Raw genomic sequence first — 144179 nt, 5'->3', positions numbered from 1 at the left:
ATGTCGTCTGGCGACGCCCAGGGGAAGGGCCTTCTCTGTGGGGGCTCCCACCCTCTGGAACGAACTACCCCCAGGACTCCGTCAACTTCCAGACCTTCGGACCTTCCGCCGCGAGCTTAAAACATACTTATTTAATTGCGCAGGACTGAGCTAGATTTTAATTTACGGTTTTTAAATTGGGTTTTATTTTCATATTTTTAATTTAGGCTTTTAGAATAAGTTTTTTAACTGTTTTTAGATTGTATTTACCTGTTTTTTAAATGTCTGTAAACCGCTCTGAGTCCTTTGGGAGATAGGGCGGTATATAAATTTAAACAATAAAATAAATAAATAAATAAATAATATATAAGCATAAGCATGAAATAACTATACGATTTATAAGCATATATATATAACCATAAGTATGTATTAACTATATGAAATTTATACAATCAAAGGGTCTCAAAGAAATCTCAAAGTGTCTCTTAAATCACCATCACCTTCTTCGCAAAAGCCTCAAATCCTCCCTCCCCCACCACACACACCAAAGTCTGGGATTCACAGAGGCGCGCAGATCCCCAGCGCGCCTGGTGGGCACCGTGCCACGCTTAGAGCGTTGATTGGCTTCGGATCGGTTCGTTAGGATTGGATGCGGCGCAGCGCCAGACTCTTCTCCGTCATCCGCGTTCCCTCGGACTGCTGGGCGTGGGCACGGGGGACGCATGCGCCGTGAGAGGTTTTCGGTGCAGGGAGCAAAAAGGGCGCTTCTGGACCGGTGGGGTTGGATCGGCGGAGCTTTCTTTGCGGCCGTGGCTCAGTTCCCCGCTCCCCAGTCATCGCCACGATGCCTTTACAGTTTGAGCTGTGCCCGGGCCGGTTTGTCGGCGGAGATCATCCGTGCTTTATTATCGCCGAGATTGGCCAAAATCACCAGGGGGATCTCGAGATTGCCAAGCAGATGATCCGGGTGGCCAAGGTGGGGCGCGAGCGCGGCTTTTAGGGAGGATGGGTGGGGGTGGGGGTGGGGGCTTAGCCTGAAGGCGAAGGAGGAGGATGGTAAGTTTCTAGGGAAAAGCGGGAGACTGTGAATGGCTAGGCTTAGTTGGAGGCAAAAGGAAGAGGTGCGAACCTTCGTTTGATTCCTGGAGATGCAGCGATTCATGCCTTCGCTGGCTTACTTGTAGCTGAGTTGAACTGATTTGATTTGGAGGATTGGAGTTGGGTAGAATGGTTTATTAGAATTCTATCCCGTCTTTCCTTTATGAAGCTGTGCATTTTAATCGCCCCCTCAAAAAGGATGTAAGTAAGAGGGAAGGGAAGGAAGGAAGGAAGGAAGGAAGGAAAGACAAAAAGAAGGAAAGCAAAAGGAAGGAAGGAAGGAAGGCTCAGTAGGAGAGCTAAAGTCTCCCGATCAGCTTCCCTGGCTAAGGGTGGACTAGGAGCTGGAATTCCCAAATGTTCTCCCAATTCCTTCAACCACCGCTTTGTGAATGCTAAAAAGTATAACCACAACTAAATGTGCCTGTTTGCATTCACTGATATGTGGTCTTGGTTCGGCACCTTTGAACAAAGCTCAATATAAAGCATAGAACAAAAATGAATCAAGAGGTGAACATCTCCATCTCTGGAACCTAGATGTGCGGCTGTTGCGCTGCTGTTCCACTTTTCCCACCAGAACAGAAAAGTTTGGAAAAGATGGGAGACTTACAAATAGGAGGCAATTGTGTGGATTCCCATTAAACATATGTAAACAAGGCAGGGTGCAGCACACCTGTTGCCTACTGTATGTTGACCCTTGGGGTGTATTTAGAAATAGGTATTAATCTTTTCATCGATTTTAAGGGATTTATCAGTTGGGTTGCTGATTTGCAAGATGCCTAAACAATATGAAAAAAACCAGAGCCCTACTTGCTTTATTCCTGTGACTGCGAGATTTATCAGAATGATTAGATGCACATCATTTTTCATTAAGCTTCTCAGGACAGAGAGAAATGGATGTCATTTTGTGTCATGTCTCTATAAGGTTTTATGACTTCTGCTGCCACCTGCCTGGGAGCGAGGAAATAAACTCTCTCTTTTTACATTGTATATAATATCTTGTGTGGTGCTTTTAAAGAACAGGGCGTCCTCGACCTACGATCATAATGGAATCTGCCCATTATGGTTGCAGGTGGTGGTGGCTGATAAGCAAGATGGTTTTGCTTAAATCACCATCACCTTCTTCGCAAAAGCCTCAAATCCTCCCTCCCCCACCACACACACCAAAGTCTGGGATTCACAGAGGCGCGCAGATCCCCAGCGCGCCTGGTGGGCACCGTGCCACGCTTAGAGCGTTGATTGGCTTCGGATCGGTTCGTTAGGATTGGATGCGGCGCAGCGCCAGACTCTTCTCCGTCATCCGCGTTCCCTCGGACTGCTGGGCGTGGGCACGGGGGACGCATGCGCCGTGAGAGGTTTTCGGTGCAGGGAGCAAAAAGGGCGCTTCTGGACCGGTGGGGTTGGATCGGCGGAGCTTTCTTTGCGGCCGTGGCTCAGTTCCCCGCTCCCCAGTCATCGCCACGATGCCTTTACAGTTTGAGCTGTGCCCGGGCCGGTTTGTCGGCGGAGATCATCCGTGCTTTATTATCGCCGAGATTGGCCAAAATCACCAGGGGGATCTCGAGATTGCCAAGCAGATGATCCGGGTGGCCAAGGTGGGGCGCGAGCGCGGCTTTTAGGGAGGATGGGTGGGGGTGGGGGTGGGGGCTTAGCCTGAAGGCGAAGGAGGAGGATGGTAAGTTTCTAGGAAAAGGGAGACTGTGAATGGCTAGGCTTAGTTGGAGGCAAAAGGAAGAGGTGCGAACCTTCGTTTGATTCTTGGAGATGCAGCGATTCATGCCTTCGCTGGCTTACTTGTAGCTGAGTTGAACTGATTTGATTTGGAGGATTGGAGTTGGGTAGAATGGTTTATTAGAATTCTATCCCGTCTTTCCTTTATGAAGCTGTGCATTTTAATCGCCCCCTCAAAAAGGATGTAAGTAAGAGGGAAGGGAAGGAAGGAAGGAAGGAAAGACAAAAAGAAGGAAAGCAAAAGGAAGGAAGGAAGGAAGGCTCAGTAGGAGAGCTAAAGTCTCCCGATCAGCTTCCCTGGCTAAGGGTGGACTAGGAGCTGGAATTCCCAAATGTTCTCCCAATTCCTTCAACCACCGTTTTGTGAATGCTAAAAAGTATAACCACAACTAAATGTGCCTGTTTGCATTCACTGATATGTGGTCTTGGTTCGGCACCTTTGAACAAAGCTCAATATAAAGCATAGAACAAAAATGAATCAAGAGGTGAACATCTCCATCTCTGGAACCTAGATGTGCGGCTGTTGCGCTGCTGTTCCACTTTTCCCACCAGAACAGAAAAGTTTGGAAAAGATGGGAGACTTACAAATAGGAGGCAATTGTGTGGATTCCCATTAAACATATGTAAACAAGGCAGGGTGCAGCACACCTGTTGCCTACTGTATGTTGACCCTTGGGGTGTATTTAGAAATAGGTATTAATCTTTTCATCGATTTTAAGGGATTTATCAGTTGGGTTGCTGATTTGCAAGATGCCTAAACAATATGAAAAAAACCAGAGCCCTACTTGCTTTATTCCTGTGACTGCGAGATTTATCAGAATGATTAGATGCACATCATTTTTCATTAAGCTTCTCAGGACAGAGAGAAATGGATGTCATTTTGTGTCATGTCTCTATAAGGTTTTATGACTTCTGCTGCCACCTGCCTGGGAGCGAGGAAATAATCTCTCTCTTTTTACATTGTATATAATATCTTGTGTGGTGCTTTTAAAGAACAGGGCGTCCTTGACCTACGATCATAATGGAATCTGCCCATTATGGTTGCAGGTGGTGGTGGCTGATAAGCAAGATGGTTTTGCTTAACGACCTCCCACCCTATGCTCTCCTTGATGTGACCCTGAAACAAACGTGCAGGTTATTAAGCAGAGTGCTGGGTCCTTCATGAGGATGCCGGAGGCCTAGTGCAGGTCAGAACACAGCATTGTGCACAGCGATGGATGCCCCTTATTTATTTGTTCGCTTGTCATGTGTACATAGTGTATATTGGAGGAGTTGACCCTTTGAGAGCTGTATGCAACAACATGCCATTTTAATGTATGCCAATTAGTGTACATTTAGAGTGACAATAAAGTTATTCTAAGTCTTAAGTATGCCCATCAGTGGTGGGTTTCAAAATTATTTACTACCGATTCTGTGGGTGTGGCATGGCTTGGTGGGCGTGGCAGGGGAAGGATCCTTTAAGGTTTTGGTTACTACCTTTAAAGCGCTCCATGGCTTAGGGCCTGGGTACTTACGGGACCGCCTGCTGTTACCTCATGCCTCTCACCGACCCGTGCGCTCTCACAGAGAGGGACTTCTCAGGGTGCCGTCCGCCAAGCAATGTCGGCTGGCGGCCCCCAGGGGAAGATCTTTCTCTGTGGGGACTCCCACCCTCTGGAACGAACTTCCCCCGGGTTTACGCCAAATACCTGACCTTCGGACCTTCCGCCGCGAATTGAAAACACATCTATTTATTCGCGCGGGGCTGGCCTAAATTTTATTGGTTTTAAATTTACTACTAATTTTAATGGGGTTTTTAGTTTTATATATTTTTAAAGTTTTTAGGCCAACTATAGAATAAGTTTTTTAATTTGTATTTTAAATTGTATATTTTTGTATCGTTTTGTTTTATCTTGGCTGTACACCGCCCTGAGTCCTTCGGGAGAAGGGCGGTATAAAAATTGAATAAATAATAATAATAATAATCCTGTAAAATCTCCATTCCCTCCCCAATCTGGGGGAAGGTTACTGCAAAATCCCCATTTCCTCCCTACTCCAGGTGAAAGTTACTGCAAAATCCCCATTTCCTCCCGATTAGCTGGGACTCGGGAGGCAGAGAATAGATGGAGGCGGGGCCAGTCAGAATTTTTAATACCAGGTCTCTGAACTACTCAAAATTTCTGCTACCAGTTCTCCAGAACTGGTCAGAACCTGCTGAAACCCAGCTCTGATGCCCATCTAATACCACCATTGGGAAAGCGTCAGTGGCTTTCCAGGTGCAATCCAAGGTGCTGGTCATCACCTTTAATGAACTATATAGCACAGGATCAAGCTACCTGGGAGGCCATATTTCCCTAAGGACATCAACCCATCCCATCTGACAGGTCAGATAATGTGGGCATGCTCCTAGCCCACTGATGGCTAACCTTTTTGCCATTGTGTGCCAGGAGGGGGGGGGGCAGGGGAGGTCAAGCGTGAGTGTGCTCACACCCATAATTCTTTTTTTTATCCAAAAAGTTTTTATTGGTCAAAAAAGGTTTATACAAATACATATCAGGTATGGTAAATTTTCATTTTTCTTATACAAGATAAGAATTTTACTCAAAATTTTAAACACATACAACAGCCATATGGCAAGCAGGTGATACGAAGTAGCTAAGTTTATCAATCTTTACATACGCAATAAAGAAGGGTCAAGAATAATCAGAATATCATACAAAGGAGAATAAGGAAAACCAACACAATACCAAATATCATTGTCACTTCCTAGTTTTGGATCTCAGAACTCTGGGTTCAGCCTGACCCAACTCCAGGGCGCAACAGCGGCAGCCGCCTCCCCATGGTCTATAACCTCCTTCTTCAACTCCTGGGTCATCTAATTCCAGGAGGGCTTTGTGTTCCTCCACGAGGCCGCAGCCTCCGCAATTGTACTAATTTTTTCGTAATGCCCTCCCGGAAAATCATCAATCCTCTGGCATCAGCCATCTGAAGCCTACTCCTTCTGGTACAATTTGCTTGACAAAAGTAATATTTCTTTCTCATTTCACGACCTGTCTGGGAATCTGCCTCAGAATGGCTATCTCCTGCCCCTATAAGTCAGTGCCCCACTCCTATGTTTTCTAAGAATTTCATCTCGCCTCTTCTCACAAATTTGACATGAATCTCTCTAGGAACTGCATGCGTGCGTGCATATTTTGAATTAACTCTATAAGCTCGATCCACATCCCAATTCATAAAGTCAACACCTCTCCCAAGAAATTCTCCCAACAGTTTAGTCACAACATCTCTCAAGTCTTCTTGGTCCACTTCTTCCAGATTTTGGAACCTAAGGAAATAAGACATTTTATCCATCTGTAGTCCAAGCACAGCATTGCCTGTCGCCTCCTCTCTTTTCTGCACTGCCCGCATCTCTCCCTCCAGACCTTCCACTTTCTGCTTGTTTTCTGCTGAGACTTGTTGAGTGTCCTTTAAAATCCTTTTGGATAGTCACAATTTCTGCTCTTATTTCATCCAGTTTCTTGTCCATATTAGATAACTTTTCCAAAATTCTCCATTTCTCCAGCAGTTGGTCTCTGACCTTTTGCCATTTAAAAATTTTAAAATCCTCAGGCAAGCACAGTATCCTTGTAATTTCCTCCGGATCCACCAGGGGCACTCACAGGAGCAACGAGTCCAGAGTACAGTTAGTCAACCAGGAAGTCAAGGGAAGTGATGTCATCAAGATTCTCCCTCCCCACCACACACCAAAGTCTGGGATTCACAGAGGAGCGCAGATCCCCAGCGCGCCTGGTGGGAACCGTGCCACGCTTAGAGCTTTGATTGGCTTCGGATCGGTTCGTTAGGATTGGATGCGGCGCAGCGCCAGACTCTTTTCCGTCATCCGCATTCCCTCGGACTGCTGGGCGTGGGCACGGGGGACGCATGCGCCGTGAGAAGTTTTCGGTGCAGGGAGCAAAAAGGGCGCTTCTGGACCGGTGGGGTTGGATCGGCGGAGCTTTCTTTGCGGCCGTGGCTCAGTTCCCCGCTCCCCAGTCATCGCCACGATGCCTTTACAGTTTGAGCTGTGCCCGGGCCGGTTTGTCGGCGGAGATCATCCGTGCTTTATTATCGCCGAGATTGGCCAAAATCACCAGGGGGATCTCGAGATTGCCAAGCAGATGATCCGGGTGGCCAAGGTGGGGCGCGAGCGCGGCTTTTAGGGAGGATGGGTGGGGGTGGGGGTGGGGGCTTAGCCTGAAGGCGAAGGAGGAGGATGGTAAGCTTCTAGGGAAAAGCGGGAGACGGTGAATGGCTAGGCTTAGTTGGAGGCAAAAGGAAGAGGTGCGAACCTTCGTTTGATTCTTGGAGATGCAGCGATTCATGCCTTCGCTGGCTTACTTGTAGCTGAGTTGAACTGATTTGATTTGGAGGATTGGAGTTGGGTAGAATGGTTTATTAGAATTCTATCCCGTCTTTCCTTTATGAAGCTGTGCATTTTAATCGCCCCCTCAAAAAGGATGTAAGTAAGAGGAAGGAAGGAAGGAAGGAAGGAAGGAAGGAAGGAAGGAAGGAAGGAAGGAAGGAAGGAAGGAAGGCTCAGTAGGAGAGCTAAAGTCTCCCGATCAGCTTCCCTGGCTAAGGGTGGACTAGGAGCTGGAATTCCCAAATGTTCTCCCAATTCCTTCAACCACCGTTTTGTGAATGCTAAAAAGTATAACCACAACTAAATGTGCCTGTTTGCATTCACTGATATGTGGTCTTGGTTCGTCACCTTTGAACAAAGCTCAATATAAAGCATAGAACAAAAATGAATCAAGAGGTGAACATCTCCATCTCTGGAACCTGTTGCGCTGCTGTTCCACTTTTCCCACCAGAACAGAAAAGTTTGGAAAAGATGGGAGACTTACAAATAGGAGGCAATTGTGTGGATTCCCATTAAACATATGTGAACAAGGCAGGGTGCAGCACACGTGTTGCCTACTGTATGTTGAACCTTGGGGTGTATTTAGAAATAGGTATTAATCCTTTCATCGATTTTAAGGGATTTATCAGTTGGATTGCTGATTTGCAAGATGCCTAAACAATATGAAAAAAACCAGAGCCCTACTTGCTTTATTCCTGTGACTGCGAGATTTATCAGAATGATTAGATGCACATCATTTTTCATTAAGCTTCTCAGAACAGAGAAATGGATGTCATTTTGTGTCATGTCTCTATAAGGTTTTATGACTTCTGCTGCCACCTGCCTGGGTTCAGCCTGACCCAACTCCAGGGTCGCAACAGCGGCAGCCGCCTCCCCATGGTCTATAACCTCCCTTCTTCAACTCCTGGGTCATCTAATTCCAGGAGGGCTTTGTGTTCCTCCACGAGGCCGCAGCCTCCGCAATTGTACTAATTTTTTCGTAATGCCCTCCCGGAAAATCATCAATCCTCTGGCATCAGCCATCTGAAGCCTACTCCTTCTGGTACAATTTGCTTGACAAAAGTAATATTTCTTTCTCATTTCACGACCTGTCTGGGAATCTGCCTCAGAATGGCTATCTCCTGCCCCTATAAGTCAGTGCCCCACTCCTATGTTTTCTAAGAATTTCATCTCGCCTCTTCTCACAAATTTGACATGAACCTCTCTAGGAACTGCATGCGTGCATATTTTGAATTAACTCTATAAGCTCGATCCACATCCCAATTCATAAAGTCAACACCTCTCCCAAGAAATTCTCCCAACAGTTTAGTCACAACATCTCTCAAGTCTTCTTGGTCCACTTCTTCCAGATTTTGAAACCTAAGGAAATAAGACATTTTATCCATCTGTAGTCCAAGCACAGCATTGCCTGTCGCCTCCTCTCTTTTCTGCACTGCCCGCATCTCTCCCTCCAGACCTTCCACTTTCTGCTTGTTTTCTGCTGAGACTTGTTGAGTGTCCTTTAAAATCCTTTTGGATAGTCACAATTTCTGCTCTTATTTCATCCAGTTTCTTGTCCATATTAGATAACTTTTCCAAAATTCTCCATTTCTCCAGCAGTTGGTCTCTGACCTTTGCCATTTAAAAATTTTAAAATCCTCAGGCAAGCACAGTATCCTTGTAATTTCCTCCGGATCCACCAGGGGCACTCACAGGAGCAACGAGTCCAGAGTACAGTTAGTCAACCAGGAAGTCAAGGGAAGTGATGTCATCAAGATTCTCATAGTGAAGGCGGAAGCTGGACGCCACCATTGTTCCTCAGAGGAGGGGGGCAGGGGAGGTCAAGCGTGAGTGTGCTCACACCCATAATTCTTTTTTTTATCCAAAAAGTTTTTATTGGTCAAAAAAGGTTTATACAAATACATATCAGGTATGGTAAATTTTCATTTTTCTTATACAAGATAAGAATTTTACTCAAAATTTTAAACACATACAACAGCCATATGGCAAGCAGGTGATACGAAGTAGCTAAGTTTATCAATCTTTACATACGCAATAAAGAAGGGTCAAGAATAATCAGAATATCATACAAAGGAGAATAAGGAAAACCAACACAATACCAAATATCATTGTCACTTCCTAGTTTTGGATCTCAGAACTCTGGGTTCAGCCTGACCCAACTCCAGGGCCGCAACAGCGGCAGCCGCCTCCTCCCCATGGTCTATAACCTCCCCTTCTTCAACTCCTGGGTCATCTAATTCCAGGAGGGCTTTGTGTTCCTCCACGTAGGCCGCAGCCTCCGCAATTGTACTAATTTTTTTCGTAATGCCCTCCCGGAAAATCATCAATCCCTCTGGCATCAGCCATCTGAAGCCTACTCCTTCTGGTACAATTTGCTTGACAAAAGTAATATTTCTTTCTCATTTCACGACCTGTCTGGGAATCTGCCTCAGAATGGCTATCTCCTGCCCCTATAAGTCAGTGCCCCACTCCTATGTTTTCTAAGAATTTCATCTCGCCTCTTCTCACAAATTTGACATGACCCTCTCTAGGAACTGCATGCGTGCGTGCATATTTTGAATTAACTCTATAAGCTCGATCCACATCCCAATTCATAAAGTCAACACCTCTCCCAAGAAATTCTCCCAACAGTTTAGTCACAACATCTCTCAAGTCTTCTTGGTCCACTTCTTCCAGATTTTGAAACCTAAGGAAATAAGACATTTTATCCATCTGTAGTCCAAGCACAGCATTGTGCTGTGATGGATGCCCTTATTTATTTGTTCGCTTGTCATGTGTACATAGTGTATATTGGAGGTTGACCCTTTGAGAGCTGTATGCAACAACATGCCATTTTAATGTATGCCAATTAGTGTACATTTAGAGTGACAATAAAGTTATTCTAAGTCTTAAGTATGCCCATCAGTGGTGGGTTTCAAAATTATTTACTACCGATTCTGTGGGTGTGGCATGGCTTGGTGGGCGTGGCAGGGGAAGGATCCTTTAAGGTTTTGGTTACTACCTTTAAAGCGCTCCATGGCTTAGGGCCTGGGTACTTACGGGACCGCCTGCTGTTACCTCATGCCTCCCACCGACCCGTGCGCTCTCACAGAGAGGGACTTCTCAGGGTGCCGTCCGCCAAGCAATGTCGGCTGGGAGACCCCTGGCGAGCCGTCCGTGCGGCAGGTGTCCTTTTCGGAACACCTGGCCCCTAAGGGCCTCGGAGGCGGCCGGATTCGGACACTGGAGGCAGGAGAGGCACCTCCAGATGTCCGTTGCCGCCGGATACCGGAAGTCGTCTTCCTCACACCCATAATTCTATGCGCACGTGACACACACACACCCCGCTCCTGGCATGCCATGGCCAGAAACGATCCGTTTACCAACTTCTCTGGAGGTTGAGGACAGCAAAAAACATCCACTTTCTGTCCAATTGGAAGTTAGTAAATGGGCCATTTCTGGCCTCCGGAAAGGCAGTTTTCGCCCTCCCCAGACTCATAGAGAAGCTCTGGAGCCAGGTGTGAGAGAGAAAAATGGGCCTTCCCTACCACCATCCAGGCCCTCCAGAGGCAGGAAACAGCCTGTTTCCCAACTTCTGGTGGGCCCAGAAGGCCGAAAATCAGCTGGCTGCTGCGCGCATGCCCGCTGGAGCTGAGCTCGTGTGCCCACTGATATGGCTACGCGTGCCACCTGTGGCACGCGTGCCATAGGTTCGCCATCTCAGTCTTAGCCCCTTCCTCTAAATATTGTCATCTGATGGGAGCTAGGAAGAATGCCTTTTCTGTAACAGCCTCTGCTCTATGGGATGCTCTGCCCCCTGAAGTTTGGCAGGCCTCTACCTGCCTAGCTTTTTGTAAAGCTTACTTTACTTTTCCCCCTAAGTTCTGAGATAAGATGAGGTAACTGCACATTGGAATCGTGCAGTTTGACTTGGCACCAGGTGTTTGCTTTTAATGTGCTTGGTTTAGTATGGGTTTTATGTTGTTTTACTTATTGATTGGGAGCTGCCCGAAGTTTGTTATAAAATGGGCGGCTATATAAATGTTTTAATAAAATAAACATACAGCTTACTGCATATCCCACAGAGCGGGACCTGTCGCAGTCTTTGTTGTTAGGTGGGCGGGTTAAAGCGGCCTTATGAAAGTCTTGCTGGGCTTGTCTCTTTGCAGGAATGCGGAGCAGACTGTGCCAAGTTCCAGAAAAGTGAATTGGAGCACAAATTCAACCGGAGAGCTTTGGAGAGGCCATACACCTCCAAACACTCTTGGGGGAGAACCTACGGGGAACACAAGCGCCACCTGGAGTTCAGTCACGATCAGTACCGAGAGCTGCAACGCTACGCCAAGGAGATTGGCATTTTCTTCACGGCATCCGGCATGGATGAGGTAAGAAAGTTGTGAGTTTGGAATTTGAGGTTTAAAAGGAGCTTCAGCTTCTGAGCTTGCCCACACAAAGGGGGCCAGAGACTCTTCCTATAACAGCAATCCCAGAATTTATTGACATTACTTAAGACTCAATTTCTTGCCTCTTCCTTGTTTTGGTTAGGGTTAGGGTTAGGGTTCATCTGCTTGTCCCCAGCACCTTTAGTCTTTCTTCCCACAGGGGAGAGAATAGCAGAATATATTACAGGGGGATTTTAACAAGTGGAGTTAGAGTTTCAGAGCCTCTTGTGTTTTGACTTCAGAAAATACTGATAAAAACTGATAAATGTTTAACACTGAATAACATCAAGAGCTGTACTGTGGATCAAAGAAACCAACTCTTTCTAGGGATTGCTGTGTTGAAGAAACTGATAACGTATTTAGCAAATTTTCTTTCATGATTTTGGTATGGCTATAATTGCCTTTTAATCCTTCTCTTAATTTTTTAGTGGGCCCATTCATCCAGTTGGAGATTTGGTTTTGATTTTGCTTTTTTGTGTGTCTTTCTCAATAGATGGCTGTAGAATTTCTACACGAACTGGATGTTCCATTTTTTAAAGTCGGGTCCGGGGATACAAATAATTTCCCATACCTGGAGAAGACAGCCCGAAAAGGTAATTTAGTAGAGCAGAGAAAATAATGGATGTGCAACCGCCTGTTTTTATTTGTATATATAAATGTGGATTCACATGCTCTTGTGTCCAAAGAACCCATAAAATACGCAGCCACCTCTGCCTGCCTGCCTGCCTGTCTCTGTCTGACTGACACACACACACACACACACACACACACACACACACACACACACACAGACAGACAGAGAGAGAGACTGAGATAGAAAGAGAAATAATTATAGCAATAGCACTTAGGTTTATATACCACTTCATAGTTCTTTACAGCCCGCTCTAAGCAGTTTACAGAGTCCGCATATTGCCCCCAACAATCTGGGTCCTCATTTTACCCACCTCGGAAGGATGGAAGGCTGAGTCAACCTTGAGCCTGGTAAAATTAAGGAGAGAGAGGAGAATTAAGGCCAAATCATCTTTGGCACCAAGTAGGAGACTTGTTTTTGGACCCCAAATATTTTTAGATGTTGACTTATCTATCGCATCTAAAGGATAATATTAATTTACTTAAAAGATTAAAATAATATTTTATTATTTCCTCCTTTCTTTCTTTTGGATGTGATGGGTATGTGAGAGCATTTTATTTTCCATGTTTTGGACTCCCCAGAGAACAGCTTAGAATAGAACAGTTAGAATAAATCTGGTCCTTCGATTGATCAGACAAGGGACTGCAGCTGACAAAGGCTACTCCTGCCAGAACTGCAGGAAATAAATGTCAAAAGGGGAGGATATGTCTGGTATCTGCAACTGCCTTGGTTTTAATCATTGGAAGATACTGGTGTGTGCTTTTTCCCCAGAATCTAATACCATGTTTTCCCGAAAATAAGCCCTCCCCAAAATATTTAATCACATGCGCAGTTGGTCCCCACCGTTTCCTGTAGTTAGGGTTAGGGAAACAGCTGGAAATCAGGTAAGACGGCAAAAGGAGCCCCGTCTTGCTCCACGCGTCCCAAAATAATAAGACCTTCCTGAAAATAAGGCCAAGCACTTATTTTAGGGTGCAAAAAAATATAAGAGAAGGTCTTATTTTGGGGAAAACACAGTAGATATACCATAGCAAGGAACTTGACAGAGAAGATGCAATTCTCCAAGCCATCTTTTTGATTCTCAGCAGACCGCTCAGTAACTGGGCCCACCATGACAAAATTCACCCAAAAGAATAATATAATTTGCTTTTATTATTATGTTTGAATGTTGGTGGTTTTGCCTCGCTTCTCCCTGTAGAGCACGAGTGTTTACCTACTTCACTGATTTGGATTCTGCTACTGAATGGTCATTTTACACTCAAAAAAGGAGCAGATGCATAGGAAATAGTAACTTTAACAGTAATTCATTAGTTTGGTGAATTTAAATGAAGCATATCTTTTTCCTAGCCCCATCCATTTTTAGGTCGTAGTTAACTGTGTGGCTGGGCTTGGTCCTTGGCCTGTCACTGAGGTGTTTGAGGTAAGCCTTGACTCAAGAAAAGATGGCTATTACACTGTCAGGAAGATCTAAAACTAGCTTTCCATACTGTCTCATGTTGTGAAACATCCCTCCCCTTTTTCTGAATGCCCACAATGTAGTACATCATTTTTTATGGGTGGTTTTTGTTCTGTTTTTGTTTTGTTTTGTTTACAGTAAAGATTGATGGTTATAATACAAATAATATTCTTCAAAGAAAGGTTTCTCTCCATGGACTCCCTCAAACATGTCTATCCTGTCTTCTTGGACACAAAATTAGGAGACAAACATTTAGGAATGTTTTGAATATAATTAAAATTTCGTTGACAAATTTCATTCTCCTTTCTTGCTTGCAGAATAGGAAAGTTTATTCAAGTGTGCCAATTTGGAGTGTAAAATAATGGGGAGAATTCAAACCCGCATTGTGGAGTAGACAAAATGGAGCCACATTACTTCTGGGAAAAGAAATGATGTGGTAAACAAGTTGAGACTCAGATCTATCCATACGGAAAGGAGGATGTATTTAATAATAAGATTATTAATTGATAGTGTATCAGTTCATATAACTTGCCTGTAGAAGTCAGTCTTTTGTAAAATTAAAAATGCTGCCCTGGCTTTTCATTCCAGGTCGCCCAATGGTGATCTCCAGTGGGATGCAGTCGATGAGCACAATGCAGCAGGTTTACAAGCTGGTGAAACCCATCAATCCAAATTTCTGTTTTCTTCAGTGCACCAGTGCCTACCCGCTTCATCCTGAAGATGTAAATCTTCGTGTCATAACGGTCAGTGAGGAATAATGCCTGGAGTGTTGTAGGAGAATATAGCTGTGATAATTCCTACAAGACAATTTTGATTGCCAGCTGAGGGCTAGGTATGCTTTGAATGGGAGAACTTTCTATGTAGTGTAAGCCTGCAAAGCAGGGGTGAAATCCAGCAGGTTCTGAAGAATCGTTAGTGGAAATTTTGAGTAGTTCAAAAAACCGGCAAATACCACCCCTGGCTAGTCCCAGAGTGGGGTGGGAATGGGGATTTTGCAGTATCCTTCCCCTGCCACACTCACCAAGCCACACCATGCCCACCATGCCACAGCTACAGAACTGGCAGTAAAAAAAATTGGATTTCACCACTGCTGCAAAGGTACTTCTACTTTTTCTGATGAGAATGCTTGTGTTGGACTGTGACACAAAAACTTTCATATTAAACACGAGTGAGCCAAACCGCTTTGCATTGGTAATTTCTGGTCAATTTTATCGTCATTGTAGGAATACCGTTCAGCCTTCCCAGATATCCCTATTGGTTATTCAGGTCATGAGACTGGGATAGCCATTTCTATTGCTGCAGTAGCGATGGGGGCCAAAATATTGGAGCGCCACATCACTTTAGACAAGACCTGGAAAGGCAGCGACCATCAAGCATCTCTGGAGCCCGAAGAGTTAGCAGAATTGGTGAGAAGCATCCGGATGGTAGAGAAAGCCATGGGATCACCGATCAAGCAGCTCTTGACTTGTGAAGAAGCTTGCAATGAAAAGGTAATTCCTTGAAGGCAGAAAGACCTTCTTCCCAGGAATTGTATTCTTTGTTTTTTGGATGATTGAGGGTAAGCCGTTGACTTACCCCTCTTACAAGTAGACCTGCCTGATTTGGTCAGGTACCAAGGAGGTGGATACGGAACTTTCCAATTATTGCTAAATGAAAGCTCAGAGCAGAGGTATCTATAGGGGTGAACAATTGAGCATCCCATGATGGAAGCAGCAAATGCAACCTATCCCCTAGTCATACCTGTCTCCTGCCATCACATGCAGATTCAAGGGCAGGGGTGTCCAAACTTGGCAACTTTAAGACTTGTGGACTTCAACTCCCAGAATTCCTCAGCCAGCAAAGCACAGGTCCACAAGTCTTAAAGTTGCCAAGTTTGGACACCCCCGTTCAAGGGAGTTTGGAACTTGCAGTGTGATGTTGCTTTCATTCTGGAGAAAGTCTGATTCCCACAGGTATTTCTGCCTACCATTATTCCTTATTATAAACCTTAGGCTTTAGGTCAAGTAGGAGCTGTTAACTGAACAACATCTGCAAATTTCAGAGCCAAAATCCTTAATATTAATCATCTAAAACTACACATACATTCATGGGCATTAGGCATTGCCTTGTGACCGCAATCACTATTCTCTTGCTGAAGCTAAACCAAGGTGGATCTGATTTGTGCCTGGGTAAGAAGTGGTCAGGGAACTCTGTATTGTATGTCACTTTAAGTTTATTGGAAGAAAGGTGGAATAGTACACATTTGGCTGTACAATTTCAAAACCAAGACTTTTTCCTGATCAGCCAATTCCAAAGTGTTTGCTGTTCCATTGTATTGGCCACAGATTCATTATATAGTGTTCAAACTACTTCTATGGGCAAAGCATTGTTTGCGATTTGAACTGCAGGGCTGGGTTTTTTTTTTATACATATATATTCATTACTGCAGTTTTACTGTCATGGAATCCCAACTTGTCATAAATGTTAATTTGGAACCTTGAAAACTACTAGATGTGATCATTTTGGACAACGAACAACAAACACCAGAATTAGTAAATGCTGATCTGGGAACAAGTCATAAAAGTTCTCCATAATTGGTTGCTGGGCAACAGATTGCACAATTGGAATGTAGGAACCTTGCAGCAATTATTCTGCAGTAACAGCTTGGCAGGGAGGGCTCCCTAACTTTATCTCCCTCGTTTAGGGCTGTATAGCTTTGTTGGATCAATCCTTGGCTTTCGATTTGTCAAGGCTCCATCACCAAAAGCAGGCAAAGCCAAAACAAATGTAAAACTGAAAATAGGAAAAACGCTAAATTTGTTCAGTGTAAAGTTAAAATTAACTACAGTTCATGCAGTTCATCCCAGTACATTTATTTTCCCTTTCTATCATATTAAAAAAATATATAGGTACTTGGCCACCAGTATGGAGCCCTGCAGGCTTAGGGAGAGAGATGCTCATGGGATTGACTCCTTTGCCAAAATGATAAAAAGAGGCATCCTACTATTGTGATGCAAGGCTTACTCCTTCTGTATCAGCATGTGATGTCACAGTGCACATACAAAGGGGCAAAACTTATGTCGCAGCACCACTTTTGTTATTTACATTATCCACCCAACTCTTTTAGCTTCAGGTTGGAAAGTTCTGTCTTCGTCCGGTAAATCCTGAAAATGCTTTAACTATTTCACAATTACCACTGTGCTGGGTAATCATAAGGGTTAAGGTAAAAGGTGAAGTACCTGCTCAATTGATTTGGGTTCCTGATGTTTGCATTGAGGCATCTCTGCAGATTCCTTGGTGGTGAAAAATGATTGTCCTTACCTTCTTCAGGAATGTTCCTCTGCTTTTTCTCTTTCGGCCCTAGCTCTTGAATTCTCTAATACAGGCAGTCCTTGACTTATTACAGTTCATTTGGTGATGGTTCAAAGCACGGAGAAAAGTGAATTATGACCGTTTTTCACACTTAGCGAGCGTTGCAGCATCCCAGTGATCAAAATTTGGATGCTTGGCGACTGACTCGTATTTATGATAGTTGCTGTGTCCCAGGATCATCTGATCACTTTTTGTAATCTTCAGACAAGCGGCATCAATGGGAAAGCCATATTCACCGAACAACCGTATTACCAACTTAACAACTGCCGTGATTCACTTAACAACTGGCAAGAAAGGTCGTAAAATGGAGCAAAACACACTTAACAAATGTCTCACTTAGCAATGGAAATTTGGGGCTCATTTGAGTCATAAGTCGAGGACTACCTATAGCCTCCTTTCAAAGTTCTACCTTGATACGTCAAGATCAGTCGGTGTGGAGTAGGTGCTATACAAGAGAGCAGTGGCCAGAATTATCCTTGCTATTTGGAGATCATAACTCCATTGGCTACTTTTATTTTTTAATATTTATTATTATGAAAACTGTCATGCTGCAGAATTAATTACAGAGTCATGTACAAGGGATAGTGTTTAATTAAATATATCCACTTCCTGAATTGTTATAACTTCCAAGAATGGTTCAGCTTTCACACTGCGAGTATCGTAGCCAGAGTGATAGTCTTATCAGTCGATTTTCTGATCTGTTTGCTATATGACTATCTATACCACTATGGCAACCATTCTATAAGTGAGAAGGATCCTGTTACCATGGCCACAATTTTCTTTAAGCATCAGCTGTACGTGAAAAGCATGCAAAAGGTTGGGTCTCCACCTCTGTCCCACTTGAAAGTCAGTATTCTTGCTGCTCAGGTGCTATATTAAGTCCAGAGCTGAATACCACTTGTGGGGAGACAACATCATGGTTTTAAAGAAGTTGTGTAACAACAATTGCAAATGAGCTTCTAGACAGAAATGGATAGAATCAGATCCTTGACTATGCAACAGATTTCTTAATTTTGTTATAGCTTTTTCATTCTGATCTAACTTAGCAAACATTCCATGAATGAACTCGTACAGTGTGTGGCAATATTGCTGTGTATGTTACCGCACACAAGTCATTTCCTCTACCTCCTGCTTCAGGTCAGATTTCTCTGAAATCTATGTTGCTTGAATGGCTTAAGGAACTTCAGTCTTAAAGTTCTCTGTATAATAACTTGGCTGACTTAAATTTCACTTTTTTGCAGTTGGGAAAATCCGTAATTGCCAAAGTCAGGATCCCAGAAGGCACCGTGCTCACGTTGGACATGCTCACAATAAAGGTGGGGGAACCCAAAGGATATCCGCCAGAAGATATTTTTGAGTTGGTTGGCAAGAAGGTCAAGGTCAATATTGACGAAGATGAGACCATTGTTGAAGATGCAATTGAAAATCATGTGAAAAAAATGAAATGCTGAGTGGTATTATATATTCATCAAGGATTGTCTTGGGATATGTGATTGGCCAAAACATTAAAGTCCTAATACTTAAAATTACATTGAACATGTGTGGGAAAGTGAACCTTGGTGGGATTTTTCTTTCAGATAGAATTTCATTTCTCTACCATTCTGAAGAACAGAAATGGGGCAATATACGTATTTCTTCAGAATGTGTAGCTAGGAATCTTACGCACAGGAATGACATAATGTCCTTCCAGTTGAGATATTACCTAAAAAGTACTGCACAGCTATGGAAGTGATACTTTCATAGCATTAAACAATTCTAGTTCTCATGTTAAGATTAGACTCATCTAGCATGGAGAATTTAGGACAAGAACTGCAGTGCTAGTTGGGACTACCACAGAGAATATGCTTTTGAGTAAATTCTCTGCTCTTGCAATTTGATTTATCAGTCTTCCTTTCCTGTCTTTATCATTAAGGTTTGGCTATAAAATATAAAATGTATGCAAGCTCTACTTTTTAGATTTTTAAACCTCCCTTACATACTTCTAGGCTACCAAGTACCAGTATCTAATCAGCTTGTACAGACAAACCTGATTATTCAACATTTAAGGAAAACTCTTGTCTTAAAACTGAGTTTTTGATCAATTATTTGCTTCTTTGAAAGAAAAAAACAAGTTATCTATCAAAAGCAATTCCTATTGGGAAGCAATAGAGTCAACATGTTTAACATGACCCTGCTGTAATGGTGTTTATGATGCTATTTTTTTTGGTTGTATCATGTGCCTTGTAATGAATCAGAATCACTCAAGATGTTTTTTAATGAATTTAGCATTGCTATTATGGTATACTGCTAATTCACTTTTCAATCTTGAAAACTTTGAATGAAGAATGTGCTGGCTTATACTTGAAAAGTGTCCACCAGATTTCATTCTTGTGAGATTGGTTTACTTAAAAGCTCAAGCGGAAATTTCAGGCTTGTGTTACTCCGCCTACCCTATTTCTGGGCCATTCTGGTACACGTTAATGAACGTTACATTTATATAAAGTTCACTTAGTCTAATATAGGCTGCAGCTTGTGAAAGTGGAGATGCAGTCTATGTGCTATGGAGTCTACAAAGGTGCATGCCTCTCCTAAAAATTATTCCACTATGCAGATACCACGGAAGTCCAGAAACAAGGAGAGGAAGTGGGTGCAGGCTTGATTGCTCAACCAATTGATGCAATATCGGCATAGTTTTTTTTGTGATTCATGATGGTGTCATTCTATTAATTTTGCGCTAAGGAAATGATCAAACAATAATGGAAAAATTCTTTTAAAATTTGAAAAAGAGTTAATAAAATTTGTTGAATAAACTTTTTTTCCTACCCTGTTAGTTTTCATGGGGACAACTCGATTGCATCTCCTGTGGGATCTTCTATCATTGAGGGAGGAAAGAGACCCTCTTTAGAGACCTTTTGATTTGATGAAAGGATGAGTGCTGCTAGAAATGCACCCATGCTGCCCAGAACTATGTTTGAAACAACTAAGACTTTTTAGGTCATAGCAACGGCCAATTTACTAAACGGGGTTTGTGAAGGATGGTGGATCTTCTGCATATGTAGACCGAATCTGTCTCAGTCTTAACAAAACACAAACCAAAAAAATGGGGACAAAGTTATGGGGAAATCAGAAAAGCTTTATTTAGGAACAAGTGCTCAGTCCTTCCTTGGGAATTCCATCCTCAAATTACCTATTGTCCACTAAACAGTTCTTAAAACTAACCTATAGTTCTACCCTTTGCCAGTAACAACCATCCAGGTATATTAACCTTGTCATTACTGGGTCTGCTTGGAAAGAGGGAAGTATGGTCCACCTAAGGCAGGGGTGTCAAACTTGCATCATCACGTGACGTATCCAACCACTGGCTGAGGGTTTGACACCCCTGACCTAAGAAAACATGATTCACAGCCCCAGACCAAGCTGCAGGATTAATGGGAAGCAAAATGGGAATCGATCCAACACATATCTGGAGGATTCTGGTTGCCTGAGGTTGTCGTAGCTGGGATTTTTTTAGATATACAGATTACAAATATGTCCTTCCCCATGTTGCTTGAAATGCTATAAGGATTGAAGTTACCTCGTGGTGGAGTTATAAAAAAGTCATGCAATTAAATTAAGTGAAAGTCAAACATCCTTAACATTTTCCATTATTTATCATCTGTTAACTATCAGCATTCTTAACTCTTGTGATTTTTTTTTAAGGAAAATTATCGCTGTACTCTATTTTTCTCAAGACATTGCTCACCCGAGGCATTAATACAATGCTTTAGTGGTAATTGCATCTCCCTTTAGTATATATCAAAGTATTAAACTACTCTTAAGTTTTACTAGGGCCGTTCAGGAATTTGGTTTCACTCAAAAAGAGGCTTCAGAGTTGTAGGACCACAAATGCAGAACTTGTTTACAGCCCTTTAAAACAACTGTATCTTTTCATAGAATTGCAAGTTCCTCATGATCCTGGGAAAAGTTTCAGCTGCTTTGAAGAGTTGCCATTTTTGTGCCCTTGTGGATGCCTAAATATTGGCAAAAATCAAGCACCAAAATGGTAGTCATACTGGAAGTGTTCAGGGGTTCTACGCCATTCCAGAAATGGGCCAAGTTTAAATGGTGCTATTTGTGCTCACAATATTTATGGAATTATTGAGTGAGTTCAATTTCATAATTCCCACTGAAATGCAGTACACTTTGAGCTTAAAATGTTTCAAACTGGAAAAATCTTATTCATTGTAACTTTATAAGCATATGAAGTAGAGTCTAGCTTTAGAAATTAGAATGCTAATTTCTATACATAAGGAATGATGGAGCAAAGTGCTGTTTTAAGAGGGAAACTTGAAAATTATCAGTTATGTTAAGAACAGCTGAAATAAGAGACCATGGCTTCTGGAATTTTTTTCAACTCCCTTACAACAGTGTCCAGATTTATGCACTCAGAAGCAGGACTTCCCTTGGGTTACATGACTCAGAGAGAAGGCAGCTATTCGGAGTAATTGCCCAAATTCTTCAGAGGATTGGGGATTTTTCTTCAGAATATTTTTCTATGTTACTCTCAGCCAGATCTGGCCTATCTTTGTACTTACTCTTGCTGGCTTTCCCCTTCATATTAAATTTGGTCCCATTCCACTGTTTCTAGAATATTCTGGTGGGAAACCGAGGCCTGAGATTTTGTTTCAACTTCCAAAATAGAACCAGTATTTTTAAGCAGTATATGGAGCTTTCCAGGAGCATCCTCCTTCCTACTGAAAACATCTGAGTGGCAATGAAAAAAGTAGGAAATAGTAGGAAGATAAAACGAAATTGCCAGTATTCCTACACACCTTCATAAACAAAGGGAGGATCACTAGTCAAGCACTATCCATTATGCAGGGATCCAACCCCTCTTTCATCCAGTTGAGAGAAGAAACAGAAATATTCCACTGTCCTTAGATTCAGCTGCACTTGCATACATCTATAACACAATATCAAGAGTAGGCCAAACAGTTTATACAAATCTCCCAACTTTGCTATTAGAATAAAGGTTCATAAACCAAGATATGAATCCATCATATGCAAATGAATAGGGATTGGTGTACACTTCGATGCTTTGGCACATTACAGATAGAAACAAAAGTAGCATTTTGGGCTGCATATAAAACATCTGGAAATGGAATTCCCCACATCTGTCTGTCTACTTTTTACCCTAAAGAGCTAGTAATAAAAAGCCATTAGTTAGCTGATACAATATGAATATCCAAAAGAAATAATACATAGCAATCCATGTGAATACCCAATACTGCAATGCTCTCTACATGGGGCTCCCCTTGAAGGGCATCCGGAGGCTGCAATTAGTCCAGAATGCGGCTGCGCGGGTGATAGAGGGAGCCCCTCGTGGCTCCCGTATGACACCTATCCTGCGCAGACTGCACTGGCTACCTGTGGCCTTCCGGGTGCGCTTCAAGGTCTTGGTAACCACCTTTAAAGCGCTCCATGGCATAGGGCCGGGTTATTTACGGGACCGCCTACTGCTACCGAATACCTCTCACCGACCCGTGCGCTCTCACAGAGAGGGACTCCTCAGGGTGCCGTCAGCGAGGCAGTGTCGTCTGGCGATGCCCAAGGGAAGGGCCTTCTCTGTGGGGGCTCCCACCCTCTGGAACGAACTCCCCCCAGGACTTCGTCAACTTCCGGACCTCCGAACCTTCCGTCGCGAGCTTAAAACACACTTATTCATCTGCGCAGGATTGGATTAGATTTTAAATTTATTGGTTTTAAATGGGTTTTATTATTTATACTGTTTTTAAATATTCGGCCTTGTAGAATAAGTTTTTTAATTGTTATTTTAATCTGTATTTATACGTTTTTATTTGCCTGTGAACCGCCCTGAGTCCTTCGGGAGATAGGGCGGTATATAAATGTGATTAATAAATAAATAAATAAATAAAGCAATATTCTTTAAAGAGATTGGGCATTTTCAAACCTTCAATTGCTGAAAGTTTAAATGATGTATCAATGCTAAATTAGAATAAAATTGTCATTTGAGTTTTTAACAATTTTCTTGCTTTATAAATACGGATATAGAGAACATAATTCAATCTCTATTTCTATTTTTAAATTAAAGAGGAGGTTCCCAGGCCAATTAATAGATTTTAAATAGCTAGTTTAGAAGAAAAAACACAAAATTGTCTAAGTGTACATCATACATTTATTACTGAACAACCCTCTCAACTCCAAAATTGGGCACAGGGATTAAAAATAAAAATTCATTGCACTACTTAGTAAAGCATTACTAGTAACTCTCATAAAAAATGTACAAATTTTGTTAAAAATTTATCAAGCCTTCAAATGATTTGGTTACAGATATTTATAATACATTTAAAACTACATGTTAAATGATACAATGGAGTATGATCTTAAAGAAAACACTTGACAAATATAATTCTAACAAAATCCATAAGCTTTTATAATCATTAGCAAATTTGCAACACAAAAAAAAAATACCAAAATGAGGTAACTGAAGGTACCAAAGGTGAGAGAACCACCGTTCTCTGATGTCTACAAATAACAGTTTTATTGAGTTTTTAGAAAGCAAAGTTAAGAGTTGGTAAATCCCAAATAGTACAAGAAGTGGAAATGTTAACAGCTGCGACAAATATCACATTCTGGAGACTGTACAAAGAAGTTTATACAAAAGAAATTACTTTCCACAAAATAATCTGCAAAAGAAAACCAAGAGGTGGGACCTTAAAGAGATATCCTTAAGGCCTTTATATCATTTATTTTTTAAAAAGCCAGGAGGTCAAATTAAGTTGACAATTCATGCAAATAAAACCCCAGCAGTGCCAACATGATAAAGCCAACTTTATTTTTTTTTCCATTAGGGAGAGGTAGGGATAAGGGAGAAGAGGCTACCCAATAGTATAATTAGGTGCTGTCAGGCATCAAGGGCTGTAAAATTAGATGTGTCAATGTGCACAATGCATGGCAGTTAACTGTGAAGAGTGATCTCCCCCTCTCGTCTGCCAGCCACAATGGGTTCAGAATTCCACTGCAGCTGGCTTTGAATTGGTTCAAAACACATGCACATGTGCCTCACACAAACCTAACCACAGGAAGCAAACCTGCACACATTTGCAAGAGTCCCAAGCGAACCAGTCATTCAAAAAAGATCTGCCACAAGAGTGCAACAATTAACTTGAGTATGCTACCAGAATAGTTCCCCTCCTGCAGTCCTATCCCTCCATCAACAGTGTCCTTCAAACGAAACAGGGATTCAAGGGACAGACGCTGCACTGCAATATTGGTTCAGATGCAGGGCTGGAAAGCCCTTTCTCAGAAATAAGATACTAATGAGCCTCATCACTGTGTTCCAGAAAACGTCTTTTACTTTTACCAAAGCAAGGTTTACACTGAGTGGGTACTCAGCGGACAATGAGCAGGGTAGTATTATGGTAATTCTGCCTGGTAATTTTTTCTTTTTTCTTTTTCTTTTTTTGAAAATCCAGCAATATAAAAAAGATCCAGAGTTTCTGTAAAACATGTGTGGCTTCCCTCCCACTTCCCAACCCATGATTTTGTTTGCTTAAAAAAATAAAATTTACCATGTGCAATAATTTAAACTTTTCAACACACAGAGACAATTTCTTAGAGCACATTGAAGAGAAAAATTGTAACATGTAAAATCTGTCACACAGATTACAGTTCCTGACACTATGGACAGACTAAGGCGTCTAAGTTACTAAACAGAGGCAAACCGTATCTGAAACAAGGAAGGTTGGTGGGAATTGTGCTTTTTTTTAATTTGTAGAACCACACACTGCGATTAGTCACCAGAGCTTTGAGAAAGGAGAATGATTCACAACCAACACTGTTCTGGAGGAATAAAGAGATTCAATATATAGCAGCATATAAAGCATCAGAAAAGACACACAAGATCCAGAAAGCTGATTCGCAGCGATAGCTGCAGCGCTTGTGCCGTTGCAATCAAAGGTTTTGGCGCTTATGAATGAAATCCAGAAATAAATGTTCCTCTCTTGGAGAATCATGTAGCCATGGGTAGACAACTGTTTCCTTTGTTGTAAAAAAAAATTAAACACCAAGTCCAGAATGTTAAGTGATGCCAATTTTACCACTACATTATTCAGAAGGCAGTTGAAAGGAGGTCAACTCCAAATTCACAGCATTTAGGTTTTTTTTCTTGATTTCGTATACCCGCCCATTCTTGACCATGAATATTCTTCATACTATCCATACAATACTGAGGATGCTTTAACATCCACACAAAATCTCGCTACCCAGGGTAGCAAGCTAGAAACTGCATTTGTGACACTTGCCAGGCAGTAGAAGGTGAACATGGTACCATGGCTAAGATGGAGAACCACAATGTTCTATCTCTAAGAAAGTGCTAAGGGTTTACTTTGTTCACAAAACTGAAGGCTTTGAAAAAGGAAAAAAATTTTTAAAAGGTATTTAATTGTATACTCTAGCTTGTATATGGCAAGGAATGTGAATTAGTGCCAGTGTATCTGTATATTTAAGCAAATATATTGCCAACAATACAAGAAGCATTTGCACAAGATTTGAAGATCCTCTCGGTTTCGGTATTTAAAGACAAAAAATTAAAAAAACTCTCAAAACAAAGTTCTCTCTCTAAAATTTAAAAACAATGTATTCCAAAGTTCAATCAAAAAGAACCAATATTGATTGGAAGAATTTAAAAAAAGAGAGAGGACAATCAGCTTTTCTGTTATCAGTTGAGAATTTTTAATATTGCTACCTGACTGTGCAATGCTGCAACTCCTTATACAGTTAGCAGTGAGCTGCAAGTTTTTTTTTTTTTAAAAATGTAAAAATTCCAGCAGCCTAAAATTAAGGCTAATTAATTGTAACTGAGAATCAATATGCTCTATAATGACAGATATAGGACTCCCAATTAATGGGAAGCATAATAGTTATCTGAATAAAAGCAAAAAGGACCTTTTATACTATTAAATACATGGGGGATGAAATATCAAATGTCTATAATTGCTGCACCCTTTGCATTCAGTGTGCAACTGCAAACGCAAGGAAAGAAACCAGTGTACAGTACTAGTACTGTTTAAATAACACACAAGATTATACATTGCAGCATAATTAATACTACACACATACATCCTCAGTACATGCTGGTATATAAGTCCTCTCACACGCTATCGCCAAACTCTTGCTCGCCTGCATACATAACAGACATCCTGCGATCAACGCACCCACCCGCACCATTTATTCTCACTCACAGTATTTGAAGGCTCTATATAAGGTAGATTGCTATATTGTTTGGAGCTACCACTTTTTATATAAAAGCACATGCTAGAAGATCACGTTCCACTGTAATCTCGCAGCAACACTCGGAATGATCACACAAAAACCAGGGAATGTTAGTGCACACACGAAATTAAGCTAAAAGAAAAAAAAATCTTTGGAGTTCCAATCACACAGTTAGTATAACAATCCCATAATTGTGAAGACTAATTATAAGCTTTATAGTTGATTAAATCACACAGTGCAAAGAAAGGTCCATTGACCCTTTTGTGTAAAGGGAAGGCTGGAAGCCACATGGGTTAAGTTCAATGGAGAGTTCATATATATATATACACACATGTGACTAGGAACACCCAAAGTAGAATTGTGCTCTTAGACTGGTCATTCTGAATCACGATGCACTTCTGAAGCATCAGCTCTGCAGATAGGGCAGGTACGATTTGCCTAAAATACAAAAGAGGTTTTATTGAAGGAAGGCTACACTGACTACAAAATAGAAAACACCCTTCTGAGGGGGAAAAAACCTGCTCATTGTAATAAATGACATATTATCTTCAACAGATGTAGAAATTCATTTGGAGGATAAACTTAATAGGGAAAGAGAAAGATTTTGATAGATTTTGATGTTTGATAGGACCGAAAACCTGAGTTTGTGCAATTTATTTTGTATGCCTCCCTAAAATCAGAAAAAAACAAAAAATATTCAAAAACAGACACCCTTCGTAAAAGCTGACTAATATGCATGCCACAAATGTAAATCCTTAGTGACCACGTTTATATAATATTTTAATATTTCAACATTTATAAACCAATCATATAAAATATGGCACAAAAAGGCTTCGAAATGTGAAGAGTGCAAGCAGTCTTGGTCACCCTTAGGGTTGTGCATGTAACAGCTCTGTTATACAAGCTTGGGTGCCAGGTTGTTTCTGGGTCCAATTCAACGTGTTGGTTATCATCTTTAAAGCCCTTCATGGCATGGGTCATTACTTAAGGAATTATCTCACCCCAACTGTATTGTACTGTCCCACCTAGTCAGGCAGGGAGAGTATATCACAGATCCCATTGGTTAAAGAATTTAAACTGGTAGATTCCAGAGAGAAAGTCTTCTCTGCTGTTGCTCTTCCCCTTTGGAACACCTTACCCCGGAGGTGAGATGTTCCCCCCTTCTCTTCCAGCCTTCAGGAACAGTGTTAAGACCTGGATTGGGTTTAAAGAGTGATATGCAACCCCAGGGATGGTTGTCATGAGGGGGTTCTCTCTATCTTATTAACTTGTTAACTTTTAACACAGTAATCTTTCCTTTTAAATATGTTTTTAACTTTGCTCTTATTTATGTTTTTATACAATGTAATTGTAAGCTGCTTAAATGAGATGGGGGACGTAGAATGAATGAATACATGGTATATAAATAACCGTTAAGTTTTATATACAGTAGTCTGAGGGAATCTGTTTTCTCTTTAAAAAAATAGGATAAAAATGCTGAATATAAATATAACTGCCATGTACATTAGTGAGGATACCAATTTAGATACTAAGTTCTGCCCTTGCACAATTTCAATAGGATGAAAGGTGACATCTAATTCTATTTAAAAATTCCTCCAATTTTTTTCATATACATGCCTTTTTTGCAGGCTATTGAAATTAAAACTGATAACTTTGTCTATGCAGGCCTGGAAGCCATCTTTTGCATTGGATCTTCCAAAACATTAGGTTTTTGTATACTGTATATTGTATACGGATTCTTTAGAATTTACCGTTGTAGTGATACAATAGAAGTTAAGGCATCATCTGAAATTTCCAATTTCCTCATGAATTTATGTTTTGCAGAATGCTGTTGTTCTTACATCTATTTCTGGCGACACCAGCTAAATTTTAAATATATATTTTAAGAAACATTTAATGACATTTTTAAAACATTGTTTTAGGAAAGATTATAACATTTTCTGTTCTTTAACAAAAAGACACATCTTAAAGAAAGAAAAGGTATTCCTACAGTTTGATAACTACTGCTCCAAGCATCGAGTATGCTTCTGAACATGCTAGATCGGGGGTTCAAACTTGATTTCATTGAGGGCCACCTCAAGGTTGTGTTTGACTTGGGGGCCCAGGGAGGTGTGGCCCGGGGAGCATGGCCAGCTAAATGTCACTCGTATCAGGCGCGCCTGTGGTGGCCCAAGCACTCTGCCAGTGAAAAATGGCTTCCGAGCTCCGTTTTCAGCTGCAATGGCCTCCTGCAACCCTCTGCCAGTGAAAACAGAGCTCGCAAGGGCTGCACATAGCCCTCCCAAGCTCTGTTTTTGCTGGCAAAGGCACCACAAACTGATCCTTCGTTTTTTCCAGGGTGGCCCCGTGGGCCAGATCTAAGCACTCCACGGACCGGATCCAACCACCGGGCCTTGAGTTTGACACCCCTGTGCTAGACTATTGCAAAGTTACTGAGTGCAATATGGGCATGATTAAAACAACTTTCTAAAAATAACATTACCTTAAGCCATTTGTCGACACACTTGGCATGGAACTCATGGTTACATGGTAAAACTCTAAGCAGTTGCCTTGACTCAAAGTCACACATGCATACTACACACCTAAAAAAGAACATTGCAAGATAGTTTACTTAACAAATGCAACAATTATATTTAACAAGTTTTTAATTCAAAAGTTAAAGCTGTTTTCTATGCAGCTTAAAAATAAAAAGCCACACATGCATGTTGATGAATCTGTGTCAGATTTTGTTTTAAATTTGAATTCCAAAAATACAGTTCAATATCAATTATGAGCAAAGAATAACACCTATTAGGATTGGTCATTTATGCAGGCCTGCATGAAATGGGAAAGAATGTTCTGTTTCCAACTTAGAATAAACCACTGCATTCTGGAATTGGGGTCAGCTTCCATTCCACAGAATCTGGAATCTTTTTGTTGTTTCAGGGTTTGTATGAAGCAAAATCCAAGCAGGCAATAAACTCCCATTTTTATCAATGACTCCCAGAGTGGCAACTTCCTAATGGCCCACCTACCCCTGATCTTCTCAGCTCCCTTCCTTCTCTCCCCACTGATATTCCAGGACAGCATACAGTTTCCCCGATATGCCAGTCCTCAATCTTCTTGGCACCTTCCTTCCCACCTCAGCTGACAATACCCTTGGCTTTTTTCCTGCTCCCTTCCTCTGTGAAACATTTGTGCCTGTATCAAAACAGTCCCTTTGTGTGCTGTGCCTGAAAAACAACAACCAGCATGTTACAGTCTGGGCACAGACCATCCAAACCCAGCAGTTCTGCATACAGAACAGTTTGTGTATGGAACAGTTTGTGCAAGGAATGTTTTACACATTCCTAGTTCTTATTATACTGCTTGGACTGTAAAGCATTTCACGTGCATTACCTCAGCAATCCTCAAGTAGATGAAAATAGAACTGAAGGTAAACAGTGGGTCGACTCTATCTATCTAATATAGATTTTCAGTACTAAAATGAGCTGCATAGAAGGTAATATTTCTTTAACATTTTGAATTTGTTGACAAAAAGTTGTGTGACAGCACTTTTTAAATTCAGAGTTTGGGGGAATATAAAATATGTATTATTAATTCATTAATTTGCTTATTAACTTCATATTAAATTCTTATTAACTGCATCTTGATCTAAGTTCACTTGGGAATTTAAAAAAATAACAGTGCTGTATAAAAGTGTTATTTATTCATATAGTTACATGTATAATTATATCTTTACAAAATGCATTTTGCTCTTGTATTTCCAAGTAATACTACACTGCTTTTATTGTTTTAGGGTACTGAAGTATGAATACCTTGTCTTACTATACTCATTATTCTAAAATAAAATTTCACCACAGTAATGCTTTCCAAAAGGCTGCTACTTTTTCATTTTGGGGAAAAATACAAACAAACCAGATTTTAGGCTTCACATCGAGCGGAATTAATTCTAAAAATTACAGTCCTGTTTAAGGCTATTAGAAGTGCTTGAACTAAATTCATGCAAAAATTGAATTGTTGAATTCTCAATTCAAGCTTCATTCCTTTTGTAGCAATACTTTTTCTACTTTTCTTATTTAGAATTTTTGTATGATGATGAATGATAAATAATAGAGGTTTTTTTCCTTAAATCTTCTCCTATGTAACTTCTAACTCTCATTATAGAGATTCAGTGAGGAGTATATGTTTATTTTATTTTTTTTCAAAATGCAGATCTATGTTTAGTTTTTTTTTTACCATTTTGGAGGAAAAAAATAAGGCAGATATTTTTGTAAAAAAAAAAAAGGCCTATTTTAAATGAGCAGAGGTAAAAATTCCAGAAAAAAGGATTATTTTGCTGTTATCTTTTTATGTGAAACATTTTCATCTTGAAAATCTGTACCCTAGACTACACTGCAAACTGATTTGATAATTTCCATATTTCAAAGGCAGATACCAATGTATTATTAAAGGAAGGGAAGGTTGACTGAATTTCTAAAGACATAGAAATGCTACTTCTCATCTTATAGGAATGGCCTTTCCTTCACCTAATTTTCTGCTGTTCCAGTACAATTCCAGTATAGTAGATGGAAGCGAGAGAAAATGTGCCCCTTCTGAAATCTAAAATATTGTGAGTAGACAGCCAGAATTCAAATGTTAATGCCTTATGCTTAAGATTTCATATCAATGTTTAATAAGGATCTTAACTGAAAACTGGGACACCACAAAACCAAAGGTCAACCTATATACAAGCTAGGAAGTAATTTTAAGCCTACAGATTCTTCTGTGCAGGATTCCACCAACAAGATAACACACATTCATACTAAAGGTTCAATGAAAGTATGAAAAACTTACAAAGTCTGTTCTGACTGATGGTTATTTGGGTTGAACCTATAAGACGGAAGTTGTTCAATATCTGCTTTTGTCAATCCCCTTGGTTTGGCCTCACCCAGTCTTTCTGCCAAATTTAGCAGTGCCTGTGAGAGAAATAATGCTTTAGTTCAATCTTTTGATTTTTCATATCACAACTAGTTTGCGATGAAGAAGGAACCAGACTATATAATCCATGATATGCAAAACCAAAATTATCTAAATGACATACTATATATGTAGATAAATACATATAAGATAAACAATTCTTACTTGGCAGTTAAATTCAAAATGAACAAATCTTAGAAATCCATCTGTGTAAAATATATTCTTACACATTAACTAGCTTTATGGAATTAATATATTTTTTCTATTCCAAACAAAGACATTTACAAGTTTATGGTTTTCATCCAAGAACGCATTTTTAAAAAAATCACCTCTAAAAACAGTGGCATGAAAGGGAATGGTGTTTCAAAGGTATTATGCATAAGGAGAATTGCTAACATGTTCTATGAGATTCTTCCACACAATTTTAGACTTTCCCTCCCTCACAGTACAATCATTCTGACTTCTGCCCAGTGTTAAGGAGAATTGGCTGATAATAGGTAAAAATTAATATTGTGTAAATTGCCTTCCAGCATCAATTACAACTAATCTAACAGCTTGAGATTTTTTAAAAATAATTAAATCCTCATGACTATACTTCAAATGCTTATTTATTGCTAACCAACCTCATAGTTTTCTACTTCACCATCTTCTACATCCAGCTCAAAACTGAAGGCGGGCCCAACGGCAGGTGGCACAGGAAGCATTGATCTATGAAAGAGGGATGAGCTTATTATTATCCCAAAAATAAAATACTTTTTAATCCATATTTTTCAACCTTTTCCTATAATATTTGTTAAAATTATAGTAAAACAAATACAAAAAACATAATGCACAAAAAGTAAAGGTTAACAGCTTAGAATAAAAGCTTATTCCACCAGAAAAATTCTTACCCACTACAACCATTTCTACACTCAATAGTAGTGGGCTACTTTCTCAATTAATACAAACTAGGAAGTAGAAGGAAAGTATTGCTCAAAACCAAAAACTGCTCTAAAACATATACAGATAACCCTCAACTTATGACCACAAATGAGTCCAAACTTTGTTGTTAAGTGAGATAATTTTTAACTGAGTTTTGCCTCATTTTACAAGCTTTCCTGCCACAGTTATTAAGTTAATCATTTCAGCTGGTAAGTTAATAACATGGTCATTAAGTGAATCTAGCTTCCCCATTGACTTTGCTTTTCAGAAGTTGCAAAAGATGACATGACAATGCAACCGTCATAAATATAACTCAGTTGCAAAGCATCTGAATTATGATCACGTGACCATGGAGATGCTGCAATGGTTGTAAGTGTGGCAAACAGTCATGTCACTTTTTTCAGTGCTGTTGTAACTTTGAACAGTCTACATGAACTGTTGTAAATCAAGGATTACCTGTAATATTGCCACATGATCAAGTAGCAGATTTTGTATTTCACATAAAGGCTTCCTATATCAAATTAGTTTGATTTACTTGCCAGTCGTGTGTGTGTGTGTGTGTGTGTGTGTGTGTGTGTGTGTGTGTCTATTTACCAATCTCCTCTCTTCCTCTGGCATGCCCAGAATACTCGGAAAAGCAGCAGCATTTTTTTTCTCTTTTTGATTGAGATAATAAAACTATTCTTATTTACTTTTGCTATTTCTTATTTTCTCCAAGCCAAAACATGAGTGAGAGTTTGAAGACAGTCTGATGCTACTAACAAATGTTACAAACAAAAACAAGTAATATGATGTCTTATAGGTGAAATAAAGAAGTATGAAATCACGCTTCAATAGGACTTCAAAAACAAAAACTAAGAATTGGTTTTTCAACAAGAACAGGAAGCATTTATCTCTCCTATAGATGAACCATAAGGAAAGCATACTGGAGACTGGGTTTAAAATAGCAAAATTAGAGACCATCTGGAAATCTGGAAAAAAAACCACTAAGAAGGAAACCAACACAATATATTTCTATACAAAATAAGAAAAATAAGAGCAACCAAAAGATTATAATATATTCATTGCTAGGGGCTATACATTCTCCAGAAAGTTCAATAGCACCAATACAACACTCTTAGACATACTTTGCTTTACATCTAACTTCACTTCTGCAGCTTCCACTAGCCACCAAAAGCAGCTCATTCGATTGCTATAATTTCTTACTGATAATTACCAACTTGCACATTAAAAAACCTTCCTAAAATCTTTTGTATGAGATTTGCAGAGCTACCACATCCCAAAAACTGAAAATTCTATGTCTAAATTAGAAACTTTATATACACAAGAGAGTGGGGAACCTTGTGCCTTCAATACATTTGGAAAATGATTCCTATACTTCATTCATTATAAGCTCATTATTCGGAATGTAAACTAAAACATTTACTCATTCCTGATCTAGAACGTTTTCTTATTCACCTGAATGCAAAGAAAGAGAACAGTACAAGAATGTAGCGTAGCGGTACATTTGTATGGATACCAGGGCTAATACACAGAGATTAAAATAGTTTCCATGACAATATACAATGCCTTCTGTAATATGTTTGCATTTAAACAGCATGTATGGGGATTACCATATTTTTCTGACTATAAGACGCACTGGTGTGTGTATAAGATGCACAAAGATTTCGAAGAGGTAAGAAAGATAAAAAAAGGGTTTTGCCCTCCCCGGTCCCCAGGAGCACTTTGCATGCCTCCCCAACCCTTTGCGCACCCTGTTTTTGTGAAAAACAGGTCCATTTTTCACAAAAATGGAACAAGGGGTCGGGCTTCAGGAGGCCAAAAATGGCTGTAGTCAGTGTATAAGACACACCAACATTTCCATCCTCTTTTGGGGGGGGGGGAGTGTGTCTTATACTCTGAAAAATACAGTAATTAAACAGAGGTAGTCCTCGACTTATGATGGCAATTGGGACAAGAATTCCTGTCACTAAGCAATGCGATCATAAAGCACAACTGCATCACCTAGCAATGGCAATCTTTGCAGTTGGGGTTGTTGTTATTAACCAAATTCCATGGTTATTAGGCAAGACAACTTCCTGCCAGCCCCCAACCAAATCAGTGGGGAAGTTGACAGGAAGCTGCAATCCCAAGTGGTTTTCAAGCAGGCCAGCAGGCCAGCAGGCAGCTAAGTGGCTGCTGCCAGGTGGGGGAAAACATGAAGGGATACGAGATTGAAATGCAGAGAAAGTGCTAGGGCACACAGGGAGACACACTGAAGCTTAGAGTTACACAATGGTGTTCAAGTGGCCAATGTGGCACAAGCCCAGAGGGGCTGGGGAACATGCATGTATTAGGAGACTTACTCCAATGACTTGCAACCCTTCCGGTCAGCTTCCCCACTGATTTTTAGGGGAAGCCAGCAGGGAAAGTTGCAAATGCCAACACATGATCATGGGGAGTTACAACCAGTTTTAAGTGTGAGCTGATTGCTAAGTGCCCAGATCGTGCCTCAAGATGCAGGAATGACTGGTCATGACCACCATTCATTTAATGCCTTTGTAATTTCAAATGGTTGCTTAACAAATGGTTGAAGACTACCTGTGCCTGACCTTTTAGCAAAAAGGTGTCATCCATCTTAAATTCATTACCCCACCCCCCAAAAAAAACCCCAGATGTCAAACTTACAGCACATATGGCAATAGGCTGGGATGGTAAGGGGGAGGTGGAATTGGTTGCTGAGATCGATATCGACTGCGCCCTGTGAGTCTTCGAGGCATAAAGGGTGGATAAGGCTAAAAGAAATAAAGCAAAGTGTTTTAAAAGTATGGTCAGTTATTAAATGAAATCAGTCATACACGGTACTAAAAAAAGAATTTACACGTCAAAGTAATTTTTATCACAATGGTTTTTTTTTTCTGCAGTAAAAGCCCTGCTCAGAGATCTTTACAAAAATAACTCACACTTTCATCATGACTAAACTACAGCAATGTATTTAAATGGGATCTTTGAATATTGCTAGGGAACTGCAAGAAATACATAATGGTTTCTTCATGGAAAGGGGGAAAATATCCATAATTATATACCATCTATACTGTAGGCACTACATTGGCAACCAATGGGTTTCTAAAGCACCTGGTTTAACTTTGAAAATGCTATGTGATCTGGAGCAGTCTCTTTTGCATACAAATGCTGCATCCTTTGTTTCAGCCCAATTGGAGCTTCATGGCTCCAGTTTTTGTGAGATGAAATAAATGAGAGCACAGAGGCATTATTTCTCCTTGATGCCTATACCCTACAGAATACAATAGAATTTCAACTACTCCACAAAGTTAGATCCACAGCACCTTGGATAGTTTTCTCTAAATTTTATGTTTATGTCATGAGAAACAGTGTTGCTACTCGTTTACATTGGGTATATTTTTGTTATTTTGTGCCATAATGTATCCCGATAGTGGCTCAGCTCAATCTAGCAGATTGGGCATGCTGCAGATTCAATTCAATCTAGCAGATTGGGCATGCTGCAGATCCTGTCAGCCAAAGAGTGATGGTTGGCAGGGACTAGAAGACAGGCCTTCTCATGAGTCATGGTGGTGCAGAGGTTAGAATGCAGTATTGCAGGCTAACTCTGCTCGCTACCAGGAGTTCAATTCTTTTGATCCTGACTGGCTCAAGGTTGACTCAGCCTTCCATCCTTCCTAGGTTGGTAAAATGGGGACCCAGATTGTTAGGAGCAATATGCTGAGTCTGTAAACCACTTAGAGAGGGCTGTAAAGCAATATGAAGCGCTATATAAGTCTAAGTGCTATTGCTGTTCTGCAGTAGCCAGAGCTCTGTGGAATTCTCCCCCTGAAGATTAGAATGGCCCAAACCCTGTTAACCTTTCATAAAAGCTCTAAACACCTGGCTGTGTTCCCGAACCTGGGGTGCCTAATATGCTAAGGACTCCATTTCCTGGCTTTATTTTTAATTGGCCAAATATCTCGGCTATTGTGTATATGTGTTTTGGATTTTTTTAAATGGTTTTTGTGTTAAAATATTTTATTGTTTTAATTTTATTTTTTTAAAACTGTGAGTGCCCAGAGTCATTGATTGAGATGGGCAGCTATTAGAAATTGAATAAATATGATCAAAATATGCAGTAAAAAGCTAAAACAAAAGATTTTTGTCGAATTTTGACAGTGTTTTGGAAAACATCACTTACTACTCCAAATGACATCTCTTGATGTAAAGGGTCATGCGCTAGGAACTGAAGGGGAGCTGAGGGAGGCAATGTTGGTGGATGGGCTGAAGGTGGATAGGTGGTAAAACTTCCTACGGGAAGATGATCTCCAAGTAACTCTACTTCATTTTCTATCCTTTGGAGAGGCTGAGAAAAAAGAAAACAGAAACATCATATTATAGTTAACGTTTTAAATATATGGTTATTTGGCTAGTTAAATAAACAGACAATTTATACTGATTTCAGAGCAGAGTTGAAAACAGAGAATGTACTGCTTGAAACTAATCTTACTAATTTGAAAGCATTCATTATGATGCTAAAGAGTATCAAATGTAATTAATTTGTAGTCTGTTTTACCTTAGTTGCTACTTATTATTCAGTAATTTATGACACAACTTTTTTCTAGTATTGTACAATTAATAAGCTTTTAACTTCCCCCCTCCCCCCAAATTTGTCAAGGACTGTTGCAGAACACTGATAAGCTTGGTAGTGCTGGAGAAGGCTAAGCAAAACATTTTCTAGGGGAGACTTTTAGCTCTTGAGAATACTGGAGAAAACAGAGAAGAGCATTACTTCACAGCAACTCTAAACATTTTCCACCAGTACCTGCTGAAGCCAGAAGAAATTGCTGTGTAGCTGCTGTACTGAGAAGGAGCTATGAAACAGGACAAAGTGAAACAACACGATTGTCATGACTTTACTGGACTGCACTGTTTTGCAAGATAGCTCCAAAAGTGTTCACTCAACCTTCAACAAAGCAAAGCACCTTAAAAAGGTGTTTTTAGAAAAGAATAAGGGAAATGTTTTGCATGTTGAACCTTTAAACTGACAGGAATAAAATTCACATTTCTGTGGTTTTGAGGTTCTGTAGGACGTGGAAGATTAAGTACCTTTGGCTTGTATGCATAGCTCCATTCTTCTCTGAGCATTTTCACATCAAGAAATATCTAAGCAAGGGGTCTGCAACCTTAAACACTCAAAGAGCCATTTGGACCTGTTTCCCACAGAAAACACCGGGAGCCACAAAACCTGGGTGGGCGTGGCCAACTTAACGTCACTCACTCTCATCCAGTCACATGACACCCTCCCTAGCCACGCCTACCCAGCTGGTCATTAGGGCAGAAAACCTTGTTAAAAAACACCAGGAGTCACAAAACCACCAAAAAAAACCCCTCTCTCTGTCCTCCTTCTCTATCTCACTCCCCTCTGTATCTCTTCCCCCCCCCCTTATCTCTCTGTCTGTCTGTCTATGTCTGTATCTCTCTCACTCGCTCGCTCGCTCGCTCCCAGTCTCTGTGTCTCTTCTCACTCTCTTGGAAAGCCCAGTGTGCTCTCTTTGGGGCTCTTCACTACCCCTTTTTCTTTCTTCCTTTTGGAAATCCAGGCTGGCTGAGGAACAAGCGCAAGCAGCAGTGGAGGCTTCCCTTCTCCTCCTCCTCCACCTCTCATGACCCCCTGGCTGGCTTAGGCAGGGCCAGGAGGGCGCGCACAAGAGGGGGAGGGAAGGAGGAGGGAAGCTTGTTCCTCAGCCAGCCATCATGTTAGCAAGACCGGCGTTGGTTGTGGCTGGGTTGGGCCAGTGTGTCGGGGCGGAGAGCAGGTGGCGTGTCTCCCCAAGTGACCGAGGCATGCCCAGCACCAACAAGGGCCGGAAAAAGCTCCAGCAAGAGTGAGGTGCCTGAGAATCAGCCCCAGCCGCTTCTCCATCCCCCGCCAGCACCCTTACCTTCTCAGGCCAGGAGAGGAGTGACTGGGAGAGGAGGGAGAGGCCACCCAGTGGTGGAACAAGGAGTCGCAGCAGAGTGCCAAAAGACTCTAGAGCCACAGGTTGCTGACACCCAGTCTAAGCTAATACCAAATTCCAAGTTTAATCTCAGAATTTTCTAGGATGAGGTGCCAAGGAGAGCATATTCAAACCACAAGTTGCCTAACTCTTTTTCAGGAAAACCTTGTGTTACATGAACTACCACATAGTCTAAGTTAGAAAATTAATTTTTTTTTCTGGGCAGCAGCATGAAAAACTAAAGCAAAGATGACCAGGTGATTTTATATCATACTGCCAAATTAATAGTCTTCTTGGCATAGGCATAGGGCCGGGTTATCTACGGGACCGCCTACTGCTACCAAATACCTCTCACCGACCCGTGCGCTCTCACAGAGAGGGACTCCTCAGGGTGCCGTCAGCTAGGCAGTGTCATCTGGCGACGCCCAGGGGAAGGGCCTTCTCTGTGGGGGCTCCCACCCTCTGGAACGAACTCCCCCCAGGACTCCGTCAACTTCCGGACCTCCGAACCTTCCGTCGCGAGCTCAAGACGCATTTATTCATCTGTGCAGGACTGGCTTAGATTTTAAATTCATAGATTTTAAATTTATAGGGGTTTTAAATTTGGTTTTAAGATTGATATTTATATTTTTAATATTTGGCATTAGAATAAGTTTTTTAATAGTTATTTTAATTGTATATACATGTTTTATGTGCCTGTGAACCGCCCTGAGTCCTTCGGGAGATAGGGCGGTATATAAATTTGAATAAATAAATAAATAAATATAAATAAATAAATAAATAGGCAATCTAGCATCTTAGTAACAATGGGCTTCATTTGCTAGCCATTGTCACTTCAATTTTGGATCCCTGCCTCTGAAGAGCCTTTTGAATCTTGGTCTGAATAATTCTGAAAAGCACCAGGAGATATCTCACTATTACAATGAGACTAAAAAAATATATTTAAGCTTTTTTAAAAAAAAATATCCTTGTGTGAATAACAAAAGATGTAAAGAGATTTTACTGAAGCAAAGCTATATTCTTAAATCTGAAACAGCAGTTAAATTCAGAACTGAATCCCCAGTGGTTATTTAAACAGCATTAACACCTTTGATTTATTCTTTTCACATTTAGATAGGAAACCCAGTGCCACAATACAAACTTAAAAATCCATTTTTAATTCTGTTCCTCTCTCAATCTTGGAATCAACGTGATTAAAACTAGATTGCTTTTTGCATATCACAAGTTTTGCATATCAGAAGAATTTACTCATGGAATTTCTTAAATTAATAGTGGAACAACTTTTGGCAGCCAGTCATCAAAACATGATTATCTTAAATAAATATTCCAAAATGTATTACTAGATTTTTAAAGAAGGAACACCTACCGATCGCGATTGCTGTGTCTGAAAAGGAACAAACTGGCCTGGAGGTGGCAAATGTGGAGCATGGTGTGGGGAGAGGTGTGGAGGATGTAAGAGAAATGGATCACTAGAAATGAGGGGTGGGAAAGCTGCATATGGAACCGGCAAATGTTGAACAGAACAAGCTTGAAGCATCTGCAGAAGATAAAACATAATACAACCTTATGTAACATACAGTATTTGGATGCATATGTATATCAAGGAATAAGATAAAATAAAGCTGTATTTATTTTACAAATACTATTGCAACAGTATAGATTATCTCCCTTTTATTAACGAAAGCAACATTAATTATGCAAATTAAGAAGAAATAGCTTATTGGCATGCAGAATTAATCTTTCCTAAGGAATTACATAATTCCAATATTTAGAAACTAAACAATCACATAATTACAAACTATGTAAATTCCATCTATGTCACATGGAGAATTTACTAAAATGCTATTATTTAGAATCTTAAATCAAGCTTAAGCAATGTTAAGTTTCTTCTGTAGGAATTGTAGATACTAGCACAAGACTTGTAAGCTCTTTCATTGCCACTGAGCTGTATGTTAGTAATTCAATATATATGCACTGATGTATTTTTTTCCTATTAGCTTATTAACTATTCAAAGTAGCTAGATATTTCAGAGTAGTAGCACCTGAGAAAGGGAGGATAATTTATTTTTTTAAAAATCTGCCTGGAATGTCAAATATAGAAAAGGTATTTTATTTGAACTTTAAGATAACAGTTCTGAAAGAATTCTCTGAACCAAAGTTGTTAAAAATAGTAAATAATGCCTTCCTTGGAAGCTGGCTGGGTAATTTTGGGCTAATCACTTTCTCTCAGCCCAACCCACCTCACAGGAGTGTTACTGAGGGCAGGGGTGTCAAACTGGCAGCCTGTGGGCAGGATGCGTCACGCATAGGCCACATCCACCCCAGCTTCACAAAGGGGAAAAATGTTGCAATACGTTATATGACAGGAACGTGACGCCGTGAGTCTGACACCCACGTTGTAGGGGAAACAGTAGACAGGATTATTAGGAATGTTTGCCACCTTGAGTAAACATAAACAGTGGGATAGGTACTACAACAATTATTACTAATAGCAAGATAAAATAGGTATTTTCAAATTTTGTACACAAACTACTTTATGGAACTAATGTTCAAAAATATCAAGGGGAACAAAGCCAATATTCTACTCTTGAAATAATTAAGTTTGTGAAATAAACCTAACAGTTTAACAATTATTTAAATATATGATGATGCACTGTTTCTTTTTAACATGCAAGTTAATTATCACCAAAATTAAATTTCAGTTATTTATATTTATAGTTATATAATTCAGGTATAAATACATTCCTTTAAAACCGTCTGCTCTTCCTATTATTTTCAGCACCTATTTCAAAATTAAAATTAAAGTACTACTTACTGGAGGAGGCACACTGCAGACCGGAAGGTGCTGCCCACTGAAAACCACAGAACACCCTGGGACCTGCTGCGTATTGCAAGCTGGTATGTGCTGGCCTGTGCAAAGTGGGATCCCATGTGGGGCTACTGTGGTCACTGTATATGAAACGGGGACCGTGCCCTGGTGAATCTAAGGACAAGGAGAATCAGGATCAATATACAAGGACCAAAATAACAGGAAACTCTGAAGTCATCGAGATTATGGTTTTCCACAAAAACACTTCAGAAGGTTTGAGAATCACCTGCCAGCTATTATCAATTTAGTACAGATAATCCTCTGTAATTTACAATAATTCATTTAGTGACCGTTCAAAGTTACAACAGCACTGAAAAAAGTGACCTATGTCAATTTTTCACACTTATGACTGTTGCAGCATCCCAGTGATCACGTGATTTACATTCAAATGTTTGACAACTGGTTCATATTTATGACCATTGCAGTGTCCAGGGGTCATGTGACCATCCTTTGCAATCTTCTGACAAGCACTGCAGTGATTCACTTAACAAATGTGGCAAAAAAAGTCGTAAAATGGGGCAAAATTCACTTAACAAATTTCTCACTTGGCAACAAATTTTCAGCTCAATTATGGTCGTAAGTGGAAGACTATTTATTTGGCAGCCTTCAAATATTTCAGAAAATGTCTTTTTATAATAAAGAACAAAATCTGTATCTTTTTAACTGCATCAAGGCAACTGACAGCCATAGCTAAAACATGGATTCTTTTACACTTGCAAAAATCTCTTTTACCTTACATCCAGACATAGAAAACATGCATTAACACAAGTGAACACACATCCACTGTGCTCACTTGTAACTTTTTTTATAATACTGCTTCTACTTAAGCTGCATGGTTACTCTTCTGATCATATGTGGAACTGAACCCTAAACAGAATTATCAAATTCCGATTAAATTAAACCTGTAGCCTTGTATCTGTCTAGTGGAATATACTTCAATAACACAAGTGCCCCTCTAATTAGCTGTATATTGTTTGTTTAACAGAGCTGTTAACCACCATAATTTTACAATTCTGGGCAGTATACAAAAATTAAGACTCAGCCAGGATAAAGCAAGTATTAAAACAAAGTTCAATTAAATGTACACACACACAAGCATCAATTGAGTGGATTCAAAAGCTGATTAGAAAAGAATGATTTTCATGATCTTCCAGTGCACAAGATGGAAAGGTGCCTTCAGAACCTGATGGATAACTTATTTCTCATCCAAGATCCAAAAACCTTACAAGGGGAAGAGATTCTGAGGAGGTTAACCTTAATGGATGAATGCAGATAACTGGGTAAGGTAGTTGCTGATTTAAAACTGCAACTGAACCCAGAATTACAGCCTGTAAGTCATGCTAGTTGTTAAGTGGGCAATTAGGCGACTGTATCTGATTTTAGAATCTTTTTTGCAGTAGTTGTTAAGCGAATGTGGTCGTCATAAGGCGAACCCACTGTCATTTGAAGCCAACTTATGCCAAGCAAAGTCAATGGAGGAAGGTGGATTTGCTTAACAACCACATGATTTCACTTAACAACTGCAGTGATTTATTTAATAACCATAGCAAAAAAGGTTGCAGAATCAGACACGACTCATTTAACACACTAACTTCCTTAGCAAAGAAATTCTGATCCCTATTATGGTCATAAGTTGAGGGCTACTGTACTGTATGCAAAAGGACAGAAACAATTTAGTAACAGAAAAGAATAGAAAGACATTATTCTGCCTTTGTTTCAATTATTTGAAATAGTTGGTGCACAAGTGTAGAATACTCACATCCCAACATTAGAAACATTCCGCCAATTGTTTTTATTTCTTATATAATTGTGGTACTGAAATCCTTGTTGATTCACTGGCAGATCAAAGATTAAGTAGTAGATACTAATCAACTTTCTGGCTAACTCACATCTAAAGCACTTTCAGTCCAGATCTAAATATCAGGTTGTATTGTGTACACAAACTAAAAATAGTTACTGCTGCATGTGAACATCAATATGCCTTCTGGCAGCCCAGTCCATCCACATGAAAGCTGCAATACTCTACACTGTACTCTACTGCAGCTTCCAAGGTATAAGCAAGATTTCTTTTAGAAGACCTTCGTGATTAGAAGAAGTACGATCAGTATGTCATTCTTCAGACATAACCCCTCAAGTTGTATGATAATCATATGTTAGTCTATCACAATGTAACAACAAAAGAGGACACTGAGCAATTTCTACTGCCTTTTCTACCATCTGAATAGTTAAAAGGAATGTCTAAATATAATTTAACCACATTTAATATCCCGATGGATTAATTTCTCCTTTTTAGAAGATTTGGTATTTTCAGAGCATCCGCTAGTAATTCCTATACTATACTGTGCTGCAGTATAAATTATGAAAATTCATTTAAAATCAAGGAACAGACCATTTTATTCCTAGAGAAATAAGGCAACGTTCTGGCCTTCCAATCAGAGTTCACTTAAGTATGACTACCTTGTTAAATCAGGTTGTATTAATGCAGACACACAGTTGTTCAGCACAGACAGCGGCACAAACAAGAATGATTCATAAAGAATGGCAGAGGACGAATCCTCCCAATATACCCAGGTAACTGGAAATATTAACAATTTAAAAAGTGTTAGTCATAAGAAACTTGGAGACTATTTTTCTATCTTTGCCCATACCTGTTCATGGATGTCAACCATGACTGCATTCTGCTGTGGCGGATGAGCAGCTGGGTGCAACATACGGGGAGACACATTTGGTGGATGAAAGGCTCGTGGTTCTTCTATTGCTTGTTGCTGTCCATAAGGAAGATGGTAGTTTTCATCTTGACTAATGGAATTATGTCGAGACAGTCGATCTCTTCTTGCTCTCTGGCGTCTAACAGGAGGGCTATAAATAATCAAATGGGACAAGTTTTATATTTTGAACAGCTATGGTAATTTCTATTTTTAAACTGACTATATACTATGGATGTATACTTTTATTCCTGTATTCCTACGTTTCTCTCATCACAAATATCTGAATGCATTTGTATTTTCTTCTGGGGCAAAAGTAACATAACATAATCAGAATAATCAGATCAAAACTGCCAGATGGTCCTTTTCTTCTCAGCTAACTTAGTAGCAAAAGTGAAGGTCAAGCTGAACTTAGAGACGGGTCAGAGGCCAGACAACTGGTTCTGTGATGAATATTGCCAGTTGGCAAGGCATTTGAGTACTGAGCAAAGCAGTTATCTTCTTTACACTCTACAGGATAAATACATTATAGAGATTCTTACAAAATCTTTGCCTTCTATAGTGTGAATGAATTGAAGAGGAAAAAATATGGAAAGAGGAATACAAACTTCTTATTAATATGAAAATATTCAAAACTTCTGAATTAATTTATGCAACACTGGAGATCTGTAGTGAATAGATCGTGGGAACTTTTCTGAGAAAACCTTAGAAAAAACATACAGCAACTTATTAAGCTCAAGGTAAGCAGATATAATGGAGGCAAGAAGTTAAGAATGAGACTGAAATCATCTAAGTGAATATTAATGAATAATTTAAATGAATCTAGCAAATCATGATGTTGCTTATGAAATAATGGCACAGCTCAATAATATAGTTCTACATTCAATTTCTTTCTCATTCATATGCTATTTTTGGAAAAAAACTTTAATTTTTAGCCCAAATTTCCTCATTAGATTGTGGGAAGAAAACATAATATATGTTATATTTTGTGTTCCCTGGAAGAAGCATGTAATAGAAACTTAAAGAAAAATATGAGGAGGTAACAAAATATCTTATTCTTGGTAACTGGTAAGTTCCAATAAGAATACCAACTTTGTAGCAAAAATTGATTGATTATATATGATATCAGACTTCAGAGTTTTATTTTATATTTTACAATAATTTCAAAACAAAAGTCATGGCTCACTGACCTTAGCCTATTCACATTTTTTCAGCTAAACCTCCCTTACAGTTATGATGAAAGAATAGAGGAGAGATAAGAAGGTTTAACACTTGGACGTCAATTCTGATATTTTTGGATAAAAATGTACTAGAATACTAGAACAACATTTAAGCTAACAACTAAATATTTTGGACAATCAAATATTAGGATTTGCTAATATAAGAAGCATGTCTTCAATAAACCTATACAGAAAACTAATTAAGACTGTAGAATAAAGTTTACTACTGTAATACAAAATTCCATGTTTCTGGCATAGGCTTCATGAGGTTCATAAAATTAAGTTTCCATAGCTTTAAATTCTGGAGTGATTAGTTTCTTATACACGAACCTAAAACTAAAAATTTGATGCTTCAAAAACTACTTTCTAAATCAAAACTATGAGTGTCCTTCAGGAAAGCTGACCTCCTTCTGTTGCGCGCAGGTGTGTTGCATCGTTCCCCTGAGAAGTGATGTTGGCTTGGTCGAGCTGAAGGAGGCTGCCTATTTGATGTCATCTCCCATGGTCGCATTGGTGGTGATGGGGCTGGTGATGCTGCTGCGTAGTCAAAGACTGAATGAGAAAGGCGCTGTCTCTTGGGACTTGGACTATCTTCGCTCTATGCAATAGTAAAATGAATATATTCACAACTGATGGGTATCTCAGAATTAATAAGTAAGGCATTATTTCAGGAAATTGATTCTGATTAAAATAAAATCACAAAAATTGCTTAGCTGCATATTATTATTAAAACAACGTAATAATAATAGTATAACTTCACAGATTAGTTAATTGACCATAGCAAAGCAATGGGCATTAGCCACAATAACATACACTAAGATGAAATAAGACAAGATATAGTTAATAAGATAAATTAAACTAAGGTAAAATAAAATATGGTAAGGTACGATAAAGGAAAAAAAAAGAGTGAGATAAAACAGTATAAGATAAAATGAAATGCAGAGATGGAAGATAAAATGAACATTACAATAGAAAGCAATATACATTTAGGTGAATTCATCACCTTTACATGCAGCCCCAATGTATTCTATAAAATGTGTCCTAAACTGGACAAACTTAATCATAAACTGAACCATAGGTTTTAATGACTATATATGTTTGATTTCTGAAAGAATAATGATACATCCCCAATATTTTTTTTCATGCAAAGATTGTTTTTTAATTGTGCAAAAAATTGGTTACAAGGGTAACAATTTTAGAAAGATCTTCTGTGTTAGAATAAATCTTAATCTTTATTCTCTAAAATAGCACCGTCACTGTTTATTTTTTTTAAAAAAACTATTCTACATAAGCATTAATATGTCAATATGATCTAGGAATGTATATTATTAAAGAAACTGCAGCCAGATGGAGTTCCAGTTCAACACATGCCTTCACTATTTACTAGATATACAATTTGTTATGTTAGCCAGGCTTTGGCCTTCTATGATAATCCCAAAGTATCACTTACATATTTTCTTGCTAATACGTACAAACGAACTTTCAAAGAAGTACTAAAAGTGACAGAGGGTTCTGGAACAGATATGGGAACACTCTTCTCAATACCTCCTTAAGTCAAATGCATGTGAATCCAAAGATGCAGTTTCTTTAAAGAGCAGCAACAGATATAGTGCACACACCTGCTTTGAACAGTTTGACCTCCTTAGTTCTCACCTGACCTAGGTTAGTGCCTGGTTTTACTGAAAATTGCAATCCCAGTACAACTAGCTGGAAAAGTACTCCTTGAAAAAGGGAAGATACTGGATACCAGCAGAAAATGAGTACCGGTATATTATGAGATTATAAAACTGAAACAAAAACAAAGGAAAGGATGATGGTGAATGTGAGCAAAAAAAAATGAAAAAGTGGCTCAGGAAAAACTTTGCAGAAAAATGCACAGTATTTCTATAATTTATATCTTGCTTTTCAACTCTTCAAAGTACAAATATTCAACCAATATTGCACATAACTGCCCTGGTTATCTACCACTGTTACCTCAAATTCAGGAGTTCCCTAAACACTAATGAACACTCTACTTGGTCAAGATAATATTTTGTTAACAAAGACGTTGCCATGTTCCAAATCAATTAATTTGCTCAAAAACTTAATGTATATAAAAACAGTTACTGTATATCATCAGAAAATACATCAACAAAAACATATTATCACTTCCCTTTTGCTCATCTTGAATATTAACTGGCTTATTTTTTTTCTTTTGAAAATAAAATATGTCGTCAATACAATTAGAAAGCATAACGTGTGTGCTATTCTAAAATGTAATGGCAATAAATTTAAACACCTGTATGACTACGTAGTTGGAACTGTGGTCAAGTGTATTAATCAAACCAAATACATGCACCCAGGCATAACAGGCTTGGTAAAGTAGGTACCTAAACAAAAACAAAGATTGAACAGAAATTTCTAATTGTCAGTGTGCAATGTTTTAGTTCCAAGCACTTACAAAAAAATAATAATTTATGTAGCTCAGGGTTGAACCGTGGTGTCCTTGGTACTCTTTCAACTTGGTTGTTTACTTACAGACTTCATTGCTCAACTAGGTAACGTAAGTATTAGTGAGTATGGTATATTCTCCTTGCTTGTATGGGAGCAAACTCTGCACTCTTGAGGTTTTTTTTGTTTCCTTTTTTAGGAATTCCCTTTTGAATGTGTGTTAACATGCCTATATTGAGGGCTAATTTGTCTGAATACTAAGCTTCTAGGAATTCTGCAGCATTTTGGATTTGTTTTAGAATTCTCAATTTCCTAGTGGAAACTATGGTTGAGTCTGATCATCTGTTGTGAGATTAAGGACTTTTCATTGTGTCTTCTGACTGTCAGTTGATTTTTATGGATGTGATCTGCTAGATTTCTGTCAGTCTGTTCCATATACCGTAGTGGTTGTTACACTCCTCACATTGTATGTTGAAGATGACTTTTGTACCTAACCACTCATTCTATACAGCAAGTTTCAACCAATACAAGCTATGAAAAGGACAACACTATCATACATCAAAACCATCTTTTGATACCATCGACCATGGTATCCTGCTGCAACGGCTGGAGGGGTTAGGAGTGGGGGGCACCGTTTTTCGGTGGTTCTCTTCCTTCCTCTCTGACTGGACGCAGATGGTGTTGACGGGGGGGGGGGCAGAGATCGACCACGAGGCACCTCCTGTGTGGGGTGCCGCAGGGGTCGGTGCTCTCGCCTCTCCTGTTCAACATCTATATGAAGCCGCTGGGTGAGACCATCCGTGGTTTTGGGGTGAGTTGTCATCTGTACGCTGATGATATGCAGCTGTACATCTCCACCCCTAACCACCCCAACGAACCCGTTGAAGTGATGTCCCAGTGCCTGGAGGCCATGCGGGTCTGGATGGGGAAACACAGGCTCCAACTCAACCCATCCAAGACTGAGTGGCTGTGGATGCCGGCATCCCGGTATAATCAGTTGATTCCATCACTGACTGTGGGGGGCGAGTTGTTGGCCCCCACGGGGAAGGTCCGCAATCTTGGCGTCCTCCTAGATGCACGGCTGTCGTTAGAAGGCCATATGACGGCCGTCACCAGAGGGGCTTTTATCAGGTTCGCCTGATACGCCAGTTGCGTCCCTTCCTGGACCGGGATGCCCTGTGCACAGTCACTCATACCCTCGTCACTTCCCGTCTGGACTACTGCAATGCTCTCTACATGGGGCTCCCCTTGAAGGGTACCCGGAGGCTTCAACTGGTCCAGAATGCGGCTGCGCGGATGATAGTGGAAGCGGCTCGAGGCTCCCATATAATACCTATCCTGCGCGGGCTGCACTGGCTTCCGGTTGTCTTCCGGGTGCAATTTAAGGTGTTAGTGACCGTCTTTAAAGCGCTCCATGGCTCAGGACCGGGATACTTACGGGACCGCCTGCTGCCACCGGTGGCCTCCCATCGACCAGTGCACTCCCATAGAGAGGGTCTCCTCAGGGTGCCGTCGGCCAGACAATGTCGGCTGGCGACCCCCAGGAGGAGGGCCTTCTCTGTGGGGGCCCCAGCCCTCTGGAACAAACTACCTCCAATGTTGCGCCAACTCTCTGACCCCCGAGCCTTCCGGCATGAGCTGAAGACTCTTTTATTTCATCGAACAGGACTGGCCTAATAGTTTTTAATATTTTTGATTAGTTTTTTAATGGGTTTTAGCAAATTTTTACATTTCGGCCAATTTAAAATTAGTTTTTTAAAATTGCTCTTAACTTTTGTATTATTGCTTTTACTTGGCTGTAAACCGCCCTGAGTCCTTCGGGAGAAGGGCAGTATAAAAGTTGAAATAATAAATAAATAAATAATAAATAAATCTCAGAAACAACCAACAGACTATTGTTGAACTTTGGTGAACTACAGTGAACCACACGGCATCACCTTAGCACTTAAGCCAACTAAAGTCTTACGTAAAACAAAGATTCAGCAACCCAAGAAGAAAAAACAGGAAGCAAATAACTAATCTTCAGGGATATTTCTCATCATACTGCAGAAAAGGATTAGCTGTTTGGTGGGTCACCAGATAAATATGACGGAAAAGAGAACAAATACATTCTTTCCTAGCAGCATGACTGTAGCCATGCAAGACTTCTATGACTAAAAGTCCCCCCATATATACATATAAAATATTCAATTCTTCACAGAAATATAGTTTATTATTATTGATGTATAGCAGTCCTCGACTTATGACAATTGAGCCCAATTTTTTGTTCTTAAGTGAAACATTTATTAAGTGAGTGTTGACCCATTTTACGACCTTTCTTGCCATGATTGTGAAGTGAACCACTGCAGTTGTTAAGTTAGTAATATGGTTTTTAAGTGAAACTGGCTTCCCCGTTGACTTTGCTTGTCGAAAGGTTGCAAAAGGGGATCACATGAATACTGCAACCGTCATAAATATGAATCAGTTGCCAAGTATCTGAATATTGATCATGTGACCATAGGGACGCTGCAATGGTTGTAAGTGTAAAAAATGGTCATAAGTCACTGTTTTCAGTGCCATCGTAACTTTGAACGGTCCCTAAATGAGTATTGATAAAAGATCTATCACACTTTTTTATTCTTAAGAAAACAGCAATGTTTTTGAGCAGCCTTTCCTACCTACAAATACAGTTCAACTCCTCAGAAAGCAAGGTCACCTGCTGTGAACTCTGGGAGTTGAAGTCCAAACATCCAAAGTACATCCAAAGTACATCCAAGTTCTCCATAAGTGTTCTTGAGCAAACACTATAACAGGAAAGGCGTTTATTGTGTCCAGTATGGTTGGAAAAGAAAAGTGTATTTTGTCCTTTCACATCAAAACTGTTAAAGACATGTGTTGTTGAAATACTACAGGCACATTACATGAGCAATGGAGTTTAGAGCAGGGGTAGTCAACCTTTTATACCTACCGCCCACTTTTGTATCTCTGTTAGTAGTAAAATTTTCTAACCGCCCACAGGTTCCACAGTAATGGTGAAGTAACTTTACTACCAGCTTTGCTTGTCTGTTACAGCTGGGTGGTGTGGGGGGAAATGCATGAGCTATTCTGGGACGAGGCTCTTTTGTTTGCGGTCGCACTATAGTGCCATTTAGTTTCACTTACATAACGTGAACAAAACTTATGAGCGGGCGATACAAATAGTATATTTTCAGAAATTTAAATTGTCACGGGGAAACCTAATGAAAATATTTTTAAATAATGCTATGAAATTTTTTTAAAAAGTCAATTAAATTAAAAAAAAGGAAAGTGCTTCAGTATCAGACAAAACCCCTACTGCCCACCATGAAAGCTGGAATGCCCACTAGTGGGCGGTAGGGACCAGATTGACTACCACTGCTTTAGAGAGAATCATTTAAAATGGTCAATAAATCATGCTTGGTCACATAAACACAACCTAATAGCCAACCTTCATTAACTTTGCCCTAGCCCACTTAATTAAAGCTTCTTCAATCATTTTTAACATTTATTCCACTTCACTTTCTTACTGTTGTTGTTTTGAAAAGAACCAGGGACTAATTTACCTTTTCAAGTATCATAATGTAATACAGGTAGTCCTTGACTTAGTTATTCATTTAGTAACCATTCAAAGTTACAACAGCACTGAAAAAAGTGACATATTACCAGTTTTCACACTTATGAACATTTAAGCATTCCCACAGTCACGTGATCAACTGGCATATATTTATGACAGCTGCACTATCCCAGGGTCATGTGATCATCATTGGTAACCTTCTCATCCGGCTTCTGACAAGCAAAGTCAATGGGGGAAGCCAGATCCACTTAACTACTACATAATTCGCTTCAGTGATTTGTTTAACAATTGTGGCAAAAAAGGTCACAAAATGGGACACAACTTACTTAACAACTGTCTTGCTTAGCAACAGAAATGTTGGGCTCCATTGTGATCATAAGTCAAGAACTATCTGTACTGCATAATGTTGCATGTTCCAAAAAATATGAAACTAAATGTTGCAGTATTTAATCTTTTGCCATATCTCTTTCCAAGTTTTATGAACTTTTCAACAATCCAGTTGTAAAGCATTTAGAAATTACTCTTTATTTTACATTTCTACAGACAACAATAAATGGTAGTAGGGATGATCCAATGCCACTTCTGGATTTATAAAATAAAACCTCTGAAAATGTCACTACGTTCTCAGATTGTATTTTCCTCTAATTTCCCTCTTTTTCAGCTGCTGCTACTGTTGGGAAAAAAATGAACCAAACATCTAATTCATTTTCTTAGGCAAAGCAATTTAAACTAATACTTCTGTGTATTATTCCATTATGTACAATACTGTACAAACTGGTGTTGCTAAAAATCCAGTTATGAAAGCCAGAAAACCTCCCTTGCATCTTATGCCATAATGTGGCATAAGTATATTATGTGTAGTATTATATCCCATGTGATCTGAGTGGAAAATTACTCTTCGAATAAAATAAATACAAATATATGAAAATGTCACAGTAACGATCTATCAACTGTATCAAACCGTCTTACTTCCTAATGTGTTACACATGGTAACTTCTCTGGGGTCTAAATAAATTGGATTCTATCTCCCTATACCCATGATGGCGAAACTATGGCACGCATACCACAGATAGAACGCAGAGCTGTATCTGTGGGCACGTGAGCATTGCCCTAGTTCAGCTCCAGCGTGCATGTGCGCGCCAGCCAGATGATTTTTGGGCCGTCCAGGCCCACCGGAAATCTGGAAGCAGTCTGTTTCTGGCCTCTGGGGGAGGCCAGGCAGTTTTCACCCTCCCAAGAATCCTAGAAAGCCTGGAGAGGGCAAAAAACGGTCCTTCCGGCCCCACCAGAAGTCAGGAAACGGGCTGTTTTCAGCCTGCAGAGGGCCTCTGGGGGGTGGGGAAGGCAGTTTTCTCCCTCCCCAGACTCCTAGAAAGGCTCTGGAGCCTGCAGAGGGTGAAAAACAGGACTTCCAGTCCCACTGGAAGTTGGGAAATGGACCATTTCCGGCCTCCAAAGGGCCTCCGGGAGGGTAGGGAAAGCCGTTTTCACTCTCCCCAGACTCCTAGAAAGGCTCTGGAGCCTGGGGATGACAAACAACGGGCCTACTAGGCCCACCGTGCCACCACGTGCCAAAAGCGGGGGAATGTGGGGGGGGGGAGTCATGCACACATGGTCGCACGCACATGGGCAGGGGGAAAGGGCACACTGAATTATGGGTGTGCGCACGCACACGTACGACCCCCCATGCTCCCCCTGCTTTTTGCAAGGGATGGCAAAAAGGTTAGCCATCACTGCCCTATACCATGGGTACACAAGCTGCTGATCTTCCCAAGGTTCCTCTATTGTTTACCACTCTCATTAATTGCAGTTAATATTTATAAGTAAATAAAAAATTATCCGTAGTCTTGAGAAATGATAAATACAGATGGATAGGGAAGTCAAATTATGACAATAAGCACGTAAGAAAAATGTATTATTTTACTGTCAATAAACCTTAAAGCTTTGACAGTGTCAATTTTCTCTTTGCTCCATTCCCCCAAACATGCAATTTATGCAGCAAAGAGGTTGTACGCATTTACAATAGGCACAGGAAACCTGCAACCATCCAGTTTCAACCAGCAGGGCTAATCAAGGGAGTGAGGAGAGATCTTGATTGAAAAGGAATAAATTCCTCTCTGGATCTGAACTGAACATACAATATTTCATTCACTTGCAACTGGTCTTAGCAGCTGAGAGATGTGTTCCTGTTTGGGAGTTGCTTCTTTCTCTCCGGAGTATTGGGTTCTAGACTATTTTAAGGTAGCAGTAACACAAAGAAAAACAGTAATTAAAAGTGGGTTAAGAAATATGTGTTTCCTTTTTTTTTTTTTTGTAAGATGCCTCTGCTTTTCCTACCTCATCTTTGTCAACTTTTATAAACTGTCTTCCAACATAAAATCTTGAAATTCTGAATGCAATAAATATGGGATTTAGTCAGTTTATCTCTCAGTTCTGTAGTTAAGTAATTCCTCAATATACTTGTGTTTCAATCCGTGACCGGCATAACAAAGAAAAAAGCCAACTGAAGCTTAGGCTGTACAATAAGAGAATCAATCAATCACCAAATTCAAAGCATTTTAATTATGGTTAATGGTCAAACCATGATATATTACAAGGCCACAGAAGCATAGACTTTGTGGAAATGTAGCATGTGGAAGACCAGAGATTCCCATGTCTATACCACAAGATGGTATATTTCTGAATTAATATATTTTTATATGTTATATACCTACACTATGCTGTTTATCTCAGCTGACATTTTCAAATTAACTAGTTGTAACTATCAGTCATTTTACAATATCAACAGAACTCATTTTCTGTTGCAGAAAAACATATATGTTCACGAAGCTCCATTACTAATTTTAAAAATAAAACATCATAGTAAAATTTTATTTTACCATAAAATTACTATAGTGAGCCTACCAAAACTATTTCTCAAAGATTTTAATAATGCAAATTATTCTTAAAATAATTAACAATAGATCTCACAATGTTTTTTTCTCTCAAAATTACCAAATGTTAATGAGATAGTGAATAACATTTTCAAATATCACTAGTTATATACAACTGTTCTCATTAACATGTTTTATACAATGTGCATATAATGGATAATTCACAAAATATAAATTCAGAATATTAGTAAAATAAGCATAAAACTAGTAATTCATAAATGCCTTGCAGAAAAAAAACTATGCACTTTTAAAAAAAGAAATGGAATCAATATGATGGAATTGGCGGGGAAAACTGAGATAGTAGTTACTTGCCAATTGCAAAAGTTTAAACTGTAGAAGCCTCAGAGATCCAGGCTGCAATCTTATCAAGAGAAAATTAATTTTTTAAAAAACCGGATAAACAGTCAGTTAAGAATATATCCCAAGATTCAGAATCATTTAGGCATAAAAAATACTAACATCTACTTGTTAAACAAATTAATTTATTATTTTTAAATACACTGTAATAGAAAGATAGCAGTAAAAAGCTGCAATCTAAAATTATTGAACATGTATTCTTTTTATTTTCATTTTCTTTCTGGGTAAGTTACCAAATAGAAAAAATATGTACTGCATGTTTACTAGTTTTGCTATTTTGTTTTTTAGATTTGTAGATGGCGCAATGTGTACTGTGAAGTCACCGATCAAAAAAGTATATTGATATAAAAAGTATATTAAAAATAATAAATTAATCTGTTTATGGGGTGGATTACTGAAATAAATTGATACTTCTTAACTATGTTGCAAATTCTGTGTTTGAGAAAACTGCAAACATTTGTCTAATTGTTTCTTCAATCGTTTGCTGTAAGAAATTCAATTATTAAAAAAACAATTATCTGTGGATACTTTTTTGAGTTTTGGATTAGGTTACTAGTGGATTAATCCATGTACTTTTATGATACAGAAACAACAAAGCAAGGGATTTTTTAAAAGATCCCACTATCTTTACACAAAACATCCAAAATACCTGAACTTGGCACTTGGGTCACTTTTTAAATCCAAGGCACAGCACTAACTTCACAAACCAATAAATATTTATTATTATCAAGAAAAATGTATAGATGATTAAAACATATTAATCAATTCTAAGTATTACAAACTTTAAAATGAGAGAGCAAAGTTTGAATTTGATCCCCAAAAGGGAAATAATTATTAAAAAAATACTATATCATTGTAATTATTTTTGTATTATGATAACCCACTGTCCAGTTCACATAATTATGGCTTTATTTGGCAATCTCCTACTATGCAGGCATCAAGCAAAGGATTATGCTATTGCATTCAGAATTCCCCTGTTTATTTCTATGTAAATATATCTACAGTATACTTCAGAGGCATGTGCTTTGAAGACTGAATATACTCTATATTAAGGCAGTATTTAATTGTAAACCAATGCTCTAATTACAATACCTAGTAATATGCACTTTTAAAAAAAAATAGTACACCAAACTATTAATTTCAATTTTTCATAAGAAATATATCTTGATTAAAAAAAACTTTTCAAATCACTAGACACCTAGATACAGCTATTATAAAGCCAAGTTGGAATAGTTAGGCTCTTTCCTAGATAAATTTTCAGAGCCTTCATCTCAATACTATATGACACTCAATCAATCTCCAAATACAATGATCTAGCTCCAACAATTGCTTTGTTCTACTTCTAACAACCTTGGCCAAATTAAGTATTTACTGTTTTACCATTATGCTATGATATAGAAGCTTAAATACCAAAATGGATATTTCCATGCCAAAGTGGTAAGTTCCTTAGTATCTTTAAAGAGCATTGATCTAAACTTTCTTATCTACAAAGCTTAATTCAAAGCAACTACATTATTAAATTTAATAATACTTAACAAATGAGAAAATCCTTAACTGCAGGTACAATTTCAAAATTTGGAGGATGTATCTAACACTTATACAAATGAACGAACCTAATCTCCCCCCTCCCTGCATCCCATCCTTCTCTAAACTTCTCAGGAGAACTTAAATTCTGTGCAACTTGGCCTGCAGAGAATTTGCAAGTGAAGGTAAAAGATAGGAAAGAATACCATTGAATACAACTCATGGCTTCTTTGAAGCTGAACAGTTCAGAAACATTTATAAATAGCCATTGTTATTATGTATCTCATATATCCCCAACCAATGTAACATTTTATATATAGGAATGTATAGGAGCATACATATAGGAAACTTCCTGAACATTACATATATATCACAGAACTTAAGTACTTGTCAAGATAATAATACCGTGCTTAAAGATATTTGGTGCACCAATCATGTTTCCTTCCTTGATTTTAAGGAAAAATAAAACTTAATTAGTAGTTGTCATATAGTAAAGGAAATATTTCCTTCTAAATGACAGCACAAATTATCTTAGAAAATGAAAATGGACAATTGCACCAAAGCAGAAATAATAGAATAAGAAAGCCACAAGGGTTCTTGCAACTGCAATTTTTTTTGGAGGGGGGGAGCCAATTATGTCTCCAATAGAGCCATTTTAAAAATGAACCAATTTCCCCAGTATCCATTTTATGAAATCACCCACAACACAAAATATAATGGGCAATGCTTCAGAACATTTTGAAAAATAGCTATTGCAGTATTTATAATTGAGATAATATATATCACAGGCCTTTGTCATTAGTAAGTTAAGAAAATGATAAAAAGTACAATTTATATCAAATGTGAACATAGGGCAGAAAAGATAGTGATTTCAAATGCAAATCCTTGAGATCTGACCTACATGGGGTGCTATCTAACCTAGTCATAACTAGCTTTTCAAAAGAAACTTAGCTTTTATATATTTATATAAGTATGTAATGTGTCTTCAGGAAAACTGGTAAGTATGCAATTAAAGAAATTGTATAGCTTTTCCATAATCCATGTAGACACCATCATACAATTCCTTACACTCCTGTCACACCAACCTTTCTTTTCATTCTTCACTGAATACTTTTTCCTCTCCCTTCCAATGTTTTCTCTCTGTCCACTCCACCTATTTCAGAAGAACAACATATGATTGCTTTTTGCACCTCGACTAAAACTGCTACTAAAAAGGCAGGACTATAAATTAGTAAAAGTACTGTAGTGTATTAATCCCCCAATATAACGTATAAAAAGTACTGTAGTGATTTAATCCCCCAATATCACGTATGGGTCACTGTAACTGTTTCTTTGTACAGTATTCAATAGCAACTGTGTGGGATGGAAAGAGAATGACCTGGAACCACCAAAGTATTACATCAATTTCTGCAAACATATTCTTTCAGAACAGGCGGGCAACAATGGTAAGATGAAACATAAGATCACATACAGCAAACTCTGAAACATTAGAACGTGTGATTCAATGAACTATCCCAAACCAACTTTTTCAAACAAAGTCGCTGTGGTGTTTCCTGTCCCCTTTGTACGTGCTATTTTTAGCAACGCCAATAGCTACAAGCAATTTATAGTAAACAAATGTTGGGGGGGGGGAGAGAAGGTGGTACGATGACCGATCTTTCAAGATCATGTTATGGTTTTCCTTAACACCCTCCCCACTTCCCTCATTTCAGGTTACACAGATTTTAGGAGCTTGCTTTTTCTTTCTCTCTCCAACCCCCACCCCCCACATCTGATATATTCACACCAAGCTATAAGAAAACACAGCAACCCCCCCTCTCCTAAGAAAGAGGGGGGGAAAAAAAACCAAGGGATGCTGAGGGTGGGTGGGAGACACAAAGGGCAGACCTCCCCGTACATTCCTACAACCATTCAAAAGGTGTGTGTGGAGGGGGGAGTGTGAATGCATTCCCACACCGCCTCCACAGCCCCTTCTGTGTTCATCCCCCCCCCTCTTTTTTTAACAGATTCAGTAGCGGTCGTGTGCAGCCTGCATTTATTTCATTACTGCTTCCCTCACGAAACGGTCGTTAAATGTTAGCACCCCAACATCCCACAGGAAGAGAAAGCTTCGCTCAGGGTGGTTGCAAGGAGCTCCTCCTAGACGAGACAACCTCCTCCCACCCGCCGCCTTTCCTGTCAGGTCTGGAGGCAGTTTGTTATCCGCGGGAAATGGAAGAGGGGCGGGAGGGGGAGAGGCGCGAGAAACCAAACCCGGGTCTTCCCCCTCCCCATCCAGGCGCCGGTACCTTACGGGAGCTGCGAGGGGTCTCCTTGTGTTCGGGGGCGGCGGCGGCCACCGCTTGCACCAGTAGGCCCAGCTCTGCCACACCACCCCCTGCAATGGCTTCCCGGATAATCAGTGCGACTCCATCCGCCCATCACAAGAAAGAACCCGACCGCGCCGCCTCCCTCAATGAGCGCCCGACCGCGTCGCTACCAACGTCCTCAGAACCTTTCCCCTGCCCGGTTGCCGCCAACGTCCAGAACCCACCACCTCCGCCGCTCTCCATGATGCTCTGGTCCCGCCCCCCTGCCTAAGGAAGCCTTCCACCTACCCACTCAGCCAGCAGAGGAACAGTGACGTCATGCCTATTGACTTCCTTGCTTACCAATCGCCGTTGCCAAGCCAAGCCTCGATCGCCTGCGAGCCCTCCGGCTCCGCCTCCTCTCCGCCCCCCTCCCCCTCCCCCAGCCAAGCAACCAGAGGAGCCCTTCCTTTGTTTTAGCTCAGTTACGCGGAGCCCACCAGAGGATGTCTTCTTTACGTCAACACAGTGACGTAGACCTAACAGCCTGCACGCGGCTGGAGGGCTGTTGCTTTAGGAAAGACTCTCTCTGGCGGCGGCCGTGCACGTGACTACCGAGTGGCCCCTCCCTCCGACGCCTTTCTCCTTTAAGAAGGCGGAGTCGAATCTAGGAGTTTCGATTTGTGGCGACGCTTCTTTCATTTACCCCGGTCCCAAATGCTGACTGGTGGAGGTGCCTGGCTTTTGGGTCGAAGGTATAAAAAAGCTGGGCTCCTTTTGAAGAGCCTCTGCCTGCGGTCCCTCTTGGAGCTGAAGGGAGGGGATGTTGCTTGAGTGGTTGGAATTACAACAACAACGACAACGAAATTCAGAATATGGGCACCTCTGTTAAAACACCTCCAACCATCCTATCAAGCAAGCCACAGATCAGGGCAACCAAATATGGGAGGAAGGGGCTTGGGAGACAACAAGGCATCTGAAACCTGCTTCACCCCCTTAGCACACAATCACTTTCTAAATCCCATCCTAAACTGGGATGGGGAAAAAAAAAGACGAGGTGAAAGATGAATTTCAAGTCACTCAAAGGTGAGAAGGCAGAAGCAGATAGCAAATTCCTTTACCTAAGTCACTCCCCCTCTCTTCCAAATCTGTCTGTCTGTCCACATGCTACAGCAGAATAATTTTTGACAGCTTTAATGCAAAAAATGAGTTAGGGGATTATTTCAAATCCCCTAATTCATCTTTTGCATTAAGAAGACCCGGATAGTTGAGCCTGACTTCTAAAATAAGAAATAAGAGGGACCGACTCATGCTGTCAGTTCAAGAATTCTTTCTCAGGACTCTAAGAGAGTGATAACTCACCTGCAATACAGATAGTCCTCGACTTACATCCACAATTGAACCCAAATGCTAAGTGAAGCATTTGTTAAATGCATTTTGCCCTATTTTACTCTTTCTTGCCACAGTTAAATGAATCAATGCAATTATTAAGTTAGTAACAAGCTTGTTCAGTGAATCTGGCTTCCTCATTGAATGCTTGTTGCAAAAGGTGATCACATGATCCATCAGACACTGCAGCTATCATAAATGTAAATCAGTTGCCAAGCTGATGGGAATGCTGCAATGGTCGTAAATGTGAAAAATAGTCAAGTCACTTTTTTCAATGTCATAATTTTGAATGGTCACTAAATGAACTGTTGTATGTAGAGGACTGCCTGTACTTTTGTATCTTCACCTAATCCCACTGAATCCTAAGGGATTTGGTCAAATCAGTGCTTTTAAATTTTTTTTTAACAGCAGTTACTCATTTAACAAGTGTTTCTCTTAAAAATAAACAGCACTGCTTGAATTTTATGACATCATGTTCATTCTAATAGAACCAAGCTATCTCAGCAGTATATCAATGCACATCTGATTAAAGTTAAAAACATAGATTACAGTTAGAAACTGACCGATTTAATATTTGTGAACAAAATGACCAGTAAATCTGTATAGCTAGCTAGTGTAGCAATCTCATTTCCCGTTTCCTTCTGCTCTATATGGGGAAAGAGGTTGATACAATTTATAAGTATAAGCTTGAGAAACAATTCATGAAAAATGATATTGAATTTTCATTCAAATGATATTGAATGCCTCAAGCAGAACTGATAACAAAAATAATTATGTCAAAGTTAACAAAAAAAATGGGGGGGGGAAGAGTAAAAGTAAGTATTCCAATCCTTTTTCACCACTTTCCATGCAATCACTTTGTATAATCAAAGCTTAATTGCCAAAACCTCAAATGTTAGGCATGGATCTTCTACACCAGGGCTATCAAACCCCTGACCCATGGGCCAGGATGCATCACACACTGGCCACGCCCACACCAGGTTTAGTGAAGGGGGGGAAAGTCCTGATACGTCACGTGACGCCGCTGTGACAATGTGAGTTTGACACCCCTGTTCTACACCAAGTATTTAGAAATGAAAACACTTCAAGAGTGATGATGGCTGAGTTTCCACAACATGATAGACCATAGTGTTATTGGCTAATCTGAAATTTAGTGTGTTATGTAGCTCATAGAGTAGGGTTAACTTATGGTTCAGTGAATCATGTCTATGGTAACCATGGCTTAGCCAGTTGTGTGAATATATAGGTGACATGCTAATTTAAATGTATTCTATAAAACTGTAACAACTGCTGCTCTCAATGACAGGGCATCCTATAAGTTGCTTTAAGTGAATGATCATTGTATAGTTAATTTAGGGCTATATGATTATTAATAGTCCCTTCCATTCCAGAATTATCCTTTTGTCTTTGGCAATTGACTGGCATAGAATTTTAGACATTTTTATTCGGTTTTTAATTTTTAGTGGGTTTTACTGTTTTAAATATATTTTAATCTGGGCCAAATTTAATAAGTTTTTTAAATATTATTTTATCTTGTATTTATTTATTGTTGTTCTGCTTTATCTGGCTGTAAACCGCCCTGAGTCCTTCGGGAGAAGGGCGGTATAAAAATCTAATTTAATTAATTAATTAATTAATATCCAAAAAATGATAGAGCTAGCTAGAAAATATATCATTACAGCTTTGCACTTTTCAAGTCTGGCTTCAAATTAATGTAAAGCTAGGAATATGTGGGGGGGGCTGCTTTTTGTTGGTGTTTGGGTTTTATGTTTTATATAAAAAATTTAATTCAAGTAGAGAGTACTAGGTATGGTGGGGAAATACACCACACATGAGGAGCAGGATGCAGGGCTGCCCTAGCAATCTCTCTTCAGGAGAGTCCTGCCCTTGAGGAGAAAAAAAATGATAGCAATGTATAAGAATGTTGGAGCAGAATATGGAAGGACTGGTGGGAAAGGGTAAAACTCCCTTAAGGAAGCTATTTAGATTTTGTTAGATTCAGTTATATTCATTAACAGCCTAATACAGTAAGTATATGGACTGTAGAATTTAAAAAAAAGGATAATTAGTAGCAAGAAAGAATCAGTACAAGTAGATTTTAAGATCACTACTTAAGCTGATCCATACCAGTGATAAAATCCAATTTTTTTTATTACCGGTTCTGTAGGCGTGGCTTGGTGGGCATGGTGTGGTGTGGCTTGGTGAGTGTGGCAGGGGAAGGATACTACAAAATCCCCATTCCCTCCCCACTCCTGGGGGAAGGATATTGCAAAATCTCCACTCCCACCCCACTCTTGGGCCAGCCAGAGGTATTTGCCAGTTCTCTGAACTACTCAAAATTTCCGCTGCCGGTTCTCCGAACTGCTCAAAATTTTCGCTACCAGTTCTCCAGAACCTGTCAGAACCTGCTGGATTTCACCTCTGATCCATACATTTGGGGTACTGTTTAGCATGAATGAATGAATGAATGAACGAATGAATGAATGAATGAATGAATGAATGAAAAGCTGTCATATTATGTTCATCAAAAAATCTGAAATCTTTTTATTGCCTGTGGAGCACTGCTGTAATTTTAAATCATGGGTAAGATTTCTACAGGAACAAGATAATATAAAATGGCAATACTGCAAGGGAGCTGAAAATAAAAAGATCAGTCTGGCTGCAGGTTCCTGTCACTTCATCTTATAACAGTGACAGTTTAGATAACTAGTACATATCAAAGACAGCATTCAAACATTGCAAGTATCAGATACATCCAATAAGTCACTTATTTTATCTAAATTATCTTAAGGATCATCTAATACATCGTGCACATGAGCACTTTATGTATGTGCATAAATGTTTTTCTCCCTACTTCATTTGAAGAAGTAGGCTGTCAGAAAAAAATATTTCTACAGAACTAGCAGTTGGTACATAAAGTAATCCAAGAGTGGATTAGCAGTTATTTTAAGGCTAAAACCCAGGGTATTTTATGTAACTAACCGTTGAAGCATACAACATAAAAAAAAAAGTCTCCTAGCAAAGCGAATCTTCCAACAGCACTAAACAGCACTTTGTATCTAGTATACAAAGTATATCTATCCAGTATTACCTCACAGTACAAGCCAAAAATACCAGGGTAGCAGCCTGTTTTATGTATGCAGTTGTAACAGAACATACTATTATCTAGTGCTGCTGCCAGTCACCATAGGAACCAGAAGCAGCTATATTAATTCAGGTAGAAACAAGTAGTAATGGTTAGAATAAGCTGGGTAAAGACTAGAAGCTGGTTTTAGAGTAATCACTGCTGGAGTTTGGCAGTATTTAAAAAAACAATAACTTCCCCACAACTGAACCCCAACCCGACACACTTACGTACAACTACGTATGGAATATTTTTATCCCTTTTTATTCAATCAATTTATTCAGAAACAATCATTCAGCAAGTTTAATATTATTACATGTTCTTTCAAATACTGAATTTTTAACTGCTAAGAGTGCACGTTTGTGCAAAGATGTGCATAGAAATGGTATCTCCTAAGCAAATGCTTTCCTTGCAGGAAAAGTCCTTATCAGTGCTTTACCAACTAATGGCTGGCAAACTTAGATTCTTGCTCCATGAAATGGAAATTCTGGGGAAAAATATTTTATTGTACTTTTGTAATTACTATGATAAGCACCTAATTCACTGGGGGTTTTATTAGCAAAAGGGATAGTGCATCAGTGCTGGCTGGATTTAATCTCAGTTTGTTCTTCCTCATCCAGCCCATCATTAAGAAGGCAACACTTAAGGTACTGTTTTGCTGGGTGTATAACAAACAGCGATAGTATTGTATGCGATAGCATGGCTCCCGTATGTAGTGGTTTCATGAAGGTGCTAAACAGGATGGAACTGTGGGATACAGGAAGACAATGGCGTAAGTGCCAAACAGCAGACTACCAACATCACCTCATTGACATAACCTGACAAGTATCTGATAAACAGTAAAACCAAGGCAAAATATAAGTAGACCTGCTTTAATGAATACTCATTCAGAGTATTCAGAGTCGAAACTACAAAGGCATTGAACAAGGAGTACTTTCAATGGGTCCCCCATAGCTGTGGCCATCAGTCGGCACAGTCATGTGACATCATGCCATATGACTGCATCACTTAGCAGTACAATTCCATATTGATAAATGATAACTACCCATAGCAAAGGTGTCAAAATCGCGCCGTCACATTGTCGTCATGTGACATATTGTGACTTTCCCCCCTTCGCATGTGACATATTGTGACTTTCCCCCCTTCGCTAAACTGGGCACGGGCATGGCCAGCACATGACACATCCGGCCCATGAGTTTGACACCCCTGACCTATAGGCCCCAATCCTACCACATAGTCTAAAATAGAATGATATATGAGATTAGTGTTATCAAAAGCTGTCGAGATTCAGGGGAAAGAACCAGGGAACCTATTTTCCAGCTTCCAGTATAGATTATCCACCAAGGTAGCCAAAGCAGTTTCATTACCATACCCCGTACAAAAGCCCACGTAGCTCCCATGTAACACCACTCCTGCGCAGACTGCACTGGCTGCCTGTGGTCTTTCGGGTGCACTTCAAGGTTCTGGTTACTACCTTTAAAGTGCTCCATGGCTTAGGGCCTGGGTACTTACGGGACCGCCTACTGTTACCCCATGCCTCCCACCGACCCGTACGCTCACACAGAGAGGGACTTCTCAGGGTGCCGTCCGCCAAACAATGTCGGCTGGCGGCCCACAGGGGAAGATCCTTCTCTGTGGGAGCTCCTACCCTCTGGAACGAACTTCCCCCTGGTTTACGCCAAATATCTGATCTTCGGACCTTCCGCCGCGAACTGAAAACACATTTATTTATTCGCGCGGGGCTGGCTTAAATTTTGTTGGTTTTTAAATTTATATTATGAATTTTTAATGGGTTTTTAGAATTTTAAACGTTTTTAAAGTTTTAGGCCAATTGTGTAATAAATTTTTTAACTCTTGTTTTAATTGTATATTGAATTGTTTGTTTTTATTTTGGCTGTACACCGCCCTGAGTCCTTCGGGAGAAGGGCGGTATAGAAATCCAATAAATAATAATAATAATAATAATAATAATAATAATAATAATAATAATAATAATAATAATAATAATAATAATAATTGAAATTGGCCCAAGTAATCAGTGTCATTCATATGTATTTGCTGTAAATATACCACCTTTTCTATAAATACTTGAGATTGGCCTATAAACATGCAGCTGTCTAGATCAAAGGAGTTTCTTTAATAGATGTAACATGGGCTACCCATTAGGATCCCTGATCACCTGCTATAACCAGGAGTTAATTTTGTATTGGTTAATTTAAGCATTTAATACTGAAAAGGATTGAGTATGCATGTGGTAGTTCAAGTTATCCACATTCTTTTACTCTACAAACTGACAAGCATCCTAAATAATAACTGCTGAGGTTACATCCTATTTGATTTGCCCCAGCAATACTAAAATCAAAATTGGTCTACAGTGACCCATTAACAGGGATGTGACTTACTCACAGCATAACATTTATCAGTTTAGTTCTCCCTTCCAATGTCTAGGTGAGCAAAATGGAATACAGTATGGAAAAAGCTTGTTCTATGCTGATGTAACAGGAACCTTCTTCATTTTTTCTGCTGCTAAAAAGTAGTATTTCAAACTGATCTCCACTATAGGGTAGGGTTTCCATGCCTAAGCAGAGGGTTGGACTAGAAGACCTCCAAGGTCCCTTCCAACTCTTGTTATTTTGTTTTCTGTTTATGCCTGATCTATGTCAAGAGTTCTTCCATTTGTACACCAACTATCATCCCATCTGCTTCATGTTTTCAACACCTGCTCTACATGTATAACATTAATTAGCCTTGTAAAATATTTTAATTAATTTTTAAAAGAAAATACAAAGTAAAATAAGAAAAGGAAAAGAAAAAGAGAAATCAAAGAGAAGCTAAAAGCACAAGAAAGGGAAAACAGTTAAAAAAAAACCAAAAAGATACAAAGAAGTGGCTTCCAATTTTCCTTTACAACAGTTATAAGTTTACCTCTTACTGTATGATTACAACTAACCTCTCTTCTTTCTAAAATCTATTCCATCTAATTATCAAAATCATAAATCACAAGTTCATTTTTTTCTGTTTCATACAAAAAATCTATAAGAGCTTCCAATCAGCAATAAGTGTGGAAATTTTCTTTTCTCTGCTCAAAGAAGTCAATTTCGCCATTCAATTAAGTTCCATCATTTTTATCAACTATTCTTCCATTGTAAATATTGTGGAGTCTTTCCATCTTTTGGTATATAATAATCTCGCTGCAGTGATCATGTACAATAATAAAATTCCAAGATTTTTTTCCCAACTGTTTTTCCATCAATCCAAAAAGAAAAATCCTCTAGTTTCAATTATATATTAATTTTTAAAATCCTCTGAATCAGCATATGCAATTAAATACAGAATTTTCTGCAAAAATATTTTCTATCTCTTGTTATCTCAGGAAAATATTACTAACAAGCATTTTGCAATTTTAATTTCTCAAAAATTAAAAAAAATCTTGTCTCTTTGATACAGATATGTCATTTAATTAGGAGAAAATACATATGACAGTTTTTCATTTACAAGACCCAAGTTACTTTATGAGGCAGGAACCATTAAATTTGACACTGAATTGAAATGTCAAAACACTTAAGGAAAGTGAAAATATACAATGCTGAAAACTAGTTGTTCAGAGAAATAAGCTAATTTTTTTCAAGGTCTTTGTTGTAAATGCTCAGCTAGTTTATTCTCTCTTTGTAAAATGAGGAGGAACATTTAAATAAAATTCCCCTTTTTAAATACAAAAAACATTTGTGTTTCTTGTTTATCTTATTTGTAATTATAAAATCATATCCCAGAAGCATACAGGGAATAAATCTTTCACGTGCTTAAAAATAAGGTTGCAAAATAAAGTTTTTTCATGTTCACATAATCAAACTGATGATGATAATGATCTGAAAATCTTTAGACGTGTATACTCCTTCCTGGGCAAGTCCAAGATTCAGGAATGATGGAAGCAAGACCCCAAACTTCCATAAAACCTGAGGTTGAGAAAGTATACCCTAGAGTAGGGGTCTCCAACCTTGGCAACTTTAAGACTTGTGGACTTCAACTCCCAGAGTTCCTCAGCAAGCACAGCTGGCTGAGGAACTCTGGGAGTTGAAGTCAACAAGTCTTAAAGTTGCCAAGGTTGGAGACCCCTGCCCTAGAGAGTATTTTTGGGCAGGAAGGTGCCTTTAAGTCAGTGTAGACACCTGGCAACTGCCTGGCCAAGTCCCTGCTGTGTCCTTGGCAAGATTTTGGAAGTAGTTTTCCATTGTTTCCTTCCTAGGGCTAACAGAGAGATTGGCCCAAGGTCACCCAGCTACCTTTGTGCCTAATATAGGACTAAAACACACAGTCTTTTGGTTTCTGCCAGGGTGTTTTAATTTCTACACCTGGAGCATTGCTCAGGGACAACATGATTGTTCTTTAATTTTGTTGAATCGTATTGAACTGTTGAAAAACCTTAATCACTTAAATTTGAATTTCAAAATAAGAAATTCTCCCAAACGCTTCTTACATTGGTATTAAAATAATAACCTTTGGTGTCATACATCTGAATGTTTTGAGAGAACGGGTGCTTATGGAATCTTATCAAACACACTTTCGGCACAAACTAAATATTAATAATTGTTTAATAAATTCTCTTTCAGTTTCATGAGAAACAAAAATATCAGCAACTGAAAAATAAAAGCAAGACGGAGAGAAAAAAGTATAATTCAGAATATATGAGGGCCCTCTATAATCCTAGCTTACTATCCAGATGGATGTAGACACTTCACATGTAACACAACATGAAAAGAGCCAGTTATTCTGTCTTTCATACGTAATTAAGAACACAATCACATATACCTAGAGCATGCCTCGCTACCTCCAAAGTTCACAAAGTCAATTAACTGAAATAGAAAGATTAAAATGTTTTTATTTATCATTCTTTTTGCAGGTTTTACAGAGTATTATATTCTTGGATTTGTAAGAAATTATTTTCCCAATGATATAAAAATCTATTCAAAACTAGGTCATCAAGGTTTGCCACCCTTGTTAATTTCTCATTCTGCAGTCTTATCACAGTTACTTGTTCTTCTATACTTAGGTGTGAGAAATTTATGCAGCACACACATGAACATTCAAAAAGAGCACAGTGTAATTAGAATTAATGGGGAAAAGTTTTCTTGTATTTTCTTACAGAAAAAGTAAAGTAATGCATGTCAGCATATTTTTAAGAAAGTATAAACTGTTACTTTTATTCATATGTCAGGATAATATAGAAAATAGTAGCAATAAAGGAGGGGTCCCCAACCCCCTGATCTGTTGACCGGCACTGGTCCGCAGCATCTCAGAAACCGGTCCGCATAAACAAACAAAGCCCCATCCACGGGATGCAGGCAGCACACTAAACCATGCCTCCTCCAGTCTGTGAAAAAAAACTTTCTCCATGGAACTGGTCCCTGGTGCCCAAAAGATTGGGGGCCGCTGCAATAAAAGAATAATTTTTAACTATTCAACAATAAAAATCTTTAATTAATACCAGCACAGAAATACTTTATAAAACTCTCAATTGTCTGGTAGTATTTTAGCCCTGAAGCAATATCTATCCTACAATTGCTTGGGTTAACAAGCATGTTAGCCTGTCACCTAACATGAGAGAATATAAGGACTATCTCTATTTCTTCGTGGAAGAAAGGTTGTTACTACTAAGAAGACCCTCTCTTCAATCACTGCATGGTGAACAAAAACTACAGATGAAGTCAGAGAACAGATAATAACATTAAATTTGTTTAATGTTTTCCCCAAAATAAGACATTCCCTGATAATAAGACCAATGGGATTTTTGAGTGCATGGCAATAAGGCCAAGTGCTTATTTCAAGATTCAAAAAAATATAAGACAGGGTCTTATTTTCGGGGAAACACGATACAGCAACTGATCTTTCAGGAGTGCTTTCCAACCATTTTTTAAAAACCTTTAAAAAAAAGTGGGTTGGTCTTTTGGCACCACTCTTTTACAGAAAACAAGCAATACATTTACTGTTCAACCTTTCTCTATTAGTGCTGCTAACAGCAGTTGTAGCAATGTGCTAAGTGGAAATTTGATAGGCACATGCCAATGCTTGCTCTGGTTCTTCTTTTCCTCTTCTGTGGCTAGCTAAGACATTCACAGCCACTTATAAATCCTAGGAAAGCAGCATGGGAATAGAGTATCCAAAAGACATCCCTTGAAGTTTCAGGGGGATTCCAATATTCTTAGACTCAATTAACATTTATCTATTTGGGTCTATGAGAGCTATTCTGATATAATGGTTACAGAATTGGGCTATAAAGCCAAGAGACTGAATTCTAGTCCTGCTTAGGCACAAAACCAGCTGGGTACCATTGGGCCTGTCACTTTCCCTCAGCCCTAGGAAGGAGGCAATGGTAAACCACTTCTGGCAAACCTTGTTAAGAAAATCACTAGGACTTGTTCAAGTAGCCTCCAAGAATCGGAAACAATTGAATGGAAGGGAAAAAAATGGGTCTGCAAAAAACTGTCCTTCATCCACAATTTAGCAAAAAAAAAGTTATTCTATTTCTTCCTAATTGCTGGAGCCTTAAAACTGGAAAGGAAATAATTGCCATGTTACTTCCTTTGTGTATTTGCAAGAGGGGGGTAGAAACTGGCATTTATGGAGAGAAACACCCTAGCAGATCCTCGCTTTCAAAAAATATTTTCAAAAATTGGCTGTTTAAAGCATGAAAATGATTGTGTGGGTGACATCTCATGCATTTATATGTATAGGAAGGAGGGACAAATTTTCCTAAGAACATATCCACGCCCCTAATTTTCCCTGAGGGTATCTCCTGGCCATTGTTTAAGGACAAGTCCTTGTGATGTAGCCTTTCTCACATCTCCATCCTATAACACTAACTGAGTTCTGTTGTTTCTGACCCAATGTTGAAATAGTCCTTTCCAACTTTGGAAATAAACCTTGCTACATGCATGATTTATGTCAGAGCAAGGGCTAGAATTTGGCTATTTCCAACTGCTGAGAGCATATTCTCTTCTATCTAGCCACTATCACATTCTTCTCACGGCCTTTTGGTTTGTGTTGCTGGGCTAATATATCTCCAGGAGAAGAGCCATAGAACTCCAAAAACTAGAGAAAGCAGCTCAGGACCTCTTTAGAATGACCTGCCTCTCACAGATCTTGGCCTACCACTGTGTTAAAAAAAGTGATGCTGATTTAGTGATATCAAGACAATCAAGGCTAAAGCAGCATCCAGGATTACTAGAGAATATTGCAAACCAGAAAGTCTCTAAAGCCACCTGTCAGTTGAGGCCCTTGTTTCTACACAGCTCTCACATGCAACGGCCACAGCTCTAGCCATCTATCAAAAATCATCTCTCTCCAAACTCCAGATACTATGAGCAATAGCACTTGCATACCGCTGTATAGTGCTTTATTTAATTAATTAGTTTAATTAATCTTTAATTAGTTTACAGAGTCATCCTATCACCTTGAACAACCTGGGTCCTCATTTAACCGTCCTCGGAAGGATGGAAGGATGAGTCAACCTTGAGCTGGTCAGAATTGAACTCCTGGCAGTCGGCAGAATTAGCCTGCAATACTGCATTCTAACCACAGCGCCACCACTATAGGAAAACTTTCATGACTTCCTTAGTACTCCTTACGAGGAGCAATTAGTGGAACTTTATCCCACCAGGAGGAAATCCACCAATTGCTGCACTATGAAGAGATGAGAGAAAGTAAACCACCTTCTTCTGTCTTCCTGGGAGAGGCCAAAAATTAAAATGGAAGCTTCTTGTCCTGCAGATCCTAGACTAGCAAAACAGAACAAAATAACTCTGTAAACATCACCTCTCTTTCCTTTTCTAGTCACAATGAACAACAAGAGACATAACACATTTTCCCCTAGGATGGAACAGTAACAGAAGAGTATGCTTGTTCTTTCCTGTGAAGATAAGGAAGTCACAACAAATTTTCCTATAGTCTGAACAGCATGCGTTAAGTTAGCCTCTTTCCACATAGTCTAAAATAAATGCACTTTTATTCAGCATAAGGCACAGTGTTGATCTAACGGTCACCTATTTAGACCAATAATATATACATTATCTATAAGGCTGTATTATATGCCACTTATCACACCACATCTAATCATTTTTGTCATTGTTGAGTTGAGATAGCCAAAACTAAGTTTAAAGAATAGATGGAGAAATTGTTTCTCAAATGCTTGGTAGAGTACAACAGAAAGGAGATAAACAATACATTAGAATTGAAATTCTGCAGAAAGAAAATCCCTAATTTGTCCAATTTCTGTGAACAGTTCTGGCAATCTCCTTTAATTCTGCTAGTCGGATTAAGGAACCATATAGGTCAATGAAATTCCAGTCCCAACCACTGGGAAATATTTCAGCAATTGTAAGGGCTTCTGAGAACTCGATAGGTATTAAATACACACTTTTAAAAGCCCATTTTGCTTCTTCAAAATAAATGAAATACATGGCTTGCTATCACTCATCACTTTTGACATCACTACAGTACCAAACAAGTACTTCAGTGAAAATTTTGAAATGTTTTAACATGCACTGATCTTGCGGGGGTGGGGGGGGAGTGGAAATACAGGTAGTCCTCAATTTGTGACCACAACTGAGTCCAAAATTTCTGTTGCTAAGCGAGACATTTTAAAGTGAGTTTTGCCATATTTTACGAGCTTTCTTGCCACAGCTGTTAAGTGAAACGCTGCAGTTATTAAGTTAGTAACATGGTTCTTAAGTGGCTCTGGCTTCCCCATTGGTTATGCGTGTTAAAAAGTCGCAAAAGTTGATCACATGACCCCAGGACACAGTAATGGTCCTAAGTATGAACCAATTGTTAAGCGTCCAAATTTTGATCATGTGACAATGGAGATGCTGCAATCGTCATAAGTGTGAAAAATGGTTGTAAGTCACCTGTGTACAGGTCAAACCTTCTAGCCTTGCATAAATATCTTCAATAGTTTGAAATTGTAAATATCCAATCAATTATTGTTAAAAGCCTTCTGGGTCAACATTAAACCCATTGGACCTAGTACCACTGAAGAATTGTAAAAGAAATGGAGTTAAAATAACTTATCAGTACCTTATATTTTATATGTAAACTATATGTATATAGTAACACTATACTGCTCATGTGTAAATATAGTCCCAATATATAAACATGTACATGGTTTGTGCATCAATATAATTATTGAAACAAAGAAACTGCCTTAGCCAACGGTAAACATTTTAAGTTAAATATGGATAAATATTTATTTTTAAGAAACCTAGTGAAATGGGAACTTGCACTTAGTTGTCATTATTTTCAATTACCTTGTCACTGTCATCAGTACAGATGTGGTCTTGATGGATCAGCTGGCACTGGAAGGAAGCACCAATACCACCTGCGAAGAAAGTAAGCAGAAAATGTGCCTTGTGAGTTTCTTCAGTTGTTTTCACACTTACAACGGAAAATGAAATAACTGCCACTGTCAGTGCAGTCACTTAGCAACCCAAACTTAAATCCCCCATAGCTAAGCATTTCTGCCATTTCGTCTCCCTTAAATACATTATGGCATCTAAATATATGATGACTCTCTTATTTCCAATTGGTAATTCTCTAAGGATTCTGTGCTATATGCCTACTGTTTGAGGTTGTTTCAGGTTTGAGCTTTCCTAAATATCCTAATCTTAAGACATTTCTAAATTACATTATGTAAAATCATATACAACATACTTTTCACACAGGCATAACAGCTACTGGGTTAACAAAATGAAGCTGTTGATTTTTTTTTTCAATTGGTGATTTATTTGTAAATAATGGTTTATTCTGAGCTAAACTTGTGTGTTTAAAACATGATGGATAGTTTCTTAAAGTAATTGGCAATACAGTGTCACATAATTAAGTCCAAGCAAGGTGGCATTAAGATATATACTGAACACATTTATTAGCTAGTTGCTGAATTGCAGCTCCAGTCAGCAGAGTTGTCATTTCTAGAGTTATATAATTCAGCAACATCTGGAAGGCCACAATTTCACCATCCCTGTGCACTGACTGTTAAAGAACGGAATAATCTAATTATTTAATCAATCTGTTTACAATTCTCAATGTAAAATATAGGTTATAATAAGCTACTATGTTCATTGCACTGCCATAACTGTATCCCACCAGTATCAAATTTATCTTTTTTACGTATCTTGTGAACATGTACATATTTATATATTCATTATGGAACAATCAAACCCAAAAGTTCTGACAAAAAGTTTAATGAGTCAATTTCTGAATTGGATTGCTTGTTCAGAATTAGCACTCTAAATTTCTTGCTTACCAAGATGTTATTAAAATACAATTATTGCTTGAATTCATAGAGTGAATTCCACTGGCAGCACAAATTATGAATCCATGTTGTCTTCTCCAAATAGCAGTAGATTGAAACCAAGGCTGACAAAACTTTGCCTTAGTTTTTATGCATTTTTGCCATATTCAACCAAATTTAATTTCAAACAATCTGCGCAGTGCTCAGTGCTAAAAAAGACTCCTCCATCCTTTCTTCCTTCTCTGTATTTCAAGTCATATTTTTAGCTGATGAAGCTAAAATAACGTTTTGGAGAAATTTCCGCAGCATTGCTACTAGTTTTAATATGCCACAGGAATTCAGTTCCTTGTACTTCCTTCCCCACTTTAGTGCCTGCTCCTTTTTCTTCCTGATTAGCTTGACGTATAGAAACAGAGTGTTCTGTTATGAAGCCACTACTCTGCAGTCAGTCAAAACATGCTGAGGCCTACCCAATACTTGGCCTTTGCATGCTGCTAGTTCATGGATCAGAGCCAATTCACATCATTTGAAGCCTGAGTCATCCCTCTACTACACTCACTGGCTTTACCATAGTTACTGGAACAAAGTTCTTGTCATGGCTGTACGAAATATACTGGCTGGCACACAATAAGCTGTTTCAAGCAAACCAAAAGTGCAAAGAACTGGGATTTCTACTGTGTTTGTCTTCAAACAGGGCCTTCCATTAAGAGCCAAGTCAACTCTCCTTCAAGTATAGCTCGACTGCTGCTTATTGCATGTCACACCCAGGCAGTTTTCTTGGCAATCCCAATGGAAATACTGCCTTTTTGTGGAATTTTTTCTTTCTTTCTTTCTTTCCCAGCCTGACCAAACATCCAGGTATTCTCTGGAATTTCCCATCCAAATAATAAATGGGCCTTGTTCCATTTGGCTTGCAATTCAATGTAAGGGCAACCAGATCCTGATAAGCATTGAGGCTCTCTGCCATATCATTAAATTGTAATTTAAGAAACAGAAATCCAGATTAATGTGTATGGAGATGTCCAGTGTTCAATTTACTCTTTATACTACCTTGGAAGGATTACATTCCATATTTTACACATATTTTACACTTCAACTTAGAACCATTTGTTTAGCAACTGTTCAAATGACACTGAAAAAAGTGACTTATGACTGTTTATCATACTAACACTGGCGCATCCCCATGGTCACATGATCAAAATTCAGACGCTTGGCAAATTACTCATATTTATGACGGTAGCAGTGTCCCGATGTCATGTGATCCCTTTTTGCGACCTTCTGACAAGTAAAGTTAATGGGGAAGCCAGATTCATTTAATAACTGTATTACTAATTTAACAACTGCAATGATTCACTTAATGATGGCAAGGTCATAAAATGAGGAAAAATCCATTTAACAACTCTCTTGTTTAGCAATGGAAATTTTGGGCTCAATTATGGTTGTAAGTTGAGGACTATCGCTACATGTCAGCTATTTAAAATGGTTAATATGGTTCTTTGTCATGCAAGATGCTATTATGAGCTAGGCTGAGCTAGGCTGTATAGATAGGCCTCAAGTTACACACAACTGAGCCCAACACTTATCATATGTTGCTAAGTGAAACATTTGTTAAGTGGGTTTTGCCCCACTTTACAACCTTTCTTGCAACAGTTGTTAAGTGAATCAATTGCAGTTAAGTTAGTAACTAACACGATTGTTAAATTAATCTGGCTTCCCATTGTCTTTGCTTGTCAGAAAGTCACAAAAGGTGATCACATGCCCCCGGGCACTGAAACTGCCATAAATATGAATTTGAATTTTGATCATGTGATCATGGGGATACTGTATTGATTATAAGCATGAAAAATGGTCATCAGTCACTATTTTCAAAGCTGTTCTAACTCTGAACGGTCACTAAATTAACTGTTCTAAGTCAAGAACTACCTGCCATGCCATAATCTCTGATAGTTAAATCTTACAAAATGAGTTCTCTTTGGGTTCCCTACCACATTGAAATTATTTCATTAAACAAAGCTTCATGATTGAACAACTGCATTCCGTATGAAAGATATTTTCTGCCTTCATATTTTCAAAACTGCCTATGGGGGACTGATACTTCTGAACTGAGACTGCAAGTCATTGAAACTAAAGCAGGGATGTGTCAGGCCTGGAAACCATACTAGACTTTAGGGTTCCAGACGCTGCCACATTTTTCCCCTGAGGGGAAGAAGGGGGGCTGAGGGGTATGGTAACATTCTTCAAGCGGTCAAGGTCGGATGGTGTTCACATCTGCAGGAAGAGTGGCAAGAAGATATTCGAATGAACTGGGAGAACGTGGGACCATGTGACCATCAAAGGGGTCAGGGGGGTGGGACTCTTGGGGTTTGTATAACTGGGAAAAGAATCCGGAAATTCAGTTTTGGAATTTCACTCATCGTGTGCCAGTTTCCTCATGCTAGTAAAGAACTCTGAAAAACAATGGCTTCTGAGTTTTTTTATGCAGAAGAGGTTTTTCTGGAACCTTGACAGGATGTCAAACTGGATTTCTTTGAGGGCTGGATCAGCATTGTAGTTCTTTATAGGCTGGCGGGGGGGGGGCAGCAGGGAGGGCGGGATGGATGCCTCCTGCAGCATCCTGCTGACCAAAACAGGGCACGGATGTCCGCGCACTGCCCCCCTGCGCCTCGTTTTTACCCTCCATGACCTCCTGCAGCATTCTGACGGCTGTTTCCAGGTCTGTTTTCTGGCTGGCAGAATGCTGGAGGCGGCCATGGAGGGTGAAAATGAGGGGCAGGGTGAGGGGGGCGGCACACACAGCCCATTTTAGCTGCCAGAGGCACCCTGGGCCAGTCCTTTGATATTTCGAGGCCAGCCCCACGGGCCGGATTTGAGCACCTTGAGTTTGACACCCCTAATCTAAGGCATATTCTATGTTTCCTTCCTTTCCTGCATTCCTTGATTAGGTCAGCGAACACAGAACTTAGCACAGCCTTCCATCTGAGGCAACTATTCCATTTTTTTTTCTCCTTTATGCAAAGCTGTAACTTGCTCCAAAGCATCGATGCTTCAAGGGAACTAACAGAAGTCTGAATTGATCTCTTGAAAACAAGTTTTAAAACTAGGCCACTGACTGCATAAAATTAGCTTCAGGTAGGCCATGCCTATCTTCCACCAATCTGCAAGTATCTTTTGTTGACAACTTAAAATCTCTTATTTAGTAGACAGCAAGGAGTGTACACAATCAGTTCTTATATTTGGTTTCTTAGATCCTTATCTCAAATATTGGGTTCCAACAGTGTCTTGCCACAGTGAAAACTTTCCCTGCACACCAGAAATAAGGGAACTTTCATATCAATTAAATTAAATTAAACTACACCAGGAGTTCCCCATCCGGGTATATTTTAGATTTTCAGAGTACAGGTAGTCCTCGGCTTATGACCACAATTGAACCCAAAATTTATGTTGCTAAGTGAGAAATTTGTTAAGTGAGTTTTGCCCAATTTTACGATTTTTCTCGCCATATTTGTTAAGTGATTCACTGCAGTCCCTAAATTCGTAACATGGTTGTTAAGTGAATCTGGCTTCCCCATTGACTTTGCTTGTCAGAAGGTCACTAAAGGGGGTCACGTTATGGGACACTGCCACCGTAATAAATGTGAGTCAGTTGTCAAGCATCTGAATGTAAATCATGTGATCATGGGTGTGAAAAATGGTCTTAAGTCACTTTTTTCAGTGCCATTGTAACTTCGAACAGTCATTAAATGAACTGTTTTAAGTGGAGAACTACCTGTATTTTGCAAATTCTGTCCTTAATAGCTGCTGGGAAGCTTTCCCATTTCTAAATGGCTGCCATGAAGGCCAAAACTAGTTACAAAATATAGTTTACCACAATGCAAACCCATGTAACCACTATTTTCTGTAGGTCACTACATTTGCTCTTGCTTTATTTTCTGGGAAGATCGATCTACTCTCAGATAAAGTACTGGGAAGCAGCCATTAACAAAATACTACCTATTTGACATATGATTAGAAACAGCAGTTGGATTAATATGATTCACCAGTAATTGATAAATTAAATTTTATTTTTATTGTTCCCTGTGAAAGCATTCATTTCTATTACCACATATTCTAAAGCAAATTAATAGCCTGGGTGCGACAAGAGCAGAGATATTATGAGAACTGCAATGTGAGTTGACATCAGAAAAAATGCCTCTGGATATTGTATTTATATTTTTCTTAATGCAAAATTTACTGGGACAATGTGTAAATAGTCTTGTTCAATTTAATGCGGAACTTTTTCATGCTTTGCATTTGACTCGCAATAATTCTGCCAAAACTCCTGTGCAATAGAGGTAGTTCTCATTTAGCAATTGCCTCATTTAGAGACCATACAGTTTACATGATGATGAAAAAATAACTTTGTAACCAATCCTCACATTTATGACCTTTGCAGGTCTGTAAAGCAAAGAAAAGTTGAAGTAAGATCATAAACTTTATGATAAAAGTTGCTGTTTCACTTAGCAACTGCTTTGCTTAACAATCAAGTTGCCGGTCCCAATTTTGGTCACTCAAGGAGGATGATATGTACCTATGTACAATGTCAAAGTCAGTTGCTATGCCCAGATAAAACTAATCTTAAAGATGTTCACAAATAAAACTGACCAAATAATGTGTGCAATCAACTAGTATCTGTATATGCACACGTAGTAATAGTTTATTGACTGATAATCCTCTGACTTTATTAATAAAATAAAATAAATAAAATAAAATACACTACATAGTCTAATTCCAGAATAAAATAGATAAGAGGAGGAAATATAGCGATAAAATACATATGTGCTAATACATAACTGAATCTGCCTTACATGATACCCCAATTTGTTCAATGAATCAGGTTTCTTAAGATTACTGCCTTTGTTATAGTACACAGAACTGCTAAGTTTATATGTACATTTAAGCCCAGAAGGAAATATGATATACTGTGGTTCCGATTCCAGTGGGCTGTTCTTTTCAAAATGTATATGTGTATATATACCTGGCAGAAGCAACTTTCCAAAATAGCAGGTCCAGAAGATAGGTAGATAAGATACAATGTAAAGAATAAAGTTGGCAAGACAGGCATTAGCAGTTCCCAGTCTATAGAGAACCAAAACATCAGATGGGATGGCCTCTTAAGAGAATGGCCAAATATTCCACTGACTCAGATAGGCAGGAGGAAATAGCCTATGAGCTTTCTGCGAGTTCCAGAATAGAGATTATTGTCTGGAGAACTGAGATTTTCAACCATATTGTACAAAATTGAGACAAGAAAATCGATTCCTATATAGTGGAGAAGACAGGTGAATGGGTTAAATTCCCAATTAATGTGATGTAGAAGAAGATGTGGCAGAATCTGGAGGTTGAGTTAAAAGAGGCATCAGTCTAGAATTCCTACTTAACCACAAGCAAACTAAGTCCAACCTCCTTTGATTTCTTGTTTATCCTTATCTAACTTCAAGCAGTACTGTTAGTTGAGCAGAGTCCTGTCCATAGGCTATGTAGCAACAAATCAGTTTAACAGGACCTTCACATATGACTCTGGTCTTTCACACCTGACACCTGATCTTTAAAGATACCTGCAGCCATTTCCAACCTTGCCTGTTTGTTTTGTTTTAAATAATTTGCTTCTAGAATTCTAAACATATATAAGATATACAACCTCCATTTTATAAGATGGGAACCGTCTTTCTAATAAGTAGACATCAGGATCAGTAGTCATCAATAGCCTTACCTCCATACATTTGTCTCATCTATTTGAAACTATTCAAATGTATCCACCATTCAGTGTTTATAAATAATTAATGCCTTTGTATGATAGTACTTTTTCCATTCTAACCTGCCACTGTTCAATTTGAATTCAGTTATTCCATACACTGCTATTTTGTTAATAAAATATTTATCATGGCATTCCTTTGGAGCCAGACTACCAAAGCATCACATCAATTTTGTCTAGGCCAACATTGTACAGACATGGCATCCATCTTTTATTGAAGCAGCCATAATAAAACAATCTGTGATTATACTGCTGAATTCTCAGGGGCTTAGTATTCAAAACTGAAAGAAGCCTACAAAGTTCCATTCCTTAAATTTTCCAACTTAAATCTTAAATCATTCCTGAAATCAGGTTAAGGTTACTGTTTATGTTTCTAGGCCAAAAAGTCAGTGAAATCAACTAGGCTGTAGATCACTAGAGTTACTTCATCTCTAACTTCACAATTGTAGACAATCAATACGTATAGACATATGACAACATAAATATATAAATAGCAGTTGATGGGTGTGTACCACTATAACAAAAAAAAACAACCCTTAATTTTAGAAATTAGTGAGCCATCATCACTCCATTGTTTGCAAAATTCACTGTGACCCTGATGGTGAAATCCAGGTACATCAACACCTTTTGCAACCAGGTACTTTCCCCAGTAACTGCAACTAGATTGGGGAAAAGGTAAATTCAAAATAGTAAGTTGCTACGTGCTCGGGGTGAGGTTACAAAAACTGACTTAAATTGATGAAGCAGGAGGCAAAGTGAGACAAGTTTTCTTCCTCTACTTCTGAAAAGCTAAGGTGTTCAAAGCTGTGGCAAAAAAAAAAAATAGGTGTGTCAACTTTGATCTGGATTTATGTAAACTGATCTAGAGTTAGACCCTCCACCCCCAACCCCAAGTTGTCAAAGTTACAAGTGGGCCGCTTTTGAACGTCTTATAGATAGCTGTTGTTAAACTTATCTGGGAAGGCCAGGAACTGACCAGGTGACATTTTGAATCTGCACACAAACTGAATGCCTCTGCCACTAACAATGCTTGAAAAAATAGCTAGTGAAAAATTCCATGGGGGTTGTTACACTGGAAATAAATTTTCATTCTTCTGCCTGCCTGTCATCCATTCAAACTACTTAGGGTTTTTTCCCCCCAATATTCTAAATCAGGGGTCACCAACCTTTCAGACCTCAGGGACCACTAAATTCATAATTTTAAATCCTAATACGAATTTTTAAAAAAGAAAAATAGTATTTAGTGCAATATAAAAAAAGCAAATAATTTTTCTGTGGACCACCAAAATTTTCTCATGGACCACCAGTGGTCCATGGACTATCAGTGGTGTCAAACTCAATTTCATTGGATTGTGTTTAACCTCGGGGGGACAGGGTGGGCATAGCCGGGGTGGGTGTGGCCAGCTCAACGTCACTCGGGTTGGGGGCACCTGTGCTGGCCTGAGCACTCTGCCAGCAAAAACAGGCTCCTGAGCTCTATTTTCAGCTGTGACAGCCTCTTGCAACCATCTGCCAGTGAAAACGGATCTCACAGGAGGGCCTCCTGCGGCCCTTCCGAGCTCTGTTTTTTCTGGCAGAGGCCCTGCGGGCTGGTCCTTCGCTATTTCCAGGGCAGCCCCGCAGACCAGATATAAGCACCCCGCATGCTGGACACCCCTGCTCTAAATTATCATAGTCATAGTACTAAAAGACTTCCTTTTCCAATTTATGATTGCTTATTATATGGGAATTGTCTTTAATTGTCCTAGCTTCTGGAAGACCAGATAGTGACTATTAACAGAAGCTTTCATTATACATTAATGGTTCACATCTGTAGAATTTTTTTTTTCTCCACGTAAGCTTCGCCTGTTTTTAGACATTAGACAAAAGCTGCCTTGAATGTACTAAATTAGAGAGCCAGTTTGGGATAGTGGAATTAAAGCATCACGCTAGAAACCAGGAGACAGTGAGTTCTAGTCCTGTCTTAGGTATGAAGCCAGTTGACTTTGGTACAGTATCTCTCTCTCTCTCTCAGCGCTGGGAAGGAAGTAACAGCAAATTATTTCTGAAAAATCTTGCTAGGAAAACTGCAGGGTCTTGTCTAGGCAATCACCAGTAGTCAAAAACTGACTCAAAGATACTAAACAAAAAAACAAAAACAAAACCCTCCTCCCCAAATGATCAACATTATCTATTCTTTTTTAAGGGTATAATAATGGAGGTATTTTTCCTATTTATTACTTTTATTTTAAAATTGTCAATCCTTTAGTATGCTTTTGTATGCTCCTGTGAAGGTTACTAACTGAAAACATAGATGATTATAACAATATTCTGTCATTACATTAGATACAGAGAAATGCAAATTATTTCACCTGAGCATGTAATATTTGTGATACTCTGCTCTTAACACACTACACAAGTAATCACAATGCAAATTTCAGGTTAGAAATGTTAATCTATTGTAACAGCAAAAAGAATGCAGTCAAGTAAACATTAGTTGCCTAAGTAGTCACTACTCATGGAAAATCTGAACACAAACCATGTTACTTCCCAACAACACAATATGCAAACTTTCCTAATCTGTTTTCCCAAAAATAAGCCCTCCCCCCAAAATAAGCCCTCCCCGAAAATAAACCTTCTGCCGAAAATAAGCCCTCCCCGAAAATAAGCCCTCCCTGAAAATATTTAACCGCATGCGCAGCCGGTCCCCACCATTTCCTCTGGTTAGGGTTAGGGAGACAGAGCTGGAAATCAGGTAAGACGGCAAGAGGAGCCCCGTCTCGCTCCACGCACCCCAAAATAATAAGACCTCCCTGAAAATAAGGCCAAGCACTTATTTTGGGGTTCAAAAATATAAGAAAAGCTCTTATTTTCGGGGAAACATGGTATAATGCTTTAATCTTAATCAGAACTGACTATAATGTTTTTCATGTTCATATCTGCCTTCTTAGTAGCTATTCCCATCTGATACATGAAATAAAATCTATACACTTGTCAAAAAATATTTCTGCTAAATCAAACAACTAGTTTGTGACTATTTGAACAGTACCTTGACACTAAGTTTGTTAGTACTGTTACTGGCACATTGGCCCTCAATACTAAGCAATCCTGTTTAAACTAACACCCTGAATTTATTGAGAATTTATCTGACAGTTTAGTGGTTTCACCTTCAAAGCTCCTATGGTACTTGAGATTTTTCACAAGAAAAGGTACCATGTGTATTATTGAGTTCACACACTTCCTTGATATAAATCTACTATGACATTTTATGCATCTTTTTCTTGACAGTTTTAATACCCACAAATGCACTAACATCCTCACATATCCAAAGTATCAAACAAGTGTATCAGGAATCTTTTCGTACCATTTATAGCACATGTTATATACAGTACTTCAGTGCTTGCCAAACATTGCTGTTGTGTTAATTATGCATAGGTATAATAAACTCAATAATTGCAGAACAATTCATATCACATTTGAACTCAGTTCATGTTGCTGAATAAGCTGCCACCTTAATCTTTTTTCTCTCAAATTAGTTTGATTTTCTGCCTCAGTTACATACTTCTGTTTTCCCAAAACAAAATATTGTATTTAAGCCCTTTAATTTTAATAATCTCCGTAAGTTAATGTTTAAACCTGACAACTTAAGAAATTAAACATTCATGTTATGTATAATTACATATTTTAATACAAGAATGCCATCCCATTTTTCGATTCAGATTTTTTCCTTTGGTTTTTATTCAAATCTTATCTCAAGAGGAGAAATACAATATACTGTAGAACTAATTAATTGGCTATTTTCAAACACTTGGGGGCAGCCTGAAAATTTCATGATTCAAAATCATTGTTAAACACCTATAACTTGTTCACCTATGTGAAATTTAATAAGAAATGACAGGCTTCAAATAGCTTAAATGTACGAAGTGTCTAATACACTAAAACGGAAGAATGTGTGAAGTAAAACTCAACAAAACCATGAAGCAGCCCTTCTGCAGAAGTTACGGTAGATGGAAGTGCTTAGTGCAGCAATTCATGCTTTTAGTCTATAAGAATGATATACCAGGGCAAAATAAAAGTGTTATTTTATGGCCTGTCAGACAAATTAGCTTTACCCTTCCTGCCTGTCTTGGTTTCGCTCTAATTAGCAAACATCTGTCCAAGTCTTGTTTCATGAAGGTTAATATTTAAGCTCAGTTCTTATTTGCTTTTATTAAAAAGATATCTTCATCCCATATATTGGGGAAATGTTCTGAAATCTGCTTCGACGTCACAAAGGATATCTGGATAATTTAGTAATATAAATTCTGAATATCCTTTTAGCAAAATCTTGATTTATCTAATAAATTAAATAAGCAAGGGATTTGTTTGCCTCCACTAGACATGCTACAATTTTCCTACAGTAGAGAATTATTTCACTTTTTCAAGTTACAACCTCATCTGTATGTATTCACCCCGTTTCTGAAATGCAGCACAATATACGATTTTAAGATTATTATTACTTCAGTGTTCTCTCTTGTTCCATTTCAAAACAACACTAAAAAGTGCAAACTGAGACACTGGAAATGATACATGAGCAATCCCAAGAGTCAAATGTTACCCGATCTTTAACTTATGGCATCTGGCTGCCCTTTCCCTGTACTAGTGCAGTAAAATCCACAACAAATAAATTACTCTATAGTTCTTTTTATTCACAACATTTAGATTTTTAATCATTTACATAAAAGTAAATTGTGGCCTGGGAGTAATTATACATAACATTAATTTTATCAATTACCCAAGGAAAAGTTTGCACATTTTGTAATTCTCAGGAAATTATTCTGTTAGGCTAAAAATTAAATTAGGCTTAAAATCCGAGAATCCTCTAACAATAGGGAGAGCTACAAATGTTGTAAAACAAACAAGCAAACAATATTATAATGACAGAATTCCTATTTCATGGAGCGAGAATGTCCAGGAGCGATTGTGCTAAAAAAATTTATTCATTTTAATGCTGATAGTTGGGAAGAATGTTTTATACCTTATGCTAAAATATAATTCTAAGTCAGATGTAAACTTATATTTCATAACTAAACAGGCACAAAAATGTTCCCACTTAAATCATAGCGCCATAACTGTGAAAAAAACTCTAGTTTTGAATGCAGCACAATAGTGCCTCCTAAATCATTTGATAAATTGATCCCATTCTTTCAGGCCTGAATAGACAGAATTTGTATTTTATTTTCCAAATAACTCTCCTGCATAACACTTATTATAAGGTGTGAGGAAAAACTACTCAGCAGTTTTAAAATTTAAAAATAGGAGCTTCAAAAAGTTGCATCCAGCCAGTTTAAATGTTTAATTTCATGTTATTTAATTAGCAAGACCTATTCCTTGTCTAAAGAAGTTGGCTTTCATCTATCCATTTCGTTCTGTGCAATTAGGAAGGAAGGAAGGAAGGAAGGAAGGAAGGAAGGAAGGAAGGAAGGAAGGAAGGAAGGAAAGATTAACAGCCTCCAAATAAGATGCTCCATCATTGTTTTCCAAAGATGTCACTTTTTCAAGATCATTTTCAGAAGTTCTATTACCAAGTCAAACATAACCGATTTTATACCTGTGCATTTTTCCTAAATAAAGAAATCTTCTTTTGTGTCCATTACATTCTATTATATTCAGTTTCTTTTTAAAATATATCATATTTTTGGTTTTTGGTTTTACTTCAGAAGACTGTTTTACACAATTCTGTCAATTTCATATGCATTTTCTCTACTTATTCATCCTTTCCTCTTTCATCCTGATATACTTTGTCAAAAACATTACTGAAATCAATATATTTATTGAAATTTTAAATCTGAAATATTCTCACCAATCTACAAGGAATTGTGTATTAAACAAATGAGTGTTATTATTCATGACAAATCTTCCTTGATTTTTGGCAACTGCTGCATTTTTTTCAGGATGAAATGTAGATAACTTTTTTTTACAATCTGCTCTAAAATCTTCCTAGGTATGAAAATCAAACCTTTCTCCTCCATTCATCCCCCTATCTTTTGGTTCACCAGTTCTGCAGGATTTCTCAAAAAAAAAAAGTTTCAGTCAGATAGATCATTAACAAGTTCCTCCAGCAACCAAAAATGCCACTCATTTGACTGTGGAGATTTAAATCCATCCAAAGTAAATAGGCATTTGGCTTCCATGTTTCTATCAATCCAAAATTTCATCCTGCTCTTCCAAGTTACCTGATGAAACATATACAGATCCCTTGTGAGGGAGTGGGTAAAAATAAGCCAAAGCAGAGTTGAGCATCTCTCCCTTTTTCTTGGCAATATCAGCATTTTGCTATCTTCACCGAGTAACATATACAAGTCTTTTCTTTTTATTCTGAACATTTTTTTTTTGGGGGGGGGGAGACTGTTGTTCCTAACTTCCTTCAGTAATGCTGGCCTGTTCTGAGGTTCAACTTTTTTTTTTTTTTTTTTTTACATTTATACCCCGCCCTTCTCCGAAGACTCAGGGCGGCTTACAGTGTATAAGGCAATAGTCTCATTCTATTTGTATATTTTTACAAAGTCAACTTATTGCCCCCCCAACAATCTGGGTCCTCATTTTACCTACCTTATAAAGGATGGAAGGCTTTCCTGATACCTTCTTTAAATAAATGTAAGGGTTGAGACTGGCGAGGCAGGAAATATTGATTCTTATGCTAGGAAAAGTTTGTAAACCAAGGACAGATAGCAGAAACCTTCAATAATGGGAAATAAATTGCTACAGATTAGAAAAGGCAACAGGAAGAGGCCCAGGATTAAAATTTGGCCAATGCAGTAGCATTTACAGCAGTGGTGAACTTCAATTTTTTTTTACTACTGGTTCTGTGGGTGTGGCTTGGTGGGCGTGGTGTGGCTTGGTGGGCGTGGCAGGGGAAGGATACTGCAAAATCCCCATTCCCACCCCACTCCAAGGGAAGGATGCTGCAAAATCCCCATTCCCACCCCATTCCTGGGGGTTGCAAAATCTCCATTCCCACCCCACTTTGAGGTCAGCCAGAGGTGGTATTTGCTGGTTCTCCAAACTACTCAAAATTTCTGCTACCGGTTCTCCAGAACCTGTCAGAACCTGCTGGATTTCACCCCTGATTTACAGGAGATAGGATTCCAGGCTGCTGTTAAATAGGAAGCAGGGAAGAATTTAATTGCTATACCAGGTACAGAGCCCTGGCAATTTGCCACTTCCTTCTCCCTCCCACCATGCAAATACAACTCTATGCAGCTAACAGTTAAAAATCAAAGCTAACAACACAAAATAAAGACAACATTAAAATACAGTGCCTTTTTGTTTCTATATCTTTAGATCATGCTTTTTAGATGGCTCATCCACAAACCCTCTTTTGCCATGCTTATTTCATGTCTCAGAGCGAGAATGACTCCTATCTCTCTAAATTTTGCTACCCCTCCCAGGAGGCTTTCTTGTACATCTGGAACAGAACCATGCTGTGTTGCTATCTGTATCTAGGTTTTACTATATGTGGAAATATGTTAAGCTGTGTAGTACAGGTAATCCTCAATTTACAACCACAACAGAGTCCAAAATTTCCATTGCTAAGCAAGGCAATTTATTAAGCAAAATGCACCCCATTTTGGGACCCTTTGGGGGGCAGTTGTTAAGCACATCATTGCAATTGTTAAAGGAACCATGCGGTTGTTAAGCAAATCTGGCTTCCCCCATTTGCTTGTCAGAAGCCGGCTAGGAAGTTTACAGATGGTGATCACATGACCTGGGACAGCGCAACCATCATAAACACATGCCTGTTGTCAAGCGCCTGACTTTTGATCACATGACCATCAGAACGTTGCAACAGTCAAATAAGTATAAAAACTGGTTATAAGTGACTTTTTTCAGTGTTACTAAAACTTCAACACTCATTAAATGAATAGTTTTAAGACAAAGACTATCTGTATTCTAATTTATATTGACAGATATTTTTTTTTCCCAAAAAATATTAGCAATTTGTTAATTACTATCTGGCTAAGATTTTTTACCTCATGGCTGCCATATAGGGATTATCCAGTTTTGTACATCCAAGTTGGATAGGTATTATTGAAGAGCCTGCCTCTTTCACACGCCCTCTGTCTGCCTGTAATGTCCTAGGGTGGCATAATGGCATAACACACACACAAATACTATCAAAATAACCACAGCCATCTTTAAGCTGCTTTAGTATCAAGCTGAATGAGATTGAAGGTTGCGAGGACATCCTCAGCAAGAAACTCAAAGGACTTTTGGGGCCAAAATAAGGGGACTATATGTTTCTTCTGCTGTCTCCTTAGGACTCTTTGCATTTGATTTTAAATGCCTTCTTTTTCCCATCCACCTTTCCCACTAACATTTCCTGCCTTTGTTCAGAGTATATTAATATACCCTCTTTTGACTACATGGGTCAGATATAAATTCAACTATATTCAGCTTTAATTTCCCTTGAAATCAAGAACTCCAGCATTACACTGGTATTTTCCCCTTAGATTCCTGCTATTCCCGCTTTGTTTGACTAAGTCTTGGCTTGGAACTAATAAGGAAATATAGCTGACCCTCTTATGCCTTCTTCCACCCTCTACATTTGTCTTAATGTACTTAAAATCCCCCATTGTTACCACATCATTCCTCTTTGAACATTCTGACTCCCCCCCCCCCAGAAATGCATCATCATTCTATTATTCTCCTTTATTGGCTGTAACAGTACTACCTTTATTCTCTCCTCCATTTCTTTTAACAAGTTGCTGTCTATAACATTTTGTGTAAATAATGTTTTTAATGTTCAGTATTAGTCTTCCTCCCTTTCTATTATTTCTGTTCCTTCTGAACAAACCGGATCATAAGAGTCATCTTGTCAGGATGCTTTTATGCCTATTAATTAATGTGTACCTCCCTGTACTAAGAGTTTGAGTTTTTTTTTTAATTTCATTTTGTCACAACAGTATACACAAACATCGATATAAGAAAATCAACACATTATAAAAGAAAAAAATATATATAAGCAAAAGTATGCAACAACTATGTTAATTTGTTATAATGAAAGGGAACAATAGGACAGGAACGGTAGGCACATTTGTGCTCTTATGCACGCCCCTTATTGTCCTCTTAGGAATGGGGTGAGGTTTGGACCAAGATTGCGGTGATACGGGTGAGACGGCTGAGGGTGGTCTTGGTGACATTTTATGGGATGAGTTTGACCCTGTTGCTCCCGAGGACATGGACAGGTTGTTGGGGAGGCTGAATGCCACCACATGTTTACTGGACCCGTGCCCCTCCTGGTTGGTGCTGGCCACGCAGGAGGTGACCGAGCTGGCTCAGGCGATTCTGGCGCTTCTTTGGTGGAGGGTGTCTTCCGCCGCCTTGAAAGAGGCGGTGGTGAGGCCCTCCTCAAGAAGCCTTCCTGACCCGCTGTTTTAGGTAATTATCGTCCGGTCTCAACCTTGCAGGCGAAGGTTGTTGAGAGTATGGTGGCATATCAGTTTCCTTACACCTGGATGAAACTGTCTATCTAGACCTGCTCCAGTCCGGTTTCCGCCCGGTTACAGCGCGGAGACGGTTTTGGTCGCGTTGGTGGTTGACCTCTGGAGGGCCAGGGATAGGGGTTGTTCCTCTGCCCTGGTCCTATTAGACCTCTCAGCGGCTTTCGATACCATCGACCATGGTATCCTGCTGCGCCGGTTGGAGGGATTGGGAGTGGAGGCACCGTTTATCGGTGGTTCTCCTCCTATCTCTCCGACGTCGCAGTCGGTGTTGACAGGGGGCAGAGGTCGGCCCCGAGGCCCCTCACTTGTGGGTGCCGAGGGATCGATCCTCTCGCCCCTTCTGTTCAACATCTACATGAAGCCGCTGGGTGAGATCATCAGTGGGTTCGGTGTGAGGTACCAGCTGTACGCGGATGACACCCAGCTGTATTTTTCCACACCGGACCACCCCAACGGTTATCAAGTGCTGTCCCGGTGCCTGGAGGCCGACGGGTCTGGATGGGGAGAAACAGGCTCAAGCTCAATCCTCCAAGACAGAGTGGCTGTGGATGCCGGCATCCCGGTACAGTCAGCTAAATCCGCGGCTGACCATCGGTGGCGAGTCATTGGCCCCGATGGAGAGGGTGCGCAACTTAGCGCCTCCTGGATGAACGGCTGTCTCTAGAAGATCATTTGACGGCCGCTCCAGGAGAGCGTTCTACCAGGTTCGCCTGGTGCGCCAGTTGCGCCTTTCTGGACCGGGAGGCCCTTTGCACGGTCACTCACGCCTTGTGACGCCTCGCCTGGATTACTGCAACGCCTCTACATGGGGCTTCCTTGAAGGGCATCCGGAGGCTGCAGTTAGTTCAGAATGCGGCTGCGCTGGTGATAGAGGGAGCCCTCGTGGCTCCCGTGATAACACCCATCCTGCGCAGGCTGCACTGGCTACCTGTGGCCTTCCGGTGCGCTTCAAGGTTTTGGTGACCACCTTTAAAGCGCCCATGGCATAGGGCCGGGTTATCTACGGGACCGCCTACTGCGACCAGATACCTCTCACCGACCCGTGCGCCTCACAGAGAGGGACTCCTCAGGGTGCCGTCAGCTAGGCAGTGTCGTTGGCGACGCCCAGGGAAGGGCCTTCTGTGGGGCTCCCACCCTCTGGAACGAACTCCCCCCAGGACTCCGTCAACTTCCTGACCTTCGAACCTTCCGTCGCGAGCTCAAGACACATTTATTCATCTGTGCAGGACTGGCTTAGATTTTTAAATTTAGAGGGGTTTTAAATTGATTTTAATATTTATATTTGATATTTATATTTCTATTTTTAATAATTCGGGCGCTAGAATAAGTTTTTTAAGGATTATTTTAATTTGTATATTGATATTGATGTTTTATATGCCTGTAAACCGCCCTGAGTCCTTTGGGAGATAGGGCGGTATATAAATTCGAATAATAAATAAATAATAAATAAAATAAATAATAAATAAATAGTAGACAGTTTTTGGTTGAAGATTTTGGGATTTTGAGTAGAGACTATAGAGTCTGGTAATGAGTTCCAAGCATTTACAACTCTGTTACAGAAGTCATATTTTCTGCAATCAAGTTTGAAGCGGTTGACATTAAGTTTGAATCTATTGTTTGCTCTTGTATTATTGCGACTGTAGCTGCAGTAGTCTTTTACAGGAAGGATATTGCAATAGATGATTCTGTGTGTTAAGTAGATTATCCTACTTCATTCTTATATGTTTGAATAGTTGTGAAGAGACAATGACAGCTGTAATTTTATCAGCCAATGTCTTTCCTGAAATCTGTTGAATGGCTTAATAGAGGCATTAAATCAACATTCCCAGTTTACCATTAATTTCACTTTATTGTGTAAAATACTCCATGGGATTCAAGTTAAACCCCTTCCTGGTCAACATGTTGGGCCAAACACATTACCAATTCATATGAAGTACATCTCATGCCAGTAGTATATCATCCTAGATACTTATATTATGGTTCCAGAAATCAAATCTCTTCCATCATCACCATCTATACAGCAAGTCAATAACTTTTTCTTTCTGATTTTCTCCCACAAATTGAAAAGATAGATGGATGGATGAGTTCACTTCATTGCATTTAAAAAAAAGAGTATATTGTTAAAAGTTTCTCTTTGGGCAATACTTCATGTTTGCACAGTAACTTCATGTTTGCAGATTAGCATAAGATTTATATTGTCTATTGTTGGTTTCAGGAAGGGAGATTCAGGAAGGGAGCCTCTATTTTCTCAGAGCTGAACTGAAAGTAGCAATTCTTGCTAGAAGGGCTAAAAGCCCTCCGGCACCAGCTAGATAGGTCCAGCCTAGCATAATTATCTCTTACTACAGAATCGTTGGAAGAAGAGATTTGCCAGTAAAGTTTTACCCTCCTCCCAATTTGTCATAATACTGTTTCCATTGTATTGTGCCTTGTAATCAGAAACTTAAGTTTGTGGCATATGAAGAATATCTCTGTCTTCATACTGAAGTATCATGAAGAATAGCCTACAGTATTTCTTCTACAACAGACAATATGTTGCACTTATTAGGGATTGTAATTACCATAATCATGGAATGGAATGGAATGGAATGGAATGGAATAGCATGGCACGGCACGGCACGGCACGGCATAGAATAGAATAGAATAGAATAGAATAGAATAGAATAGAATAGAATAGAATAGAATAGAATAGGATTTTTTTAATTGGCCAAGTGTGATTGGACACACAAGAAATTTGTCTTGGTGCAAACGCTCTCAGTGTACATAAAGGAAAAAATATGTTCATCAAGAATCATAAGGTGCCATTAATGATAGTCATAGGCAATCAGGAAACAATATCAATATAAATCGTAAGGATACAAGCAACAAAGTTACAGTTATACAGTTGTAAGTGGAAGGAGATGGGTGATGGGAACGATGAGAAGATTAATAGTAGTGCAGATTTAATAAATAGTTTGACAGTGTTGAGGGAATTATTTGTTTAGCAGAATGATGGCATTCAGGAAGAAACTGTTCTTGTGTCTAGTTGTTCTGGTGTGCAGTGCTCTGTAGAGTCATTTTGAGGGTAGGAGTTGAAACAATTTATGTCCAGGATGTGAGGGGTCTGTAAATATTTTCACAGCCCTCTTTTTGACTCGTGCAGGATACAGGTCCTCAATGGAAGGCAGGTTGGTAGCAATTGTTTTTTCTGCAGTTCTAATTATTCTCTGAAGTCTGTGTCTGTCTTGTAGGGTTGCAGAACCAAACCAGACAGTTGTAGAGGTGCAGATGACAGACTTAATCATTCCTCTGTAGAACTGGATCAGCAGTTCCTTGGGCAGTTTGAGCTTTCTGAGTTGGCACAGAAAGAACATTCTTTGTTGTGCTTTTTTGATGACGTTTTTAACTTATTTATTTATTTAGTTAGTTAATTTTGTCATAACAATATACACAAGCATAACACAAAGAGATTATATAATATATAAACATATATATGAGGAGTAACAAGGAAGTGTAAGCATATATATATATATATATATAGGGAAAGAAACAATAGGACAGGAACGGTAGGCACGTTTGTGCTCTTATGCACGCCATTTTAGCTGTCCATTTTAAATCTTGCGATATGGTAGAACCTAGAAATTTGAAGGTCTCTACTGTTAATACTGTGTTGTCTAGTATTGTAAGAGGTGGAAGTATAGAAGGGTTTCTCCTCAAGTCTCCCACATTTCTATGGTTTTGAGTGTGTTCAGTTCCAGATTGTTCCGGTTGCACCACGAGATAGTTGTTTAACCTCCCATCTGTATGCGGATTCATCATTGCCTCGAATGAGACCGGTCACTGTTGTGCTATCTGTGAACTTCAGTAGTTTAACAGATGGATCGTTAGAGATGCAGTCATTGGTATACAGAGAGAAGTGTGGAGAGCACACAGCCTTGGGGGGGGGCCTGTGCTAATTGTTCAGGTATCTGATGTGATTCTGCTTAGCTTCACCTGCTGCTTCCTGTTTGTTAGGAAGCTTGTGATCCACTTACAAGTGCGTTCTGTAAGTTCTGTAACTGGTTTAGCTTAGTTAGAAGTGTGTCTGGAATGATGGTATTGAATGCTGAACTAAAGTCTACAAAGAGGACCCTTGCGTAGGTCTTTGGAGGTTCAAGAAGTTGTAGGATGTAGTGCAGAGCCATATTAACAGCATCATCTGTTGATCTAGTTGCTCAGTATGCAAATTGCAAGGGGTCTAACAGTGGATCCGTGATGGTTTTCAAGTGGGGCAGCACTAGCCTTTTAAAGGTTTTCAAGACTACAGATGTTACAGCAACTGGTCTGTAGTCATTCAGTTCCTTGATAGTGGGCTTTTTTGGCACTGGGATGATAGTAGAATGTTTGAAGCAAGAAGGAACATAGCATATCTCTAATGATTTATTGAAGATTCAGGTGAAGATGCGGGCCAATTCGTCAGCACAGACTTTTAAGCAAGAAGGAGTTATCTTGCCTGGGCCTGGACCTTTTCTTGGCTTTTGTCTGTGAAATAGGTCTTGCACTTCCTTTTCTGTGATCACAGGGGTTGTGAACCCAATGGGATGGGGTCAGTTGTAGGAGGCTTGGCTGTTGTCGGTGTGTCCGAGATGGGGGTTGTGGAGATAGGTGGCTGTAGTTTCCTTTCAAACCTGCAGTAAAACACGTTCAGGTCATAAGCCAGTTGTTTATTTCCTTCAGCCTGGGAAGGAGGTTTGCTGTAGCCGGTGATATTTTTAAGAGTTTTCCACATGTTTGCTGGTTCAGCCAATAAAACTAAACAATAACAATTGTGGACATCATACATCAACCATTTAAAATATGTGTCTTATGCAATAGCAGTTGACAAAAAAACACAAGGGGTCTGTGGAAATGAGTTTGAAAATATCTTCACAACAGACTGGTTTAATGGTTATTGCCCCTTTCCACAGGATGCAGGCAGCATGTGAAATCATGCCCACTCCCATCCTCGGAAAAACCTCTCTGCACTGGTGGCCAAAGGGTTGGGGGCTGCTGCTCTACCTTCTGCCAGTTTCAGAGCCATAAGAACCTCCTCAATATGACGGAGAAAGAAAGGGCATGGCATGCAAATTTGGCAGCGTTTAATGTTGCATCAGCCGAGAACTGGGCAGCAGCCACCAATTTATTTAAATCTTGGGGTAGAAGCACTTCCTGTGGTGGTAATTTCTCCTGTAGCTGGTTAAGCCAAAGGAGAAAAGTGGGGTTAAAAAATGAAGCGGCCAAAGTCGCTTTCACCACCCAGGCTGCTGCTTGGTAAGTCTTGCAAAGAACAAGCTCTGCTTTTTTATCTTCGGCTCTCAAATTGTCTGCTAAGTCCCCTGCCACAATGGAAGAGGATGAAGCCAGATTTGCAACTGGACTGTCCACTGAAGGTAGCTGTAAAAGCTCAGACAGGTCCGGGCCAGCATTGTAAAAATGTCTGTCATTACTACGCGGGGTGGGAAAGGCCCCGGGATGGTCCCACTGCTTTTGGATAACATTCAGAAAAAATATAGGGACAAGTATCTCTTCTTGTGTTGGCTTAGGCTCCTGAAAGAGGCTGTCTGCAGGGTCCAGGGAGACTTCTGATGACACTGTTTGTGCTCCCAATTTAGTCGTGGATCTTGCCTTATGTAATAAAGGTTTAAAAGGCTTGGTGGAAAAAGCCCCATAAAGGCTGGAGGATCCGGAACCATGTCCTCATCCTCAGAGAGGTCAGGATCTCTATGTCCTTCATCTCCCCACAGGGATTCCTGGCTCCCCACAAATGGACTGCGAGATCGAGGTCCCTGGAATATTGGCCTATTAACTGAAAGCAGAGGAGGCTTAGAAGAGTAAGGGGGACCCTCCCTAGAAAAAGGAGTCAGGTTGGTAGGATTGCTGCAATCCCACAGCAATCCCTTGGGAAATAGCTTGAGATATAAGGGATCTCATATCCTGAGAAACTCTGGCCCTTGACCTTCCTCTAAGCGGATCCCTGCTGAGGTGGATGTAAAGGTCGTAGTTGGAATTGGCCTTCCAACATTATCAGACTGCCTGCTTGTTGTGAAACAAGAAAAAGAATCCAGGTTTGTATCTCTGCTGACAAGCTGAGCAGGAGAGGGAGATCGCTCCCCTGCTCCCTCTGGTGGTGAAAACAGCTCAGCTGCCTCATGAGGCTGACCCAACTGCTCCATTTGAAAAGTGCGCAAAGTGCTTGGAACAGATATGGGGGAATCTAATTGCTCACTCTGTTTCTTTTCAGCCTTAGCAATCTGTTTTTCAAGTGCCTTGAGGCGCCGTTTAGCGTCCTTTTCCTCAGCACTGGTGTTACTGGCGGACCTGAGGGCTTTGGTTTTAAGCTTATCGACTGCCCTTCTGGAAGCAGACCTGGATTTAGCTGGTCCCTTACCGGGAAACTCCAGGAGGTCTGGGGAGTGGCTGTTGCCTCCTCGCTTATCCTCAAGGGAGCGGTCCGCCATTTTATGAACTCAGCTCCAACAGGAAGGAGAATGCCCAGAGAACTGAGCAGGGCTCCAAATGAGTCAGCAAGGCTGACAACAGCTGAAGGGGGGCTGGCTTTGTCAGAAACCGCATTAGCCCACTGCAATATCTCCCAATGCGATCCGGCGCTACTGTGGCTGGGCACGATCACTCCACTCCGTGGGTCAGCAGCTGTGTCCAAGAATGGATTAATTTTTCCGATCAGTCCAGAAGTGTGTCTCTCTTGCACGAGACTGAGTCGAAAACTGGAACCGGAAGGAAAGGCAACTGGACATGGCAATGAAAATGATACTCAGTCTCTGGGTGGAAGGACAATATTAACCCATTCTTGGACACTCACACTATCACACTAGAGAATCTTATATTCTTAACATTGCACTCTTCTGGACAAAGAACTCTGATGTTCCTGAAATCTCTTAAAGTTATTCTCCAACTTAGGATTCAGATCCCCAAATGCTTTTTTCACCACTGGGACTACTTTTGCCTTTAATTTTCACATCCTTTCTATTTCCACCTTCAGGCCCTTTTACTTCCCAGGTTCTCATATTGTTTCTTGGTGTTGCTGTTACTTGACACTTTTACATCTATTACCAACATTATCTTCTAATCCTTCTCTCTCTCTCTCTCTCTCTCTCACACACACACACACACACACACACACACACTTTTACCATTTTGTGTGTGTGTGTGTGTGTGTGTGTGTGTGTGTGTGTGTGTGTGTGTGTGTGTGTGTGTATGTGAAGGACTAGAGGATACCCTAGTGTGGCTCTTTCAGGAGAACATTTGGAATGTTTTTCAGCAACACAGCTTCCCAATCTGGAAACGCAAGAACATGTGGGAAGTTCTATCATTTTAGGTCTATCAATCTTCATTTGTTGAAGTTCAGAGCAAGAGTGAATGGATAAACATGGGTTAATACAATATTATTGTCCAGTATTGTTTGTTAGCTCATCTGAGAAATGCACATGGAACCTCAGTCCATGCATTTGCATCCAGAAATCCATTTACATGCAAGAATTATCACACACTTAATCAAAAAGGGTATCTATTATCTGTCATGACACTGGTTTAACTAACATTGTTCTTTAATAAAGATACTTAAAATAAATTGTTCTGTTTATAAATTGAAGACAAGAACCACTAGATGCAAACCTAATTAAATGTCAAGTGAATAACAAGCTGAACTATAAATCTGAATGGAATGCATTGTTCATATCAATTTCACTCTTGAGTAATTGATCCAGAACTATACTTCAGATATGTAGCATATCTGACACTGAATCAATTTGTACATTTTATATAAACGTTATTCTTTATTTTTAAATAAAGGAAAAATTAGTTACATGGTTTAGGAACATAAAACAGCAAGCACTGATAGGCCAATCCTTTCACTTCTCAGGCTTTTGACCTATGGACTTAACTCCCAGACCCTGAGCCAGCATGCTGGCTCAGGAATTCTGGGAGTTGAAGTCCATAGGTCATAAAGGGGCCATAGTTGCCCAGCCCTAACCTACCTGAATGTTACTCTGAATATGGAATGCAACAGGAATGCTCATGTATACATAAGAGATCCTATTTATATTAAAGAACCCATGTTACAAATACATCATCTACCCCCACAACCATCAACTATGTCCAAATATTAAACTAATAGTACACCACATACAATAAACTGTGTTATATTATCACCTAAAATGATAGTGAAAAAGACCACCATTATAGAGACCACCAATTTATTTGTGTGGTACACATTTTAATTAAAATGTCAGTGTTGGATTTTCTGTGGAAGACTTCCTTAGCCATACTATATGAGAAATTTTTAAGCAGTAAATAATGGCAACTAAACCAGAATTTCTATACACAAAGCATGAGACAATCAACCATTAGCTTACCAGCCCTGGTTTGCTATTGTACTTTTTTATGTAAAAGGGCAGAATAACTAAGAATTTTTATTAAAAGCTTATGAATTATGTTATTGCTTATGGTATAGTTGAATCTTCTATTCCCTAGTTGAATTTTCTATTCAAGTATAGATACAAACTGGCAAATAAATATGTTGAAATGCTTTTCTCCTATTTTAGTTTTTACTAGGAGTTTTCATTATGAGAAATTGTTGGTTTATATATTTCATGACCAACCAGTTAGGCAATAACAATTTCCTAACAAAATTCTTCCAAAAATATTGTACAGTGGAACTCTTAGTTCCAAATATCTAGCAATACAGACATAAGTCATGGTAGGAACAGAATTCTAAATAATTGCCCACTGTAATTTAGGTGTACAGCCAACGATAAAACAAAATATATACAATTAAAACAACATTTAAAACATAGCAAATTATAAAGGCTGATAAATTAAAATTTAGATTTTAAAATTTTAAAATATTAATAAACCCCAAATTTAAAATTCTACACTATTATGCCAGTCCCGCTTGAATAAATAGGTGTGTTTTAAGCTCACGACGGAAGGTCCGAAGATCAGGCACTTGACGTAGGCCAGGGGGAAGTTCATTCCAGAGCGTCACTGCCCCCACAGAGAAGGCCCTACTCCTGGGGGCCGCCAGCCGACACTGTTTGGCGGACAGCACCCTGAGGAGACCCTGTCTGTGAGAGCGTACGGGTCGGTGGGAGGCAAAGGGTAACAGCAGGCGGTCCTGTAAGTACCCGGGTCCTAAGCCGGTTGTACAGTTGTAAAACTGTACAATCAATACATTTTTTAAAAAAAGAGTAGAATGTAGATAGAAATATATTTATATAGATTCTATACATTCTATAGAATGTAGATAGAAATATATTTATTACTTTAAAAATATGTACGTTGCTATTAATAAAATTTGATTTGACTTGACTCTACCACATATAAAGGGATTACAGGGTTGGAAAAAAAAAGGAGTTTAGGAAAAATATGGGTTCAAGCCAAATTTTAACAATAGTTAAGCTTGAAAGTCTTAGAAAATATCAACAGTATTTTAATTTATAGACAATATACCGTATATACTCGAGTATAAGCCGAGTTTTTCAGCACGTTTTTTGTGCTGAAAAACGTCCCCTCGGCTTATACTCGAGTCTACGTCTTCGGGAACCCCGCACAGGAGGGGGTACCGAACGGACTCCCATGGGAGGGACGGGGAGCGGGCCCGCCGAGGTCTCGCGGGATTTGTCGCCCCCAGGCCGGCCCCCATTCCCGTGTCTGGTGGGCGGACGGCGCAAACTTGGCGGACTGTGCATTGGCGCGGGGAAGCCCTGGTGGTGCAGTGAGAGGGCTGGGCAGGGGAGCCGCCAGCCTTCTCGGCTGAGGGAGGTAGGTTTCCCGACCCGCGGCGCGCCGCCGGAGCCACCCCAAAGGCCAGAAGAAAAGGTCATTCCATCGGAGTAATGGGCGAAGGCTCCTTCTCTCCTTACCCATGCTATGCGAGCCGGCTGGCTGCAACCCCGCCGCCGCTCCTTCCTCAGCCTCCCGGGCTCGCGCTCAGCAGCCGCCAAGCTCAGGCCGGACTCGGCAGCTCCCCATCAGCACTCGCACGGCGCGATTCGGGCAGGAGGAGTCGGGCTCGCTCTGTGGCGGTGGCGCCCGCCGCCGCCGCCGCCGCCGCCGCCGCCGCGCCGCCGCCACGGCCACGGAGCGAGCCCGACCTCCTGCCCGAATCGCGCCGTGCGAGTGCTGATGGGGAGCTGCCGAGTCCGCCTGAGCTTGGCGGCTGCTAGAGCGTGAGCCCCGGGAGGCTGAGGAAGGAGCGGCGGCGGGTTGCAGCCCAGCCGGCTCGCACAGCATGGGTAAGGCAGCTCCCCATCAGCACTCGCACGGCGCGATTCGGGCAGGAGGAGTCGGGCTCGCTCTGTGGCGGTGGCGCCCGCCGCCGCCGCGCCGCCGCCGCCGCCACGGCCACGGAGCGAGACCGACCTCCTGCCCGAATCGCGCCTGCGGCGAGTGCTGATGGGGAGCTGCCGAGTCCGCCTGAGCTTGGCGGCTGCTAGAGCGTGAGCCCCGGGAGGCTGAGGAAGGAGCGGCGGCGGCGGGTTGCAGCCCAGCCGGGCTCGCACAGCATGGGTAAGGGGAGAGGAAGGAGCCTTCGCCCATTACTCCGATGGAATGACCTTTTCTTCTGGCCTTTGGGTGGCTCTCGCGGGCGGCGAAGTTCGCGTCGGGAAACCTCCTCCTCAGCCGAGAAGGACTGCACCGCCAGGGCTTCCCGCGCCAATGCATAGCCTGGCGGGAGTTACTGCAGCTCACCCGGCTCCCGCCCCAACTGGTGGTGTGTGGGCAGCAGCGCCCGCTTAGCAAAAGGTCGCCGCCCAAAACTCCTCGCCTTCTCCTGGGAAGGGCTGGATGGCTAGCCGGGAAGGGTTGAATAAGCAAGCCAACCTCCTCCTCCCTCCCTCCTCTCCCCATAGCGAAAAGCGTTTTCCGTTGGAAGAGAGAGAGAGAAAGGAGGGCCGTTCCTCCTTCTTTCATTCTTTCTTCTCCTCCGTGCTTCAGAAGCTGGGCGTGTGTGTGCGCGCCTGTGTGCTCTAGTCCTGTGTGCTCTAGTCTCTTCCGCGGCGCTGGAAGAGAGAGAGAGAGAAAGGAGGGGCCGTTCCTCCCCTTCTTTCATTCTTTCTTCTCCCTCCGTGCTTCAGAAGCTGGGCGTGTGTGTGCGCGCCTGTGTGCTCTAGTCCTGTGTGCTCTAGTCTCTTCCGCGGCGCTGGAAGAGAGAGAGAGAGAGAAAGGAGGGGCCGTTCCTCCCCTTCTTTCATTCTTTCTTCTCCCTCCGTGCTTCACCGTGCTGGGCGACCTGGAGCAGCTGCTCTTCAGCCAGATGCTCGGTGAGTCAGCCCGTCCCCTTCCTTCCCGTGGGGGTCTGCCTTGCTGGTGAAGGTTATTGGGGCTTTTGAGCAAGGGAGGAGGAACGCGAGCACCGCCTCTCGCTGGCATTCCGGGATTTCCTTTGTTTAGAGCTGGGAATCCTCCTTCCCCCTTTTGCACTCCCTCCCTCCCTCCCTCTCTCTCTCTCTCTCTCACACACACACACACACACACACACAGACTTCTAAAGTCGATTGGCACAATGCTAAGCAAACACAGCAGTGGGTCAAGGGTGAAGGGCTAGGAACCTGGCAGGTGAAAGGTTGAGCGACATGAAAGGCAAAGACCACAATTGTTTTAAGAAAGAAGCTTTAGCAGGGAGGGGGGGATGGGAGGGTGTTTTAAGTTTTGGCAAACAGCCAGGCCAACTGTATTGGAGAAGGTCACACAACTGGCCTTAACATTTTAGCTGCTGTCTTTTTCCTCACACTTGGGTTTAATGATATTAGAGATCCTTATTGCCCTGCCAAAAAAAAAAAGAGCCACCCCAACGCCTATGAAAATTAACCTTCTCTGCCAAGAGACACTGTGCAGGGTATTTTCACTATTGGTGTGCATACAGGCTTAGATTTGTGCTGGGTTCTTAGTGCTTAGAGCACTGACCTTCAGAGGCACCCTGGTCCCTTGGAAGCTAAAGGAGGACTCATTTTCATGCTTGCAGTTGTATTGTCAATTTCTGTGAGACAATGTTGTTGAAGTAACTCACTCACTCATTCATTCATTCATTCATTCCTTGTGTGTCCAATCACACTTAGCCAATAAAAATTCTATTCTATTCTATTCTATTCATTCATTCATTCATTTTATTTTGTCAAATACATATTAAATAATTATATAAATATAAGCATGAATTGAATACATAAAAGGAATACAACTAAAGGGAACATTAGGACAGGGACGGTAGGCACGCTGGTGCTCTTATGCACGCCTTACAGACCTCTTAGGAATGGGGTGAGGTCAATACTAGATAGTCTTTGGTTAAGGCTTTGGGGATTTTGGGAAGAGACCAGAGTCAGGTAGCACATTCCAGGCATTAACAACTCTGTTACTGAAGTCACATTTTCTGCAATCTAGATTGGAGAGGTTCACTTTTAAGTTTGAATCTATTGTGTTCTCGTGTATTGTTGTGGTTGAAGCTGAAGTAGTCATTGATAGGAAGTACATTGTAGCAGATAATTTTATGAGCTATGCTCAGGTCATACCAAAGGCGGCGTAGTTCTAAATTTTCTAAAGCTGGGAATCCTCCTTCCCCCTTTTGCACTTTTATTGTTTTTCGTTCAAATAAATATTCATGTTATTTTACTTGGCTCTATCTTTATTTTTTACATTGACCAGTAGCTGCCTCATTTCCCACCCTCGGCTTATACTCGAGTCAATAGTTTTTCCCAGTTTTTGTGGTAAAATTAGGTGCCTCGGCTTATATTCGGATCGGCTTATACTCGAGTATATACGGTAAATTCAAAAGCTGTATGTGTAATTACCTCATTTTAAGGAGCCAATATCTGTTCCTCTCTTCTTTCCTATTAAGTCTACAGATCTCCTTTGGAATGTGGTTGTTTTTTTTCCCCAGAAATGCAGACATATATTTTTTTCTACCATAGAATTCTATTTAAATTAAAGCATTACCTTAACATTTTTTCAAAAACCACTTCATAACAAAATGTTAAGTACAGTAGCAGGAAAGGTATTGTGAAGTTGGCTTAAGTCATACCTAATTTTTGCATTGACACATTTTCAACCTAAGCCCATTAATTTGTTGTAATACTGAGAAGCGGTTTTCTTTGTTTTGTGTCCCTTGTCTTCTAACTTTGTTCTTTGCTTTGTATATATTTCATTACATTGAAAATTTCTAATAAGAAAAAGAGAAGGTCACTTTTTCCTTAAAGCCTCTCCCAAGGGCTTTTAAGAGATAATCAAGCTTTTAGGGAACACATTATTTATTTATTTATTTTTTATTTATTTATTTATTTATCGTATTTATATACCGCCCTATCTCCCTAGGGACTCAGGGCGGTTCACAGGCAGATAAAAAAGTACAAATAAATACAGAATAAAATAACAATTATCTTCTGGATTTTGAGCATAAATTATGTCAACATTTATATATCACAAGTTACCCCTTGAATTGTATCCAAAGATAGGCTGGCTGTCAAAAGAATTGTTTTAACATGAAGCTGTCCATACTTCCTATAATTTTTTCCACCTCACCCCATTCCTGAGGACCATAAGGGGCGTGCATAAGAGCACAAACGTGCCTAACGTTCCTGTCCTATTGTTCTTTTTTTCTTCTTCATATATATATATATATATATATATATATATATATATATATATATATATATATATATATATATATATATATATATATATATATTCTTATACTTCCTTATATTTCCTCATATATGTTTATATACTATATAATCTTTTTGTGTGATGCTTATATATATTGTTGTGACAAATAATATATATATAGGTTTTTAGAGTACATATAGCAATAGTAATAGTACTTAAGACTTATATACTGCTTTACAGTGTTTTGCAGCCCTCTCTAAGTGGTTTACAGAGCCAGCACATTGCCTCCAACAATCTGGATCCTCATTTTACCAACCTCAGAAGGATGAAAGGCTGAGTCAACCTTGAGTTGGTCAGGATGGAACCCTTGGCAGTCAGCAGAATTAGCCTGCAATACTGCCAAGTAATCACTGCGTCACCAAGGCACCAAGATGAGAATTCAACTTCAAATGAACATATACTTAGATTATTTTTAAAACACACATTTCTGTGTTAAAATTGCTACTACTGTTGTGCAGTAATGGTAAGAGACTGTTAATCTACATGGTTTTTGTTTTTTGGTTAGTTTGTTCACTCTACTACTGATAATTTCTACTTTTTCCCTAGGTCTCACATAGAAAAACACCAAGATTCGTGTGCTTTGATAACAAAGTGAAATGGTTTAAAGATTTAGAACAAAATTCAAATTAAAAAGCATTTACATATTTTAGCTTATAATTCTGTGTCTTTCTCAGGCACAAATTCCTCTAAAAATGGACCTTTATTAGTAGAGTTGATTATTATACTACACGTTTCCTTAATATGCTAAACAATGTAACTGAACTAATGGAAAACTAGTTTTGTAACATCAAATATGGTAGTGCCTTTCATATGGAGGATCTATATTGATGTGCCCTGGCTAGGACACTAAGAAGGGTTAGGCCAGGTTAATTCTTGAATGACAGATTGATAGAGGACACCAGGATATAGGCCGATCAAAAACAGCCCCAAAGACTGTAGCATTAGATTGATAGTGGATCGAAGACAGATGTGCACGTTTGACAGAAAATCTAATTAATTTGTAGACTTCAGTACCATAAGATGGGAGCATGGTTAATGGCTTAAGGAATTAGACAATTTATACAAAGTAGCTTTAGCAATACTAATTAATTATAGCAACTGTATTTTATTTCTAGAGAGCGTGCTTCTGAATATCAGTTGTCAAGGGATAGAAAATGAACAATCTCATGTGTATATGTGTAAGATTTTGACAGGGCCTTAATTTCCTTTGACAATAATATTTCTCTTTTCTTTATATCAATAATATAAGACAAGAAAAATAAAAGGAAGCAGGGCTCCTTTTTACATCGGTAGCATACTTTCTCCATACCTTCCTATCCTTAGGCTCAATTTAGGCTCAACTGTGGTCATAAGTCGAGGACTACCTGTACACAGTAGCCAATTGAAGTAGGGTAGTTCACTCATAATGAAGTAAAGCATAGTACGGGTTCGAGCTGACACAAGTCAGAAAACTATTTGTAAATATACAAATAGAATGAGACTATTGCCTTATACACTGTAAGCCGCCCTGAGTCTTCAGAAAAGGGCGGGATATAAATGTAAAAAAAAAAACTAAAAAAAAACACGCCAATTTTAATACACAGTTTAAAAAAAATGTTAGAGAGGTTGCCTTTTTGGGAGGTGGAATATGATTAGAGGACAACGCACACATTCCTGCCTAGGAGAAGTGATCAGCAGCCCATAGCCATCCTGGGATAAGCTGGTCTTGAGGATCAGTTCTGAGAAACCTGACACCACCTGAGTATGATCACATAGAAAAAAACCCCCCTCACTTTGACTTTCATTAGCAACCTGTTTCAGGTCTACATAGGGTACTTCTGTTAAGATAACAAGGCAGCACAGGTTTGGAAAGGCAATAAACATTTGAGAATCAATGTTCTATTGTGGGCACGGGGATTTTAAAGTTGGAATTTTTAACCTGAAGTATAATTTTATTTCATCTTTTACCCAAGATGCTGGCTTCTTAAGAAACGAAGTGTTTTAAACATGGTAGGGTGGCAAGGAATATTCTTTAAACCCTGTAATCAAATTTTTAGTTACCATCTGTTGGCAGTGCAAATTGAAGTTACACAAAAAGAGGCTACAGTTGGAATTTTCCCATCAGGCTGTAATGTTAATCCAATCCTTCTCTTTCGCTCTCAGAAGGGCAGAATGTAAAAAGGGAGGAATGGAAAGCAGGACACTTGACTGAAAGCCACCGTATTGTTTTTATTTTAAAAGGCTTCAATCATGGAAAGGCAGTTATAAGAATTTCAAATGCCCTTCCCTTTGGCAAAGGAAAAAATAAATACAGTTTTTTAAAAAAAGAACAACTATTCCAATGAACACAGAGAAATACAGTAAGTACAGATTCTGTCACTCTTGTTTAAAATGTTAAGTAGTTCTCTAATCACATTCACTCATTGGAAATCTAGTAAGATCATGCTTGTTTTTATTTTGGAACAAGTCTTATAGCAAGAACTTCCCTATACACGCAGACCAGTGGTGGGTTCCCTCTGGTTCGGACCGGTTCTAGCGAACCGGTAGTAAAACCAGGGGTAGGCTCCACCCACAAACCCTGACGTCAACAGGAAGCTTCTGTGCATGCGCAGACACTTCTGCGCATGTGCAAAAGTAAATGCGCATGCGCGATCCCACTGTGAACCGGTAGTAAAGGTAAGTAGAACCCACTCCTGATGCAGACTAATGTGTGTGTTCATATAAATATGAATGAATAATGAATGAATACACATACATACACACACACACATGTACATGTACAGCAATTATTATTGTACCAATCAATAAAGTAAACACCTACAGATAAAACACAGATTCCTACAGGGTAAAAAACATCTCAAGGTAAGAAACTTCTCAAGTATTTTTATTTACATTTTACCTTTATCATTCCTATAAATAAGTCAAGGCAGTGATGATACCTAAAACTCCCTCCTCCTCCTATTTTCCTCACAACAACAACCCAGTGAGGTGGGTTGCTTGGAGACAGGATGATTGGCCCAGTCTCCCAGCCAGCTTTCATGACTATAACTTACATCACCTAGTTTCTAGCCTGGTGCCTTAAACTACTAGATCATATTGGTTCTCATGCTTTGTAGCAAACTATTTTAGTAGTTTACATTACACCCCATAAAGGCTGTATTATATATATTACCTGTTATTTCATTAATGCATTATTTCATATAACAGACTAAAGTAATTTGGATACCCAGATGATAAGTATAACTCTCCCAACATGAGGCTTCTAAAAATTGTCCAAGTCCCTGTACGTTTTATAAATCTCTTCGGATTAAGATTCCAGCACTTTGGAAACTTCCTGTCAAAAATTTCTTGAGGAAGCCGTATCAAAACATGTCCAGAAGATTGACAATGACAACTATTAATGACAACTATATATCTCAAATGATATAGTACAGTGGTCTCCAACCTTGGTCCCTTTAAGACTTGTGGACTTCAACTCCCAGAGTTGTCCATAAGTCTTAAAGGGACCAAGGTTGCAGACCCCTGATATAGTATATGCAGATGTTCCTGCATGCTAAAAATTATATATTCCTAGCAGCAAACACTTCAACAGAAACAGATGTAAGGAAAGAGGACTCCAAACCCTTAAGAAGCTGGAATTTATCATCAATTGCTCATGTTCTGAACTCTTAACCCTTCTTTCAGAGCACTAAGATGCTAGGAGAACATGCATAATAGCAAGGGAAGATGCTTGCTGAATATTCAACAGACATGTAAATGCATACTTAAAGAAGCCTTTGAGGAAAACAATGGCTAGATGACCTATTGATATCAATCTTTCATTCCGCACATTACCCTTTGCCTTTCTCTCCTTGTAGTAGCTTCCATTTGGTAGGACCAAGGGTCATGTCCTAAGACCCCAGAAACTCTCTCCTGAGCGGCTTCTGTATTTAGAGCTGTGTACAGAATAGTTTTTACTCTTTTCTGTCATAACATATATCCAGACTTTTAAGCATTGCTTGCATCATAATAATAATAATAATAATAATAATAAAAAACAAATCCTAAAACCAAAACCAATTAGCCATTGTTTCCCCATAATGTATTTACTCTTGTTGCAAAATTGTGGTCGAGATATCCCTTTCTGAACACTATGTGCTTATTTCAGTTTCTTTCCTGCTAAAGCTCGAACTAGATGCCTTTCAGAAGAATCTCTGCTCATGACAAAACTTTGCCTTCAAATATTGCTGATTTTCTATCACTGTATTTTATACCGTTTCCAAATTTTATATAACTAGATACGGTATGCAAGCTCAATTCAGAAATAATCTTACAGAATACATAATGTACTATGAACAGTAAAACTCTTTTTATGAGAAATTAGCAGTGTGACAGCTGTAAGCACGAGCCGCCCTTATTTGCATCTATTCTAGATATTGTCACCAGTAACACAAAAGCTGTTGTGAGAGTCAGATGTCTAACATTATGACCTCCCTAGCACACTTAACCCAGTAGTGGGTTGCTACCGGTTCTCCCCAGTTCGCAAGAACCGGTAGTAAACATTTTGAGTAGTTCGGAGAACCGGTAGTAAAAATTCTGCCTGGCCGGCCCCCAATCTATTGCTGCCTCCCGACTCCCAGCTGATCGGCTAGAAGGAAAAAATCAAGACTCACTTGTTGAAGAAGAGGAAAAAAAAACAAGACACCATCCCTTTAAATTGAGAAGCCAAGAAGCCTCCCAACTGATCGGCTTGCTTCTCAGCCAGGAGATCGCTTGGCAAAGAAGAAGGGGGGGGGAAACGCTGTCGTTTTAAATTGACAAAGCGGCTAGAAGTTCCTTTCTGGGTCATCTGAACAACAAATTGGTTAAGAGGAGGAATTCTTATATGGTTCAGTGTTTTTGAAGTTTTGGGGTTTGTGCAACATGGGCTTTGTGTTTCTAAAATGGTTTGGGCGATTTCCATTGTGAAGTATCCTGTCTTGAATGAGTTTTCTGCCTGCTTGTAAATGGAGCCGAACTTCTGGCTTCCACTTTGTATGATCTCTGCTTACAAAGTTTCCTTTATGCAGCTGGCAGGAATGTGGAATTCCAGGCAGGTTCCTTGCTAGCAGCTTGATTATTCCTTAATTATCTGGGATATTTTATTTGGGAAATGAAGAGGGGGGAGTTTGATTCCTTCTCAGAACAGATTAGTGGGGTGGGGAGGAAATGGGGATTTTGAAGTAACCTTCCCCTGGAAATGGGGAGGAAATGGGGATTTTGAAGTAACCTTCCCCTGGAGTGGGGAGGAAATGGGGATTTTAGGCTTGCTGTCAAACATCAGCCATAATACTAATGATTGTTTTGAACAAATATGCAGGTTGCATTACATGAATGGCTATTTTATATGTGAAATTATGACTGAAACCTATATAGATTCACACTTTCAGGAAGTTTGTCCTTAGTTTTAGGTTGCTCCTCTCTGTTTGTTGAGTTTCCATCCATTGCTTCTTGTTTTGCCTTCTGGTGCTTTGGAAAATACTTCCCCCCCCCCTTCTTTCTAGCAACCCCTTAAAAGACTGTTTCTTATCACACTCTTGGGCAAAGCATGTGAGCCATTTCCTCCTTTCAGTGGTCCATGAAAGTGCATCTATAGCAGAGGTCTCTAACCCTGGCCACTTTAAGACAGCAAAGCTGGCTGAGGAATTCTGGGAGTTGAAGTCCATAAGTCTTAAAGTGGCCAAGTTTGGAGACCCCTGATCTATAGTATGTAGATAATAAAGTTGAAAAAAAGTGAACAACATTTTTGCAGAACTGTAGATACGTTGAGGCTGGGTGTGACAAGGAATGGCTGGGAGGGGAGGGGCCAGGCGAGGTACCCCTTGACATGAGAGACATTGAGTTGGCCACATCTACCCAGTCACATGACCATCAAGCCACACCCACTGTCACATGACCATCAAGCCACACCCACAAAATAAGCCACACCCACAGAACCGGTAGTAAAAAAATAGAACCCACCCCTGACTTAACCCTAAGTGAGCTACTGAATTTTTAGCTACTTTCCTAGATGGACAGAACTAGTGAGAATGCTGGAGCAGATATGGAGCAACTTGGTTTTGCGACTGGGTTATTTGTAGGACCATCTCTACCCATAATGTACCTACCCATACTATTAGATCCGGCAGGAAAGACATGCTCCAGGTCCCATCTGGAACACTTATCGGAGAGTGACGTCTAACAGGATACAGAAAGAGAGGCTTTTCTGCAGAGATCAGATTCACTGCTGGCTTTTCATAAGGCCTTGAAATCTTGGTTTTATTATCAAGCCCGAGGCCTGTGTGTATGGCTGAGCCCATATCATTGCTGCATTAATTGTGGTTGTTGGTTGGTTTTCCTTGGCTGCTATATACTTTCTTTATAATTTTGTCCATATGGTTTTTATCTTATTTTTAAGTATTGCCAGCTGCCCAGAATTTGGAGATAGGTGTGACCATACAAATTGATTAAACAAATAAACTTCTCACCAAAAATATCTTCACTTGGTTCCATGCCTCCCGAGGGAGAGCGGACAAGATTTAGCAGGTCATTTATTGAGTAAGGCCAACAAACCCTTTAAATTCTTAAATTTAAAAAGGAATATATACCTTTAATGCTTAGGTATCCATCCATATTTACAGCCTTAACCAGCTGAGAGCGCTCAGGAAAAAGCAAACGAAGCAAGAGCAATCAAGTCACCATCTCAATGTCTACTTCCAAGGGCTCATGGCACTATATATTATGGCTTTTGTTGGTTTGTCACACAGTCAGGCAGATGCTCAGATTGGATATGACATTTTGATCCACCTATCAAGTGCTTCCGAAGGACCTGGGATAGGCAGATGCTGATGCTTGACGGTAATGGAGGTATTGTCGTAGGCTGTAAGCTATTCTGAATAAAGCTGCAATTGACTGATAGCTGAATTTATCAATGTTCTTATTATTGATAGTACTATTTAAATAGTATTTACTAAATTATTTTCATCTAATAAGAGTCTGGGAGTCGATGAACAATCATGAAAGGGTCTATAGAAGCTATAAGGGAGATATTCTCTGAATTGGATTGGATTTTTATGCTTTAGCTGGTTTTAAATACTTTAGGATTAATTTGTTCTATTGATTTATATATTTTATTACTGTTTATTGTTAATTTTTTGAAGGATTTTGGTTATGTAAGGAGGAAGTCAGAGCTAGAGAAGGAAAATTGGCATAATAGTTTTGGGGGAAAATTTTTTTTTAGTATATGTTTGTTTTATTTTTAATTATACCTTGTGCTTGTTCCGGGAAGTCAGGGGGGGAGGGGGGAGGGGGTTTGTGAAGGGAGAGGGGTTGGGGGGAAAGGGGGAAAAAAATTTTTTGTAAAACTTTTTGAATTAAAAAAAAAAAACAATCATGAAAGGGTCAATGAGCTGAAGATTTTTTTAGGACCGTTGCTCTACAGCAGGGTTGTCAAACTCAAGGCCTGGGGGCTGGATCCGACCCACAGGGTACTTAGATCTGGCCCAAGGGGCCGCCCTGGAAACAGCGAAGGACTTGCCCACGGTGCTTCTGCCAGTGAAAACAGGCTCCCGAGCTCCATTTTTGCTGGCAGAATGCTCAGGCCACCACAGGCACCCCCAATATGAGTGACATCGAGCTGGTCATGCCCCGCCCCGCCCCGCCCCCGAGGTCAAACACAACACTGATGCGGCCCTCAATGAAATTGAGTTTGACACCCCTGCTCTGCAGGCATGATAGCAGTGCTGTATTTCCTATGTTCCACCTCAAAAGAATGCTTAAAATTGTTCCACTATTTGCTGATCATGTCAGCAGAAATATATTCTATCTTTTTTAGCAATAGTACATCTAGCTGCTTCTTTGCTTCTTCCATTACAAGTTCTCAAAATTTATTTTCCAATGAATCTTAGCAATGAGTCAGAATGGAAAAGGTGTAGGGGAGGTGGAATTTGTGCATTCATCATGCTATGTGTATATGTAGAGGATGGACTGAAAAAATAAATTTTAATTTATTTAAATTTATTACAGGAGGGGAAATAAAAACAGTTTTATTATCCAGGCAGGAAGAAAATCAATTTATAAATATGTTATTGATAGAAGAGAATATTTGTAGCTTAGGGTTGAACTGTGAACCCCACACATACTTTATTATAATAAAAACAGGGAATTGTGTTTTTTAAAAACCCGATAGGAAAGTGAATGCAATTATTTTAGAGGTACAGAACTAAAAAGGTAAAGGTAAAGATTCCCCTCGCACATACGTGCTAGTCGTTGCCGACTCTAGGGGGCGGTGCTCATCTCCGTTTCAAAGCCGAAGAGCTGTCCGAAGACGTCTCCGTGGTCATGTGGCCGGCATGACTCAACGCCAAAGGCGCATAGAACTATATTTCATTAATTATATGCCAACCTGTATAATATAATTTATTTTTTATCTGATCACTGTCTAAACACACATTTCTAATTTATGCAATGCTCCATACTTCCTTGGAATTTTAACTAATTCTAACAAATTAATTTCCTCATTTTGTAACAACACTCTTCATCAAGACCATTGTAATTATCACTCCAAATGATGCTATAGTGTTTTTGGTATCTGTCTTTGCCATTGTGTCCTTACAGCAAATTAAATACTGGCAGAGAATATCCATCTTCAAATAATCAATGGCACTACAAAGCAGACTCTAATTCTTTAAGTCAACTTTTCTTTTTAACATACCTGGCACATCAATGAATTTTGCTATCCAGATTCTTAAAAGAAGTATCAGCCACGGTCCACCATTCAATAAATTTCACCTCTTTATTAAATGTAGCCTTGAACTATCCTTATGTGTAGTCACTTTTTCCGTACCATTTGAATGTATATAATTAAAATCCCACCTGTTTGTATCCAAAAAGTATTGATCAATTACAGTTACAGACTCCAATGGGTAGTTAAGACCGGAGACCGGAGAAAGAACAATTGCAACCAGCCTGCCTTCCATACAAGACCTCTATGTGGCTCAGAAGGCAGGCTGAGAAAATATCTACATATCCCTCATATCCCTCCTCGGAACACCACTATAGGCCCAAAAAATGAGTCATAGGGACAGTTTTTTCCTCATGCTATCACTTTGCTGAACATTTAATCCTCTCAATGCTGTCTAATGTCTATGTATACTAACCCATGTAGTATGGCTACAGTATTATTATTTATCCTTATTATCTTCTTCCACCTTTTTTGGTATTATTGTTGTTGTTGTTATCATTATTCTGTTACTTTGCATGTGCACTGAAAGCTTTTGCACCAGAAGAGACAAATTTCTTGCGTGTCTAATCACACTTGGTCAAATAAAATATTCAATTCAATTCACTTGCATGGTCTCTATCATTATTTGCTAAAACCACTGAGCACATCAGATTCATAAGAGAGTACTGCTACTGTTCTTAAGGAGGACATTCCTTAATTTCAAAGCAGATTTTAGAATGAAGAGCAGAGCTACAATGCAACCGATTCAATTCTGCATCCTGCATTTGGAATATTTTCTTATTGTACCATGCATGTCAACTAGCTGACCTATATAGTAAACATGGGACTAACTTAATCGGTAAAAGCAGTTACACTTTTAATATTCCTTTTCTTTTCTGAATGTTGTTTGTTTCTGACTTCACATATTATAATTCCGATTCCAAGCTTTGAGTGAATGAGTATATCAGAGTAATATTTTATGACAAAGTAAATTGTACACCAGGGGTCCCCAACCCCCAATCCATGTCAAAAACCAGGTTGCGGAATAAAAAAAAAGCCCCATCCGCGGGATGCAGGCAGCACATGAAACCACAGCCCCTCCCCGGAAGAAACTCTTCCCAGGGAACTGGTCCCTGGTGCCCAAAAGGTTGGGGGCTGCTGATGTAGACCATGAAAATTTCATCTCATAACAACTGTATTTAACTTTAAGATGTGACAATCCTCTTCATTGTTTTATCAGAAAAATTGATACCAGACTCAAACCAGTTTCAGTATTCAACCTGTTCCAATTTGTAACAACATCCACAAAATGCCAAAATGTGGAAGATTGAATAGCACAGATTCAATTTAAAAAGAAACATTACACACAATGCTAGGTTTATCTTTTATAAAAAAAATCTGGACTCTGTTAAATGTGGCAGTAACGCTTCACAGCATCTAAAATTCTCTCTTCACAAATCTGTATCATATTTGATAATGTGCATATTTATTGACTATCGGTCTAGTTACTAGCTGCTATATTTCGCACTCTCGTTTTTGGAACCTCTTATTTCAACGGAAGAAAAATGTGGAGCAAAAGCAATAATACAGCTGATTGTTAAATCTGGCACAGTCAACCGATTTCAACACAGAATACATCTCAAGGTATCTTGTGCTTGATAATTTAATAGCCTCTAGGCCAGTGTTTCTCAACCTTGGCAACTTTAAAACAGGTAGACTTCAATTCCCAGATGACTGGTGAATTCTAGGAGTTGAAGTCATCTTATTCTGAAGTTGCCACGGTTGAGAAACAGTGCTCTAGGCTTAGATGACATCTCAAAAGTGCAGAAAGTTCATTTTTTGGCATGGAACTGAGGTTTGTTGGATTAAAAAAGAACTGTCTTACAGAACACACATTAAATATTTCATTAATGAAGAAAAACAAACCCTCTATATCCATGGCACATATTTTATTTCTACTTTACTTCTAAAACCTCCTCTGTAAATAGAACAGCATAGTTTTTTTAAAAAAAAACCCCATATTTATTTTTTAAGTTAATATGCAGGTTCAGGTGACTGTTAACTATAGCTACGAACCATACTAAAGATAAAAATGCCCTCAAGATGAGCTTGACTCCTGGGGACTTCAAAAGAAACAACCACAGCAGTTTCTTGGCAATAATTCAAAACTGGCTTACCACTGCCGCCTTCTGGGAATTTTTTCTCCTTTGTGTTTTCAACTTCTCAGTCTAGTTTTTAGCCCTGGAATTCCCTTGCATTATCAGCTTCCTCCCTCACAAGGAAGCAAATGGATTTTATCTCCTAAAGAAGTCCACACTGAATGCATGAATGCATTCGTGAAAATGTTATCATTAGAACAATGTCAGTGGTGCTTGCATATTGAGTACTCCATTGTAATAATGGTTGAAAGAGGGTTTGAGTAGGACCTGCATACTGACTTAGTCTTAAGCTGGAGAATCTTGTTCCAGCAAAGGTAAGGACTACTATCTCACTACTATTCCTTTGTGGAGGAAGTGGGGAGGAGCTGATACAATAGTACAGATTTCGTTGTAAGTTATATTTTACATTGAGGATAATATTGGTTAGCAGTTTTTTATTATCTATTATGGCAACAAGAAAACAGCCTAGAAAAAATAATAAAAATAAATAAAATTACAAAACATCTATATTCAAACATCTGCTTTAGCTGTTTAGGCTACTTGGTCACTACTGAAATCACAACACAACATGCTTCACCCAGTGAACCGCATCTCATCTCTTTATCAGGTGCTGACAGCATAAACTCTTATATGGAAATCACCATCTCTGAAATATACAATCTCCAATCTTTTTCTCACATCTTTAGAGACCTTGCATTAGGTATATACTGGCAAGGTTTCTTATTCCCCTAGGTATTTTCCCATTGGCCCATTTGTTAGGCTTGGTCACTGCTGTTAATCAGTGGTCAATATATAAACAGAAGAGAATATTTGTAACTCAGGATCGAACTGTGGAGTCCTTGGTGCTCTCTGAGCTTGGTTGTCTTATTGCAGACATTCCATTACCCAAGTAGGTAATATCTTCTAGCACTGAAAATGAAGTGGGCTTTACTATCTGTTTATATACAGTGGCTTGCCCTGCCAGTATTGGTGGGGCTGTTGTTTTCTTCTCTGTAGTTTCTTGATTAAACTGGTGTTTACTGCTCGATTGTTGGTCTGGTATTAACCTCTGCATTCTGCACTGGAAAACCCTTGCAATGAATTTTGTAAGAGGGAGGGTGGGGGTTTTTTTTTTCCAGCCAATCTTTCTCCCAGTTCTGTTTTTTACAGCACCAGCTGTGCAAAACTGGCTGCATCTAAATGTTGCCATAAACATTTCTGTGCAGTTAGTTTAAGCTGAGAATGACTGTGTTTCTTTAAGAATTAAGTTTAATCTTCTAAGATTTAACTGACTGGCTTGATTATCTCTTTTTTATTTTTGGTGCATCTACAACATACTAAGGCCTCCTGTAACCTATAGAACATATTATGGGAACAATCAATATATTCTAAGTTTAGCATTATTGCTGACATTATTTAGGAGTCAGTTACTTATAAATCTTAGTCACCTACTACACAAATAAAATGGAACCAAACAAGCACAATCCCTCTCCATAGTAGATCAGTGTTCACAACACAAGTCAGGCAGGTAGCAGATAGGGCACAAAAGAAAAGAAACAGAGAGAGAAGACAGAAGCTGTTTTGCAGAAAATCTTTTTTTTTTAATAGTCTTTATTCAACCTTTGTTAGTTTTAAAATCACATTTCCACTTCAACAGCTTTGCAGAAAATCTATTATTAGGATCCATTCTCAAATAAACACACAGAGTTTAAAACTATAGTTTAAAACATAGCATATAAAAATTTATCAATGATTGTGTTACTATATATATATATACACACACACACATACATACATACATACATACATACATATATATATACACACACACATATATATATGAAATAACACAATCATTTTTATATGTGTGTGTGTGTGTGTGTGTGTGTGTGTGTGTGTGTGTGTGTGTGTGTGTAGCTTTTAACAGCTAAGTACACCTTTGTCAGCTTTTATCTTCCTAGCAACTTCTATTTCTTTAAGAAAATTAAATAACCATACCATAGTACAATTTACTGTAATCTCTTAGGAAATGGACATTAGAGGGATTCCCAACTGTTCTGATTTCAGGCTTCCGGAGATGATTCTCAACAACCCATAATTTAGATCTAATTTTGTCTATCCCTATGGGACAAGAACATCCCTATGTTACAAACTATAGCCTAGGGCCTAAACCACCTCTGAGCTTGCTACAATAGTATAATGATTTTCTAATGTCTTTCTGATAATACTGCTTTTGATACATTTTAAAATCCTATTAACCTTCTTTGATCCAACTGAATTTTGTTAACACTCATCTAAGCCAAGTTACCACTATATCTGAATTCTACGAAGTAATTTTTATCAGGAAAATGAATACAGAAGCCAAGGACAATGTAATAGAAATGGAAAATATAGATATTTGCAGTTGAAGAGTTGGAAGAAAATATCACAAGTAAAAATTGACCCCTAAAGCTTAAATCTGATCTGATCTAAAGAAGGACAAGAAGGACAATTAAAGTCATAATTGTCTGTGTTGTACTGTTACGGTTTCTTTAAATATTTTTTTTCTTTTAATCTTAATAGTTCTACCTTTCTGGGACTACCTCAACCCTTCTAAACATTTAATTATGATTAACAAATGCAGTATCAATTTAGAGGGTCACTCCAAATATTTTTATGTACATATGACAATTGTCCTTACAGCAACAACGTTCTTTCCTTCGTGTCTGAATTCAGATCTTACAGTGCTCATTCTAATTTTACAGACAGGACAAGAGATAGGAGAGACTTTGGCCACTCATTTCAAGCCTCTGCCATCTCATCTTACCTTTCCTTGTAAGTATGCTTAGCACCGGTAGTAGCAAAAGGCGGCTTTTTTTGCGATCATTAAAGTGCCAAGGGGGAGAACAGTATACCCACAGCTCAATAATTTTTCTTCCACTAAGTTTCTGACCATCCTATCTGTTGTCTGTGACAAATGAAGCAACATCAGCGTTGCATTTGAAAGCAGGAAATATGTTTTCTCCAGTTACACTATAGAATCAATAGTCTGGTGCATATTTTATGAACATTTCTAATTCATTGTTTTGGTGCAGCCTCCTCCTTCAAAAGGGCATTAATATATTCTATACTGCTCAGCCAAATACACAAAGTCTCAAAAGAAGTAACATGTTTTAGTACTTAAACTAAACTGGATTATCGTGAAGGTATGAAGTTCACACACTGCATTTCCTACTAGTTTTTGAAGCAACACACCCAAGGACAACTTCAGTGTATTTATCAACAATCTACCAGCTAGATTATTGGCTGCATGATGTTCTATTTTTATCATTTTTGTGCCATCCTGAATTTTTCCCCATTCTTAACTATCTTAACAGGACACATGCCAATTTATACCATTTTGATCTTCACAAAAGATGGAGCCAATTTGTACAATTTGTACAAGAGCAACAAAGATGATTAGGGGGTTGGAGGCTAAAACATATGAAGAACGGTTGCAAGAACTGGGCATGGCTAGATTAGTGAAGAGAAGGACCAGGAGTGACATGAAAGAAGTGATCCAATATTTAAGGAGCTGTCACAGAGAGAAGGGGGTCAACCTGTTTTCCAAAGCACCCGAAGGCCAGACAAGGAATAATGGATGGAAACTGATCAGTGAGATATTCAACCTAGAAATAAGGAGAAATTTTCTGATTGTGAGAACTATCAACCAATGAAAAGCTTGCCTTCAGAAGTTGTAGGTGCTTCATCACTGGAAGCTTTCAAGAAGAGACTGGACAGCCATCTGTCAGAAATGGCATCGGGTCTCCTGCTTGAGCAGGGATTGGACTAGATGACCTACAAGGTCCCTTCCAATTCTATAATTCTAATTCTAATTCTAATTCTAATCTTATTCTATTCTATTATTTAGAGCAGGTACTTAATTTATTTAAGGTATTTTTATTACCACATCATTACAATTGGTTTCAAAGAAATAGATGTATTAAAAATGTGTTGCAATAACCATTTTTCTAACTTATGATAGTAAAGAAGACCCCATTTCAATGCCAATTGATGGTACTGCAGGTACTTTTGGTGGAAATTCATTGACTCAATCAGTTTCTCAATACAGATAGTCCTCAACTTAGAACCATAATTGGTACCATAATTTCTGTTGCTAAACAAGGCTACTAAGTGAGTTTCACCCAATTTTATGAAATATTTTGCACCCTTTATATGAATCATAGTTATGTGAATAATATGATTGATAAGCAAATCCAAATTCTGCCATTGACTTTTCTGGTTGGAAGCCAGTTGGGAATATTGCAAATGGGTCTCCCATGATATTGCGACCATCGTAAATTCATGTGGTTGCTAAGCACCTGAATTTTGATCACATGACTGTGAGTATGCTGTGACAGTTGTTAAGTATGAGGATTGGTTGTAAGTCACTTTTCCAGGGCTGTTGTAATTTTGAACAATCATTAAAGCAATGGTTGAGAAACAGTTACGTTGAGAACTACCTATATTCATAATGCAAGCTACCTGGCCAAGAATACCATGCTCAGCCCTAAGTCTTCCCTTTAATGATTCTCTGAAGGCTATAAATCAATACTGTTTAAACAATATTGTTGGAATCAACTAGAACTGATTCTTCTCTATGGAGATTATCAGTCATCCCGGTCATGACTGTCTTAAAGTTGCTTGAATGAGAAGTGAAACGTTTTCCTCAAGGAAAAAACGAAGTCCAGGTGTCTTTTGAAAAAGCACCTTTGAGATGATTCTTCTCTTCTTTTTCCATGTGCTTCATTGTAATTGCTTTCAAAGATGGCTTGGCTCAAGGATTTGTTCAGCAATAATTACTGAAATTCTCTGCCTGCTGGCCGATGAAGCCACTAGACTGAATCCCATTCAATAAGTAGCATGTTGAGAATAATCTCTTGGGTTATAAACGTAAAGAAATGTAAAGGAAATATCTAAGGTTATTAATGAGCTGTTAAAGATTGGGAAAATGTTTCGGCAACAGAGTGGTCTCTCCCTGCAGATTTTGAACATAATTATGTCTTTTTCTTGTACAATTTAAATTAACAGGATTTTTCCTTTTACTATCTTCTTTTTATTCACCTACGCATCTTCTATTCAGCATGTACAAGAATCTCTTATTCACGTCTGCTTGTAGTTATGTTCCTCTTAGCATGGTGCCAATCCTCACACTCTACCCTTAACAATTTACAGCTCTATTCAAATCTGCTCAGAAATAAGCCTACTAAACTGATTCACACTTATCCTCAAGAATATAATATACAGGATTACATCCTCAGTTGTTCAACAAGAAAATATATTGAAAAACATATCAAACCCAGTATTTCTACAACAGTTATTTTTAACTGTTCAACAATAGGAGAAACTTCTTCTGGAGCTAATGGGTTTTCCTTTGCAGGAAATATTAAGAAGAGAGTGGATGGTCATCTGTTGAGGTCAGACAAGAGAATATCTCCAAGGTTTCTTCCGGTCTATGATTCTGTGTAAACCATAGACCCATGAGACTGGCCGGCTATAACTTTATTAAAATAAAATAAAAAGCCATTCCATCATGAAATTAGAAGGAAAAATGTACAAGAAACCTTTTTTTCTTCCATTCTAAGGTAAAGGTATAGGTAAGGTAAATGTCCCCTATCCAGTTGTGTCTGACTCTAGGGATGAAGATCATCTTCATTTATTAGCCAAGGGAGCCAGTGTTGTCCAAATGCTGGTCATGGGGTCATCATGACTATACATCGAGGAGCACGGAACAGAGTTACCTTCCCACTGATATGGTACCTATTAACCTACTTGCATTTGCATGCTTTCGAACTGCTAGGTGCACAGGAGCTGGGGCAAGGATGGGAGCTCACTACATCGCGCAGCACTCAAGTCTCGAACCCAGATTGTCAGCTTTCCAGCTGACAAGCTCAGCATCGTTAACTGCTGAGCCACCGCGTCCCCTTCTTCTGTTCTATCATGTCCACTTCTCAGAAATTGCCTGGACTAGTTCCTACAGTGTTCTTGGCAAGATTTCTGAAGTGGTTTGTCATTGTCTCCTTCTAAGGGCTGAGAGAGGGAGGGAATGGGTCAAGATCACCCAGCTGGCTCTGTGGTAGGTGAGGCCAAAACTCAAACTCTTCCAGTTTCTAGCCAATGCCTTAACCATGTTCTTATTATTTATTATTTCATTTATTTGTGGTCTATTGAACTGTTCAAGGCAAATCTGACCACTTCACCAAATTGGTTCTCATATGAATTGTGAATTCACAATATTGAAAATAAATGTAAATATTCATTTACAGAAAAGTGTCATAAGATCGGTTTTAAATCTTGTAACAAAAAAATAGGATATACCTAGTCTATATTTACTATGTACAATTAGGTAGAGATTGTTAAAACAACTTAAGATTGCAATATCTGATGTAAAGATTTTCTCACTTAGAATGCAATAGTTGAACAGAAGAAGAAAATAGCCCTTCTTGCATGTATGCAAAATGAACAGATGTACTTGTGATGTGTCGGTACTTCTGCACTGAACTGACATATCACAAGTACAGGCAGTCCTCAATTTATAATCACAACTGAGCCCAGAATTTCAATTGCTAAACAAGATAGTTGTTCAGTGAGTTTTGACTCATTTTACAACCTTGCTTGTCACAGCTGTTAAGTGAAACACTGCAGTTATTAAGTTAGTAACATGATTGTTAAGTGAATCTGGCTTCCCCACTGACTTTGTCAGTGATCACATGACCCCAGGACATTGCAACTGTCATAAATACATGACAGTTGCCAAGAGTCCAAATTTTGATCACATGACCATGGAGATGCTGCAGTGCTCATGTGAAAAAAAATGTAAGTTATTTTTTCCAGTGGCATTATAACCTCAAATGGTCACTAAATGAACGACTGTAAGTCAAGCACTATCTCTATGCTTGGATCTTATTCTCTGCCTTTCAAGAATTCCCAGCCCATCATAAAAAGTCACAAAACTAATTTTAAGTTCAAATTAATGGCTGAAAATTATTTGAGAAATGAAGCACAACAGATAAGGAAACTTTCTGCCCAAGCTAGCCAGGTCCCATTTGCACAAACTCACAAGGAACCAAATACTTTCTGGCTCAGGGGTGTGAAACTTGTGTCATCACGGCGGCGTCATGGGACGTATCGTGACTCCCCCCCCCCCATTTTGCTAAACCGGGCATGGGCATGACCAGCATGTGATGCATCTGTCCCGCGGGCCGTGAGTTTGATACCCCTGCTCTAGCTCAATGAGAAGTGAAAGGACAATATAAAAAGAAGAAATGAAGCATGAACATGTTTGATATCGATAGTTTAGTAGAGAAATTTGGAAAGGGCATTTCAGATAAATATTTAAGATAGTCACATATTTAAGAGCCACTAATACAGGTAGTCCTCAACTTATGACCATAATTAAGCCCAAAATTTCTGCTGCTAAGTGAGACATTTGTTAAGTAAGTTTTCCACCATTTTACAACTTTTCTTGCCACAGTTGTTAAGCGAATTAATGCAGTTGATAAGTTAGTGACACGGTTGTTAAGTGAAACTGGCTTCCCCACTGATTTTGCTTGTCAGATGATCCCCAAAAGGTGATCACATGACTCCGGACACTGCAGCTGTCATAAACACGAGTCAGTTGCCGAGTGTCTAAATTTTGATCATGTGACTACGGGGATGCTGCGACGGTTGTAAATGTGAAAAACAGTCATAAGTCATTTTTTTTTCAGTGCCGTTGTAGCTTAGAACAGTGATTAAATGAACTGTTGTAAATTCTATTTTCAATTCCTGATGCCCAGGACTACCCACTACTATTTATTGGAGTGTCCATGCTCCAATTAATTCCATGGGATATCAAGACCAGGGATATCAATATCCAGACCAGGGGTCTCCAACCTTGGCAACTTTAAGACTTGTGGACTCCAACTCCCAGAATTCCTCAGCCAGCAAAATTCTGTCCACAAGTCTTAAAAGTTGCCAAGGTTGGAGACCCCTGATCCAGACATCCCATGGATGTCCAAAGTCTTCTGATCCTTTTTCCCAGGATTCTTTCCTTGGAATGAAACAATCTGAGCACTGAAGAGGAAAGAATCGTGGCAGCATCGGTCTGGACACCTGACAATACGGACCACTGTGTCAAAAACTTCCCAATGATCAAAAAGGAAGTTATTTCTAAAACAAAACACATGTTGTTAACAAAAAGAAAGAAAGAGCAACCTCAGCCAAATATGTTTGTACAGGATAATGAAGAACAAGAAAAACAGTGCAGAATGAAAATTAAATTTCAGCTATTCTGGTAAACAAGGGCAATGGCTAAATGTGAAAATAGATGCTATTTGTAATCAAAATTACACTTTTGAAAGCTTAACACAAATGAAACATTAAAGTATGAGCCACAGGGGGATTTTTTTTTTCCTCCAATGGGCAAGCCTATTTCCTCTTCCCTTTACTAGGTATTGGACAAACCAGCAATTCAAATGCTAATTCGCTTATTGCCTCTCTTTCCATATTTCAGATGAGTAGTCCAGTTGCCCTATTTTTGAAAGCAATGTGCTTTTATTCAATTAAATGGCCTTTCTTCATTTAAAAAAAACAGCAACCAATTTTTGAAAGAGAAAAAAGAAACAAGCATTTGACAGCACAATGCACCAGGCCAGTATATTTCAGAGGAAACATAAATTCTTCATTTGAAGCAGGATACAGAAAGTATCTTTCCAAAGTAGTTTCATCAGCCCCCCAAAAATGTTTTGTTTATAGATAGCCTGAAGTTAACTTTTCTTCCATAAAAGATTAGGCATAGGCCTAATATTGTGTGTTCTCCTAAACTTTTCTCATAGCAGGTTTGGTGGACCTAAAGATCTCTAAATACAGCTAAACAGCCAGAATCTCTCACAATAGCATGCTGGAGATATCAGCTGGTACAGTTTGAACTTTTCTACCCAAACGAAAAGAGATATTTAGATGCTGACATCCTCCCTTCTCTTTTGAGAAGCTTGTATTAAGATAGCAGCAATGTCTTTTAAATACTGCATGTGGTAATAAAAATATAACAGAATACAGAAGAGGATCCATAAGAATATTATGGTCTTTGTTTGCCATGGCATTGTTTTGGGACACAGATATTAATTAGGGGATTCAATTAAACAAAATAAAGAGATCAATCTTTGTTATAGGTCATTTGGAGCTTTCGTGTTGAGATATGCCACAAATGCTTTGAGACAAAGGGTCTGCCTATCATTTATTGATGAACAGTATAATCTAGACGCTTTCACCAGGCTTCTATTATCTTTGCTGTATCATTCAACTCTGATCTGCCAACTATTTGCTTCTTCTTTCTATGAGTGTTTTTCTATTCTGGCTGGGTAAGTACAAGAATTCTGGAATTAATAGAGTAATTTGTTCCCCTACCCCAATGTTTCTCAAACTTGGCAATTTTAAGAAGTATGAAACATTAACTCCCAGAATTCCCCAGCCAGTATAGGAGAATTCTGGAAGTTAAAGTTCCACACTTCTTAAAATTATCAAGTTTGACAAACACTGTTCTACCCCTTCAATTGTTTCATTCAGACTCCTTTAATCAGGAAGTCGGAGACAGAGACTCTCTTATTACTCTTTTTAAAGTACTCTTAACAGCAATTTCTCTTGGCTTGAGAAAAATTCAAATAAAAATTGAATACCTTTAACATTCATGCAATTATCTGCTCATTTAAAAATGAGAGTGCTTTTTTAAGAGAAAAGAAAAACGCACGCATATCGTATGCACAGCAGCATCAGTTGGGTCAGGGTGGGGACAGAATTACAAAAGTAGCATTGCACACCATTGTGATGCAAGCCCTTTTGTTAGTGCATCATGACATTGCATTCATGCACGAACGGGGAGGAGTTTGCAGCATGACACTATTATTGTTCTAACAGAACTTGGTAGCTCTTGTAGAGGCACATTATCTATGTGTACATATGTACACTATGTTTTTGTATGTGTTTTCTTATTTAGAACCTATTATGAAAACATACACACACATATATACATAAACATAAATACTGTATACACACACACCAAGTCCCTCAAAAATAAATATTATGTATAAAAAAATAGGAAAATAATCAAATCAAATATATATTAACAGTCACAGAGAAGAATTAGAAGGATATGGTACAGTCAATTAAAATTGTTTCTAAAAAATTAGTCCACACACTACTACAGAACAACTACAAGTATCTGTAACCTAAATAGATATTTTAATTATATATCCAAATTCAGTCCAATCAATTAAAATGTTACATATGTATATAATTCAAGCCAATGTGAGCTGTAGGTAAGTGGTATCCATACTGTGGGTAGGTTAGAGTAGCTAAGTTTTAAAAGATAAAGGAAACAAAATATTTTCTATACTTCTATAGAAAGAATATAATTAATTAGTTGTTCGTTAGCTGAATAATCTAGTTGAATAATCAACTAGATTAACTGAATAATTTAGTTTTTGACAATATCTTTCTTCAGAGTAGGAGGCTGACAACTTTTAAAATATCTAGTACTCCTAGATTAAACAAGATAATGACATGCATTTTAATTTTGGAAAATATTATCACATCTATTGACAATAAACAATATATAAATCATCTGGGCCAGGAGCTTTCCCTATTTTTGTTTTTTTTAATAGCCTCATGGATTTTCCTTTCTATATGTTATAGGTCCATTCATCATTTGCTTTTATTTACCCATTATCATTGAAAATCTTTGTTTCTTTAAGTATTCTTTTCACAGGGGAAATCTCATGTTCTTTATAAAGTTTTGCACAATTCTGGAAACAAATCTTGGATTTTTCTATGTAATGTTTGCATTTTAATTTCACAAGATATCAAAAGCAAAATAGATTTGTGCTAATATGAATTGAATTTTTAGTTTATAATTTTATTCAGTGATGTATACTGAATTGACCATAATTCTCAGGATTCATTCTTTTAGATTTTATTCATAGTTAATTAGTTTAATGATTGCAAAATATGTAAAATAATCTAGTCACATTATCCAAGTCATGTGCATACCTCTCTGATTAAAAATAAGTTAAGTGTGAGGATTTTAGAGTTAAGTGTGGTTAATTCATGCAAGAATTAAACTACCCTCTATTAAAGCTACTCATTATGTTAGTCTAGTTAAAAGTGGATTTATTTATTTATCATATGGCACATTCACATCACATTTCAATTAAAACACAAACACAAGAGATAAAATACAAGAGATAAAAATACAAAATCTGAAATGGATTACAAGTGGATTACAAGTGGTGATAGAGTATATTATTCACAGGGTGCAACAACAGCACACAAAATTATATCCAGTCAAGGGTGGATCCTGATCCCAGCTTCAGCTATTCATTTGCTGTCTAATTCTCCATGTGAATGGGAAGCGGCCTACTCAATCCCACAGCTATGAACAAAAGGGTAGCGGCCATAATAAAGCAAAACAAAAAGTATCACCACATCATCAACTTTAGTACACCAGCAACAACTTTTTTCCTTCACTGAAATCAAGTGGCTCTTAAAAATGTTGGGCAAAACGAAGGGCTGCTAAAGTGCCTATACAAGCTAAAAAAGGTTCAATACATTTTAATGGCCAGATATGTTTTGGATTGCTAGTGGGACAATCTTTTAGCACTAGGCATACTGGGTAAAACATTCTAATTAAGGTAACTAAATAGTCCTATCCATCCATCCATCATCTACCTGAGCTGTGGTGGCACAGTAGTTAGAATGCAGAACTGCAGGCTGGGCTCAAGGTTGACTCAGCCTTCCAGTCTTCCGAGTTTGGTGAAATGAGATCCAGATTGTTGGGTGCAATAGGCTGACTCTGTAAACTGCTTAAAGAGGGCTGGAAAGCACTGTGAAGCGGTATATAAGTCTGAGTGCTATTGCTACCTATCTATGTATGTATTGTAACCATTTCTGAATAAGTGGCCGAATAAAAATTCTGTTAGGCTTACTTCAATTACAAAGGTCACATAGCATAAGGTACTAGCAGACCCAATCATTCCTGTTTCATGTTGAGGTAAAGCATTGTGGATGCTGTGGTCCATCCAGATGGACCTGAGCTATGCAGATATCCACCTCTGTACTTCAGAAGACAAAATTACTTGGAAGAGCACTGTTACTTCAACTGCTATAAGGCTGATTCAGCAAGCTAATGAATTCTAAATGCCCATTTAAAATCAATAGGACTACAGACTCAGAGCGTCCTTGCTAGATAAATCCCAGCACAGCTGATAATTCAAAGGGAGGAATCCCAATATATAACACCAAAATGAACAATTTCCTCTCACAATATTTCATAATAACATGCCATACAGAAATAGATCTTCCCCTCAATTATGAAATTCTTGTCTGCAGGTTTTATTATTCATAGACGTAGATTGTTTAATAGTACAATTTATATTACATCTGTCAAATGTCTAAAGCTTCAGATAGCGTACTTTTGCAAATGAAAGCCTCTCCCTAAACCTGTAATTTGATTAGCAATATTTGAAATAAACTTATAAATTATTTCAACCTTATCTTTTAACCATGTTGCCTATATATTAAAAGACAGTATCGCAAACCTAGCTTACAGTATTACGGTATTATGCGCAAATTTAATAATCCTACCAATTTTAGTAAAATGTAACTACATCAAACCCTTTGAAAATTTACTCCAGCTCGGAGTGGAGGTGGAGGGATTTCAAAAAACAAGAGAAAATGCCAATCATTTTACAGGCTAGTTCACACATGCATGTTTGCCACTTCATTTTCAGAAAGTGAGTCAAAGAAAATTAGTGATACAATTCCATCAACGTATTAGAACTGACAATATGAAAATTATACCTCATTCACATAAGCAAGTCCATTAGGACCTTGCTGGACGAGATGATGCATCAATCTGCACTAGCTTCTAGGTGGTATGTAGTCTCACATCTACTCTTCCTGAGTTGCTAGCAGCATTCCACACTCAAAGAAATACTGTTCTGGAAGACGGAAGTGTCAGTCAAAGAATCTTACTATGAATAATAATCATGCATTTGTGAATGGGCTTTGGAAGAATTTCACATAAGCAGCTCAGTGTATTTTGACGTATTTATGGTCACTTTTTATTTTTATGTAAAAAAAGAACAGAAATATATGGATTGAGTAATGTTCTTAGTGTATTTTTGAAAAAGACTTAAGTGTCGCTGAGATATCGAAATTCAAGTATGTTTCACTTATTTAACTCTTCCAGACACATTAACTCTTCATACCTTTATGCAATAGGAGGAACTCATATACTACACACTTCTGGATGTTAAATCTTGCTATTTGGTAAGCTTAGTTCTACTGTTAAATGCAGTTTCAATGAATATAATGATTACTTCAGAAGCACTAAATGAAATATTATTTGGCATAGTTGTCAAGTTTATTCAGCCCATTTTGTGCTCAATTATGTACTGGGAACTCTGGTAAGTGTGTTCACTAGGAACTTGAAACCTATTATGCCAATTTACTATATTAAAATCAGATTCCCTTCACAGATTGTAAGCTGTCTTATATTAAAAATAAATAATCATTTTTGACATTCTCTTAACAATGTACTTAGTCATAATAAATTAGAAAATTAATTTTGTATATTTAACAATATTATAACGCTGCCCAGAATTCCACTAATTAATTTAAGTGGGAAATTTGGTTTTAGGAATAGTCTTGCCATTAAAAACAGAACCCGATTTCCAGGTACACAATTCAGGTAAAGATTATTAATCATACTTAAAGTGGCCATGTTAAAATCAACAGCACAAGTTTATGACGGCCAACACTAAAGAGATTTATATTTTGCCTTTCCTCTTGAACTCAAGATTACACAGGAGTGCCTCTACTACTATAGCTCCACAACAATGCTGTGCTCTAAACAGGGCTAAAAACACCTCCATCCATACAGCTGGCACAAAATTATCCAGTGAATCTTTATCACTGACAGAAGATCTCAGTACAGTGTCTATTAGATACTAGTCTAATATCTAATATCTAACCAATATCAGTGTAATGTACTATTTTAAAGGATGGCTGAATCTAGGTTAGCCCACTGCTTTAAAATATTTCTCTGTAAGTTTTTAATCAGTTTATCATTTATGATACTGGCAATTCAGTGGCATGCTGGCCTAGTGATAAAGACACTCATTTTCCATTCAGAAGGTGGAGAGTTCAATTCTAATTGGCTGCAGATATTTCTCTCTCCTAGGGCGCAAAGAAAAAATATGTGCTGCAAATTCCACTTGACGGCAGGAAGAGCATCCGGCCAGTAAACGCTCAGCTCCATCCAGTCACCCTGACTCTATCCCAAATTACGGGATTACGGGGTCATAAAAAGGGAATTAACAGTTATGTTACAGGTAAAGAATTGTATAGTAATTATATCGTAACCCAGAAATTGTATTGGAAGCATTTAGAGCAGTGGTAGTAAACCTAGTCCCTACCGCCCACTAGTGGGCGTTCCAGCTTTCATGGTGGGCGGTAGGGGTTTTGTCCGATACTGAAGCACTTTCCTTTTTTTTAATTTAGTTGACTTTTTGAAAAATTTTCATAGCATTGTTTAAAAACATTTTCATTAGGTTTTCATAAAATTCTCCATGACAATTTAAATATTTGAAAATATACTATTTGTATCACCTGCGTATAAGTTTAGTTCACGTTACATAAGTTAAACTAAATGGCGCTATAGTGCGACCGCAAACAAAAGAGCCTCATCCCAGAATAGCTCGCACATCTCCCCCCACACCACCCAGCTTAACAGACAAGCAGAGCTGGTAAGGCCCCCCCCAACCCCAATCCACGATGCGCGCGAGGCATGTGCAGACGATGATACACAGTGCATTTCTGTGGAACCGGTGGGCGGTTAGAAAATTTTACTACTAACAGAGATACAAAAGTGGGCGGTAGGTATAAAAAGGTTGACTACCCGATTTAGAGCTATTCAAAACTGAAGGGTATCTTGAGCAACTAATTTAATGTATAGAATTCTTTAACAGAGTTATGAAAATGCCTATTTATAAATGCATATATAATGGATTCTATTTTAATTACTAAAGCAATCTATTATCCTCTCACTTATCAACTGATAGCCTTATCTAGAGCTTATGTTTGCAGAGCTAGTTACTCCATATCAAATGTATGTACTAGGCATATGAGCTTTTTGAATATTTTTTTTCTTTTCATTTGCCTAAGGATGGAGAATGCAGGCCATGTAGCAAATGAGAACATAAGGCTGTTTAATTGTGACTGAGCTGTACATCATATATTGCATAGATAGACCTATCTAACCTTTTTTACCCAATATCTCTTACAAGAGAGACATGCCCCAGACTTTTGCATCTGTTTTGCATTAGAAGGACTCTTCAATTCTTGCAATATGAAAAAAGAGTGATTAAGAAAAAAAAATCATCTTCCTCTTTTTGCTATTCCACTAAAATCATAACTCTATGTATACATATTTGAGACTGTATATACAATACATAGAAGAGACATGCTCTTAAACTAGAACTGATGAAACAACTTTGCATACCACACACATATACATGCATACATAAATACATGATTTTCTAACCCTGAATTCATCCAGTTAAAGTGCTTCAAAAATAAGCACTCATTACTCATAATCAGCCCCTATGAAGAATATACTGTAGAAAGTAAATACTGACATACAGAGTTACTAGATATGACATTATTTGCTCAAGCCCCACCAAAGATGCATTCAGGTCTAAATTTGAACTTATATTTTTTCCCCCTGTCATTTTGGTACTACTTTCTACCCACTCATACTCGAATGTATTCAGTGTGATTCTCGCATCTTATCATGAGATGATCTTAGACAGTGTTTTAAAGACAAAAAATATGAAATACATTCTATTGGGACACTCATATTTTGCTTTTCCAAGGTCACTGAAATAAGAAAATGGCTAGAGCTTAGCAAATATACATGGCTTTATTCTTGTTCCGTTTTTTAAATAGTCAAGTTCAACAAAAATGTTTTGAATAGGTGGTCACAATGATAGAAACCCATATACTCTTAATTACTCTTCTAATTCCTGATTCTAAACACAAAGCTTCCTCACAAGTAACACAAACTAAACAGACAATCGGTGGCTTCTAAAATAATAATGATTGACTTTCCAGAAGGAAACCACTGGGCTCCAGAAAAAAAAGGAGTGTTTTAAAAATTTGCACCCATTGTTCCAACAGCTTCCATATGTTTATTAATCAAATAAACACAATTGTTTACAAAAGAATTAAAAACAGGGTTCCCTCTTTTTTTAAAAAAAGGAAACCTTAAAGTAAAAGGTAAAGGTTCCACTCGCACGTATGTGCTAGTCATTCCTGACTCTAGGGGGCAGTGCTCATCTCTGTTTCTAAGCCGAAGAACTAGCGCTATCCGAAGAAGTCTCCGTGGTCATGTGGCCAGCATGACTAAATACCAAAGGCGCACGGAATGCTGTTACCTTCCCACCAAAGGTGGTCCCTATTTTTCTACTTGCATTTTTTATGTGCTTTCGAACAGCTAGGTTGGCAGAAGCTGGGACAAGTAACGGGAGCTCACCCCATTATGCAGCAGTAGGGATTCAAACTGCTGAACTGCCAACTTTCAATTGACAAGCTCAGCATCTTAACCACTGAGCCACCATGTCCCTCAACCTTAAAGTATGTGTTTACAAATTTTCAGCATTTTTCTAAAATTATAAATAGAACTTATCCGAAGATACCTCTAGAATTGTTATCATCTCATAGAAATTGTTTATAGAAGTAAAGACAAAATAGGATAAGGATCTTTTAAGCCCATATAAAAGGTGCTTAAAAGGTACTTAAAAGGTGCAATCAATTTACCTCAAAATTAAAAATCTGAAACTCTCCAGTTGATGTTTCTTTTTCTACTGAGGTCACTAAAGGTAATACAGTGGTCTTACAAAACAAATTAAGGCTCTATCTTTATCTGGAAACTACGTCAATATATGCTTCTAAGCTAAGACAACCTTCTGAAACAATGTTGAGTTCCAAGAATTTTTATTTTTTCATACATATTTTCTCCTCTGGGATTTCTGCCACATTGTAATTCAGGCTATAGACTAACAGGCTATTAAACTGATTAAAGCAGATTATGCAGCCTACTTGGTCAGTAAAGAATTATATTAGCTTAGATGGTAAAGGGAGCAGGAAGAAATAGCAAAGAGAAATAATATATCTGCTGCCAGATGCAGAAACATACAGCAAAGCAATTTAGTTTTCATACTTTAAAAAAGGAAAAAGATTTTTTCCTTAAAATCAAAATAACCACTTTATTTGGTTAGTACTATTTAGAATTGGGCATACTATGGAATTAAAGAGCCTTATATATTACAGAATGTAAAAGGAAAAATTTTCAAGAAGCCAGCAGTGTATAGAGGCCAGCCAAGCAGAGATAACGGGTGATTCAAGATATATCTATTGTGATCATTTGTCACACCCTGGGTCAAGAACAAATAAGCTAAATTTTTCCTCTAGTTCTTTCCTTTATAAAAGCAAGTTTAAGTTCAGTTTTATTTTTAAAAAAAACCTTAATCCCTGATGTGAAATTTCATTATAAAACAGATGTCTAAAACATACTGTGATATCTTTAAGATGCTATATTACAGCTATACTTTTGCAAACTAGGTTGTTCTTCAAGGAATGCAATAGTTGAAGTTCAGTCCATGAAAAATAACCGTCTTAACAATTTAAGGTAGTACAAGACTTTTGTTGCTCAGATATCCCAAAAATTTAGTTCTGTATCTGACTGAAAATTGAAACGTTTGTTAAAGATCATTTTTCAAATCACACTCCTAGACTGCATTTTCCCCTCTTTCTGCATAAATGTGTTTAATCTGGCTTGCATTCCTCGCTTACCGTGGCTATGCAGATTAGACGTGACCAGCAACTGCTCACAACTTTGTTTTCTGGATTGTGTAAAAAAGAGTGTGTGTAAAAGATTTGGAGAAAAAGTTCAAATATGTCTGTCCTCCAGAACAAAAATAGTTTAGTAAAATGTCAATCTGTTATAGTTGAATAGAAGGGGGAATTTCAGGGACAATATAAACACCTTATTTTATACAATCATGACAAATACTCATGATTTTGGTGCACGATAGAAATATCTGAGAATAGTATTCTCTGTTGGACATGGTGGCAAATTTTGTTTCTGCTATGGTTTTGTCAGTATATCCAACAACTACAGACACTCTAACCTTTCAAATCCTTCAAAGTCTAGGATGAAATGAGAGGTTTCCTAATCTTTACTCCTCTCTCTATAGACTTCTATGTATGTCAAGGAGGAAAGGGGAGGTTATATCAATAATATAGTAAGGCCGGTAAACTATGTGGTCTCCCAGTTAATTAACTTTCCCAGTGAAACAACAGTGTCAATAATAGAAAAAATAATTTGAAAAATGCAAGGCATGGACACAAACAATCCACAGCTAACCTCTCCCTGTAACTTTTAACCGATGGTATATTGTATTCAATTTATTTCTGAGGTTGAAAACATGTAGTCACAGTACTTGTCATAGAGATTCACAGCCCTGTTCCAACTATGGTGGTTGGAAATAAAACCCATCTATTTTAGTGATATTTACTGGTGATACTCAGTATTATGCTTGTCTGAATTCAAGTCTGAAATTCAACATCATCATAAAGAAATAAACGATTATAGAAACTATTAAAATCCAATATAAAAACAACCAAATAACCCCCTCTCTTTTTAGTCAGGCCTATCTATGTATTATTCCAATAACTACAGTACACCTAAATGTAACTTAGAAACTACAATCAAACTGCATGCTCGATACACATTCCAAATTGTTGTTGCTATTTGTGCCAGATTATTTTATTTAAAGATTTTTTAGCTATAGATAAAAGGGAATGTTCTGAACTATCTAGCAAAATGTGTAATGCAGAATGTTAACTGTAAGAGTTGTATAAATCTCAGTATTTCACTTAATTAAAAACTAAGCACAAATAGCTGGTATTTTTACAGCAGGTAATGTTGTAAAGGTAAGCATGTAGACCACTGAAATATGCACAGACTCCAGTGTATCTACAGATACTTTTTTCCACACCTGTCAGGTTTCCTGTTCCACCTGACTTTAAAAAAACCAAAATAAACAGGAATTATTGTTGGCACACTGCACAGTTAAAGCGACACTTTTTAAAGTCAAAAAGGCCTCTGGGTTCTTAAAGTACTCTTAACAAGTATTCTTAAAAAATAGTGGACTGCTTTGTTTAGAAATGTACACACTGAGAGAGAGCACACAGAGGAAAAGAGGAAGAGAATCAGGTTGGTCTAGTGCAGAGGTCTACAAACTTGGCTCTTTTAAAACTTGTGGACTTCAACTCCCAGAGTTCCTCAGCCAGCTTTGCTCTGGGAGTTGAAGTCCACAAGTCTTAAAAGAGCCAAGTTTGCACACCCCTGCTCTAGTGCAATGGCCCCCAAACTTTTGGCCACCAGGGACCGGTTCTGTGGAGAGAGAGGTTTTTCCATGGACTGGAATAGGTGTGGTTTTGCATCCCATGTAAAAATAATAAACTGAGATACAAACAAATAAATAAATGTATCTGTACCAGCCTGGCAGTAGCTTGTGAATAGGCTAGAGTGTCAGGACAGTGGATTCTGTGACAGCATCCATAAGAACCTCTTGAAAGATTTTCGTACTCACTGTCCCCAAAGATTCTCCTCACTTACAACATTAAATAGATTATTTCTGGAAAAGAGGAAATATCTGGCTATGTAAAACTCTTTGCCAGGATACAAAAAATTGTTTGCTTGCTACGTTAAAGGAATGACAGATGTAATCCACATGTGCTATGTTCTGTTTGTGGAACAAACCTATTCTTGTGATGTGTGTGCTAAATTCATAAGATTCCAGAAAAAGTAATTTAACTTTTTTCTATTTGCAGCAAAATGACTGTAAAATTTGTTCACAGGTTGCTGCCTTTAAGAAAGGCTGACATTCCTTGGAACTCACATTTTTAAAACAAGTGATATCTAATTGTGTGATTTTCTTCCAAAATAGAGAAATGTGCTGGCATTTTATTCTTTGGTTAACTCAGAAAAAAGTTTTCTTTACACCCAACTGCTTTAGACAACAAAATATGAACCTATATGAATTCTACTTGGGTATCCAAAAAAGGCAAATGGAAGCTGACTTTAAAAAGAGTCATGTAAAAAATAGGTTCGGTTTCATAACCTGCATGTGTGTGTATTTCCCTCGCATTTGAGAAAGCACAACCAGCCCACACGTATCTGGAATTAGGAGTAAGATCTTGCAGGGCAGAGGGTGTGTCTTCCAGAAAGAACTGCGGCTGGGTTATTTTTAATTTATTTAAAACCATTTTTAATTGAACAAAACTGTATTGTTACCTTAAAACTTTATTAGTCATGGACATTCCACAAATGTTACATTGCTGTATTAATTATTATTCACAAAGACCTATGACTGCTGAAAAAGCCCCAAGTCTATGAAGTTCATTAAAAAATGTTCATATAGCTGCCAAGTGTCGCCATATAGTTGATAAGGGGGTCATATAAATGTAATAAATTAAAAATGCAACCAATACAAAAAAACCCTATTGGTTGGTTTGGAGGAATAATATGGTCACACACTCTAATCCTAGGTATACTGTACTTGAGTTTATGCTGTTGCTGAAATGGATGGAATTTTTAGAAAAACAGATTTACTAGAAAAGCACAAAAAGAAAAAATATGATTTACCACAACTATACGTTTTTCTTCTTGTAGCAGAAGGAAAATTCACACAAAATAAAAAAATTTAGCTTTCAATAGATACTGTTTGTACGACAGCAGCTTAGTTATTGGACAATATCTATAACCCAACAAGTTCCTCTGTTATTTTTCTTGACAGACATTTCAAAATTTCAGGTATTATACAAATATAGTTGAATAAACCACTCTCCCATTATGTACTTCGGTTTAACCCAACTTTGATCCTGACCATGCTATTTTTTACCCACTGAAAAATGTATTAGCTGCAATCCAGTCTTTACTTTACCATGTTAAGTTTATTATATTGAAGCAAGACCCCAATGCTTTATAATACAAGTGCATTATGTTTATTTGTTAGGATTATAACAAGATCAGATATTACCAACTTGTATAAAAGTCAACGTGTCACTTAGAAAGCAGAAGTATACCATTGGGCAGGTATATGGTTTTGCAAGCTTTCGGGAAAGTGCAGAAATATTTCTACAAACTGTTTTTGTAACTATGTGGCAAAGAGGAGGGGGCATCGAGAGTAACACGTGTATCCAGAAGGTGTATGATAAGAGTAGACCATATATGGGCTTTTGTTTATTTCAACCAATTAGGATAACTTCTTCTTTTCTCTTATGGCAATGTCTGTAACCAAAAAGTATAAAAGATTATGTTTAAGCCATGCTCGAGGCTCAGACCTTTGTTTTCCACCCGAGTGGGGGTCTGTGTCCTATTTGCGCAAATAATAAATTAATTCTTGTTTCTCAAATCCTTCGTGGTCTTGTCTCCTCACTTTAAGACGTAAGTTTTCTACAACATTTACTGGCGAGCCAGCCAGGAGGCAAGGGGTTTTTGAGACCCTCTGAGTGGTGGCCTTGCCCACTGCCCCTGTCCTGTTGTGCCAGGAAAAACCTCCCTTTAATTGGCGCCACCGGACCTTTGTTCCGAGGGACTTTTTGCTGGTGCAAGGCAGGGCTGGTTGCGGCAACCTCCACAAGAACCACAGGTGGAGACAAGAATAAAGCCTAGGAACTGGCCAGAGGAGGACATCAGCCTGCAGGCAAGTATTGGGGATAAGGAGAAACCCTCCCTATAAGTAGGGACGGTTGTGGAGGACTGATCACCCTCCATTAGTAAGGGAAAAGATGGGAGGACTGTTGTGTGAGTGAATGAAGTCATGCTTGTGTGAAGTGGAAAGAAAGGAAAAAAACACACAACTCCCTTGTGTTTCCTGAGTGGAAAGGACCCCATACCTTCCTCTCAAAATCCCTCTCCCTATTTGTCTTGTCTGGTGCCCTGGGAAAATCATGAGGGGAGGAAGTGTACCCCTTACTCCATTAGAATGCATGTTGATGAACTTTAAGGCAGGGTACATGTCCCAAGACTATGGCATTAAGTGGAGCAGATGGAAACTGAGAACCTTCTATAAGGCAGAGGATATGGAATACGTATAGGAAGGAACCAGTGTGCCATAGGTAGAAAAAGAAAGAAAGAAAGAAAGAAAGAAAGAAAGAAAGAAAGAAAGGACACTGGAAAGGGAAAAGGAAAAGGAAAAGGAGGCTGGCAGAAGCAGGGGTAGGTTTTGAAAAAGCTACAGAGGTGGGTTAGGATGAAGCCAGAAAGGGAGGGGCCAAAGGGTAGGATTTTCAAAGCCCCCCCTCGCAGGCCTGGCAGAAGTGACTTCTGCAACAGAGTTATTAACACTTGGAACATACTACCTGACTTTGTGGTCTCTTCCCAAAATCCCAAAAGCTTTAACCAAAAACTGTCTGCTATTGACCTCACCCCATTCCTAAGAGGACTGTAAGGGGCATGCATAAGAGCACAAAAGTGCCTACCATTCCTGTCCTATTGTTTCCTTTCATTATATCAAATTAATATAGTTGCTGCATACTTTTGCTCATATATATGCTTATATGATATGTAGTTGTTTTATGTTGATGCTTGTGTATATTGCTGTGAAAAAAAAGGGAACCCTTGTGGGGGGAACAGGAAGAGAAAAATTTCACAGTTCTCAAAGAGGCCCTCACGCAAGCTCCTAGGTTAGGATTACCAACTGTTTGCAAATACAAAGGAAAATGTAACAGCTGGGGAGGGTCTTACCCAGAAAACAGGAATTGTTAGATTTCTTATCTGTTTAATGCTGATGCTGGTTTTTTTCAAGTTCTATCTGCAAGCTATCCATCCCACCCCTCCCTAATCCTCCAACAATGCCTTTTCTCACCCAGAAAGGGAGGAGGAGGAGGGGACCCCTTCTCATGTCTTTTAGCCCTGCAGATGACTCAAACCTGTGGAAGCCAAATACATGGGTCAAGATGCTTTCCCCAAAAGAGACATTCCATCCATTTGAGCCAGTAATTGGATTTGGATCAGCCTCCACTGAAAGTCACCACAACAACAAAGTGGAGCAGAACTTCCCAATGAAGAAATGGACATGTAATGATTGGACATGTAAGGATCAAAAGACTTTTTTCAATCCCCAGATGGGAGAAGGGTGGAAATTCATTGTAAGGTTTTCTTTCTTGTTTTATGTATTCATGTAAGGATTGTATTTGAGTGAGTGTCACAGCAAGTCCTGAACACCTTAGATTTCTGTCAGATGGAAGAGAAACTTGCCCCGTGAAAGAACTCCACAAGCGCCAAGTGATTCCTGGACACCAACTGAGAATGAATATTTTCAAACATGTGGTCATGTTGATATGCATGAGTTTTGTTTGGGATTTTTCTCTTTGCAGGAGAAACAATTTTTGTCTTTCTGACCTGATTAGTGGACTCTTTTACTCCATCTGAAGATCCAAAAGGAGCTGTGCAACCTTGCACTCTACAGATTGTGTTACTGAATGCTGTTGTTATTATTGTTGTACTTATGAACTGCAACACTGTGATTAATATCATCCTCAGCTTCCTATGTCTGTATATGGTGTTACAGGTATAGATGTTAAAGGAGGGGAGGGGGATGCGGGGAAAACCCCAACTAAAAGATAAAATTCGGGACTGGTGTCAAACTGTGCTTGATGGTCAGGATAGGGAAGATCAGATCTCACGGAGGTCTGGGATTGTGGCAAAAACTACAATCAAGCAGGGGAAACAGGCAAACGTATCCTTGGATGTTTAGGGCTCTGTATATAGGAACTGTTTCCCAAAAAGGGGTGTGTGGAGGTCTCGATTGGGAACGAATTGATACGTTAAATGGCAAATCTGCATGCTTAGAGCAGGTAGAAAATCTGAAAGGGGACTGTGACAATCAGGATTATAATGTCCATGAGTTAGAAATAGTTATTTGTGATGTTAAAATGGCGAAAGGAGTAGTATCCTTCCTCCCTGTATACCCCCCTTCTTTTTTGCCTTGGAAAAGAGAAGTAAGAAGAGGGGGGGATGCGGTTTGTTCTCTCTTTTACACATTTTTTCTTTGCCGAGCCTGTCTGAGAGAGAGGTAGGGCAAATGGGTAGCTTGTTCCTGCAACGCTGCATGCATATGGCAGCTAAGCAGATATATTTTCAATCCTGCTCTGAATTGCGATTCTGATTTTATTTTTTAAATGTTTGAGGTGTTTAAAATCACTTTAGATAACAGAGACCTGATGTTAAAGTTTGGAACAAATATATTTCAGAGCAGAGACCCAAAAATACCTTATGTAGGTGATTTCTTTTAATTTTGGGGCGTGTTCTTTTTTACCATACTCTTTTATGTTTGTAAGTCTGTGAGTTTTGAATGATAAGGGGTTGAGGAGATTTCTACGATAGTCTGGATATTTTAGCCTAATGTTAGGAGGGGATGGATTTTGAGGATCTTAACCCAGAGGTATGAAGGAAAAAGATGACTGGATTTATTCCTCAAAAATAAAAAAAATAAATAAAAAAAAGTTAGATCCTACCTTAATGGATGTTCCCTTAAGGAGAGATTATTTTGTTTATGTGGATGGAAAAAGAAAGTAGTAGAAGGTAGGAATGGATATTTGGTTTGGCTAGCTTGGAAGCTTGTGATCCACTTACAAGTCTGTTCAGGTACTTGTAGCTGGTTTGGCTTGGTTAGAGGAGTGTCTGGAATGATGGTATTGAATGCTGAACTGGGGTCTACAGAGAGGACCCTTGCATAGTTCCTTGAAGATTCGGGATATTGTAGGATGTAGTGCAGAGCCATATTAAAAGCATCATCTGTTGATCTATTTGCTCAGTATGCAAATTGCAAGGGGTCTAACATAGCACATTTCTAGTGATTTATTGAAGATACGGGTGAAGATAGGGGCCAATTGGTCAGCAAAGACTTTTAAGCAAGAAGGAGTTATCTTGTCTGGGCCTGAAGCTTTTCCTGGCTTTTGTCTGTGAAATAGGTCCTGCACTTCCTTTTCTGTAATCACTAGGGGTTATGATGGGATGGGGTCAGTTATAGGAGGCTTGGCTGGTGTTGGTGTTGGTGTTGGTAAAAACAAGTTGTGCATTTCCTTGAAGCTTGAGGCAATGGTGTAGCTGGCTTATGATAGAAATGTGACACTCCTCAAGTTGGTTATTTATCGATGATAGGTAAATACAGTAATAAGGAAAAGGGAGGTTACTTTCCTGTATGAGGAATTGCTGAAAGAAGAGTCAGGGGAAGTTGTTTGGAAAGAAAAGGTGTTAAAGAAGGAAGTCTTTTCACTTGTTTGTAGCAGTGGAAGATGGCGTTATGAAGGGGGTGTTGGCCCAGATATGAGCTGGGAAAAAGAAACCTGTAGTGTTTTTGTCTAAAATGGATGGATTCTGTAGTAAGAGGTTGATCTTGTGCATGCAAGCAGTAGCTACTACTGTTATTTTGGTGGAGGAAAGTAGAGAATCAACTTTTGGTGGCATTGGTGGTGAAAAGTCCACATCAAGTGCTGACAATTTTAACGCAGAAAGCCCAAAGGTGGCTTACCAATGCTGAGCTTTTGAAATATGAGGTTATCCTGTTATCACAAGAGGATTTAGTTCTCTCGACTGATAGGAATTGCAATCCAGCAGAATTCCTGTCAGGGGAGAGAAAAGAATGGGATAATGTGGAACACAGTTGTGTGGAACCAATCAATTTACAAGCAGAAGTCTGAGAGGATTTGGAAGATAGTCCTATAGTGGGTGGTATCAATGTATTCATTAATGAGCCTTCCCGGGTGGAAAAGGGGAAGAGGTTGATCAGTTATGCAGTGGTGAATGGAGACACTACTGAGGTACTAGAAGCAGAATGGTTGCCATCTGATTGGTCAGCACAGATAGGTGCAATGTTTGCTTTATTATAAGAGTGAAAGTTGTTAACAAATGAAGTGGGTAATATTTATACTGATTAAAAGTATGTGTATGGAATATTATATTCCTTTGGAGGATCTGGATAGAACTAAAGCAAGTGAATTTTATAATGACTTTATTTAGAAAAAAAAAAAAAAGAGGGGGCGGCGGCAAAGGCCCAGAATGGCTGGCTATAATGCACATTGAGGCACATAAGAAGGGAACTTTTAAACTAATAGATTAGTGGATGAAGCTGCAAAGACAGCAGCATCATTAGGGGGGAATTGATGATCCGAATCCCTGCTTTGGAATTTGATGTGAAACCTGTATTCACTGATAAGGAAGGAAAACAAATGGTGAAAGAAAGGGTGAAACAGGTAGATGATAAATAGATAACAAAGGAGGGATTGCAAATCGTGAACAAACATGTTATGAGAAACATATTGAAGAGTGAACCTATTGGGAATAAAAGTGTTATTAATTTTGTTAAAAGGAAAATCACATATATTTGTAAAGGCATGTAAACGATAGCCATGCAAGTGGGAGGTGGAACCATCATAGGAGGAAAATGGCCTTGGGAGGCACAGGAATTGAACTATTCTGTAGTGTTAGACATGGAACAGCAAGGTAACCTAATGGCCACCTTCGGAAAAGATGGTAATTGGGCCCTAACCTCGAACTTAGTGGGATCTGTCTGCTATGCCCGAAACCGTACTACCAATTGTCACCAGGTTGGATCTTTATGGTGTTTATCCACCTGGAATAATGGCGAATGGTGGTCAGGTAAGGGATACCAGCCCACAAAGGAGGCTATGGTCCTCTCCAATGTCTCCATCCACAGCTCATATATCGCCAAGCAACATAACACCTCCCTTGTCTGGTTAGCCCCTGATGGAATGTATTGGATAATGCCTTTTATTGGTTGAAAAGAGATCCACGGCCCAGGCTATGGTATTATGGGAATATGAACAGGTTAACACGTATGAACAATGTACTCTGGATTATGAGTTTGAGACTACACGTTAATCTAACGATAATAGTGTAGTCACAAGAGGGGGGAATGAAGCAAGACCCCAATGCTTTATAATACAAGTGCATTATGTTTATTTGTTAGGATTATAACAAGATCAGATATTACCAACTTGTATAAAAGTCAACGTGTCACTTAGAAAGCAGAAGTATACCATTGGGCAGGTATATGGTTTTGCAAGCTTTCGGGAAAGTGCAGAAATATTTCTACAAACTGTTTTTGTAACTATGTGGCAAAGAGGAGGGGGCATCGAGAGTAACACGTGTATCCAGAAGGTGTATGATAAGAGTAGACCATATATGGGCTTTTGTTTATTTCAACCAATTAGGATAACTTCTTCTTTTCTCTTATGGCAATGTCTGTAACCAAAAAGTATAAAAGATTATGTTTAAGCCATGCTCGAGGCTCAGACCTTTGTTTTCCACCCGAGTGGGGGTCTGTGTCCTATTTGCGCAAATAATAAATTAATTCTTGTTTCTCAAATCCTTCGTGGTCTTGTCTCCTCACTTTAAGACGTAAGTTTTCTACAACAATATCCTTTCAGGCTGCTTGCTATTTTCTTCCAAATCCCAAGTGTGGACCCTCTTTTTTCATTCTCACATATCCACTAGCTAATACACATTTCATCCCATGTATGCAACCTCCCAACTTCAATTCTAGGAGACAAAACTATCTTAATTGTCCACCCAGGCTTAAGAGCACACACATCCAATACTGAAGAATCAGAACTAATTTAACCAGCGGCCGAAGAGAACATACCATATACAACTGCTATTGCAAAGCACAGTATGACAGAAGCAAAGTACTAAAAAGAAAGTATTACTAGCTCTGGTCCTTCTACCAAAAGAGGGGGGGGAAATAAGTGTGGCCAGATATTGCTTATAAACAAACCCTGAACCCACAAAGAGCAAAGCACTACTGGGAAACTGAATTCCTTTTCACCATCTCTTCCTCCCAAGCATTAAACTAAGCAGCCTTCTTCCCCTTGTGCCTCATTTACGCACCTTCCCTAACCTTTCCTTTCCCCGAGTCTCCGATTATAATCCTTATTACGACGCTTCGCTATGGCGAAGACCCGACTTCTGATCTTTAACGTGCAGAATTGGGGAGGGGGGGGAAGGGTTATAGGGTGTTTCGGCGATCTCGAGATTCGTCAGGATAGCAACACGAACCCAGCCGTGCAATTCTAAGCACACTTTAAGGAGAGAGAGAGAGAGAGGAGGGAGGGGGGAAAAAAACAATAATAAGCGAAAAGCCTAAACACGCCTCGGTAGGAAGTTACGTCCCATTGAACTCAGTGGGACTTCACTTCCAAGTAAACACGGTTAATCGGAAAGCTGCCAAGACCTTCCCAAATTCTCTTCAGCCCCCGCCCCATTTTTCTGTCCAACCCCCCCCCCCTTTTTTTTTTTTTGCATCCATTTATAATTCACCTCAACGCTCTTTTATTAGTCACTTCACGGACATCCTGTCACCTCCCATTCCCGCAAAGCCTGCCTGAAGCAGCCCGGCTCGGTCACTGCTCGCTCGCTCGCTCGGCGGCGGCTCCCCTTCAATTGCGACTTCCCAAGACCTTGCTCGTTCGCGCGGTGCCCTCCCCTCCCCTCCCCTCCGCCGCCCAAAGCCCAGACAACTCCCCAGCTCGCAGCCCGCCCAGCTGCCTGCTCTCGTTGCTTTCCCGTCCCCCCCCCTACCGCCAGGGCCCCATTACCTGGTGCGGGCGCCCGGGCACCCGGCGGGGCTCGAGGGTGCCCGTGTCCAGCGGGGCTGCCCCTGCCTTGGCTGCGGGCGCCTAACTCGGGCAGGCTCGGCCCATGGAGATGCGGTGGGGCAGGCGGCGGAGGCTGGAAGTGAGCGGCGGCGGCGGCGGTTGTAGCGGTGGTGCCGCCGTTCATGGCGAGGAGGCTGAAGAATCCGGAGCGAGAACGGGAGCGAGTCCTGGGGGGCTCCGGCGGCGGCGAAGGGCCCCCAGCGGGACGTAGCGGCGGCGAGGGTGGCAAGAAGGCGAGCAAAGAGGGTGGCGAAGGGGCGCCGGAAGGAGCCGCCGCTCTGCCGCCACCACTACCGCCCGTCCGCCCCGCCGCTTCCCCGCCGGCCTGGCCGTGACGATGGGGCTCCTGGCGCTCGTCGGCGCCGACGGCCCCTGGAGGGTGGTGGTGGTGGTGGTGCTTGGCGGGGTCCCGGTCCCGGAGGCGGGCGGAGGCAGAGAAGGGGCGGGAGTCGGGCTGCTGCACCGTGCGGGGTGGCGAATTGGCGGCCACCGGCATTCGGCCTCGCTGAGGGGCCGGGGGGTGGTCTGCGCCCAGCCCAGCCCCGCTCGAGATAAGGGGGTGACGGTAACAGCCCTTCCTCCCCAGGAGTTGGGGCGGGCAGCCTGCGAAATAGGGGAAGTGCGGCGCGGGTGGTTGAAGAAGAGAGGGGAGGAAACTTCCTTAAGAGGAGGAGGAGGAGCAGCAGCAGCCGCCGAGCAAAGTACACCAGGGGTGGGTGAAAGGAAGGGTGGAAAGGAGGCGATGACCGCTTACCCGCACGGCCAGTTGCCTCCGATTTGCCTCTCCCTGCCTGGCCCGCGGATGAGGGCGCGGGGGCGGGGGCGGGAAGGCTTAATTCGGTGCAATAGCAAAAACAAAAGGCGGTCTTGCTCAGGAAACGCAGCAGCTGCTCTCGCACCGCCTCCCTGCCGGAGCAGCAGCAGCAACAGCACGCCGTGTTAAGGGGGGGGGGAGGGAAAGCGAAGGGCATCCACGCAGTGAATGTCTGAACGGCACCGTTCTCCGCCCCCAAAGCGCCGCCGAAAAAGCCACTCTCCGATTCAGATTCAGACCCAGGGCAAAGTAAGGAAGGAATGAAGAGTCTAGGTTAGAGGCGCGCGTAGCGTGCGCCCGGTCTCCAGTAATAACATCCGAGTCGGTCTTTGTGCGGGTAAGCGTGTATCCCTCTGTGCGCGTGTGTGAGAGCTGGCGCCGTCGTCCCCTCCTTTCTTCACGGCAGGACCGGGGGTTCAAGCGCGCCCCGGCCTCTCCCGAGCGATGCAACTTTTTTTTCTCTTCTCTCTGCTACTTACAGCTTCCTCTTGACAACCTCGATATTTTTTTTTTTTAAAAAAGACTACGCTGGCTGCTGCTTCCTTTCTCCCAGCCGCACCGCTGGCTCCGGCTGAGCTACGCAATCGGTTTGAGAAGCGCAGCATAAATTACACGAGGCAAGGGGGAGCACAAGCCCGCCTGGTTTTTAAAGCTCCCTAGGAGCCCAATCCAGAGAAGCTAAAAGCGAGGGGAGAATGAAATGCGAGCCCCCGCAGAACAGGCACTCGTGCAGAGAGACAGTGGCCGACTCGTCCGCGTTCCGGGCTCTTCGTTCTTCCTACCAAACGCGGCATTGGCCGGATTGGTTTATTTAATCGCCAGCCTGGACAAACAAACACACCGTATTCCTAAAGCTAGAGTCGCGCCGATTCTTTCCTACTTCGTAACGCTCTTGGAGGGACTGTTTACTGGACGCGGGGCGGACGCGGATCATTCTCAGCGCTGTAACTCTGCCAACGGCCGCTGAAGGCGCACGTTCAACCTCACCTGTCCTGACCTGACGTAGATCGAGTGTTCTCCCGTAATTAGCGCCCTTTTATTCATCCCGAAGGTATTTATCGGGATACCTGTAAGAGCGGATGTTTCATCACGCTTCCCGAGAGGAGGCGTGGAGATTTATTACCCACTCTGATTATGTAAAGGGAACCAAGGTGGTGTTGGTTTCGATTCATGAGAATTTGAAAAACTCCCGAGGTTTTGTTAAAAGGACTCTGAAGCGGTTGTCTTTCCCACCCCCACCTCCGCCCGAGCTCGAGTTTGGAGTAAAGAAAGAAGATTGGCAGGATCCAAAGACAAAATTCTTCTTTCCCTGTTCACCTGTAAGAGTAATCTAATCGGAATTGTAAATGATAACTAAAAGGCTTTTAAGGGAGCATTTTTCTTCGCCCCATAAAAGACTTGAGCCTCCCGTCGCGTATGCTAGTTTCGTGAGTCACCCACCACTTCGTCACGTGTGTACATCCCTCATAAAGGAAAGGGTTAACATTCAGATGAAGGATAGGACGCACGTGTTTTATATGCATCCGGGAATCCGGTCATTGCTAAGCTAAAACACTAGTGAATTTGTTGGTGGGAAGTTGCTAGGGGGAGTGGAAGGCTTTTTCCTGAGGAGTTCTGACAACGGGATACGAAGAGTTTCCACAAAGACAGGAAACCTCGTCTGGCTACAGCGACCGCGGGGTGAAATGTGCAAAGATCAATAGCGCTGGAAAGCTTTGCCTTACAGGCAGACCTGAGCAGCCAAACCCGGAATCATCCTCCCTCCTTCCCCCCCCCTTCCGCATTTCCCCTTCTTTGTTCCCGGAAATTCTGGGACGCGGGGGGGGGGGGAGGGAATAAAAAAAAAACAATGGAAAAAGTCTCTCATTTCAAATCCTGATCTGCGATTCCTTATTCTGTGATGCAGCAGGGAAGTCCACTTTAGGCATATCTTTTGAGGAATCCCGCAATTTAGCAAACTACAAA

The 144179-nt window shown here is 39.6% G+C and overlaps 2 protein-coding genes across 10 annotated transcripts; one reads left to right on the top strand and one right to left on the bottom strand.

Annotated features, from left to right (window-relative positions):
- Positions 1-6709: 6709 nt before the first annotated feature.
- Positions 6710-19849, top strand: NANS (N-acetylneuraminate synthase). Its single transcript, XM_058174095.1, has 6 exons — positions 6710-6962; positions 11338-11553; positions 12104-12203; positions 14286-14440; positions 14921-15187; positions 18290-19849. Exons 1-6 carry the CDS (start codon positions 6831-6833, stop codon positions 18497-18499), a joined length of 1080 nt encoding a protein of 359 aa, XP_058030078.1. The 5' UTR covers positions 6710-6830; the 3' UTR covers positions 18500-19849.
- A 4009-nt stretch (positions 19850-23858) lies between these two features.
- Positions 23859-142175, bottom strand: RNF38 (ring finger protein 38). 9 transcript variants are annotated; one of them, XR_009153974.1, is made up of 13 exons: positions 141341-142102; positions 71853-71923; positions 45342-45535; positions 43661-43871; positions 40959-41126; positions 39510-39680; positions 36343-36507; positions 34827-34933; positions 31862-31946; positions 31116-31237; positions 28783-28882; positions 28052-28162; positions 23859-26738 (listed from the first exon to the last, which is right to left on the bottom strand). XR_009153974.1 is itself a non-coding variant. In XM_058174088.1 (12 exons), the coding sequence occupies exons 3-12, from the start codon at positions 45446-45448 to the stop codon at positions 26676-26678; spliced, it is 1299 nt and encodes a 432-aa protein (XP_058030071.1). In that variant the 5' UTR covers positions 45449-45535; positions 71853-71923; positions 142155-142175; the 3' UTR covers positions 23859-26675. The 9 variants fall into 9 exon arrangements, 8 of the variants coding, with proteins under 8 accessions (XP_058030071.1, XP_058030070.1, XP_058030075.1 ...); XM_058174088.1 differs by lacking the exons at positions 28052-28162; positions 141341-142102 and adding an exon at positions 142155-142175; XM_058174087.1 differs by lacking the exon at positions 28052-28162 and having other exon boundaries at positions 141341-142101.
- Between the last annotated feature and the right edge of the window lie 2004 nt (positions 142176-144179).

Source organism: Ahaetulla prasina, chromosome 2 (genome assembly GCF_028640845.1).
Source record: "Ahaetulla prasina isolate Xishuangbanna chromosome 2, ASM2864084v1, whole genome shotgun sequence".
Classification (NCBI taxonomy): domain Eukaryota; kingdom Metazoa; phylum Chordata; class Lepidosauria; order Squamata; family Colubridae; genus Ahaetulla; species Ahaetulla prasina.
The sequence above is the reverse complement of the archived record's forward strand: the minus strand, read 5'-3'. Positions and strand labels throughout refer to the sequence as shown.

Excerpts from the sequence above, each read along its gene's own strand:
- NANS (XM_058174095.1), top strand. The coding sequence starts at position 6,831 with ATGCCTTTACAGTTTGAGCTGTGCCCGGGCCGGTTTGTCGGCGGAGAT. Across the intron at positions 6,963-11,337 it reads AGATGATCCGGGTGGCCAAG|GAATGCGGAGCAGACTGTGC; the intron begins GTGGGGCGCGAG and ends GTCTCTTTGCAG. Across the intron at positions 12,204-14,285 it reads GGAGAAGACAGCCCGAAAAG|GTCGCCCAATGGTGATCTCC; the intron begins GTAATTTAGTAG and ends TTTTCATTCCAG.
- RNF38 (XM_058174087.1), bottom strand. The coding sequence starts at position 141,896 with ATGCCGGTGGCCGCCAATTCGCCACCCCGCACGGTGCAGCAGCCCGAC. Across the intron at positions 71,924-141,340 it reads TGCCCGGGCGCCCGCACCAG|GTGGTATTGGTGCTTCCTTC; the intron begins GTAATGGGGCCC and ends CTTTCTTCGCAG. Across the intron at positions 31,947-34,826 it reads AGCCTATTGCCATATGTGCT|ATCAATGCTTCCTGTGCCAC; the intron begins GTAAGTTTGACA and ends CCTCTTTCATAG.